The sequence below is a fragment of the Schistocerca piceifrons genome, chromosome 4 (assembly GCF_021461385.2).
Source record: "Schistocerca piceifrons isolate TAMUIC-IGC-003096 chromosome 4, iqSchPice1.1, whole genome shotgun sequence".
In the NCBI taxonomy this organism is placed as follows: domain Eukaryota; kingdom Metazoa; phylum Arthropoda; class Insecta; order Orthoptera; family Acrididae; genus Schistocerca; species Schistocerca piceifrons.
The window spans coordinates 519741139-519885317 of NC_060141.1; the positions used below are offsets into that span (position 1 = coordinate 519741139).

The following is a 144179-nucleotide window of genomic DNA, read 5'->3' on the forward strand; positions in this document are numbered from 1 at the left end:
TTTGTATTCCTTTTGGCCTGCTTCATTTACTGCATTTTTATATTTTCGCCTTTCATCAGTTAAATTCAATATTTCTTCTACTAGCCCTCCTCTTTTCACCTACTTGATCCTCTGCTGCCTTCACTACTTCATCCCTCAAAGCTACCCATTCATCTTTTACTGTATTTCTTTCCCCCATTCCTGTCAATTGTTCCCTTATGCTCTCCCTGAAACTCTGCACAATATAATGTACAAAAAGAAAAAAAAATTGCGCTATGCAAGTGCCGTGCCTAACAGTAACTGTTAACGATACCAGGAGACTATTAGAACTGTTGCAACCTGGCTGCTAATCTACATTGTATTAATATGAATACGGTTGTTACTGTTTCCTACAGCCTACTTTTGATCGTAGGCTTGGTTTTATTCGAACACATTTTAAAAATATTGTTTTATCTTGCACTTTGGTAATCATTCTCCTAATGTCATAGAACAATTTGCAGCCAAAATTTTATGTGATAGATCTGACAAAAATATAAAGCACGCTTACTTATACATGCACGGTTATCAATTTCATTTACTAAGGTACCGCGCATATATATTTCACTCCATTGCTTTATTTGGTATAACAAAAGAGACATTGGGCGAATTTTCATAGTACCGAGTAGCAGGAACAAAAAGTAAGTCAATATAGAGCTTTAAATTAGCGATGGATTTTTCCTTGCACTGGCGAACTAATATTTGTTCCCTTTTGTCGTGCTGACTATTGGATAGAACCAATTTAAGGCTGATTACGAAAACAGGTGTTCAAACTCGATACCGCAACAGAAACTGCGAAATCTGCTTTCAGCATTAATAACGGCTAACAGGGGAAAAACTGTGTTTCATGCACGCCACAACAAATACTATTCGACTCATTTACTTTAATTTGTTGAGATTTTTTGTCGCTAAGTATCCGACATGTTCCGTTTGCAATCACTGATCAGTTTTAGCAGTGCATTAGACGCTTGAGTGCACTTATTTAGTATACACGGCTAAATATGCTGCGGAACTCAATGTATCACCAGCGGCGCAGTGGGCCGAAAATGGAGGTCACTGGCAAGTTGACCATACTTCTCCTATAGGGAGGTTTAAGCTGACCGGTGCCGCGGCGCCGCTGCCGCTGTTTTTGAATAGATGCGGCTTAGTGACGTCGTACGAGGGCGAAGCTGGAACCGCTGGAAATTAATTTGCGCGGTGCGCTGCTTGCAGGCAGTGATGAAACTCAACTAATGACAAGTAATGACAGATGGAGTGGAGAAGCAGGTGGCTCCGAAGACAAAGCCAGAAAGACAAAATGTTTTCCTGTGATCACTGATTGAAACGCCAGTTAATCCCAAGATTGAAATTGAAACCCAAATAACTAAGTACCTACTATGAAGCCGTTATGTAGGGCTTGTCTTTGTCTAGTAAGCAAAATGTCCTGGGTCCCAGGTTCGAATACAGTCACTGTTCAAATTTGGAACAAAAAGCATCAGCAATGGCGGCTGAAGACTTCCGGCACAAGAAGTCACCGTCGTTCTGCCAACGGCCTCGTCAAAGAGGGCGGAGGTATCGGACAGAGGTTCAGGGTACTGTCTTGCCCTTGGGATGGAAACTGTCCCTAAAAGACAGAACAATCATCAATGATCAATAGCATGAGGAAGCAGAAGGCAATGGAAACAAATGAATTAAAGACATTATTTCTATCCACAGGACATGTGGCCTACATTGGAAAAAGTCTCATGATCGTCTTTCCATTGGCAATAGATTTAGGGGTTGTCCCCCGATTCGAATTTCCAGGAGAGGGAGGTGACCGTGAGAAAAAGGTGAAATAAACAATGATGGGATAACATTCTAGAAGTCGGAGCTTGAAACATAATAGGAAAGCTAGAAAATTTGAAAAGGGGAGTGCGAAGGCTCAATCTAGATACAGAACACTCAGTCGAGTGAAATGGAAAGAACATAAGGATTTCTGTTCAGGGCTGCACAGAGTAATATCAACAGCAGCTGAAAATGGGAGTAGGATTCGTTATGAATAGGAAGGTAGAGCAGAGAGTGAGTTACTGTGAACAGTTCAGTGATATGGTTGTTCTTGTCAGATTTGGCAGTAAACCGAGGCCGACAACGATAGAGTTTAGGTGTACATGCCGATGTTGCAAGAGAAGCTGGAGAGATAGAGAAGGTATTTGAACATACTGAACGGGTAATTCAGTATGTAAAGAGAGATAAACGTCTAGTAATCATGGGGTGATTCGAACGCGGTTGTAGGGGAAAGAAGAGAAGAAAGGATTACGGGAGAATATGGGCTTGCCAGTAGGAATGACAGAAGAGGAAGGCTAATTGAGTTCTGCACTAAATTTCAGACTGTAATAGCGAATGCTCTATTCAACAATCACAGTAACACGAGGTATACTTGGAAGAGATCTGGAGGCACTGGAAAATTCTAGCTGGTTTACATCATGGTCAGACAGAGATTCCGAAATCAGATATTGGATTGCAAGGCGTATGCAGGAGCAGATGTACGTACTCAGATAACAAATTAGTTATGATGAACCGCAGACTGCTATTTCTTATCGCTATAGCCACATCCTTAGCCAACTTGAAAGGGGTCTCGTCATTCCTCAGTATTTCAGTATCCCACACCATTCAACACTGGCCCTTCCGGACGATTCTCTTGAACTTCAGAGTACGCAGTTGAGCTGAACAGCATTGGACATCTCTAAAAAGGGCAATCATAGATGTTGCACAGTCAAATATAAGTACAAGGAAAGGTAAGAGCATAGAAACCTTGGGTTATGGAAGAAATATCTCAATTGGTCGTCGAAAGAAGAAGGTACAAAAACGTATTGGGAAAGACAGGAATACAGCAACATAAATCCCTTAGGAATGAAATAAATAGGAAGTGCAAGGCAACGAAGGAGAAAGGGCTGTAGGAAAGATGTGAAGAAATTTAACAGAAATAATGGTCGGAATGACTGATTTAGCAAATAGAAAAGTCAAAAAAGCCTTCAGTGAAATTTAAAAGCAAGGGAAATAACATTAAGAGCGCAATGAGAACTCCACTGTTAAATGCAGACGAGAGATCGTTAGGTGGAAAGAGTACACTGAAGGCCTCAGTGAGGGGAAGGATTTGTCCGATGACGTGATAGAAGGAGAAGCTGGAGAGAATATTGAAGACATATGGGATTCAGTATTGGAATAAATATTTAAAAGAGCTCAGGAAGATTTGATTTTCAGGAGGGATAGTAATGTTCGATCCGAATATCTAAAATCATTGGACGTAGTGGCAACCAAATGACTATTCCATTTGGTATGTAAAATCCATGATACCATCGAACCTTCAGAAAAATATCATCGACACGATCACGAAGATAGCAAGGGCCGATAACTGCGGGAACTGTCGAACATTTAGATTAACATCTTCCAATCTGCTGACAGGGATAATATACAGAATAATGGGAAAGTGAATTGAGGACTGTTGAGGACAATAAGTTTTCCCGTAGGAAAGATAAAGGCACCAGAGGCATTTCTGACGTTGCGCTTCTTAATGAAAGACGAGACTGAAGAAAAATCAAGTCAACTTCACAGGATTTATCGATCCAGAAAAGCGTTCGACTGTATAAAATGGTGAATGTTCCACATTCTCAGAAAAATAGGCGTAAGACATAGGAAAAGAGAGATAATACACAACATATACCAAAACGAAGAGGGAACAGTAAAGATGGAATACCTAGAACTAAGTTCTCGTATAAAAACTATGTAAGACAGGGATGTACTCTTTCTCTGCTACTGTCCAATCATCGAAGAAGCAACGACGGAAATAAGAGAAATGTCCAGCAGTCGGATTGAAATTCAGGATGACAGGATATCAATGATAGGATTAATAGATGACTTTATTCTCCTAAGTAAAAGTGAAGAAGAATTACAGGACCTGTTGAATAAATGATCTGTCTACTGAGTACAGAATGTGGACTGAAGGTAAACCGGCGAAAGATAGTAACGAGGAGTAGAAGAAATGAGGTTAGCTTTAAAATGAACATAAAAAACTGGACTGGTAACCAAGTAGTAGATGAATTAAAGGAATTCTTCCACTTTCGAAGCAAAATAACCCATTACGGACAACCAAGGAGGACATGAAAAGCAGGCTAGCAAAAACAAAGAGGGCGTTCCTGGTCAAGAGAAGTTTACTGATGTCAAACATAGGCTGTAATTTGAGGAAGAAATTTCTGAGAATTTGCGTTTGTAGCACAGCATTTCATGGCAATAAATCGTAGGCAGTGAGAAAACTGGAACAGAGGAGAATCGAATTGTTTGAGACGCTGTGCTACAAAAGAATATTGACAATTAGGCGGATTGATAAGATAAGAATTGAGGGTACTAGAGCTACTCTGAGACAAAGGCGTTAGCTAAGCAGAGGAGTCCATGGCGGGCCGCAGCAAACCAATCAGAAAACTGGTGACCCAAAACAGAAAAAAAAGTAGTAGATCCTCATGTGTATGACCAAATGACGAAGTTCAAGTCGGACGTCAGACGTGACATTAAAAAACAGTTTGCCCAATACCGAGTAAGGCTAGAGCAGAAGGCTGATGAAAAGTTGAAAAAACTGGTTGCGAAAGTAAATTCCAGTCTTAACGAAGTGTGCAAAATTTGTGATGCTGACCTACGGAAGATGAAACAAAGGTAGAAAAAAGGCTGCAAGAATGTGAGACTCTGTATCGCACTTTCACTGAGCAAACGACACTAAAGTATTTAGCTTAATTTTATCAATTTCTGTCAACGTTTCTGCAGTCACTATATTACTTTCATGAAAGAAATAACAACCGCCTTCAGTCAGAGTCGTGATTTTATTTGAGTGTACTATGCGTTTCGAGCCCTGGGGGCTCATCTTCAGGTGTTTCGACAGATTGCCAGGACCAGAGTCAACCGAAATCTGTAAAAAAACCGTTGTAGACTGTCAAAGCACCTGAAGATGATCCCCTAGCGCTCGAAATGCTTCGTACATTGAAATAAAATCACAATTGTGACTGTAGGCGGTTGATCTTTATTTTACAATAGTACTTAGAACTAAAGCAGGCAACAGGCCAAGCATTAAACGATATTAGCGAAGGTAATGCTTGAACAAAGTACTAGGTGTGATGAACATGTAAATGAGAATGGCTGCTTGATAACCTGGGTGCTCAACCAACAGCACGTGCATCATTTCAAGCAATGAAGATGGCACATAATAATCGCATAGATGGTAAATTGGTTAAAACTGATAAGGAAATTTCGAAGTTGCTACAGACTGTGTTACAACATTCCCCTGTTACTTCAGCAGAAGCTGCCTTTATTCGCTGTCGTAAATTTAGTTATTTCAGTCCCCACGGAAAAGTGCTCCAGAAACTGTTCACACAAGAATTTATGGACATGCTACCAGTATCGTGGTGTGCTCAGGAACAAATTTCTACTATAGCAAGACACAACAGGGCAGACGCCGTTAGATGTGCGAATGATGTGCCTAGTGACTGTAACAATTTACAAGAACTTTTTAAAGTGTGTTGGTTGACAGAAATGCAAAGAGAATTGCTGGTAAGTTTCTGGAATGTAACAAGTATCAGACGGAACACTGTGCGACGAAAGGATTCTGCACGTGCTTGTGAAAGTGTATTAAGTATCTCGACAGGTATGGCGATCGAACTTTGGCGTAAGCAAAAATACTGCATAGTTTGCACTTTCTTTCCGACCGAGTGGAAGGAGCCCGAAGTGTATCACATGGAGAGCTATCAATTGAAGCTATTCTAGTAACAAAAACGCGCACATTCTTAAAGGTGATGGTGTGATGTAATTGTCGCCCATGACAGGCACCAGTGGGAAGAAAGCACTATTGTTCAGGAAACGCGGCACGAGCCTGAAACGGACGGAGGGACGGACGTAATGTGAGCGAGTCAGCTCCAGATATGCGGCAAAATACGTTTTGTCTTTGTGCATCTTACGTAAATTACGTATTTGCAAATCAAGTCGCATAGGAAGTAAATTTATTTGGGTATTGTAGGGGAAGATAATGGTTTTCGTGTCGAGTCCTGCTGGACCGTGGTGTAGTCCCTGGTATTCCACTACCAGAAAAACGTTGTTCACTGGAATACATGAGGCCTACCTCTTCCTTCGGTACGCTAACCTCCTTCCATGCATCAGCAGAGACTGATCGCTCTGAGCTACAACGCACTATTTGTAGGCACCAGGTATTGCTATTATAGCGCTATCTGTTGGCAGCTGGCCGGCCTGTATGGCCGAGCTGTTCTAGGCGCTACAGTCTGGAACCGCTCGACCACTACGGTCGCAGGTTCGGATCCTGCCTCGGGCATAGATGTGTATGCTGTCCTTAGATTAGTTAGGTTTAAGTAGTTTTAAGTTCTAGGGGACTGATGACCTCAGATGTCAAGTCCCATAGTGCTCTTAGCCATTTGAACCATTTGTTGGCAACTTTTCGAACCATTTCGAAACTTCTGAACAACTACTATGTAAAATTCTTACAGCTTTCACAATAAACATACCGTTTGTTGCACTCGTCTATCGAACTTACTTTTCCAGATATTTAATTTCGAAATCAGCGACTCCTTCGCTGGAAACCCTCGATTAAGATTTCGTCCTATTCTGTTAGCCAATTTAGCGCCGGAAAAATGATTTCTTAAACGCCTCTGTGCAAGCTGTAATTAATTGAATCTCGTCTTTGCAAACATTGTATGACCGATATGCAGCAGGATGTAGTATATTCCTAGATACTTCATTTGATACTGATATTTGAACTCTTGTAAGTAGCCTTACGAGAAATAGTTTAAATGTGGAATAATAGTGGAATTTAGCGACGTCTTGTGCGTGTTTTTTAACATACAAACAAGACTATAGCAACATTCCTACATGGAACTGTTTAATTTTCCCGCCATTATTTACACATCTAGTATAATCTTATGGTGTCAGACTCCTCTAAGGCAGCCTGATAGTGACATCATGGTGTGTTGAGCATTGTAACACAGTAATAATGCAGCGACAAGTTCCTTACAGTGGAAAGTAGGCCATGTACATAGCAAGAGTGTATTTATTTAAATAATGCGCTGTGCTAATTGTTAAATATTATACTCTTTGTGTGGCTTTTAGTGACGATCTTGAAAAGTTGTTGAAAGTGAATATTTGGAATATTGAGAGAATATTGGCAAGTTCTCTGCAAAAATTGTCCAAAAATTGGAGGATATTTTCCCAAAACTGGAAATAGCTATGGGAGGTTGTTAGGTGCTGGAGTACCAATGTCAAAGTGTCTGGCCATGCATGACGTCATTAGATTGTAATAATTCACCCAGTAGGATAATGACCCATTACACAATTGGTGTAGAGGAGGTAGCAGGTATTTCTTTGAATTTATCATGTAGACTGTCTTGTCAAAGTGTGTGATATAATTTTTTGGGTCATAAATTATAGTCATTAAGATAAGGCTAAATACACAGGGTGTTATGAGGGTGGGTTAGAGCATAAGCACTCCGTCTTCAGGCCACAAGTGGCCCACCGGGACCATCCGACCGCCGTGTCATCCTCGGGTGAGGATGGGTTAGAGCATAAGAGAGAGGTTTATTTATGGAAGGGTCATGAAATAGATTCCTAAAATACATGAGAAATCTGGCAACCAAGCAGACTGCACTCAGATCCCCAACAAGTAGGAGAATACCCCTTTGAATTTTCTATCAACCAATTTGCCCAGAGATGTGGGGAAAGAGGGAGGGGTGGTACAAGGGGAATGGGGGAGGGGTGTTTGTTTACATACGGGTATCTGGCAGCAGTGTGGGCTGTGCTGAAACTAGCTCTATTCCACGACTACTAGATTGTCAAAAAGTTTGGTCAAATGAGGATTTTGCTAGCTCTTTCTGTCGGTTGTGAAACTTCATGTCCATGTACATCAACACACATACTCAACAAGCCACTATACAGCTCGTAGTACGTCACCTTGAAACATAGACATTCCCTTCCCTGTTATATTATGAAATGGAGCGTGGCAAAAGTGCCTCCATATGATCCCTGATTTATCTTGTCGTCACTGTACTTACGCGATATGTACGTTGATGCCAGCAGAATCGTTCTGAAATCTGTCGCAAACACCTGTTTTCTAAACTTTGTCAATAGCATTCCGTGCAAAGAATTCCGTGCAAAGAACGTATTCGTTCACTCAGCGATTCCCATTTAAATTCAGGGATGATTTTTCATGATACTCTCTTGTTGATCGAATCTATCGGTAACAAAACAAGCAGCACACATCTGCATTAATCTGATGGTGTCCTCTCCTCCGATCTGGTGGGGATCCCAAACACTGGAGCAGTACTCAACATTTAGGTTGTCTTCATCTGGATGCCCACTATCCCAACTACCTCCCAACATTACACCTACTTCGTCCTCTTCATACAAATGAATCTTCTAATATCACCACCAACTTCGTGCAATTAATAATTGTAAATGGAGATGATTTGCATTGAAATTGGCTTTACCTAGAAATTTTTCTGCCCCTCTCATTTTCTGCCTGTCTCTCTCTCTCATCTTGGGAACAAATGGGAAATCGTTATGCACCCTTTGGACCATATTAATAACTTAACTGCTCATCATAAATTATGTTTCACTTGTTGAGTTAATAACAGTCCTTGAATTTAAGAAAGATAATTATACATTCGGGTCTCAGACTCCAAACGGGTTACGTACTCATAATATGTACATATCGGAAACCTGATTGGACGATCGTTGTCACGTTCGTTGGCTTTAGACCAAGTCTCAGGATGGGCATTTCAAAAGCGTGTGTAGAAGGATTTTCGGCCTCTCAGTGGGACCACGGATGAAATGTATAATTAGCCTCAGACGTCTGAGACAGAACTATGATCAGAACAGTGGGTCGACAATGTGTAACGAAACGTTCAAAACAGTTTTGCCGAACGGGAGGGCGAGCGGTGGAGGAGGAAGAGGTATGATTGGGACATTTCTTCGAGTCTCACAGGATATCATGAAGGATTGTTGACAAAAAGTACCTAAAACGGCAGCGGCTGTTACTATGCAACTGCATCGTGAGTTGAAACAGAAACAACAAAGACTAGTGCGCAATCAAAAACTGCTCACGCGGTAGAACAAGTGCAAGATGTGGGATTCTAAACGGAACCTCATCCACTCTACTATCACTACCTGGCTATAGGTGACTCTTTTGTGTTTTGTAACCTCAAATTACAACACAACGGAAAGAATGAATTAATCTGCATTGTAAACCGTATGTTATGGAACATAGCGTGCAAGATACCTCTTGTGGGAGGGACAAAGAGGTGTGAATTTTATTTAGACTCTATAAATGAAATGCAAGGAGTGCTGTTCAACATATAAGTGGTTTATTCAGTGATACTGCATTGAACTGCATATGTAATAATTATTGAAATTTTATCAAATTCACTAAACATTCACTCACAAATTCTTTAAATAATGATAAACAAAAATAAAAAAAAATTGGGTCGCCAGATACTGTAGAAAGTATATAAAGAAAACAACAAATATAATTGAATTGACACCAAGAGCTCACAACAAGTGAATTATATAATGTGCCTGCCCTGATATTTGCCTTTTAACATGAGCATTATATGACTTCACTCTAATTTCACAATTAAATAAATTACACGAGACGGGCTGACTTGGTGTAATAAACGAGGAAAAACTGAAAATAAAAAACAGCTATACATATGACTCTCTTAGTGGGCAAACGGTGAATACTGTGCCTTGCGTCTCTATGAGCATCTAACACATTGCAAAGAATTGAAGAAAGCGAAAGAAGAATGCGCAGCTAGGAAAGCGGGCGTTTTATGTATTACCATGTTCATAGCGTGGTCGGCGTGGCGGTGGAGTCGGCTGATTGCGTGCGACTGCATCAAGACTCTGCTGGCGACGTAGCTGATAGCGTCTAACATGCCCTACGCTGAAAATACTGACCGAAACCTGCTACTAGAAGTAATCATTACTGGACGGCGGTATGCGTCCATCTGCAAGTGCAAACCTACGTGAAACTGCATTTAACAAAGCTCAAAACTGTTATAACAGTACTACCGTCATCGGACATGTAGTAAATCAAAATGTGATCCTGAGTTAAGCTCTTGATAACGCGCACAGTGAGTGAAGCTCACGTATTTGGATCTAAAAAACTTTGCTCTCTACGCCGTTTGCGACGAATGCAAAGTGCATTGTCTCATGACAAGCGATTAGAGAATCCTTGCTACTTATCGGAAGCAGTCAGGAGTGAACTGCTGCCTCCTCAGAAGCAATATTCGGAATGCCAAAATACTAGTCCGATCCTCGCACCTGGAGAGAGAGAGAGCCCTCCAAAAAAATGGCTCTGAGCACTATGGGACTTAACTTCTAAGGTCATCAGTCCCCTAGAACTTAGAACTACTTAAACCGAACTAACCTAAGGACATCACACAACACCCAGCCATCACGAGGCAGAGAAAATCCCTGACCCCGCCGGGAATCGAACCCGGGAACCCGGGCGCGGGTAGCGAGAACGCTACCGCACGACCACGAGCTGCGGGCAGAGAGCCCTCCCCTCCAGCGTCTTGTCTCCGCCCTTCCGCAAATTACGTAGCTCGTACTATTTTTCAAAGCGAACATTAGATTCTTGCCAATGAAGAAGTCCCTTTCAAAATTTCCTCCCTCCTTGCCGTCGCATTCCGCTAGGAAAAGAGAGAAATACTCTGTGTGAGACAGAGTATACAAGTAAACCAAGACTTCCCCCTTTGAGTATTGCCTCTACGTTCCTAGGTGTTCTGCTCGCGGGAAACGGCCATAATTCCCCGGGCCACTTGAGATTCTTGGACACCCAAGTTCAAATGGTTCAAATGGCTCTGAGCACTATGGGACTTAACATCTTAGGTCATCAGTCCCCTAGAACTTAGAACTAGTTAAACCTAACTAACCTAAGGACATCACACACATCCATGCCCGAGGCAGGATTCGAACCTACGACCGTAGCAGTCGCGCGGTTCCGGACTGCGCGCCTAGAACCACGAGACCACCGCGACCGGCGGACACCCAAATCGTGCTGTTGCTATTCAACTCGCCGTTACCTAGAATCGTGACAAAACTGTTCTTTGATGGAAGTTTGTAGTTTCCGCTGCCTCAGGCACACGTGCGAATGTACACGGCTTCCCTTGGCAGCGTGTTGATGTATGCAGCGCCTTCGCCTGTCGCTAATCCTCTGGGGGTTAGAGCTTATTAAAGGGACTTTTCCACATTTTATTTTAGCCGAGTTGACCTTTCGCTCCGCGGAATAATGTGCGTTACTAACGACCGTGCTTGAGAGAAGTGAATGACCCACCACAGCTCGCAGAAAGTGTACAAAACATAAACACGGTAGATTGGACTTGGCTGACAAACACATCTCATGCGCTTCAGCATGGGATAAAGTGATCTTCAGTGATGAGAAGAAGTTTAATTTAGATTGACAGGATGGATTTCAGTGCTGCTGCTACGGTCGCAGGTTCGAATCCTGCCTCGGGCATAGATATGTGTGATGTCCTTAGGTTAGTTAGATTTAAGTAGTTCTACGTCTCGGGGACTGCCCTGTGTGAAGCGTGCCGAAATGGGCGCGCGACCGCCGCTCGCCCGTGGGCGCACTACCTGTGTCCACCTGGCCGCCGGGCTTCCCAGCTAGGAAGGCATCAGAAGAATTCCTTTCACGCACAATGTGTACCAAGTTTGCAAAGAGAAGAATCATAGCTATTTACCGACGCTTAATGACACAATAATTCACCTCCATCACACTTCATATATTGCAATAAACTAATGACTGATTTTAAAAGCAATTATCTCCTTTAATTATAAACATGACAAGTTTTGACGCTTTTCAAGCGGAAAAATTTTTGTTCTAAGGGACGGAAAGGCTGATATTGATTTACATGTGTATAAAGATGAGAAGTAAGGCCAGTATCTAAATTTCTTACTAAACTTACAACTACACGGAACTTCCGTGTGCTACAGTGTCGGATTCACGAGAAGCAAGAATTTGTCCAAAAGAAGGCCAGTTGACGATACCTGCATGATTTATTTCAGAGGATGAAACCCGTTCAATAATGCTTCAGTCAATCGTTTCGCTGCGCTAACGAAATGCTGTACTGGTACGAAGGTTTGAGAAAGATCTTACGTCTCTCTATGCATCAATTTATACTGTGTATTCGATTGACGCTGTTTCCAATCTGAGAGCGTTATTGGCGTCGATTTCGTGCACCGTTTCCATAACCTGCTGTTCATGCTCATGTTGGATATTTTATTAATTCTTTAATTCTGGTGTGTTCTGACACTGAACGTTTACTGGTTGGTCACATTCACTGCCATCTTGATTAATAGTATAGCCCTTTCAGACTCGATACGCACAATTGTGTGAGTGCGGTTTATTTCCGTTGCAGCATCATATTATTCCGCTATGCAGTTGAGTCCCAAGTGATACGACTGTGCAGGAATCGGTGTTTCGTATAAAACTCGATTTATATCGATATCTCGTTATAGACGCGAGATATTGTGTCTTAATCTTTGATAATTTTCAAGATGGCGGGTCGGAAGCATGTCTGTCGAGGTAAATGTTTATTGTGCTGTATTTATTGCGTTTTGACATTTGGAAAAATATGTTTGAGATTCCGAAAGGTGTACAGAAGTAAATAAAAATAAGTCCGCCACAATTATTTGAATACTTTCATAGCTACAATGACTGTAACATCCACACGCACAATTGTGCGTGTTGGGACTATTTCACCGGCATATGGTCGTTTTCGGTCGACGTTTGTGGTTACGATTCGGAACAGATTACGGAATAGATAAGTAATTTTACTACTGTATTTACGCATTATTTTCACAGTTCGTTTGTTTGTTTCGTTTTAGGGATTACTGACGAGAAAATTCTAGCCATATTAGATGACTCTGAAGTGGAAGTCTTCAGTAGTGATGACGAATTGTTAGATACAACTTGGACTCTTCCAACAATGAAACCTAGACTTGGAGAAAGCTCTGAATCTTCTGACGAAGAGGAAAATTGTAACACCGCTTCTGCAACAATACTACCAGTTGCTCCAGAAGTTCAGCACAATTTTCCCAGTCAACACAGTAGAAAGAATTCTAAAAAAACAGTGGAAACACATCGTCGTATGTCGACTTGGAGAAAAAGACCATTCACCTCCAAAATTTTTGCGCACTCAGAGAGCGAGGTAGGACAGGATATTAAAACTCAATGAACTATTTCAGCGAGTACAACCCAGAAGAAATTTTTCAGTTAGCATCTGACAGTACTAACAGTTACTACTTTTTGCAGAAAGGGAAGTTGCTTCATACAAATCCTCAAGAGATAAAAAAGCTGTATTGCATGCATGTAATTATGGGATGCATTAGATATCCTCGTACACATATGTACTGGCAGAAGTCATTGCGTATGCCAACTATTGTTTGAGACTGTGATTGCTGTGTTCGGATGAGGGCTGAGTTGGCATCCCTTCGCTCACAGCTGCAAGCGGCGCTGACTTCGGTCGCGCAGGTTGAGGCTGTTGCCAATGGGCACCACTGTGGGGAGCCGGACTTGGGTATCACGGGGATGTCAACCTCGTCCCGTTTGTCCCCAGATCGGTCTGCCGCTGTGGTTGCCCCTGTTGCTGCCCGCAGTGGGGCTGAGCCCTCGCCTGTTGTTGATTGGGAGGTCGTTCCAAGGCGTGGCAGGCAGCGAAAGACGTCCCCGGAGGCTGTTCAGAAAGCCTCCCCGATGCGTCTGACAAACAGGTTTCAGGTACTGTCTCTGGCTGAGCCAGATGCAGCTGTCTGCCCTGTTTCAGAGGATGATTCTCAGCCTTCAAGGTCCGGGCAATCGCAGAAGGTGGGCGTATTGGTAGTTGGGAGCTCCAATGTTAGGCGCGTAATTGGGCCCCTTAGGGATATGGTGGCTAAGGAGGGGAAGAAATCCAGTGTGCACTCCGTGTGCATTCCGGGTGGAGTCATTCCTGATGTGGAAAGGGTCTTTCCGGATGCCATGAAGAGCACAGGGTGCAGCCAGCTGCAGGTGGTGGCACATGTCGGCATTAATGACGTGTGTCGCTTTGGATCTGAGGAAATTCTCTCTGGATTCCAGCGGCTATCTGATTTGGTGAAGGCTGCCGGTCTTGCTTACGAGATGAAGGCAGAGCTCACCATCTGAAGCATCGTTCACAGAACCGACTGTGGGCCTTTGGTGCAGAGCCGGGTGGAGGGTCTGAATCAGAGGCTCAGACGGTTTTGCGACCGTGTTGGCTGCAGATTCCTTGACTTGCGCCCTAGGGTGGTGGGGTTTCGGGTCCCGCTGAATAGGTCAGGAGTTCACTACACTCAGCTGGCGGCTACACGGGTAGCGGAGGCTGTGTGGCGTGGACTGGGCGGTTTTTTTAGGTTAGAAGGTCTCAGGAAAGTACGGGGTGGGTTGCAATCTCAAAGGGTGCATGACAAATACAGGACGTGCTTGATCAAGGAACAGTCGGAACTGTAGTTGTAAATTGTTGTAGTTGTGCTGGGAAAGTCCCTGAGCTTCAAGCGCTAATAGAAGGCACAGAAGCTGAAATGGTTATAGGTACAGAAAGCTGGCTAAAGCCTGAAATAAGTTCTGCAGAAATTTTTACGAAGTCTCAGACGGTGTTCAGTAAAGATAGATTAGGCAGAATTGGTGGTGGAGTGTTTGTGTCTGTCAGTAGTGGTTTATCTTGTAGTGAAGTCGAAGTAGATACTCCGTGCGAATTGATATGGGTGGAGGTTATACTTAACAGCCGAACTAAGTTAATAATTGGCTCCTTCTACCGACCCCCAGACTCCGATGATATAGTTGCTGAACAGTTCAGAGAAAATTTGAGTCTCGTAACACATAAATACCCCACTCATACGGTTATAGTTGGTGGGGACTTCAACCTTCCCTCGATATGTTGGCAAAAATACTTGTTCAAAACCGGTGGTAGGCAGAAAACATCTTCCGAGATTGTCCTAAATGCTTTCTCCGAAAATTATTTCGAGCAGTTAGTCCACGAACCCACGCTAATTGTAAATGGTTGCGAAAACACACTTGACCTCTTAGCCACAAACAATCCAGAGCTGATAGAGAACATCATGACTGATGCAGGGATTAGTGATCACAAGGTCGTTGTAGCTAAGCTCAATACCGTTTCTTCCAAATCCACCAGAAACAAACACAAAATAATTTTATTTAAAAAAGAGGATAAAGTGTCACTAGAAGCCTTCCTGAGAGACAATCTCCATTCCTTCCGAACTGACTATGCAAATGTAGACGAGATGTGGCTCAAATTCAAAGATATAGTAGCAACAGCAATTGAGAGATTTATACCTCATAAATTGGTAAGAGATGGAACTGATCCCCCGTGGTACACAAAACAGGTCCGAACGCTGTTGCAGAGGCAACGGAAAAAGCATGCGAAGTTCAGAAGAACGCGAAATTCCGAAGATTGCCTAAAATTTACAGACGCGCGAAATATGGCACGGACATCAATGCGAGATGCCTTTAATAGGTTCCACAACGAAACATTGTCTCGAAATTTGGTAGAAAATCCGAAGAAATTCTGGTCGTATGTAAAGTACACAAGCGGCAAGACGCAGTCAATACCTTCGCTGCGCAGTGCCGATGGTACTGTTACCGACGACTGTGCCGCTAAAGCGGAGTTATTGAACGCAGTTTTCCGAAATTCCTTCACCAGGGAAGACGAATGGAATATTCCAGAATTTGAAACACGAACAGTTGCTAGCATGAGTTTCTTAGAAGTAGATACCTTAGGGGTTGCGAAGCAACTGAAATCGCTTGATACAGGCAAGTCTTCAGGTCCAGATTGTATACCGATTAGGTTACTTTCAGATTACGCTGATGCAATAGCTCCCTACTTAGCAATAATATACAACCGCTTGCTCACTGATAGATCTGTACCTACAGATTGTAAAATTGCGCAGGTCGCACCAGTGTTTAAGAAGGGTAGTAGGAGTAATCCATCGAACTACAGACCTATATCATTGACGTCGGTTTGCAATAGGGTTTTGGAGCGTATACTGTATTCAAACATTATGAATCACCTCGAAGGGAACGATCTATGGATACGTAATGAGCATGGTTTCAGAAAACATCGTTCTTGTGCAACGCAGCTAGCTCTTTATTCACACGAAGTTATGGCCGCTATCGACAGTGGATCTCAAGTTGATTCCGTATTTCTAGATTTTCGGAAAGCTTTTGACACCGTTCCTCACAAGCGACTTCTAATCAAACTGCGGGCCTATGGGGTATCGTCTCAGTTGTGCGACTGGATTCGTGATTTCCTGTCAGGAAGGTCGCAGTTCGTAGTAATAGACGGCAAATCATCGAGTAAAACTGAAGTGATATCAGGTGTTCCCCAGGGAAGCGTCCTGGGACCTCTGCTGTTCCTGGTCCATATAAATGACCTGGGTGACAATCTGAGCAGTTCTCTTAGGTTATTCGCAGATGATGCTGTAATTTACCGTCTAGTAAGGTCATCCGAAGACCAGTATCAGTTGCAAAGCGATTTAGAAAAAGATTGCTGTATGGTGTGGTAGGTGGCAGTTAACGCTAAATAACGAAAAGTGTGTGGTGATCCACATGAGTTCCAAAAGAAATCCGTTGGAATTCAGTTACTCGATAAATAGCACAATTCTCAAGACTGTCAATTCAACTAAGTACCTGGGTGTTAAAATTACGAACAACTTCAATTGGAAAGACCACATAGATAATATTGTGGGGAAGACGAGCCAGAGGTTGCGTTTCATTGGCAGCATACTTAGAAGATGCAACAAGTCCACTAAAGAGACGACTTACACTACACTCGTTCGTCCTCTGTTAGAATATTGCTGCGCGGTGTGGGATCCTTACCAGGTGGGATTGACGGAGGACATCGAGAGGGTGCAAAAAAGGGCAGCTCGTTTTGTATTATCACATAATAGGGGAGAGAGTGTGCCAGATATGATACGCGAATTGGGATGAAAGTCATTAAAGCAAAGACGTTTTTCGTCGCGGCGAGATCTATTTAGGAAATTTCAGTCACCAACTTTCTCTTCCGAATGCGAAAATATTTTGTTGAGCCCAACCTACATAGGTAGGAATGATCATCAAAATAAAATAAGAGAAATCAGAGCTCGAACAGAAAGGTTTAGGTGTTCGTTTTTCCCGCGCGCTGTTCGGCAGTGGAATGGTAGAGAGATAGTATGATTGTGGTTCGATGAACCCTCTGCCAAGCACTTAAATGTGAATTGCAGAGTAGTCATGTAGATGTACATTGCATGCCTAGAGACAGGTTCTTCACTCTCAGAACAGCACTGCATGTTGTGGACACTAACAACATTCCACGTGAATCAGAAACTAATAGATTGTGGAAAGTACAACCTGCAATTAATGTTCAACGCAGTGCTTGTTTGAGACTTCCACGCCCCTCTGAAAATGATTATTCCATTGATGAGCATTTACTGGACGCTGCACATTGTCTCAGTATGTTCCAAACGAACCGCGCCCTTTGGGAATTAAAATGTTTTGGCAATAACGAAAGGCTTAGTACTTGATTTTGAATTTTGTCAAGGTAAATCAACTCCTCTGCCAGATGTTGGCCTTGGTCTTGGGCAATCTGTAATACTTCGCCTTGCTCAAACATTACCTCAAGGTGCAAGACTATATTTTGACAGATATTTTACAGCTTTGCCATTATTGCAACAGTTACTTGACCTAGGGCTGGAAGGAACAGGAACCATAATGAAAAACAAAGTGAAACCAGTTCACCTGACAGAAGAAAGAAGACAAGAGAGGAGATATGGAAGAATTCTGCAGGGACGATGATAAAATAGTCATTGTCCAGTGGAAAGATTCAAAAGCTGTGACCCTTGCCTCTACTTGTACAGGATGTGAACCTGTAAGCAGTGTTGAGAGATGGAGTAAACCAGAAAAGAAGTACATCTTAGTGCCATGTCCTGCAGTCGTAGTGAAGTGCAACCTGTGTATGGGAGGAGCGGACCTCTGCGATCAAATGATGGAGACCTACAGGACTTTCTTGAAGACAAAAAGGTGGACTTTAAAAGTTTTGATTCATTTACTTGATTGGCTTTCGTCAATTCCTGGTTACAATACAAAGTTGAATGCGAAGCCAATAAAGTTCAAAAGAAGAATACCTTAGATCTTCTTGGATTCCGACAAGTGATTGAGGAAGCGCTAATTTCTTCTTCTTCAGGACAGGAACATGAAAGTGAATCCGATGAAGAGCCACCAAATAAAATGTACAAACCAGCAAACACACCATGTGATGAGAAGCGGCTGGACGGATATCATCACTGGCCAACTGTTGATGATTTGCCTTCAGCTCGTTGCTGCAGGCAAAAAAATTGCAAGAAGAGGACGAGAACAAGATGTCTGAAGTGTAATATTTATCTGTGTTTGTCAAAAGACAGTAATTGCTTTCGTGAATATCGCTGCAAGAAATGACATAAATATGTAAGATAATCCCGACCCACACAATCGTGTGGGTTCAAAATTTGTATCAAAATTAAACAATAAAATTTTCTAAGCAATTGGTCCACGATTCTATATTTTGTTTAGTTACAAAAATGTATTTATTTCAATATTTTCATTTCAAGTTTGGGTGGGGGTCTGAAAGGGATAAAGACGAACACGAGGTTGCTGTATGAAAAAAAAGTTTCTTATTACGTTCACCATTTCTTTCTCTAGCGTCCCATAACAACCACAATAATATTGAAGACGTAGACAGGGAGTGTCCTGGAGGTAGGATACTTTCTGCCTCAAATGTCCGTCCAGAGAACTTGCACACAGCAGTAGGAAAAAGGTATACATCATTGTTCATCATTTACACCGTATAAGATACGAGAATTTGCGTCCAGACGAGAGTACTAGCTTTTCTTCTAGCTAATAAGCAAGTTAACTTTCATGTGTACGGCTACTTCATTTTATATTCTCGCTCTTCTTTTAATTAATATTGTTTTACTTTACTTCCTTCCATAACGGTTGTATTCTTTCTCTACATCTTCATCTACGTCTACATTGAAACTCCGCAAGCCACCCAACGGTGTGTGGCGGAGGGCACTTTACGTGCCACTGTCATTACCTCCCTTTCCTGTTCCAGTCGCGTATGGTTCGCGGGAAGAACGACTGTCTGAAAGCCTCCGTGCGCGCTCGAATCTCTCTAATTTTACATTCGCGATCTCCTCGGGAGGTATAAGTAGTGGGAAGCAATATATTCGATACCTCATCCAGAAACGTACCCTCTCGAAACCTGGCGAGCAAGCTACACCGCGATGCAGAGCGCCTCTCTTGCAGAGTCTGCCACTTGAGTTTATTAAACATCTCCGCAACGCCACCACGGCCACCAAACAACCCTGTGACGAAACGCGCCGCTCTTCTTTGGATCTTCTCTATCTCCTCCGTCAGACCGATCTGGTACGGATCCCACACTGATGAGCAATACTCAAGTATAGGTCGAACGAGTGTTTTGTAAGCCACCTCCTTTGTTGATGGACTACATTTTCTAACGACTCTCACAATGAATCTCAACCTGGTACCCGCCTTACCAACAATTAATTTTATATGATCATTCCACTTCAAATCGTTCCGCACGCATACTCCCAGATATTTTACAGACGTAACTGCTACCAGTGTTTTTTCGGCTATCATATAATCATACAATAAAGGATCCTTCTTTCTATGTATTCGCAATACATTACATTTGTCTATGTTAAGGGTCAGTTGCCACTCCCTGCACCAAGTGCCTATCCGCTGCAGATCTTCCTGCATTTCGCTACAATTTTCTAATGCTGCAACTTCTCTGTTTACTACAGCATCATCCGCGATAAACCGCATGGAACTTCCGACACTATCTACTAGGTCATTTATATATATTGTGAAAAGCAATGGTCCCATAACACTCCCCTATGGCACGCCAGAGGTTACTTTAACGTCTGTAGACGTCTCTCCATTGATAACAACATGATGAGTTCTGTTTGCTAAAAACTCTTCAATCCAGCCACACAGCTGGTCTGATATTCCGTAGGCTCTTACTTTGTTTATCAGGCGACAGTACGGAACTGTATCGAACGCCTTCCGGAAGTCAAGAAAAATAGCATCTACCTGGGAGCCTGTATCTAATATTTTCTGGGTCTCATGAACAAATAAAGCGAGTTGGGTCTCACACGATCGCTGTTTCCGGAATCCATGTTGATTCCTACATAGTAGATTCTGGGTTTCCAGAAATGACATGATACGCGAGCAAAAAACATGTTCTAAAATTCTACAAGAGATCGACGTCAGAGATATAGGTCTATAGTTTAGCGCATCTGCTCGACGACCCTTCTTGAAGACTGGGACTATCTGTGCTCTTTTCCAATCATTTGGAACCCTCCGTTCCTCTAGAGACTTGCGGTACACGGCTGTTAGAAGGGGGGCAAGTTCTTTCGCGTACTCTGTGTAGAATCGAATTGGTATCCCGTCAGGTCCAGTGGACTTTCCTCTATTGAGTGATTCCAGTTGCTTTTCTATTCCTTGGACACTTATTTCGATGTCAGCCATTTTTTCGTTTGTGCGAGGATTTAGAGAAGGAACTGCAGTGCGGTCTTCCTCTGTGAAACAGCTTTGGAAAAAGGTGTTTAGTATTTCAGCTTTACGCGTGTCATCCTCTGTTTCAATGCCATCATCATCCCGTAGTGTCTGGATATGCTGTTTCGAGCCACTTACTGATTTAACGTAAGACCAGAACTTCCTAGGATTTTCTGTCAAGTCGGTACATAGAATTTTACTTTCGAATTCAATGAACGCTTCACGCATAGCCCTCCTTACGCTAACTTTGACATCGTTTAGCTTCTGTTTGTCTGAGAGGTTTTGGCTGCGTTTAAACTTGGAGTGGAGCTCTCTTTGCTTTCGCAGTAGTTTCCTAACTTTGTTGTTGTACCACGGTGGGTTTTTCCCGTCCCTCACAGTTTTACTCGGCACGTACCTGTCTAAAACGCATTTTACGATTGCCTTGAACTTTTTCCATAAACACTCAACATTGTCAGTGTCGGAACAGAAATTTTCGTTTTGATCTGTTAGGTAGTCTGAAATCTGCCTTCTATTACTCTTACTAAACAGATAAACCTTCCTCCCTTTTTTTATATTCCTATTAACTTCCATATTCAGGGATGCTGCAACGGCCTTATGATCACTGATTCCCTGTTCTGTACATACAGAGTCGAAAAGTTCGGGTCTGTTTGTTATCAGTAGGTCCAAGATGTTATCTCCACGAGTCCGTTCTCTGTTTAATTGCTCGAGGTAATTTTCGGATAGTGCACTCAGTATAATGTCACTCGATGCTCTGTCCCTACCACCCGTCCTAAACATCTGAGTGTCCCAGTCTATATCTGCACGCTTAGTAATTCATCATGCTATTTTCCTTCGTAAGAGGTGTTTGTGGGTCCCCACTTAATTTTGTGAGTAAAACTTGAAAAGGGAAAGGTAGAAAACACAAAAAAATTGGAGAAAGAAAAATAACAGCGAAAAAGTTGAATATTAATGAAACTACAAAATTTTATCTCGCATACTACTTACAAGACTATTCATACAGTTAACAAAACGAGTAGGAGAATGACAAAGATGTTTCTTGGAAACTAAGAAGATTTGTAGAACAATTAAAGCAGCATTAAAAATGTCATAATGCGAATAAAATATTCAACAGCTGTGTCATTAAGTTTATGAAGTCCTAAGAATTCTTATACAGAGCGATTTTGCTCTGTATCATGAAAGAACTGGATCTCGACAGCCAAATGTTAAATATCGTTATTTTCACCGTGACGAACACCTGCCAGTAATATAAATTTTAACACCGATGCAGTATTTACGACGAAGAACACGTCAACAGAGAACTGTTACCTAATAGCAAAAATATTGCAGAGCCAATTTCTTACTGAAATAGCTTTCTGAAGATGTAAGTCATTATAGACCATTAGAGAAACGCCAAGCAACTAGGACTTATATAATATCATACGTAAGAAAGTTTATAGAAATAACTCCCATCAATAAATACCGAAATATGCGACACAATAATCCGATCATAAATTCTACACACATTAGGAGCTCTCATTGTTAAAGGAACTGCACTGCTATAAAAGCTAGAGATTAAATAAAGAGACATCTTAAAAATTGTGTTCATACGTGAAAACGTAAACAGAAACTTGATCTTACAAGATAATTTTTTTCTGAAGACAAGAAAGCAGTTAAATGTCTTTGAAGAACACACAGGCAGCTCGAAAAACCTTGAACTGAAAGCCATACATTTATCATCGTCGTCAAAGGTCGGAAAAACACACACTGTGAGTATGCTCTCAGACACACACACACACACAGGGAGAGAGAGAGAGAGAGAGAGAGAGAGAGAGAGAGAGAGAGATACACAGTCATTGTGCAGTTAACCAATAGACACTCGGCAGCCGACAATTCTACAGAAACTATCTGTGCGCATGCCAGTAACCAACTGTGTGGTGATACCATTACTTCCAGTGGCGCAACGCAGCGTACTGTAAGTGAAAAACGGGGACCAGACAACAACTGCCTACTTGAGAAATAACAACAATCGTGAGTTAAGGCACAATTTAAATCAATAATTTACCCAATTATTTATATCCTTAGATTACATTTTCTTTCAGCTGGAAGTAAACTGTTCTCAGTTAACTGTAATTAAAGTCATGATCGGAATCATAATTTTTAGTTAATTGTAGGTGTGCTTTTTTCTGACTGACGTTAGTTTACTGCACGAGTGCGAAATTGCCTGAGACTACATGCTGAAAAATACAACGCAATTATTTTTTAAAAAAGTCACATTTCCTGTTATAGTGTTTGCCTGTTAGACTGATACACAGAAAAGACAAGTTCACGGCACGTGTACGGTGGAGCATTGTTTTGGGAGTTTTAATAATATTGCTGTTAATTCTAGACACTTTTTCGTGGCAATTGATCTTATGTCTCTTAATGCTCTTCATAGCTGCAGTGCTTAAGTAAGATCATAGCGAAACCTGCAATATTTCACAGTTTTAATCAGCCCCGAGAAATTAGCCCAATATTTCTTCGTATTCTGAATACATTTGGCTTAGTCAGGTACTTACTATTCATGCGTTTCTTGCCATTATATCCGTGTCTGGTACAAAGAATCATCGTAATCGTTTACAGTTCCGACACCTCTTTGCAAATAACGTTTTATGTAACTGCCTATTTATCGAGTAGTCGCTTTTGTCACATCGTCTTTAGATATTAGGCCAGAAAACGAAGACACCTTTCAGATTCCATTGCCTGTTTAAATCCTGGCTTATGTTCGACGTGAATTTTGTTTTTGACATTGTATTATATACGCCATGAATACATATTTAATATCTACGTGCTATCCTTCAGACATGGTATGAACGCTGGCTAAAGAAGGTTAGATGGAGTCCGATACATTAAAACCGTGTATAGTGAACATGTGTAATACTAAAATTTGTTACTTTTACGTCTTAGCTTCAGTTAGAATTAGCAGGTCACAAGTCTCATCTTTCCTCATAGAATTTGAGACTCTTGTGTTAATGCAACAGGGCACTGGATGTGGCCTCACGAAAAAGTGAGCAGTTCTTTACAAAACCTGTTACGTAAATACTCGTAACACCTCATTATGGCCGTCAGTCTAGTCTGTCAGAAAGAGTAAGAGATGAATTTATGCTCATATACCTTAACACACAGTGCATTAGCGACAGTGCTTTAGGTGTCGGAATGCACCTCTTCAATCAATAACCCCCCCCCCCCCCCCCCTGCCATAAAAACCATGTTTCGATTTTTGAAAACCTGCGATAAAACTTACTATGAGAAATCATGATGTTACAAAACACTGATATGAAATTCAGGTTTTTAAAACTTTTTTTTATAATCACAACAATAATACCATAAGATAATGCAGACAGCAGTTGCTACGTCTGTCTCCGTAGGAGTGTTAAATCGCTCCCTTGTTCTTTCACTGGTGTGGCACGAAACAAGCATTATAGTTTTTGTCTACTACGATATGGCATGGGGTGATAGAGCCGTTTTACCGTGTTTATGCTCTAGCAGAGAATCCGAAATTTAATAAAGAAGGTTTTCAAAGTTCTTTCCTTCTGAAGAAATGAGTGTCTAGAGAGCCTAGAACAGAATTCCATGTTGATTTTCTGGAGAACATCATTTCAACTACTGAGAACATAATTTCAACTGCTGCGGGCCCGGATTCAGTTCCCGGCCGGGTTCGAGATTTCCTCCGCTCGTGGACTGGGTGTTTTGTTGTCCTCAATTTCATCTTTATCACCGGCGCACAAGTCGCTCAATGTGGCGTCGACTGAAGTAAAGGCCCGTCCACACGCAACGATCTGTCTGCGCAAATGTCTGCGCACATCACATCTGTTCAGACAGATCGTTGCGTGTGGACAGAAGATTTGCACCAACCTGAGGTATGTGCAAACCTGGAAGTTGGAGTTGGTGGTTTGAGGGAAACCACTCAAATCTGTGGGTTCAAACCACATCTGCGTAAACAAGTTGGAGTATGTGGACAGGAGATCGCCGCAAATCTGGCGCGAAACAGCTGTTTGCTCAGTCTAGTGTTTGTATTTGTGCGCACAGGGCATTAAAATGGCTGATACTCGTCAGTGTTCTTGAGAGTTTGTAAGTGAATTCATTGAAATATATAGAAACCACCCATGTTTGTGGAAGATTAAAAGTAAAGAATGTAGTGACCGAGACAAAGAGACAGCAGCATACAATGCTCTAATTGAACAATTGCGGGCAGTTGACACCTCGGCAAACAGAGAAACAGTAATAAAAGAAATAAATTCGTTGCGAACTGTTTACCGAAAAGAGTTATCCAAAGTTCAGAAATCTTGAAGATCTGGTGTAGGAGTAGATCAAGTATACCAGCCAACGTTATGGTATTTTGATCTGCTTGGCTTTCTTAGTGATCAAGAAACGCCAAGACCAAGCAGGAGTACAATTGAAGATGAAATTGGAATGTCAATGTGCGAGGAAATGGAACACGAGATAATGTAAAACAATATATTTCACATACGTTTATCAAAAGTTTATTCAAAAGAATACATTTGTGTTCAAACATAATAGAAAATTAACTGCTGTTATAAAAAGAAATATGAGTATACTTGTCCATGTTTAGGTTCGCCTGCAACTCTCGCAGCAAATTTACGTGAGAAAACTGCTTTCGCTTTAGCAGCCACTGTCTACACCATTTTCACCGCTTTCTCTGTTTCCAGCGGTTGGCCTGAACGTTTCTTGCAACACAAGTTGCGAACACAGACCACAACAGAACTTCCTCCATTTCTATATTTCAAAATAAGTGAATTAAATTTTTGACGTTTACGGGGAACATAGTCGCTTGCCACTGATATTTCTTTTCTACACCGACAGGTGGCGGGCGAATACTTGATTGGGGTTTGTGTCGTGTGAACACACCACGTTTGCAGCGATCTTTTGCATGTACAGACATCTGCGCCGATGTCTGCGCAGACAGATCGTTGCGTGTGGACCGGGCTTAAGACTTCCACTCGGCGGGCGAACTTCCCCGGATGGGGCCTCCTGGCCATCAATGCCATACGATCATTTCATTTCATTTCTCTCTCTCTCTCTCTCTCTCTCTCTCGCCCCCCCCCCCCCCCCCTCATCATCTCTGGAAGTAGCACTACGAAGATCCAAGAGTGTCGAAGGAGTACCTTTGAAGACTTTGTCCTACAGATAACACCATAACAAAATAGTCACAAGGGTTGAGATTAGGACAATAATAGGGCCGTTCCACAATGTGTCCAGTGAATGCTAAGTTGTCCAGGGGAACGATACAATCTCTCAACGTCGCCCGCAGAAAATTGTGCTGGTTCGTGCAGAGTGAAGCACATCCACACCGTAGTGCGAACGTCTTCAGACACTTCCTAAAACTTATTTTGCGCAGCCCTGTGAAAGTTACGTTGTGATTTAATTCACTTTTACTGTTTTAAATCTGAGATGCCGACTTGTACCTGGGAGGTGCCGGAACGCCGTTAACGTTCGTTCTGGCCGAAATTAAGCCCTACGCTAGTCTATAAGACTGAGACACGTGCCAGATCCAGATCGAATTGACGACCATTCGTATGGTAGACTGGAGAACCTGAGTAATGGCTTTTATGAGGTTTTACACGATAGTTTAGGCATATTACGGGGCATCATAAAGTACAACATACACACACATGCTCACCTAACCCCCCCTCCCCCCACAACGCACAAACACACACGAACGCACAGTTAGAATAGGATAAAATACAGTATAAAACCAGTTAACGGCCCACCGCCTGATTCTTTAAAGAATCGAACGTTCATGTATAAAACACTTGTTTCAAGCATCTGAATGTTTATGACGTCAGATCTTCTGAACTATTTGTCTTTAAAGGACGTAGTTGTGGATGTACGTCAGTACTATACCCAGATACTGTCTGAAAAATGTATTGCAAAAGAGATAATGGTAAAGAAGTAACAAATTACAACGTAACGGCCGATGCTAAAGGTCTTAACCGACGACATGGCTTTAATGCTTGACTTACTGAGTTAATCATTTAATATAAGTGAGTAGCCTATGACAGCGTTTTTAATTTTTAAATTTGGTCAATAGTTATATGAAACACTGAAAATCAAAATTTTATTACTTCTGGAAGCCGTAGATACGCAACCTACAGCTGGGTATTCGCCCCTGATTATGTTTTGACTGATAGATTTACACGATTTAGACAGAAGACGCACTCCAATATCCTCCCTTAAGATGTATTGACGACGTAGGCGATAGCAGGGCCACATAGCTAAACAGTTAAAATAAAATAAATTTGCCGAATCATAAAAAAAGCAGAGTCTGTTCGACGAGATGGACACAAGATGAGACCGAGAGACACGTCTTCCGTTTGTGCATAACAAGCACAATTGCAAGAAAGTCTCTGCCTGTATTTAGTGGTAACACTTGTCTTCACGCAAGAGAACAATGGATGAGGTCTCACAAAGCTATTCCATCGTAACGAAGTGACTAGATGTACGACAAGAACTCTGTGGTAACCAGAATCTCACCGTGGGCGACGGTCTGTTTTGTCAGACAGATCGAGAAATTACTAACAACGGGAAAGGCAAACAAAACTGAGTTGATGTACAGCGTGCTCAGAAACAGTCTGAAAAACTTGTAATGATGTTGCAATGTACGTTGTACTGAGAAATAATTGTAAGAAAAAAATTTCTGTAGTTGCGCAGTTTCCGAGTTAATTAGCATTGAAGTTAGCTAATCAGGACATTGCAGTGTAAATTCAAAAGGTCGACTAGATACCATTAATACCCGTTGTTCTCACAGCGTAGATGATAGCGCATGAGACCGCCCAGTCTTTGGCTTGGGCTCGATCCTTTCTACCGTCCCGTGTCCACTTTTCGTATCGCTCTCTTGTCTGGTTTTAGGAAACCAAACGAAGAACACGTTTGGCGATACCGTGTCTGGAAGGCTGCTTGAGTTTGTACGTTCAACGACCTGATTAGATAACTTAAATGATAACGAAAACGGAACTGGAACAATATACCGAAATTTTTTCTTAACAGTTATTTCTCGGCACAAACTAATCTGCAACACCCTTACAACCTTTTCAGACTCTTTCTGACCAACTTGTGCATATAGGGTGCTTCAGAAGTCTACCTCTACATCTACATGGTTACTCTGTAATTCACACTTAAGTGCCTGGCAGAGGGTTCATCGAACCATTTCCATATTACTTCTCTACTATTCCACTCTCGAATGGCGCGTGGGAAAAAGGAACACCTAAATCTTTCCGTTCGACTTCTGCTTTCTCTTATTTTATTATGATGATCATTTCTCCCTACGTAAGTGGGTGTCAACAAAATATTTTCGCATTCGGAAGAGAAAGTTGGTGATTGAAATTTCTTAAGTAGATCTCGCCGCAAAGAAAACCTCCTTTGTTTCAGTGACTGCCACCCCAACTCGCGTATCGTATCAGTGACACTCTCACCCCCAACGCACGATAGCACGAAACGAGCTGACCTTCTTTGCACTTTATCGATGTCCTCCGTCAATCCTACATGGTGAGGATCCCACACGGCGCAGCAATATTCCAACAGAGGACGGACAAATGTAATGTAGGCTGTCTCTTTAGTGGGTTCGCCGCATCTTCTATGTATTTTGCCAACAAAGCGCAGTCTTTGTTTCGCCTTCTCTACAATATTATCTGTGTGGGCTTTCCAATTTAAGTTGCTTGTAATTGTAATTCCTAGGTATTTAGTCGAGCTGACAGCCCTTAGATTTGTGCGATTTATCGTATAACCGAAATTTATCGGATTTCTTTTAGTACCCATGTAGATGACCTCGCATTTTTCTTTCTTTAGTGCCAATTGCCACTTTTCGCACCATACAGAAACTCTCTGTAGATCATTTTGTAATTGGAATTGATCGTCTGATTATTTTACTAGACGGTAAATTACAGCGTCATCTGCAAACAATCTAAGGGGGCTGCTCAGATTATCACCTAGATCCTTTATGTAAATCAGGAACAACAGAGGGCCTATGACACTACCTTGTGGAACGCCAGATATCACTTCTCTTCTTCTCGATGATTTGCCGTCTATCACTACGAACTGTGACCTCTCTGAGAGGAAATCACGAATCCAGTCACACAACTGAGACGATACTCCATATGCACGCAATTTGATTAAGAGTCGCTTGTGAGGAACGGTGTCGAAAGCCTTCTGGAAATCTAGGAATATGGAATCGATCTGAGATCCCTTGTAGACAGCACTCAATGGGAATAAAGAGCTAGATGTGTTGCACAAGAACGATATTTTCTGAATCCGTGTTGGTTATGTATCAATAAGTCATTTTCTTCAATGTGATTCATAATGTTCGAGTACAGTATATTCTCCAAAATCCTACTGCAAATTGAGGTCAGTGATATGGGTCTGTAATTCAATGGGTTACTCCTATTTCCTTTCTTGAATATTGGTGTGACCTGTGCTACTTTCGTCTTTAGGAACAGACGTTTCGTCAAGCGAGCAGTTGTATATGATTGCTAAGAAAGGCACTATTGTGTCTACATTCTCTGAAAGGAAGCTGATTGGTATACCATCAGGACCAGAAGACTTGCCTTTCTTAAGTGATTTGAGTTGTTTCGCAACACCTAAGATATCTACTTTTATGTCACTCAAGCTAACAGATGTTCTGGTTTCGAATTCTGGAATATTTACTTCGTCTTCTTTCGTGAAGGAATTACAGAAAACTGTATTTAATAACTCCGCTTTAGTGGCACCATCATCGGTAACATTTCCATCGCTATCGCGCAGTGACGGTATTCACTGTTTTTTGTCAGTGGTGTATTTCACATGCGACCATAATCTCTTTGGGTTTTCTACCATATTTTGAGACAATGTTTCATTGTGGAAACTATTAAAAGCATCTCGCATTGATGTCCGCACTAAATTTTTAGCTTCCGTGAAACAGCCAGTCTTGGAGATTTTGCGTTCTTCTGAATTTGGCATGCTTTTTTCGTTGCTTCTGCAATAGTGTTCTGACGTGTTTTATGTATCATGGTGTTTCAGTCCCGTCTCTTCTTAAGTTATGCGGTATGAATCTATCTATTGTTGTCGATACTGTACCTTTGAATTTGAGCCATATCTGGTCTACACTTACATAATTAGCTTGGAAGGAATGGAGACTCCCTCTTAGGAAGTGGTGGTCAATAATTCACTCTCGGAAAGTACAGGCCAAAAGTAGCTAGAAAGCTCTACTGAACATGGGTCCGCAAATCAACAGTTGCCGAGGTATCGCATTAATTCGAATTGGGAACCAACTGGAAGCGCTCCTGGATACCGCGGTATTTACATTTGGATCGACTATCTGCTTGTTTGCGCATGCGCATCTAACTCTCTTTCCCTCTTCGTGCACTGTGCCGTATCGCCCTCACAATCAGTTACGAACGTGAAGGCACCGTGGACAGAGGTAACACCAATGAAGAGTACGCTGACACGCACTTCATGTATGGTAAAGCGAATGGCAGTGCCCTTGAGGCTTCACAATTGTATGAAGAAGCTTTTCCTCTCCTCAGGCAGGCGGAAAGGCGTACATTCAGCCCGTTATATCAGCGCATTAGAGAAACCAGGAGTTTCGCACACCATATACGAGAACGTCGACCCAGATCCGTAGCACCCAATGTTGAGGAAAGGGTGTTAAGCATTGTACACGAACGTCCGAGTACTTCAGCAAGGAGTATTGCTACCCAAGAGCGTGTCCTGAGTCATAGCAGTGTGTGGCGATTTTACATCGGCAAGTACTCTATCCATATCACCTCCAGCCAGTGCAAGCCCTCAATAGTGCAGACTTCCCTCCTACAGAGAACTGCCAATGGGTGCAACAACAGTGTATCCTGAATTTCCTGTTTGTAAGCAGCATTAACGGATGAGGCTGGATTTACCTGTGATGGTATTTTTAACTACCACAACTGTCATATTTGGGCTGATGTCAATCCTAGTGCAGCCCACTTATCACGACATCAGCAAGGTTATTCGTTGGATGTCTGGGCAGGACTGCTCGGAGACCTCACAACTGGACCACACTTCCAAACACAGGGACTAACCGGACAGCAGTACGTGAGGTTTCTGCTTCCAAATGTAAATGATGATGTCCCACTGAACCAACGTCTGAACGTGTGGTTCATGCATGACGGTGCTCCAGCATTTTTTCATTTACTAGTGCGCCAGCTTCTAACTTGGATGTATGATCAACATTGCGTAGGTAGAGGAGGCCCTATGCCGTGGCCTCCAACGTCTCTGGATTCCCCAGGACTGACTGAGAGGATTACCAACTAATTTCAAAGGCGAGTTCAATGTTACTTGCAGACGCATAGACAATATTTCGAACACCTACTTTCAAGTTTACAGATGCCACGTGTTCCTAGACACTGATGAACCGCAACAGAAAACGTGTTTTATCCCGACAGCGGTTGATTTGTGGACCCATGTTTATTGAAGCTCTTTAACTGCTTTTGGCCTGTGATTTTCACATATGAATTATTGACCATAATTTCTGAAACATCCTGTATTTGGCAGTCGAGGTAGCGCGCTTAGATTTTTAGACTGGATCGTCTGTGCCCCTTTATATCTTCTTGTCCACGCCAAACGAAGTGACGTAGCTCTCATGCAACTCGACACGCATTCTAGATGAGCCACTTTGTTGTCCCGATTTTCATTTTTGACCTGTCAGAGACTGAGTCCAGCCCATACCGACCGTGCGAGCACCAAGACATCGAAACCTCACTTGCCCTTCCTTACTTTTTTATTGTCCGCCTGGCATGTATATGCTCATCAGCTCATAACGACAGTAACAATAATGAGAATGACGTTACAGGCAAATGAACGACGCAGAACTGTACGCCAAATCGAGCAGCCCCCAGCAGCAATTCGTGAACAAGGTGCTGGAGGAGCTGTGGCCGGTCCTGGAGTGGCGGTGCGAGCAAGGCACTGTGCTGGACGTTGGCTGCGGCGCTGGTGACGTCACGACACACGAGCTACTGCCGCGACTGCCGCCAGGAGTCAGCGTCCTCGCTGTAGACATCAACCCCGCCATGGTAGCCAAGGCCGCAGACAGGTTCTCCGGACCACGTCTGCGCTTCCGTCAGCTGGACATTGGCACGCCGCGTATTGAAGAAACCGACGTCTGGAGGTTAGGTCCATTCCGAAAGGTCTTTTCCTTCTTCTGTCTGCACTGGGTGCAGGATCAGAGGTAAGTAGGTTCTTAATACATTGCACTAAAGTAATGATTGGTCACAATACATACGTCAAGTATGTCCCATCTGAAATGGCTAAATATGTCCGGTAATTGTACACTCTTCTTTGAACGATCTCTCTCTCTCTCTCTCTCTCTCTCTCTCTCTCTCTCTCTGCACCATCAGTCCTACCTGGTAAGTCCTGCACTAACGACAAATACTCAAGCATCAGTCAAAAGAGAGTTTTTTTTGAGCTATTCATTTTGTTTTTCCTTAGAGTTCTTCCTGTGAATGTCAGTCAGGCTGTAAGACGTTGTGGTCTCCTGACCTTCATTGCTTACATATTCTGCCCTCACAATCATATTCCGCACATCAAGACGCTTCATTCGAACCCAAACTCGATAAGATAACGTCAATGTTGTATGAATTCATGTAAACTATATGCACTTAACAAGTAAGCGCACCGTGGTTGAAATACTCAAGGCTGGCATACACACATACATTCCAGACACGACAGTCACAGAAGCTTTTAGTTCGGGAGAGAAACTGCACAACGGGACGCCGGTCGCTTCAGAGGACGACCCAGCCTATGTCGGCCGGTGACCACCCGTGTAGCGGACAGCGTGGGCCCGAGTGAAAGGTGGGAACAACCCCGTGTTCGGCTTAAAAGCAAAGTCCACTACATTGTGTGGGAGCGGCCAGCCTACGCATTCTTTACACATAGCACGCAGTTTCAGAGATTTTCACAGGGAGACAGCAAACGCCAAATGCCAATGCTACAGGTTTCCGGATTGGTCGCCTTAAACGAAATGTCATTCTCCGTTTTAGAAGAGCAATGATGATTGGCAGACGATATTTCTGAAGCCTTGAGCTGAAGGAATAATGGAAGGGACCGAAAGATATACCCCTTCACGTCTGGTGTGGAGAGGTGCCATTCCGTTGTCGCTCTTGGAGCGAGGAACAAGTCTCTCCTCGGTACTTCACTGTGAGAACACCTCTGTCAAGAGCGAATCGAAGTGCTATTCTTTATTGAGTCCTTGCGATTAAGCGTTATTCACTGTGTTGGCTGACACACTTATTGTGCGGTGTGAATGGACGGAGTTAAAGTTAAACGACTACGAGAGAATTTTGAGTGGCATCGCGGTGGACTGGTTATCTGACCGGTGTACCACGCCAATAGTTAGACTAGGGGCGAATAGGAATCCTTGACTTCATCAAGGCATAGGGAGAGTTTGATTGGCGAAGGTCAATCCAGATACAACGAGAGTTATCTTATTTGTCAGCAGCGAGCGGCGCAGACAGCAGTCATCGCAGCTTACGGTATTGTGCGTTACAGCTATTGCGAGCCCCATATTTCCTCCACAAGTGTACACTTCACTGCATTTCACACGCGACAGCCTCGACTGTACCTAGCAACATTCTAAAGGATAATTATTCAAGTTGAGTATGCACGCCTCTCAGCCATTCTGCCAAGTCATCAACCATCTTAAACTTTGTATAGAAATTTCATTAGCGAATCCTATCCTTGAGAGTTAACTTCACATCCCGAAAAGAACCAGGATATAACTTGTTCAATTCATAACTAAAAGTGCCATTGTAATTTCTCAGAATTTTTGCAAAATAAATAATAACTTTCGTTAGTTTCATGTTTTTCTTACACTAACTAGCACTACTCCAGTACCCAAGTATCCCACTAGTTACGTAAGAAATTTTGTGAATTTTTGTGTCATTTCCTTACAGCGGACGACTCCAGAAGATATTTATTGCTGAAAGTTTTACAGGCATTTCTCTTTAGAACGTTAGGAGCGTCTGTTTGACTTCTGTAGTAGTGTAGGGGTGGAAATTGCATCTTGCAGGAGCCACAGGGTAAAGGGTACATCTCAGATTAATCCGTTGCGCAGAATAACAGAATATCAGATCAGCCCCACACCTCAGAAGGCGTTTGCTTTTCATGCACTTACAAGGAGGCCACCCAGCAATCGCACTTTGGTAACTTTTTATATTTCTAGTACTTGAAGCTTGGAACTCAAAGAATCTCTCCCATCACCCTTTAGGTGCAACTCTCATAAATTCTCGCGGAAATTAACTTTGAAGTTTCTCGACCATCCTTACTGGGCCAAAACAAGGACATTTTCCGACAAGCAGCGTGGCTCTGTGAAAGTGCCCGCATTCCACCTGGCGGGCCTGGGTTTGGCTCCCACTGAAATCAAATTTTTAAATAAAGGTGCATGTTCTGCGAGCATTTATGTGAAGTGTAGAATATATACACACAGCAAAAACGTTCTGCATTACCTCGGTTCCGAGAGTTCCGGAACCTGTACAGAAAAATGGAATAGAGATCAACATAAACATCATTTCCGCCATTTCTCATGAAAACCACACATTGCATGTTGTACCAAAATACAGCGAGACCTTCAGAGGTGGTGATGCAGATTACTGTACACACTGGTACCTCTAATACCCAGTAGCACGCCCTCTTGCGTTGGTGCATGCCTGTATTCGCCGTGCCATTTTCAGTCTATCCCAGTCATGTTCGATTGGTGTTTATGTCTGGAGAAGATGCTAGTAGAGCGATGTCGTTATCCTGAAGGAAGTCATTCACAAGATGTGCACGATGGGACCGCAACTTGTTATCCACGAAGTCGAATGCCTCGCCAATATGCTGCCGATATGGTTGCACTACCGGCCGTAGGATGTCATTCACGTACCTTACAGCCGTTACGGCGCCTTCTATGACCACCAACGGCGTACGTCGGTCCCACATAATGCCACTCCAAAACAGCAGGGAACCTCCACCTTGCTCTGCACTCGCTGGACAGTGTGTGTAAAGCGTTCAGCCTGACCGGGTTGCCTCCAAACACGTCTCCGGCGATTGTCTGGTTGAAGGCATATGAGACACTCATCGGTAAAAAGAACGTGATGCCAATCCTGAGCGGTCCATTCGGCCTGTTGTTGGTCCCATCTGTACCGCACTGCATTATGTCGTGGTTGCAAAGATGGGCCTCGCCATGGACGTGGGGAGTGAAGTTGCGCATCATGCAGCCTATTGCGCACAGCTTGAGTCGTAACACGACGTCCTGTGGCTGCACGAAAAGCATTATTTAACATGGTGGCTTTGCTGTCAGGGATTCTCCGAGCCGTAATCCGTAGGTAGCGGTCATCCACAGCAGTAGTGGCCTTTCGGCGACCTGAGCGAAGGATGTCATCGACTCTTCCTGTCTCTCTGTATCTCCTCCATGTCTGAACAACATCGCTTTGGTTCACTCCAATACACCTGGACACTTCCCTTGTTGAGAGCCCTTACTCTCCCAAAGTAACAATGCGGACGCGATCGAATCGCGGTATTGACCATCTAGGCATGGTTGAACTACAGACAACACGAGCCGTGTACCTCCTTCCTGGTGGAATGACTGGAACTAATCGGCTGTCGGCCCCCCTCCGTCTAATAGGCACTGCTCAAGCATGGTTGTTTATATCTGACGGTGGTTTTAGAGACATCTCTGAACAGTCAAAGGGCTGTGTCTGTAATACAATATCCACCGTCAAGGTCTATCTTCAGGAGTTCTGGGAACTGGGGTGATGCAAAACTGTTTTTGAAGTGTGTAAAAGAAACAAAAAGTCGATAGCGCTTGAGACTGGTAATTGCTGGATAGTCTCATTTTGGTCATTACTTTTTTCGTTTCCTCCCATTTATTACGTATATTTACGTCATTTAATTATAAAATTCTTGAAATATACGCTAACACATCTAATTGTAACTTTATGAAAAACACTCGTGTTGTTATTTGTAACTACATAAGTAAAATAATGCAGTTATCAGTCTGAAGATTGTTTTGAACACAGTGCTTTACACTGATGAGTCAAAACATTATGACCACCTGTTTAATAGTGCGTTGTTTCATTTTTCAAACACAGGACATCCGAGATTCTGTTTGGCAGGGACTCTACAAGTCCTTGCCAGGATTCCAGAAACATGTGGCACCAGATGCCTAGGCACAAGTTAAGCAATTCCCGCAAATCACGAGATGGTGGTTTACAGGCATGCAGCTGGCGCCTGATGTGTTTTCCAGTGGCACAAATCAGGCATATTTACTGGCCAAGACATCAATATGAGGTCACTATAATGCTCCTCAAACCTGCTGGAAGATGTCATGGGGGGGGGGGGGGGGGACTTCAAGCATGAAGCCATGCAGGTGATTTGCAACAATGTTTACGTAGGGCACTGCTGTCACGACGCCTTCGATTACCTCCACAGATACCATGAAAGCCCAGCTCATAATTCTGCCCTCACTGGCCTGCATCTGTGGCGTGGTGCGTGTTTCGTGCAGCCATTCACCCGGATGACGGCGTCTAAGGACCTAACCATAGAACTGATGTAACAATACGGGCGGCACGTTCCTACCGATTTACAGTAAAAATTCAGCAATGCAGTGCCCACTACAATCATAACTGACGATGTCGTTGGGTCAATAATATAGGGGTCGTGTGATGCGGAGGTCCATGTTCAACAATGGCCTCTGAACGGTGTGCTCTGAAACACTTGTGTCTGCACCAGCGTTGCCCTATGTCGGCAGATATGCCACAAATCGCTGCCTAAGGCGGATTATACGAGGTTTGTCCGGAAAATACGTATAAATGTTGAATAATGTCTTTATGTTACAAGTTGCAGTCACCGCCAGGTGGGACTACTGATGTAATCAATCCCATCAACGCTCAGTTTGAGCCAGAGCACTCTGCGTGAAGGTGGGAGTGTGCGGCAGCTTGTTGACAGTTACCCTTTTTCACCTGCCGTCGGCATGGAGCTCTCTCTGATTGAGGAACAGCGCGTCAACGTCAAGTTTCTTGCAAAGCTAGGCAAGAATGACCGTGAGATTTTTGAGTGTTTGAAACAGGTTTACGGAGACAATTCTCTGAAGGAACCAACCGTGAACAAGTGGTTAAAAAGGTTCCGGGATGGCTGAGAAGAAGTAAACGATGACCCTCGCCCAGGACGCCCGTCGACATCGAGTTCCGATGCAAATGTTGAACGAATTCGGGCTTGTGTTCTTAAAGACCGTAGATTGACAGTCAGAATGATTGCTGACGAGCTGTCAATCCCCAAAACAATCGTTCACGAAATCCTGACACAAAAACTTGAAATGAAGAAATTGCGTGCGAAAATTGTGCCGAAGCTCTTGACGCCAGAACAAAAAGCAAAGAGGGTTGAGTGCTGTGAGGATTGGTTGGAAGCAGAGGAACGAGAGGACTTTCTCAACCGAGTCATCACTGGAGACGAGTCCTGATTTTACGAATTCAATGTGGAGCTCAAATCTCAAAGCAAGGGATGGAAACTAGCAGGAGAACCGAGAACAAAAAAGTCGCGAAAATCAAGGTCCAATGTGAAGACAATGTTGATTGTTTTCTTTGATTCTAGGGGCATTGTTCACAAGGAATTTGTCCCTCCCGGCCAGAGAGTGAACGGAAATTTTTACGTTGATGTTCTGACACGTCTCAGAACCCGTGTGGCCCGAGTTCGACCGGAGTTGGCAAAAGGGGCAGCTGGATCCTTCATCACGACAATGCGCCCGCTCACACGTCGCTCGTTGTGCGCGAGTTTTTGACCCGAAGCTCAATCACCGTGACAGACCACCCGCCTTATTCACCCGATTTAGCCCCGTTTGACTTCTTCATGTTCCCGAAATGCAAAATGGTGCTTCGGGGGCGGCACTTGGGATCTTGGGAGATGTGGAAGCATCAATGCGGAAACGACACGGCAACTGAACAACATCACAACTGAAGACTTTCAGCAATGTTATCAACAGTGGAAACGGCGTTGGCAGAAGTGTATCGCATCTCAGGGCGATTACTTTGAAGGAGGCCATATTGTAATACCTGAATAATTGTAAAATAAAGTTATTATTCAACTTTTATACGTATTTTCCGGACAAACCTCGTACAGTGGGGGATCTTCCGACCTCTACGTTTTGTGATGAGACTGGTCGTCCAGTGCCATACAGCCTACTCGTTATTTCACCATCCTTCAATGATTTTCCGTAGGTGCTCACGACAGTTGTACGTCTATAGGCGACCAGCTTCGCCGTTTCAGAGATTCTCGTTTCCAGCCGCAGCGCCACAACAATGTGCCCTTTGTCAGAACTGCTTATATGAGTGGATCTCCACATTTGCGGGCCGTATCTTCGCTATAATGACTACCCATTCGTCTCTCTCCGCTTACTTTCATGCTTATTGCATCACATGCCCGCAACAGCACCGGAAGGCATCCAAGCTCGTGTTGGGCAGTTATCATAATGTTGTGGCTCATCAGTGTAGTAAGCATGGTCCTGTTGGAGGTGGTACGCCGTTGCCTTCCTCTGACCTTTGAAAAGAATTATCCAGCCAGTTATTTGGGGATCTAAAGTTTAATGTGGATTCCGAATTTTCCAGAGATGAAAGAAGAGACAAGTGACAGATAAAAATTCTAGGATTATATCACAGACAAAAATCGTCTTCATTGCAGAAACAAATTCTTTATCATCGATCTTTTATAAAAGTTTGTTAATCAACATTGTTTAAATAAAAAAAATACAAATTTATCTATTTCTTTGTTGTTGAGTTCTGCGGCTGTGGATTATATTATTTTAATCAATACAGCAACCTGCCACTCACTTTGCTATTTATTTTTGCCTAAGGTAATATGCGATTCGGACATCCACCCATCTTCAGTTAGCGTACTGCATGTTTGAGTCTTCAAAATGGTTCAAATGGCTCTGAGCACTATGGGACTCAACTGCTGAGGTCATTAGTCCCCTAGAACTTAGAACTAGTTAAACCTAACTAACCTAAGGACATCACAAACATCCATGCCCGAGGCAGGATTCGAACCTGCGACCGTAGCGGTCTTGCGGTTCCAGACTGCAGCGCCTTTAACCGCACGGCCACTTCGGCCGGCTTGAGTCTTCAGAACGTACACAGTTACAATATCGACAGCAAACTGGATGCTGCAGCTGCTCTGCGCAAAATAACAAATTTGTTTAGCTACTACACTTCACGAGTTGTATATTTGCGATATATCGTTTTTTAGGTGTACTTAACCTGATACTCAGCTTCTTGTTATCCCAATTTGCGCGTTTATGAATGTGTCGTAACCACTTATATTTTGCACAAAAACAGCCCAGTATCCGCCACGTTGGCAACTGACATCTTTGCTTATGTCCTAAAAAAAGTCTGCCGTCAATGATTATACAGGGTAAGTAAAAAACGAGTTACAAATTTAAGTGACATAAAATTTTATTGACATTACTTACAAAATCGGTGGATGTGTCATTCTGTAGTGAAGAACTTCAAGTTTCACATAACAGTGTCAAGTGTCATTTTGGTTCGATGTGACTACAGTTTGTGATGTGGCAAACTTCACACCGGTACGTAATCAATTTCTTACCACACTCGATGCAGCAAATCGCACGTAACTTATGCAGCGGCAGTGTAGATTCGTTTTTTCAGGTCGGATAAATTGTTTGATAGCGGAGGAACATACACACAGTCTTTAATGAAACCCCAGAGAAAGAAATCCAGTTGTGTCAAGTCTGGGGAGCGAGGTGACCATGCGATTGTCCCTTTACGGCCAATTCACCAACCTGGAAAGCGATTATCGAGGAAACATCGAACTTCCGTGAGGAAATGTGGTAGTGCACCGTCTTCCTGATGGTAAACCATCCCATTTCAGTCATCTTCATCGATTTCATGAAACCAAAACACATGGTGAATACACTCTGCGCCACTGAAAGTAGCCATTTTAAGTGTGCACTACACTGGTGCTCCTAGTGGCGGAATGGGGTATTTATGCACCATATGAACCAAAACTGACATTGTCTGCTACAAAATGACGCCTACGCCGATTGTATAAGTTATCGCAATAAATTTCTATATTATTCCAAAGTTGTAATGTCCTTTTTGACTCACCCTGTATTTTGCTTACAGGTCAAAATTATATTTTGCTTATAGGTTCTGTATGACTAAAATTAGATTGTATGGAATATTATAAAAATATCTTGGGAAATTACATTAATCTTATATAGATAAGCACCATCTGTGAACAACCTCTATCAGGTTGATTAAAATTCTTTCAGAGTGTTGTACTGCTTCGTTGTATAAAATACTTTAAAATCTAAGCAAATTAAACCTCTTGCAGACTGCGATCTTGCCCTTTCTTTTTTATTTTTCCTCGGAAGGTGATAATGTCTGCTGTATCTGTCAGGCTAATGGGAGAAATTTTTGTCAAAGTTATAGATGTATTTTTTGATAGAATCATCAGATATCCAAGTCAACTTTTGCAGTGGTCCATGTTACACCATAGGTGCAGACATAAGAAACCTAAAGGGCTTAGTTATAGAGAAGGCTATTTACGCATGCATCAAGAATGTGCTTAATTCATTAGACAGTAAATTACAATATACTGGTACATTTTGTGATCTGTCATAGGTATTTCACTGTGTGAGCCACAATATCCTTTTAATAAAATTACGATATAATGCTGTAACAAAAAATTCTGCAAAATGGGTTAAATTGTATCTGTCTAATAGGAAACAAAGGTTTCAGTAGGAAACAGTCCTGTATTAAGCAATAAGGCATCATCTATCTAGGAAATAATTGCATGCAGCGTCCTGCAATGTTTCATCATAGGCCAAATTCTTTATTTTATGTTTGTTAATGACCTTTCATTAGTAACATTACCAAATAGTAAGTTGATTTGTTTTCATATGATACAAAAATTGCAATAAATCGCAAAGCAAGATTAATTTTAAAAATATCAGTTAACGATGGTTAGATGGATATTGATAACGATCCCTAGTTAATTCTTTCTCACTAAACTTAAAAAGAAACCCCGCTGTACAGAACTCAAAACTTGTAAGAGGATTCCCCTGCAGTATGCGCCTCAAAGAAAATGAGCAGATAGATGTGTTTGACATTGTTAACTCCTTCAAGTTACAACTTGATAACAAATTTAATTAGTGTGTACATAAAATCTAACTTCTGTACATTCTCGGTGCAAAAATATGATCAGTGTAAATGGGTATCATAAACTGATTTTTCTCTTTGACGATGCATGGTTACAGTATCCAAAGAATAATCAGAACTGCCTCACCACATTTTACATTTACCTGCTTTGCGACAAGTTCGTTACTACCTTTTTAAACGAAATATTGCATTGCCTAATGATTTACGAAATGGGATGTACCATACCTCTAGCTCCAAGTCCGGTAATTTGCATCGTGCGAACATAATGACGTCGGAAACCTTTCCACATGGATCACCTGACTAGAAATGACAGCTCCGCTAATGTGCTGCCCTTTTATACCGTGTGTCTGCGATACTATCGCCATCTGTATATGTGCATATCGCTGTCCCATGACCTGTCACCTCACAGTATCTGTCACATGGGTTGTGTACCTGGCAAATAGCTGGGGAAGGGTATTTCAGAGTATGTGAGTGTGCTGCAGCGATAGTGAAAATTGACGGCTATTAATTGTTGTGCAGTTTGGGTTAGGAGCACTACATTTGGTCGATAGAAGACATATTTCTAAGAAGGTATATTAGGCTACAGCACGCTATCCAGTCTGTGATGGATGCAGTAGTTTGTTTCACTGGGGGGACTGCAGTGGCGTGGGTGTTGGGAAAGTAGATCAGGCTCATCAGTGGTTATGTAGGATTTGCAGCAGAGATAGGAAGATAGTGGAACAGGAGGGGAAAATTGCTGCCCTTCAGGCTGAGCTAGATCAGGCTAGGGAAGATCTGAACAGGTTAAGGAGGGAGAAGGGCAAAGAGAGGTGGGAAGTGGCAACAGGTAGCAGAAGGAACAGGCCTAGAACTAAGTCTGACAGTTTTGTGGTGAATGTCAAAAATAAGTTTGACCTGTTGCTTCAGTTAGAAACTGATGAGCCTCAAGCAGAGGTAGGTGTAGACAGGACACAACAAACTTTCAATAGGAAATTGAAAAAGAATGTAGGAAAGTCATCGAAAAGGAAGAAAGTTTTGTTGTTAGGCAGTTCTCATGCCAGAGGTGTAGGCCAACTTCTGCAGGAGGAATTAGGACCAGAATACCAGGTCACAATTTTTTTCAAACCAAGTGCTAGTCTGGATCAGGTGATAGAGGATTTAGGTTCACTCTGTAAAGGATTTACCAGGGAAGACACCGTGGTTATTGTGGGAGGGCTAGGGAACATCATCGACAGAGATCCTGGGTACAGTATAGAGTGTGACCTGGTAAAGATTGCGTCGGCATCGAGACACACCAATGTTGAATTTGTATCTGTCCTGAGACGCCATGACCGGCTTCATTTGAACTCTTCTGTTGGGAGAGTTAATTTGGAGTTGAAGCGGCTGCTTGGGTCGGGTGCGGGGGCTCATATTGGTGTGGGTCCTGTTGATTATCTCAGTTGGTGGGACTATACCAGGCACGGCCTACATCTCAACAGGAAAGGGAAGGGGAAACTGGCTGGGTAATAGCAGGAAATTTAAGGGGGGAGGCACTGCCATGAATGGTAAAATACCAGTGGTTACAGGTGTTGGAGCAGCACCTTTTTTAGGATAGGTATGACAGAAAGATGTCAAGTTCTACGAGAGGTCAGGATTGAAACAAATCTTCAGTTTAGGAAAGAAATTAAACAGCACAATTCTAGCACATTGGATCACCAATCACAGCTATCAATTATAAATTTTCACCAATCACCAGAAATTTTATCTCCACCAAGTTGTATCTCAGTCCTAGGTAATTGCATTGATGAACTAAAGTCACCCAACCCAATTGACATAATCTGCCTCTCTGAACACCATGTGACCACTGGTATAGGAACTAGGCCGAAGCACAACGAGAACCTCAGACAGGAGAGTACTGCAAATGTTAGAATTAGGAAAGGTTCTCATAAAAGTATAATTAAAAATAATGTAAGTATATTTCATTGAAATATTGGGAGTTTAAAGAATAAAGTAGATGAGCTTCTGGTTTGTTTAGAAGATTTAGAAGCTGAGAATGAAATAGATATACTATGTCTGTCTGAGCATCACATTGTTACTGATATGGATAAGGTAAATGTAAGTGGTTATAAGCTCTCTGCACATGTAATGAGAGAAAATATGGAGAAAGGAGGAGTTGCCATATATGTCAAAAGTTATCATTGTGCAAAAAGTATAGAAACAAAAAAGTTTTGTGTAGAGAAACATATAGAAGCATGTGCCTGTGAGCTTAAATTAAATAAAGGCACATTTATAATTGTAACTGTATATAGGTCCCCATCAGGAAATTTTCATCTATTTCTGAAAAATTTGGACTCCTTGTTGTGCTATCTGTCAGACAGGGGAAAGCAAATTATTATTTGTGGGGACTTCAATGTAGATTCTCTGAAAGAGGGTAATAGGAAAAATGACCTTGAAGTATTACTCGGTTCTTTCAATTTGACACCCGTTATTGATTTTCCTACTCGGGTGGTAAAGGATAGCAGCTCACTGATAGATAACTTCTTTATAGACCAAGATAAGTTTAACCAGATAAATGCTCAGCCTGTTGAGAATGGTCTTTCTGATCATGGTGCACAGCTAGTTACAATATATGACATAGCTCCATTCAGCAATACTAAACAGTCCTCCAAAGTAGTATGTTCAGTCAACGATTTAACAATTGCAAATTTCAGGGAAAGCCTACAGCAGTTAGACTGGGATGAGGTGTACCCTGAACCTGATGCCAATTTAAAATATAATTTATTTCATGACATTTTTGTAAATGCATTTGAAAACTGCTTCCCCAAGAAAATAGTTAAATATACTCATAAGAAACCTTGTAACAAACCATGGCTTACTAAGGGTATAAAAATATCTTGTAACCATAAAAGGGAAATGTATCTGACAGCAAGAAAGAGTAGTGACCCAGAAACTATCAAAAATTATAAAAACTACTGTGTTATATTAAGAAAAGTTATTAAAAAATCCAGGAGTATATGTATCATGTCTGAAATCAGCAACTCTGATAATAAAATTAAAACAATTTGGAATATTATTAAAAGAGAAACAGGTCAACCAAGAGCAGAGGAAGACAGTATTACCATCAAATTGAATGAAAACTTTACGAACAAAAAGTCAGAAGTTGAAAATATTTTTAATAATCATTTTCTAAATGTTGTGGATATAGTAGGATCCAGGTATTCATTAGAAGATGCTAGGCTGTTAATGGAAGAGGCCATACCTATGCAATTTGATACAATTGAAATCTCACCCACTTCTCCCTCTGAAATTAGGAAAATAATAAACTTGCTTAAAAGCAAAAACTCACATGGAATTGATGGCATTTCCAGTAAAATACTAAAAGCTTGTTCTCAACAGATAAGTAAGATTCTCAGCCACCTGTGTAATAGCTCTCTGGAACAGGGCATTTTCCCTGATAGACTGAAATATGCTATTGTTATACCTTTGCATAAAAAGGGGGATAGATCTGATGTCAACAATTACCGTCCAATCTCCCTTCTAACAGCTTTATCCAAAATTTTTGAGAAAGTAATGTATTCAAGAGTAGCTTCACATATCTGTAAAAATGAAGTACTAACAAAATGTCAGTTTGGTTTCCAGAAAGGTTTTTCAACAGAAAATGCCATATATGCTTTCACCAGTCAAATTTTGAATGATCTGAATAACCGAACACCACCCATTGGGATTTTTTGTGATCTCTCAAAGGCTTTTGATTGTGTAAATCATGAAATTCTGCTAGACAAGCTCAAGTATTGTGGCATGAGTGGGACAGTGCACAAATGGTTTAATTCGTACCTAACTGGAAGAGTGCAGAAAGTTGAAATAAGTAGTCCTCGTAACATGCAAAGATCAGCACATTCCTCAAACTGGGGAACTATCAAGAATGGGGTTCCACAAGGGTCAGTCTTGGGTCCTTTGTTGTTCTTATTGTATATTAATGACTTGCCATTCTATATTCATGAAGAGGCAAAGTTAGTTCTCTTCACTGATGATACAAGTATAGTAATCACACCTGAGAAACAAGAATTAACTGATGAAATTGTCAATACTGTCTTTCAGAAAATTACTAAGTGGTTCCTTGTAAACGGTCTCTCACTGAATTTTGATAAGACACAGTACATACAGTTCCGTACAGTGAATGGTATGATGCCATTAATAAATATAGACCTTAATCAGAAGCATATAGCTAAGGTAGAATATTCCAAATTTTTAGGTATGTCCATTGATGAGAGATTAAATTGGAAGCAACACATTGATGATCTGCTGAAACGTTTGAGTTCAGCTACGTATGCAATAAGGGTCATTGCAAATTTTGGTGATAAACATCTTAGTAAATTAGCTTACTACGCCTATTTTCACTCATTGCTTTCATATGGCATCATATTTTGGGGTAATTCATCACTGAGGAATGAAGTATTTATTGCACAAAAGCGTGTAATCAGAATAATAGCTGGAGTCCACCCAAGATCATCCTGCAGACATTTATTTAAGGATCTAGGGATATTCACAGTAGCTTCTCAGTATATATACTCTCTTATGAAATTTGTTATTAACAACCAAACCCAATTCAAAAGTAATAGCAATGTGCATAACTACAATACTAGGAGAAAGGACGATCTTCACTATTGAAGATTAAATCTAACTTTGGCACAGAAAGGGGTGAATTATACTGGCACTAAAGTCTTTGGTCACTTACCAAATAGTATCAAAAGTCTGACAGATAACCAACAAGTATTTAGGAAGAAATTAAAAGAATTTCTGAATGACAACTCCTTCTACTCCATAGAGGAATTTTTAGATACAAATTAAGAAAAAAAAGAAAAAACACAAAAATATTAAAAAAATAAAAATAAAAAATAAAGAAAAACAAAAAAACACAAAAAAATAAAGTTGTTATATTAACTTAAGTATGTTGTTAAATTAACCTAATTATGACATGTATTGGAAAATTCGACTCGTTCCACATCATTACGAAATATCGTATTCATGATCCATGGAACTAGTATTAATCTAATCTAATCTAATCTGACAACAGTTCGAAATTGAGTCTTTTATTTATCATCATGGTGCTGCTGTTCACAGTGCAAGGGACACCACTTTGCATTTCAAATGAACACACGCTTCTGAGAGTTAGTGCCCAAAAGCCACTGATACCAGCACTTTTCGGTGTCGGCATTCCAGGGATTGTTCTAATGTCAGCACATTTTTCTGCCACTCAGACAACACTACTTTTTTTTTTTTTTTTAAAAAAAAAAAAAAATCTTTATTCCATTGAATTATTTCTTACATATTAACCCACCACCTAATACATTAGTGGGTCTTAATTCTCTACATTACATTTTTATTGAATATTAGCAGCATTTATACTTCTATTCTAGTGTTAGTAACTTACTTGCTACAGGAAATAAGAGTTAGTTTCTTTGTTGGGTAAGATCTACTTTTACGCTTGCTAACTAATCTAGGGACTACCTCCTGCAGCGTTACAGGCGTGCCAGATGTTTATATAAACCTACTGTGTGGCCGTGCCCACTGAGCTAATCCCAGTGAGCATGCCCCTGGCACTGGGCTGGCCTTTTGAAGATCGCTGCAAGTTCTGTTAAGATTTTCTATCTACTATCTACTTAAGGTCTAACTATTGCTAAGTCATGATCGGTGCGCAACTGTCGAATCCGGGTGTTGGCGCTCCCTCCCCCTGTTCCGGAGCGTGGCGGATTCCTACCGTCACGGCGATTGGCCAGTCCACGCCCCGGCGGAATGGGATGGGTCGCCTTCAGTTATGTCATGTCCGGTTGTTCAAGTGTTTTCCCTTAAATATTCCCGCAGGACCTTTGCTGATACCTCGCTGGCAAGGCGGTTTACTATGTTGAATGTGGTGGGATCTCTGATTAATTGATACGTATTGTTGTGAGGCAACTGGCTTCTTAGGTCACTGGCTACATCATCGAAGATGGGGCACTCATAGATCACGTGGTCCGGAGTACCCCATTCAGCTCCGCAGTCACACGAGGGGGTAGCCCTTTTCCCGAATCGGCATAGATATGCCGGATACGGTCCATGTCCTGTGAGGAAGTGCAACAGTCCCTTACTTGGCTGGAAATGCGATAGTTGGAAGCGTTCTTTAATATTTGGGAGCAGCTGGTAAGTCCTTCGGCCTGTTGTGTCAGCATCCCAGAGTTCTTGCCATAACTCTTCTCCTCTCCTCTTAATGGCAAACTTGTCCCCCACCCGCACTCCCAAGATACTTTCAGTCTTATCTACATCTCCTCTTTTAACCCAGTACCAGGCTGCCTGTTCCCGGATTTTGATATCCAGGGGACACACCCCCATAAGTACTAGTAGTGCCCCTCCCGGAGATGTTCTGTACGCTCCGATGGAGCGCAAAAGCATGTTGCGTTGCACCCTCCTCACAGACATAGCGGGCACAACCCTCGTGAGCCTGTGTGCCCACACTCCGGAGCCGTAACCCATGATAGAGACAAGAATGGTATTGTGATATAACTTAATGAGTTCTGGTGGGAGATGGAATCTACTGTGTCCTATTGTGATTAAGTTGTTTAGAGCTTCGAGTGATTTTTGTGTTGCTGTTTCTATATGTTTGGCGAAATTCCACCTTTCGTCGATTATAACCCCTAAATACCGGGCCTCACGACGCCGAATCACTGGTGAGCCCTCGATTCTTACTGTTGGATTTCTGGCCAATTGGCCTTTCAGTAATAGGTATGTAGACTTGTTAGGCGCAATGGTCATTTTCGTGTTCTGGCACCACTGCGTGAGAATTGATAATGTCCTATTGATTTTGGGTTCGAGGTCCTCGCGACTTCGGCCGCCAACCAGCAGAAGGAGGTCGTCAGCGTAAGCTATCGCCTCTAGCACGTCCACACTGTTTTCCAAGCTCTCCAGAAGAGGCTCCATATTTATGTCCCAAAAGAGTGGCCCCAGGACAGAGCCCTGTGGACACCCCTTCGTGATCTTCTTGCCTATTCGCTCGCTAGGGGACGATAGCCAGACCTCTCTTTCCATACAATAGCTCCTGAGACAGCCGTATAGCGGCCCTGGACACTCCTTCTCCCGCAGGCAGGAGAAGAGCGAAGGCCACCACAGGTTGTCAAAGGCGCCACTGATATCCACCATGATGCCAACTATGTACTTGTGCGGAGACGACCCACAGACCTCGGATGCGAGGGCAATTGCGTCACACGCAGATCGCCCCTGCCGAAAACCGAATTGCCTGTCACTCATCCCGCACAGCACTCGGTGTGCTGTCAGTCTGTCAGCTAGTAACTTCTCCAGCAGTTTGCCCAACAGGTCCAACAGACAGATGGGTCTGTAAGATTTAGCTTCTTTAGGGTCTTTGTCTTGCCCCTTTTTGATGATTACAACGTTGGCCTGCTTCCAGATTTTAGGGAATGTTCTGAGGCGCAGGGCCTCATTGTAAATTCTTGCTAAAGGTGTCACTAGTTGAGGAGCGAGGTACTGCACCACCTCCGCGATGATGCCGTCTGGTCCTGGGGCCTTTCCTTTCTTTAACGATTTAATGTGGGCTGCAACTTCTTCTTCAGAGAAAGGGTACACCATGATGTTATTCTCATAGTCTACTTGCAGAGCCTGCCTAATTAGGCGTTGTTCTTCTGTGTCCTCTTCCTCTTCATCATCAGGGAGGAGTTGGTGGAGAAGGACCTCAGCAGTTTCCTGCCAAGACCCAGTCATCCGATTTCCATCCCTGATTGTGGAGAGCACCATTGGCGACCTGATTTTTTCCCTTACTATTTTGTAAGGAGTGCCCCAGGGATCAATAGCCAATTGGCTGTGCACATATTTTTTCCAGCTTTCCAGCCTGACTGTTCGCAGTTCTTTCTGAAACTGCTCTTTGGCTTCCCTGTATGTTTGCAGCCATCTTTGTTTTTCTTCCCAGACGACACTTCGCTGGTAATACCTCCTCGCCCTCCTGACAGACTGACGCATCTGCCCTAGTTCCGCAGACCATGGTGATGGAGAAGCCGCAACGGCTCTCCTCCTGGTTGGTACAGCGGCCTTTACCGCCCTGGTAAGAGCGCCCACCAGATCTTCGGCGTGTTTGTTGACGTCATCGTCATCTTCCGGCCATGTCGGAGGGTCAAACTCTCCTGCGAGACGCTCCCAATTGGTCTTGTTATAATTTAGTTGTACCTCCCACCCTATGTCCCAGTGGCGCTCCTGATCTGTGATTGTGAATGTGATCAGGTTGTGATCGCTGGTAGTGTCTCCGTCAGTAACAGTCCAGTTTTGTATATTGGCAGCGATATTGGCTGTCATCATTGTGATGTCAATATTGGTTCCATTCCCTCCCCCTCCTGTGTAGGTGGGGGGGTTTCCAGGTCTGTTGGCAATGAGGAGTTGTAGAGACATAATAGTCTCTTCCAGCTTGCTTCCCCTTTCATCTCGAGTGCCACTGTGCCATAGGGGGGATTTGGCGTTCACGTCCGCCACCACAACTGCCTTTCTGCCCCTCAGCACCGTTGCCACCTGCGTAAGTTGGTCAAGGTACATGTCAATATCTGTACCGTACTGAAAGTACATATTTATTAAATATATGACGCCATTTGGTGACTGCAGTTCAATAACATTGCAGTGGTCGTCCGAGAGGTGTGAGAGCACTGTTGCCCGCAGTGCCTTGTTGATTATTATGATGGTGGCTTTCGGGTCGTCTCCAAAACTTACTACTTGCCAGCTCATGGCAGCGTAGGCTATGTTCCCCGCAAGAGAGTGTGGCTCCTGCAAACAGAGCACATCAAGACTCTTCTCCTCCACCACTCTCCGAAGTTCCTGCATGACCAGTCTACTATTGTGTGCGTTTAGCTGTCCTATCTTTATTTCTGTAACTATGGGAAATATGTGTGCACATATGATTCTGGGAAGGTTTTTGTCCCGTTGTAAGCTATTCTCCCATTGGATAGGACAGACTGATTATATATTTCCTCTAAATTAAAGGTTTCATTTCTTCTCTCAAACACCTTTCTTACTAGGTCACGCAGGGCACCGAAGTCAGTGGGGAGATTCATTGTCTTTAGTTGTACCCTGTCTACAGCCTCCATGGCCGAGAAGGTGACCTTGCGCCCGTATCTATGTCCTACCCGCACTAGATGTCGCAGTGCGGTGGTTAGGACAGCCGGCTCCTCCAGACGGGATAATTGTAGGGAATGCTCGAGATTGGGATATATTCTGACCGGATCAACCGCTGTTCTCACAGCTTTTGGTTGTCTCGAGTCAGTATTCACATTGGTGCTATTTATTTGTGTATTTGTACTAGTAACTGTATTGACCTGCACCGGCAATTCCAGCACAGGACTCCCTTGAACGAATGCCGGTCGGCCCACCGTTACAGGACGCCTGTCGCGAATTGCCTGATTTCCTGGCGTTTGCGATCCCCAGCAGTAGGGAGAGGGGGCTGCCACTTGTTCTTGTGAGTCCGTTTGGACGCACGCATCTTTCATTTTCTTTCTACCATCACTTCCTTCTGCAAGTGCTGCAAGAAATTGTTTGAATTGGGCTGCTCTTGCCGCATCCCTTCTCCTCTTGCATGGGGATTTTCTTTTAGGCATCCTGGGTGCTGTATTTGGCTCAGCCATAATCAGTTCTTGATATTAGTCTCTGCTCAAGCATCCTGTACGTCGGGCAGTTGCGACCGGAGGCATTGCAAGTCTTTTTGCCTCTCTTTATACATGGGATACAAATTGCCGGATTTTTGCAGTTTTTTCTGATGTGATTTTCTTCTCCACACCTACTTGTTATATTTAAGGGCGCTGGCCTGCTTTTCCGTCCCCTGTTCACCTGCATTGTGATGCTCTCAGTCAACCAATGAGGGGCGGGGGCGGTTGAGCGGGGTAGGTGTACTGCTTTGAGCAACATCATCACAATCTCAGCCAACTGCTGGGAAAGGAGGCACTGCTTTCGAGCTGTTCTAGCTCTGTGGTGAAAGGACCACAATTAATTTTGATAAATTGTTTGTAAAATGCAGGAGTATCTGCCTAATATGTAAATGCACCCATTCTAGTAGAAAAAGACATGTGCATCTTCACACTGTAAGTAATTAGATGACTGATGTTACGCTTTTCAAAGCTTGCAGTTTGCTATATAACAATTCTTCCTTTTTAAGAAATTGAATGAATCTAATCAATTTTAGGGATCAGCTTCTTTTGAAAATAATAACAATGGTATAAAAAATAACAATTCTTTCTTAACAATAAAAAATCTTATGATCAATAATATTTATCAGTCTTTTGTTTCTTCTTTAAAAGATGGGTTATATGCGAATACTAATGAAACCTGGCTGACATTGCCCTGTCTGTGTATATTTATTTAGAATCTATAATTCGTTGTAGAAAAACAAGGAAAAATGAAGATTAGCTCATACTGATAAGAGTCCATTGTTTTATTAGCATAAATTATTGATGAACTCAATAATTTTTTATTAATATATCATGTAAGTGAACAATATGTTTGACTATTCCATTTGCTGTTCAACTGAACCATCGTAAAACAATTTAAAATAATGCTAATATCTGGCATAACGTGAGTGGATAAGGAATATTTTTGGTTTCCTATCTGATGTACACATGTGCAGAGTTTTTGGAGTTTCTAGTCTGGAACAAGCAACATACAGTTCGTCATGAGGAAAACATGGATTTTTTAAGTGTAATCTGGCAACACTCAGGCATGTGCTTGAATTTTGTTGATTGTCATCGTGAAAGTGAGACCCACATCAAAACTGTAGTCAAATGGCGTTTGAATGTGAAGGTCAAATCAAAGGGAATCACTAGAATGTGCGGATTCAGAGCATCTTCTCCCTTACATCTGCCGTTAATCATTGTCGCACCGAGAGTCTGGTCCCATTCCACAACTGTGGCGTGTTGAGGTTCCAAAGAATCAGTGTTGCTGAGACAACTTTCCACATCAATGTGTGTGGTGGCATTTCAGAAGGCTCCAATGAATTGAGAAATTCTACTGGGTAGTTAACAGCTTGATCCTCTTCTGTAACAGTGTTGATGGATTCGTGTTTCGTAACCATACCAGGAATTTTCAACTGGATATTATTTTTGATTCGCTTGCGTTATCATTCTTTGGACTTCAAGTAGCAGGCTCACATCGCCAATTGTGATTCCTGAAGTTTTTGGCGATGTTTGGTTCAAATAGTTCAAATAGCTCTGAGCACTATGCGCCTTAACTTCTGAGGTCATCAGTCGCCTAGAACTAAGAACTAATTAAACCTAACTAACCTAAGGACATCACACACATCCATGCCCGAGGCAGGATTCGAACCTGCGACAATAGCGGTCGCTCGGCTCCAGTCTGTAGCGCCTAGAACCGCACGGCCATCCGGCCGGCTGGTGATGTTTGGAAAAACTTTCTTTTAAAGATCTTCAGTTGATGACTGTAAACAGAAGAATGGGACGTCATAGTTATTCATGTCAGGGTGCAGGAAACAAAATGAAAATAGCATTCCATTTCAAACTCAATCATCAGTTACTAATCATAGCCACAATCACCATGTGTTAATACAGAGGACTGAGGTGTCGTTCTGATTCTTCTGGTCAGTTGAACAGTATGGAAGTCGATATGCTCCAGCGCCGTCAACCAGCTAGTTACAGTAAAATAGATACCATTAAAACCTTTACCATGAAAAAAAATACATGTATGTACCAACCTTCATGGTGATTGGCCAGATGGTGTCTAAGTTCGTTAATTTCAAACAGATATACCAACATCCATTTTTATGTGTAAGATATACAGAGCAATAATTTTCAGCAATTTCTTTTCTCTATACTTATAATTTTTTTATACTTATACTCTTATATACTACTTTTTATACTTATCCTCTTATACTTGTACTCTTACACTACTTATATTTTCTATACTAATACTCTTATACTCTTATACTACTTACATTTTCTATACTTATACTCTTTTCTCTATACCGTATATAGAGAGATACAACACTGAAATAGTACCTCTTTTGTTACAATAATTTTTTATACTTCACCGATAGCTATGTTCATATTTGTAAAAATAGTACTATCAGGTATGGAGATACACTATATTTATGCTAAAACTAATAAAGAATCTACATATACTACATTTTCCATTGTATTATTAGAGAACAGAACTTTCTTCTCTGTACACAGTTACATTCTGTATATAATATTTACAATGCATGGGTAACTGGTGAACTAGCAGCTGCAAATAAAGAAAAACCACATACGCATGCATTTATACATCCACACATAGTATGTGTAGTACACATTATATTTAAAATTTATGAGTACATGCACACATAATGTACAATCAATCGCACATACACACTAACTCACACACACACACACACACACACACACACACACACACATATCACTATGTACAATGGAATACACAACCATACACTCAGTCTGCACAGATGAATCGTTTGTTATCATGGGGTGACAGTATGACTTTCAGCTGCAGTGCCACACGACGTCGCAATTTAAAGACTACTTTGTGAATCATATGCAGAACACCACCAACACTGCAAGCAGACATTTCTTATAATCCTTGATCGTGAGAGCCTTTGAGGTCACACGATGCACATCATTAGTCCGCCTTAGGGTGACACATGCACTTGTATAGTACGTGTACATTTTAGGTCTGAGTCTCACGAACTCTGCAGTGTGCATTCCATTTGCGTCGTCTTTCATTAGGTTGGTAATCTTCTTGTTCTGAGGTTTTGTACCATAAGGAATTTCAGCCGCAGGTGCAGCTGTGATAAATGTGTGGAGGTTGTACCTAATTACTTTATATGGATCGCAGCCTTGCACCAATTAGATGTGGAGCTTGGAGGGGTCCAAATACACATTCTGATATAGACACGTTTCATCACTGAAACCTTATCCATCTTCACAGTGAATGTCGTTCATTGAAGATTATGGCTTGGTGATGTAATCTCTTGCACCATAGCGCCCCTCCCTATGGTAAACTAAATGAGTTTTGTGGTGGTTTACAACATTTTCCATGGTTTTGCCGAAAACAGAATTATTCGTTAACTTATAAAGACCATTTTCAAAATCACGTCGACAGAGCCCTCTTTTCACTATTTGCTTCAACGTATTCTTTCAGACAGGGAAGCTTGAAGTAGATACTGATGATGATTCTAACAGAGTCATTACCAGGGATTTCTGTAGTGCAGAATGTATCTGTGCTTATTCCCTAGCATTGTGCAATGTGCAGATGGTTAAAATATGCCAAAGCCTCACCCACACGTTGGATCTTCTTCCCCATTCTGACGACTTCCTTGTTGGACACCTGTTGGAAGCTTCCATATGGCAGAGACTGCAGCATAGCGTGCCTTATGAGTTTGCTTACAGCCAAGTAAAGAATGTAACTCATATTTTTAGATAGCCTGTACTTCTCCTCGCTCATATGCAGGTTATTTGCCTAGGCATACCAGTGTACACACTGCTGTGTTTGGAAAGAAAGCAGCTTGTATATGTCGATTAAAAGTCTGATGCCAACAGTGTCTTTTTTACCATTGCATGCCACGAAAGTCCTTGCACAGCGTAATAGAGCGCAGGATCCAGAGTGTATGTGTCCATGCACACATTCTGAAATTTCTGAAAATTGTTCGCAAGTAGGCGTATGTCAGTGTCCACTTACAATTTATCATATTCTCCTAAATCAGGAATGTTGAACTCCAACCCAGGTGGTCATACTCAGCATCCGTTAAGGTAATGCTTGTGAATTTCCTGGTGAACGTAGTTATGTGAGGTAACGTTGTTTCGTTGAGTCTCTCCTTCGAATCCAGTTATTTGTAGGGATAGATCCGTTCTTAGTCACAAGACGAAACTTTGCATCTTCTGGATGTGTAGCTCTGGTGATATACTTGTCCTCCTGATGCATTGTATTAAAAGTTTTGAAGAAGCAGTTGCATGAAATGTGATGAATCCGAGTAGTGGTGCTCTGTTCTCGGCTTGATTTATTTGATAAATGAAATTAGGAGGGCGTGGTGGACAGAATGTTTCATTCTCTTTTCAATTTCGGTTGTTATATTTCATGCATATTACTCAGTCGACTTTCACGCTTCGCTGGCGCAAGTTTTAAAACTCTGTCACTAGAGGGCTCTGAATTATAGCGTGTAACATGGTGGCATCTAACCTAGCTATGTTGGTGCGTAAGAAACACTATACTGTGTGCACGGTGGGTGCATCGAATGCTCATTTCTGACATGAAACAGGGGAGACTGGACATTTGTCAACAGTTTCTTTTGCGTTTTCAGTGTGAGAGTAATGGGTTCTCTAACAACATTGTGACAAGTGAAGAAAGCTGAATTCAACAAGTTGAACACCAAAACAAGAGAATATCAATGGAGTTCCGCCACAGAGGATCACTAACACCAAGAAATTTCAAGACCATGCCATCATAAGGCCAAGTCATACTCACAATGTTCTGGGATGTTCACAATATGGTACATTTGAAACTCATGGTTAAAGGTATTACCATAAGCTCTTCAAGGACTTCGAGACCCTCAAAAAACTTAAAGCATTAACTCAAAGAACCCATCCACATATGGAGGACCCTTTCCTTCAGCGTGACTATGCTGTGGAATCTGCAACTATCTGATGCCTTGGGTTCATTGTCATCGATCATCCTCCATAAAGTCCTGAATTTACCCACCCAATTGTCATCTATTTCCAGAACTTAAAGAACATCTTCTAAGATTTCACTTGATAGTAATAAAGTGGTGCAAGTAGAGATGAGGCTGTGGATCTATCAACAAAGTCAAACATTCTTTAGAGACAGAATCAACAAATTAATATCTCATTAAGAGGAATGTTAATTGCCAGGTTGACTACATTGAGAAATAAATGTGTAGGCATGAGAAATAAAGTTCTAGAATGTTAATTAAGTTCCTTTTAAGTAAAAAGCTTTAAGAATTTCTATAAAAACATACAGAGGCATTACTTTTCAGCACAACCTCATAGTTTTCTACGTTGTTGGGTATAACACTGACCTTATCAATCTTCATGCAAACATTACCCAACTGCTCAATAAGAAACTGAGCATCATACTCACTCAAATTGTGTGTCATGGTGGTTGGTATTTCAAGTCACATGTGTTGTGAGCTACATCAAGGGACCTACCCATTTGATGACAGTGGTCTCTACATGGAGTTTCTCCTTTTCAATCCAACGACAGTTCACAAATACAACAGTCAATTACCTGCCCATATAAGACATAATTCACCCCTGATGTTTGGTCATGGGAATGTTATTGCAATAAATCCCCACAACACTGAGTGAAATTTTTTTGAGCTCAGAAGCAACCATCTCTCTGTATTATCCATGATGTATAATTCAAATTGATTGATAGTAGAGTTATACAAGCAAGTAGCTTGATAAACTGCTGCATACAATACGTGCTGCTCTGTCAAGATAGTATGTGTGTAAATGGGATCATTTTCAGAACACGTCAGAGGAGCTATACTAAGGATTCAAATTCAGCATATGCGATGAAGGGACAGCTCTTCTTGTTGTGCTCATTCTTAAACTTTAGCACTTTGTATCCTCGGTAGGCATTTCCACGCATATCAATTCTTGGCTCGTGCAATCAATTAGATGCCTTCCTAGATACTTGGTCTTACTAAAAGAGCTGAGGCATCTGTGACAAAATTGGCATTTACGCTTATGTTTAGACAGCTGGGCATAAAGTATACAGTACATGTTTTTGATCGAGACATAGTGATGCTTCTCGGCTTCGGAGAATAGTAATAAGTCTACACGTTTGGGAAGCTGACGTGCTCGTTTAGAAAAGTATAGAGCTTCAACTACTTTATGCTATAGTTCTATCCGCACAGTGTTCTCTTCATCATCAACTTGTTTGCTTTTGTCTATGTCCAAGTGGTAAATGTGAGTTGAATAATTAGAAACCTGTCTCTCGAATTTTGGTATGTCCCTGAGTTTCACAGGGAATGACAAGCCGTTGATACTATAATGCCACAGACATTACATATTTTGTATATGTCTGTACATTACGCATGTTTTGGGTAATTTCTGTCGCAACCCATTAGCAATCATGTGTAGCAATATTCATCCCCCTCATTTGGATTCTGGACACTGATACATGCCTCCAAAGCGGCAATATCTTCTGGAAGAGGAATGAAACTGGATCCCCTATATACTGGGTCAAGAAATAGTGAGTGTGTATCGCATGTACTGACAGTAACCAGAATGAGGAAAAACAACTAAGACAAAAGGGAGGTTGATATTACATTGCCTCACTCGATCACGTGATAATCTAACAATGTAATAAGTACAATAATCCTTCACACCATTAGGTTTCATGTATTAAAATCCTGTTCATGGGCTAATCAAAATAACTACTGTTCAGTTAATTAAGTGCGGTTCTAATCTGAATAACTTACTGCAATGACTGAAACCGTACAATCATAACGAAACTTAATACTTGAGTGCCAAATTAATTTGTAATGATGGGTTGCGAAAATAGTTTACACTGTATTTGAGTCTTTTGGTTTTAGAATGTGAACACAAACAGTTCGTGAGAAGCTGTGTGTTAGAAATAAATATATCACTTATATAGCCATGTTATAAATATTCCTCCATACGTATTTCATCAAACATCACAGAATGCTCTCATTAGCGCACAGAATGCCATTGCCACAACGATCCAACTGCTACAAATTTCCGCTCTCTAAGTTTGCTATTGTTAAAGAAAGACTATGCCTAACTAATGTAACACTTGTACAAGTACAGTACATGTTTTAAATATTTTATTTCTTGTTAATACATAATCTACTTCTTAGTGTAATTCAGCTTTTGAAATAACTGATTGCACAGATAATATTATATACAGATATCAAAGTATTTATGCAAACCTTTTCTTATCCCACTAACAGATGGCATTACTGGTGACAGTGTCAGAACATTGGTGCATACTATGAAATATCCCAGATCGGATTAATAAACTCACAAATAAAAACTGCACTGTGCCTCTATGTTTCGCATTTGAATGATTTTAAATGTGTGTTACTCTCTTGACATTAACTGTATTGTTACTCGTGCCCCATCAGGTCAGAATGGATTTTCAAGAGAAAATATTGGCTGATCTGCCTCAGGTAAAGAGCTATAAAGAGGTTACAGATGCATCTAGAAACCTCTAGCTGTCTGTGTTGCCTTCAACAAATAATTTATAGAATTTACATATTTCTGTTTAAAAATAGGTACAACATATAGTTGATAAATTTTATTTTGTTGAAAATTTTTACAATAATCTGTTATTGAATTGCTGAATTCATCGTGAAAAAAAAAAGAGTAGATACTAGCTGAACTGAATGAGCACTGATCTTTCTGTATTTACAGCTGCTCTTAGAAAAGTGTATCTTCAAAATTTTCCTGGCTTTCGTGGCCACTTGTTGACAAACTTCCTGTTGGCTTCTGTCTCAGGTTCTTCGGCTGACGTTCGTCTGATAATGTTTCTGACATTTCACCACCACGAGTGGCTGGCATTGTCAGAGCTTCACCCCACCAGCAATGGAGAGTGAAACGTCGACAATGCCAGCCACTCGTGCTGTTGGAATGTCAGAAAAATCATCATTTAGCATTTGAGAAATCTTTCACGCAGGTGGATAGTACAAATATACTCCCGTTTGAGTCTCGTACAGATTCCCGTATGGAGGAAATAGTGAGACATCCCTGGGGTTGTGAAGCAGCTGAATGGGTTGAAAATAAATAAATCGCCAGGTCCTGATGGGATTCCAATTCGGTTTTACAGAGAGTACTCTACTGCATTGGCTCCTTACTTAGCTTGCATTTATCGCGAATCTCTTGCCCAACGTAAAGTCTCGAGCGACTGGAAAAAAGCGCAGGTGACGCCTGTATATAAGAAGGGTAGTAGGGCGGATCCTCAAAATTACAGACCAATATCCTTAACATCGGTTTGTTGCAGGATTCTAGAACATATTCTCAGTTCGAATATAATGAATTTCCTTGAGACAGAGAAGTTGCTGTCCATGCATCAGCGCGGCTGTAGAAAGCATCGCTCCTGCGAAACGCAACTCGCCCTTTTTTCACATAATATCTTGCGAACCATGGATGAAGGGTATCAGACGGATGCCATATTCCTTGACTTCCGGAAAGCGTTTGACTCGGTGCCCCACTGCAGTCTCCTAACTAAGGTACGAGCATATGGGATTGGTTCCCAAATATGTGAGTGGCTCGAAGACTTCTTAAGTAATAGAACTCAGTACATTGTCCTCGATGGTGAGTGTTCATTGGAGGTGAGGGTATCATCTGGAGTGCCCCAGGGAAGTGTGGTAGGTCCGCTGTTGTTTTCCATCTACATAAATGATCTTTTGGATAGGATGGATAGCAATGTGCGGCTGTTTGCTGATGATGCTGTGGTGTACGGGAAGGTGTCGTCGTTGAGTGACTGTAGGAGGATACAAGATGACTTGGACAGGATTTGTGATTGGTGTAAAGAATGGCAGCTAAATATAAATATAGATAAATGTAAATTAATGCAGATGAATAGGAAAAAGAATCCCGTAATGTTTGAATACTCCGTTAGCAGTGTAGCGCTTCACACACTCACGCCGATTAAATATTTGGGCGTAACATTGTAGAGCGATATGAAGTGGGACAAGCATGTAATGGCAGTTGCGGAAAAGGCGGATAGTCGTCTTCAGTTCATTGGTAGAATTTTGGGAAGATGTGGTTCATCTGTAAATAAGACCGCTTATAAAACACTAATACGACCTATTCTTGAGTACTTCTCGAGCGTTTGGGATCCCTATCAGGTCGGATTGAGGGAGGACATAGAAGCAATTCAGAGGCGGGCTGCTAAATTTGTTACTGGTAGGTTTGATCATCACGCAAGTGTTACGGAAATGCTTCAGGAACTTTGGTGGGAGTCTTTAGAGGAAAGGAGGCGTTCTTTTCGTGAATCGCTACTGAGGAAATTTAGAGAACCAGCATTTGAGGCTGACTGCAGTACAATTTTACAGCCGCCGACTTACATTTCGCGGAAAGACCATAAAGATAAGATAAGAGAGATTAGGGCTCGTACAGAGGCATATAGGCAGTCATTTTTCCCTCATTGTATTTGGGAGTGGAACAGGGAGAGAAGATGCTAGTTGTGGTACGAGGTACCCTCCGCCACGCACCGTATTATGGATTGCGGAGTATGTATGTAGATGTAGACGAATATCGGCCGAAGAACCCGAGACAGACGCCAACAGGCAATTTGTCAAACGTGTATCTGTTTGTGTTGTAAGGCAAATGTTAGTCTAGTAAATACAGAGTGAAATAATTACAGAAAATATTAAATGTATGACGTATTTCTACATGTTTTGTAAATAAAACCGCCTTTTCTTGCTGCAACTTACTTTATTTTTCCCAGACACGTTTCGCCCTTTTTGTTGCTCTAAGGCATCTTCAGTGGGATAGTTTGCTGTGACCTGCGCTTCCTCTCCTCTGGTCTGGAGGTCGCACTACCACTTTATTTCCGAAACATAGGCACAATTTTCTATTCCGAACTTTTCCACACTGTTCACCATGTTTTTCCTTCTTTTTTGTGGTGTACTATTATCCTTTTGCCACTAGATATAGCTTTTTGTTCGAACATTGTGCTTTTACCAACGTAAATGTTGTAAAATTATAATATTTACATCACAGTCTGACTCCCCGTGTAGATGTTGGCCAGATCAACTCTAAACTGCGTCACATACGTGAATTTTATATTGTAATAAGTCTTCTGGAAGCCTACATTTTATCGGTTACACAGCATAGTACCAGATCTTTGCTCTGCCATTGGGGAGTACAATCATCCCTCTCCCCTATTGAAATGGCCACACCATTGAGAAACTTGAAAATAGTATTGTTCGATGTTAGTCTTCCTGACAACGATCCCTGCCCCGTGTTTTTTGCCAGCACATAGTAAACTCGCATTGGAAATGGGCTTCCACGTTAGCGTGCTTTATTCTTATATATTTAGCACCTAACTATCGTCGTCAAGGTATTGGATAAGTTTGGATAGGTCTTTCTTTTTCCTTGTTCTGGAACGTTTTCTCAGTGCGTCCTTTCTAGAGAAAGAAATTGTTTTCTTTTGAGTACCGGAATTGTGGAATTATGTCTATCAAGTTTTATTCGAAAAAATAAATAAAGAGGCCAGTACCATATGAGGGACCAGCACAGTGACAGGGAAAGGGGGGGGGGAGGGGGGTCGGGGAGCAAGGGGAGGCATCATGGCCAGGCCCCGGGAATCGACGCCAGCCTACCTCGTCTCCATCGAGCCTGAAGCTGACTGTATCCGTCCTTTCCTTTAATAAGAAATTAAAATGAAGTGACATGGCAGCTAGTGTTGAGGCCTGTCAGTTTTGCGACCCGTGTTCGGAACCCAGCTATTGTTTATATTTATTTTTTATTTTGTTCTTTATTCATTTATCAACAGATAAATTCAATAAAACACTCACCCGCGAAAGGCAAATGTTAAGAATTCGAGTCTCGTTGCGGAACACAGTTTTAATCTGCCAGGCAGTTTCGTATCAGCGCACACTCAGCTGCAAGGCAAATATTTCATTCTGGAATCTCCTCCAGGCTGTGGCTAAGCTATGTCTCCACAACATCCTTTATCCCAGGAGAGCTAGTCCAGCAGGAGAGCATCTGTGAAGTTTGGAACGTCGGAGATGAGGTACTGGCGGAAGTAAAGCTGTGAGAGGCATTGTGAGTCATGCTTGGGTAATTCAGTCAGTAGTGCACTTGTACACAAAAGGCAAAGATTCTGACTTCCAGTCTAGGTCCGGCATCTAGTCTTAATCTGTGAGGAAATTTCAATGTCTCTGTATCTGAAAAGAATTTGTATACGGTTTTGGCCGTTCAAGCTGGGTACGTCCCTTATTAGTGGCACCAAGGAATTATTTGAATGGCCTCTTCAATGAACTGTGAGGTAATCTGCTTAGAAGCACATCACATTACTAATTATGTCTAGGCAGATCATTGGTAAAGAGAGCTCGTTAGTGTAATTTGCATAATATGGTTCTTATTATCTTAGGAAATACTGTTTTCGACGACTATGGGCTAAATATTGTATTTGTGGTTTGTGTATTGTGTATTATGCATTGAACTGGGGTCCTACAACCGACAGAGAGGCTTCGTCCTGCCGTAGCCCGCAGTGGTCCATTAACCCCACAACGGGCCACAGCAGTCCACCCACCCCACCGCCGCCCCACACCGAACCCAGGGTTATTGTGTGGTTCGGCGCCCAGTGGACCCCCAATCCTCCCCCCGGGAACCTGTCATACCAGAAGAGTATAACACCAATGTTTGGGTTTGCATGGTAGAGTAATTATGGTGTACACATACGTGGAGACAGTGTTTGCGCAGCAATCGCCGACATAGTGTAACTGAGGCGGAATAAGGGAAACCAGCCTGCATTCGCCGAGGCAGATGGAAAACCGCCTAAAAACCAGCCACAAGCTGGCCGGCAGACCGGACCTCGGCACAAATCCACTGGATGGATTCGTGCTGGGGACTGGCATGCCTTCCATCTCGGGAAGCAGCACGTTAGACCGCGCTGCTAGCCAGGCGGGTTGTATCTGTGGTTTACTGGATTTTGCATTGCCTGGAAATGTCTTTCTTGCTTAAGAACACACATACGGTTTTTCAGCTAGTACCGAAATACAATTAATATTGTACTTACTGAGGGGAAGAAACAATTATCTTTTATTTTAATGTCAGGGAGACGATGTAAGCAAGAACAGTTAGTAACTATTTTTACGTGTCAGTAAAGAGTTATGTCATACAATTTTTTGAAGTTTTTGTCAGATCACTAAATATATCTTGGGTAGAGCTTTGAGGAACTTAGTTACATATTTCTCCTAGTGTAGAAAAGTCTCCCACATCTACAAATACTGAATTATGTAACCTAAACGGTTATGGATTGATTCAATTAAGTATTGGTTGCTCCATTTATTAATCATTCTGTTAACTATATTCATCTTCAGTTTGTTATTAAAAAATAGGGTCATTCTGATGTGAAGCACTTCATTGCAGAATCGCTCTTCAGAACATCAGCAAACTTCTATCTCCTGGAGGTGAAACACTTGTGATCATTGTGATCGGCAGTCCGTTATATAAGATGTTTGAAAACCTGGCCACGTCCTCTCGTTGGAGTACCTATATGACGGTAAGCCGTAATTTATTTACCTCTTAGTGGAGATGTCATGGTGATTTTTAATACACATGTTTAATGAAATGTCGAGCCATGGAACTCCATCAAACTTTAATTGCTTTCAAACGTAAACGCCCACGTGTCTGACAATCCCAACTTGAAATAAAGCGTAACTCTGTGTGTCAGTTCAGCTATAAGAAGGGTACGTTTGGTCTGTTGTAGGATTATCGTCAGTTCGAAACCCCCTACCTACGTGCAAAAGATCCAGTGGGTGAGCTGACGAAGTACCTGCATGAAGCTGGTTTCTGTGTAAAAACGTGCCGCAGTGGGGACAACAGCTACAGTTCTATGGATGAACAAGATCTTATAAGTAAGTCCAATGCAGTTCACGGAAGACGTGGGAGAATCAGATTATGAGAAGAGTATAGTTGAGGAGTTCCTTAAACGTTCACATGATTCTGGTTTCTAAATTAAATTTCGTTGAAGTAGTAAATGGATTACAAAGTACTACCAACAAATAAGTTTAAAAAAAATAAACAATCGTTAAACGTGTACTGGAATACACCAATTAACGACATGCGTGATGGAAATGTGGATAAGTCTGTGAATGTACTAGATTAAATTACAAATCATTCACCAGTGCTATTTTATTATGTTGGCTATGTGAAAGTGAGTTCGTGAGCTACATGAAAACTGATATCCATCTGCGTATAAATAAAATACGGGAAGAACTGCAGAATATTTTGTAAGTAGCCTGTTTGTTTGTTGGAGCTCTGTAGATTGAATTAATATCGCTGACAGCAGTATGCGCCCTCGGCAAGAGGTTCTGTGGCTGGATGGACTAGCAGGTGGCGAGTGGATAGGGAAATGTACGGGCATGATATTGTTAGTGGAGACTCTGTGTTGGCAGGACATGCATTGTAAAGTGAGGTGAAATGATGTATTTATAACGAAATACTCAAGGAACTATATGAAGATGGATCTTTGGTTCATAATGTTTGTGCCGTGGAATTATTGACAACTATATAATTTTTGAAACGAATAGGGTAAAATTTTCTAAATACATTCTTTGTTCTTCAACAAAATTTTTCTTTCGTTAGCTATGTGCCTCCTAGTAATTAGAGTCTATAGTGGTTAGAATCTTTTTATTTAACTGGCTGTAGTTGCTACTTTCTGTAATTGCTATAGTTTGTGTTATGAAGATTTTCTGTGAGGTAAGTGGCTTATGAAGAGAAATGGGGTTTGCACTGTTGGGATTCGTGACTCAAATGAATTTAGGCAATTAAGAGAGTTGGAGGTAGTTTCATATTTCTTTAATTTCATACGTTTTGGATTTGTATTATTGTTAGGGTTTTTGCAATTCAGGGCCATTCTTTTGTGTTAATTATTGGAAATCATGTTGCCAATGTATAGCATTGAGATTGCGTTGGACTTGTATATTATGGTTAATAAAGGAATAGATCAAGTCTGAGATGTCTTTGTCAGGAAAAATTCTGTAGGTCAGTGTTTAATAATAAAAATTAAAGAGGTAGTTTCAATTTGCATAAAAACTCCTAACTTTACGCTTTTGTATTACGTTTATGTATCTCTCCATCCAGACTAAAGTTGCTGTTGCATCACTTAACTCCTTGACAAATACCCTCTATATAAGAATACACTACCTGATCAAAAGTATCCGGACAGCTATTAGTGTACATTAATAAGGGGTGTGAGCACCCTTCGCCTTTATAGCAGCTTGAACTCTGGTAGGGGACTTTTTCAAGGAGGTGTTTGAATGTACTTGGAGGAATGACAACCCATTCTTCCTCAAGATCCGGAACCAGAGAAGGTAGTGATGTCGGACACTGAGATCTGGAGCGAATTCGACATTTTAATTCATCCTAAAGATATCCCATTGGATTCAAGTCTGGAATCTGGGCAGGCCAGTCCATTTCAGGATTGTTACTGTCCACAAAAAATTGTCTCACGGATACTGCTTTATGAGAGAGGGGATTGTCATACTGATACAGTCTTCATCTCCAAACATTTCGTCTACTCTACGCAGTACGCAATGCAGCAAAATGTGTTTATATCCCTCTGTATTGAGGGTTTTCGTGAATGCAATTAGGGGACCACCCCCCTGACCGCGAAGAAAACCCCAAAACGGAACTCCACATCCTCCATACTTCACTCTTACCTCTATACATGATGATAGGTAATGTTCTCCTGGCAATCTACAAACCCAAATCCTTCTATCGGATTGCCACATGATGCGGCGTGATTCATCGCCCAAGATCACTGGTTTCCAGTCGTCATTGTCCAGTGGCGGCACGCTGTACACCACCTCAAGTGTCGTTTAGCACTGACTACAGAGACGTGTGCCATGTGAGGAGCTGCTCTATCACTTTAGACCTTTATTTCAATTCCGCGCACACAGTCGTCATGCTTGCTGGACTGCTGGTAGCACTACGCAACTCGTGATGATGATGATGATGATGGTGGTGATGTTTGGTTTGTGGGGCGCTCAACTGCGCAGTCATCAGTGCCTGTACGAAGTTCCAATTTTTACACAGTTCAATCTAACCATTGTCACGAATGATGATGGTAATGATGATGATGAAATGATGGGGACAACACAAGCACCCAGTCCCCAGGTGGAGAAAATCCGTAACCCAGTCGGGAATAGAACCTGGGACCCCGTGATCCAGAGGCATCTGGATCACGGGATCCCAGATTCTATTCCCGACTGGGTTAGTCTACGAGGTGAGGACTATGCTACACGTGATCCTTTTCACTAATTACAACCATCCCCCATCAATGCTCGACGGTACACGAGGTTTGCCGGGTCCTGTTTCAGCTATGTTTGTTCCTTCGTGTTTCCATTTCACAGTCGCATCACCAACAGTCAACTTTAGGCAGCTTTAGAACAGCTGAAATTTCCGTGATCGATTTGTCCAGCTTAGGAATCACTGAACTCTCCTGACCAACCCGTGCTGCTGTTGCGGTTTTATGCTGACATCGCAGTAGTCCTCACCTCCTTCTACTGGCGGGTCCGTCTCTCCTCACGTCTTGTCATAAGTTCCACATTACGTGGGTGTTTACGGATATTTTTTAACTCATAGCCAGCCCACGATGCCTAGCGATCATTTTCTTGTCTATGAAGAACATGTTTACTTGGAGCCAATACAGCCTGCAAGACGGGTGTTTAAAAAGTCTTCTTTGAACTACGGTGACATTGTGTATTTTCCAGGTGCAGAAGCACAGCACTGAAATTGCGCAGACCACAACACTTCCTGTCGATCTCACATCACACTTCTCTTAATGGTTCCGAATTGGCTGTCTACACACTTTACATAAAGTTTACAACAAAAACTCCCATAGCTTAGCAAAAGGTAAGTGGAAGTATGCTGGAAGTGTATCGACAGCTGTCAGTCGGCATCACCGTATCGCATCTCATCGCAAAAAAAAAAAAAAAACCAAGCATTTTGATTCTCAGAAAGGACTCTTGGATCCTCAGCGGTTAGACAATATATGTTGTTTGGCAACGATCTGCTGCAGAACGCTGTTTGAAAGCTGTGGAAACTCTTGTCAGCAGAAATATCGTGTAACAACAGTTGTCACTAATTTTTTCGTTAATTATTTGTAGCAGCTCGTGTACCGCCAAACGACCATACTTGTCATCACGATGAGTGTTTCAATTTCCACTCTGAAACAAACTATACTATTGGTGCTCAAAACCGTCAATCGTTACGTCCGATCCATATAGGATGCACTGCTCATTCTGAACAACGCCTACATTATCCGTATCTATATAACAAAATCCTAAGGTACCCTAAGGGTACTTTTATGCTGCCACATCTCTGGTCACCGGTATGCTATCGGCAGGGTATCTCAAACTGATACCATATTTCTGCATTTCCAGAAGGCTTTTGGCACTGTTCCTCACAAGAGTCTTCTAATCAAATTGCATGCCTATGGAATATTGCTTCAATTGTGCGACTGGCTTCGTTATTTTCGATCAGGCAGATTACAGTACATAGTAATCGACGAAAAATTATCGAGGACAACAGATGTGATATCCATTGTTCCCAAAGGAAGTATTGTAGGCCCATGCTGTTGGTAATCAATGTAAACTATTTAGGAGATAATCTGAGAAAACCTCTTAGATTGTTTGCAAATGATGCTCTCATTTATCGCCTAGTAAAGTCACCAGAACATCAAAACCGATTGCAAAACGACTTAGACACGCTTTCTCTATTGTTCTAAAACTAGCAGTTGTCTCTGAATACGGAAACTTGTGAGGTCATCTACATGAGTAGGAAAAGATATCTGTTAAATTTCGGTTACACGATAAATCGCTCAAATTTACAGGCTTTCAGTTGAGCTACATACCTAGGAATTACGATTAAGATGTCTTAAGTTTGGACGATCTAATAGATAATATTGTGGTGAAGGCAAACCAAAGACTATTTTATTGGCTGAAAAGACTGCCTTTACTACTCTTGGTCGTCCTCTGCTAGAGTACTGGCGTGCAGTGTGCCATGCTTGCCAAGACAGGATTGACAGACGATATCGAAAAAGGCAGCTAGTGTTGTACCATCGAAAAATAGTGGTTAGTGTCACGGACATGATAAGTGAGTTAGGTGGCAATCGTTAAGACGAAGGCGTTTTTCGTTTCGGCGAGATCTTTTCACGAAATATCAATCACTAACTTTCTCCTCAGAATGTGAAAATATTTTAGTGTCGCCAACCTTCAAAGGGAGAAATGGTCGTAACAAAAAACAGAAATCAGAGCTCGTACAGAAATATTTAAGTATTAATTCTTCCCGCACGATGTTAGAGTGTGGAACGATAGAGAAGCAGTCATATGGTTGTTCGAAGAAGCCTGTGACAGGCACTTAACTCTGAAGTGCACAATAGTGATTTGCAAACGATGATGTAGTAGATGGAGAAAGAAGTGCACTGAGTCTTACTGGCCCATATAACCTGCACCATCGCTGCTCGCCAAGTAATCAAGCTGCTTAGTGCTTCGCGGCCCGATACTCGCCTAACGTCCTGAAACTTGAGCTGTGACTGGCTGCATCAAGCTCACTCTAGCACGCCGTGTTTGACTTTTACATCTGTATCTGCAGCCATACTCGGCAACATGCTGTGAAGTGCATGGCAGAGGGTACTTCCCTTTGTATCATATATTAACATATTGAGTGTGCGGAAAATGATTTCTTAGATACCACTTTCAAGCTGCCAGTAAATTAATCTTATATTTGCAGTCGCTGCGAGATTGATACCTTGGGAACCATAGCATATTCCTACGTTCCTCACTTAATACTGGTTCCTGAAACATTCTAAATAACCTTTTGTGAGATAGTTTTCATCCAACTGCCACCATCTTCCATCTCAGTTTTTTTCTGCATTTTCATGATGTTTTCTCATAATCAAACAAATATGTGGCCATTAGTGATACCCTATTTTGTATACTTTTAATGCCTGCTAACAGTCTTATTCGGTACGGTTCCTACATACTCCAGCTATATTCTAGGATGGAAATAGTAGCACAAAGCTGGTATCAGTGCATTTTTTAGTGTGGTTTGCATAATCAACTTTGGAGTCTACACAGTTTATCGTATGAAGCTTATTTTTCGAGTTATTCTGGTTTGTCAGCTTAAAATTTACACCCTGTATATACCTTTACAACTTTACGTTCGAGAGATTGAAATTTTCCATGTGTGTACAAATGCATTCTGTCTAAGCACACCTATCCCCTCTGCTGAGTGCCTGGCATATGTACAATTTTTTCCGTGGTATGATATATACTAACATACTCGTGATTTACTTTATAGCTATTTATATACAGAAACTTCTGGAAGTTCCGTCTATACCTTCTGGCATTCAGTTTTCTTGAACCATCAGTAACAATAAATCCATACTGTGTGTGATTCCAGCAATCTGCAAACATCTTTACAAAATCATTGAATGATATGTTGGTTCCTACTTACGCCTGGTAAATGTGTATTCAGTTCAAACTGTCTTGTCTGAGAGCTATAATGAGATTTGCATTATCCCTCACCAACTGTTTTTGTATTTTGGAACGTGTGTGACTCCAATAAAATATATCAATACTCATATGATGACCAAAACAGTAATATTGTAGAATTTTATCTTAGTTTTCCACAGAAATATTGTAAAATACGAACATGGTGTTTGGCTTTATTTTTTCTGGTGGGGGAATTTGACTGCTTTGTCTGAATTTCATATATGTTGCATCCTGCAGTAGCTGGTACTTGAGATGAAACAGCATTTTTGAAAATATACATACATGCTCAAAGCAGACTCCATTCAGATGTGTTCGTAGTGATATGAGATCACTTATCTTGCAACAGTTAGATGGACCTGTAATTATCGCTCTTAGGTTATTGGGTAGAAATACTCGATTCTTCTTCTTTTTCTGGTCTTCTTCTGCAGCATCACAGACTCAGCCACTTACAATAAAGTCCTGATTTGCATCCACGTGGCCATGGTACCAACTACATCAGGTCTTGGTGTGCAATGGGCTTTTATAGAAAATGGAACGCTTGTACTAATAATATATGTAGCCACTGCAGCACAATCACGTTACTGACTGAGCTACAATGGCTACACCTTACATTATATATTGGTGAGGTAGTTAAATAAGAAAAACAAAAATGATTTACAGTTATATATATACACTCCTGGAAATTGAAATAAGAACACCGTTAATTCATTGTCCCAGGAAGGGGAAACTTTATTGACACATTCCTGGGGTCAGATACATCACATCAGCAATGCAGGCTGCTATTCTCCCATGGAGACGATCGTAGAGATGCTGGATGTAGTCCTGTGGAACGGCTTGCCATGCCATTTCCACCTGGCGCCTCAGTTGGACCAGCGTTCGTGCTGGACGTGCAGACCACGTGAGACGACGCTTCATCCAGTCCCAAACATGCTCAATGGGGGACAGATCCGGAGATCTTGCTGGCCAGGGTAGTTGACTTACACCTTCTAGAGCACGTTGGGTGGCACGGGATACATGCGGACGTGCATTGTCCTGTTGGAACAGCAAGTTCCCTTGCCGGTCTAGGAATGGTAGAACGATGGGTTCGATGACGGTTTGGATGTACCGTGCACTATTCAGTGTCCCCTCGACGATCACCAGTGGTGTACGGCCAGTGTAGGAGATCACTCCCCACACCATGATGCCGGGTGTTGGCCCTGTGTGCCTCGGTCGTATGCAGTCCTGATTGTGGCGCTCACCTGCACGGCGCCAAACACGCATACGACCATCATTGGCACCAAGGCAGAAGCGACTCTCATCGCTGAAGACGACACGTCTCCATTCGTCCCTCCATTCACGCCTGTCGCGACACCACTGGAGGCGGGCTGCACGATGTTGGGGCGTGAGCGGAAGACGGCCTAACGGTGTGCGGGACCGTAGCCCAGCTTCATGGAGACGGTTGCGAATGGTCCTCGCCGATACCCCAGGAGCAACAGTGTCCCTAATTTGCTGGGAAGTGGCGGTGCGGTCCCCTACAGCACTGCGTAGGATCCTACGGTCTTGGCGTGCATCTGTGCGTCGCTGCGGTCCGGTCCCAGGTCGACGGGCACGTGCACCTTCCGCCGACCACTGGCGACAACATCGATGTACTGTGGAGACCTCACGCCCCACGTGTTGAGCAATTCGGCGGTACGTCCACCCGGCCTCCTGCATGCCCACTATACGCCCTCGCTCAAAGTCCGTCAACTGCACATACGGTTCACGTCCACGCCGTCGCGGCATGCTACCAGTGTTAAAGACTGCGATGGAGCTCCGTATGCCACGGCAAACTGGCTGACACTGACGGCGGCGGTGCACAAATGCTGCGCAGCTAGCGCCATTCGACGGCCAACACCGCGGTTCCTGGTGTGTCCGCTGTGCCGTGCGTGTGATCATTGCTTGTACAGCCCTCTCGCAGTGTCCGGAGCAAGTATGGTGGGTCTGACACACCGGTGTCAATGTCTTCTTTTTTCCATTTCCAGGAGTGTATATATTTGTTGTTTCTTGTATGGACATAATTCCACATGCATTTCTCTCACACTGATGAGTATTACTTTAGCTTCCTATTTTCACACCATATTGATAGACTGTTCTAAACCGTCTGCATGTACACTAATGTGCAGTGATAGTTCATGATGTCTTTATACAGTGTCTAAACAAATGGCAACCCATGGTTCAATCTTTCCAGCATGAGGGATAGTACCATACGTAGGCCGAACAAGTTCACGATGGTGGTGTGTTGCAGATAAATGGATTTCTCTCCAGATCTCATCATGAGAGTCATGCTGTTGTACAATCACTTTATAGGTAGCGTCAGTGATCACAATAAATGTCACAAGAGGGAAAATACTTCGAGGTCATCTGCTGGTTGATGTAGTGTTGTGCACAACAGAGTTCATATTTTGCTCTGGTTCCTTGGCATCTGCCCCTGGTCATCCAGCACCTTTTTACATTGATGAAGGTCTTCCTCTATCTCCTCCACCAACTATAGCATTTCGTCCTCACCTGAATTCGGGAAGATCCATCTGTTATAATCTTTTTCTACAAGGAAATTCGTCCAGAACAACAACAAAGAATATGCACCATATTACATATAGGATGAAATTTTTGTCACACAGCAGCTTATCATGTATACACGATGCTACAAAGAAGAAAAATAGTTATACTACTTACAGTGATGCTGCTGTTACTGGCTTTCATCAACTAGCTCATCAAATATATGTTGGCTATATACTTAAAAAATAAGATGACATTTATTCAATATTACAAAAGTATTAATGAAAATGTTACAGTTATTGACCTTGATTTTCGAAATCATGTACAACAACAAAGGTTCACTGACTGACCAATAAATAATACTAGAATATCATGTGAAAAAAAAATGTATATACTACTGTACTTACAATGCTGCTACTGCAGCTGCTGCCACTGATGCATCTCAGCATTTATTTCATCCACAATTTGGTGGATCTATGCTGATACAGTAACATGAAAAGTATTTTATATTACAAAATTCCGATTTTAATGTTAACTTACCACGTAATTCCCATTGTCTGTGATAGCTGCTTTTGCTTATTGCCAATGATCACCCTATTTTTCCTAATAAAAACTGGTAGAATGCACATGAGCAAGATGACAACCTGAGGCACTGGTGAACGATAGCGGAATGAGGCCTGGGGTGTAAGGGTGGGGTTTATATAGACTCAAGCTCTGGCTACTAATTTGGTGAGAACCAATCAGGTTACAGTATTCAGGGGAAACCTTGGTCGTCAGTTCTGGCAGGTTGGTTTATGCACACACAAACAGGATGTAACGACTTGAGAGAGACTGGAGGTGGTTTCTAGGTATCAGATATCAAAAGGACGCTGACTTCTGCTTTGAGGTCGTTGGACTATCCAGTTGACAATACTGGAGGCGCTCCCTGGGAAGATGAATAGTGGACTACTTCTCAGCACACATTTTGCTGCCTTCATAACAGGTTAGGGCAGTGCGTAGAGAGTGTTTGTGTCCACCAACGTCTCTACATACAAAACACCTGATATATAACAACTGTTCTTCAAATTTGATGAATTGATTTGTTTTCGTCTGTCTATACACTTTGGGCTGGACCACATCACTCTTTGCGATATGATCACCAGTCAGTAGTTCCCATCAATGTCGCTTGGTGGTCTGCGATCACTTGTTAGTCATCCATGGGCCTGGGCACAAGGTGTCCAGACACCATGGGAAGCAGATTTGTTGTGGTGACAGTCCCAGTGAAGCATGGTAAGGGAGTTATTGCTTTCTAGCACTGTGAATTTACTTGTAGCTGTTAGCAGGTGCATGTTTTACGAGTTGCGGCATGTGTGTTAGGCTGGGGTTTGTTCATAATGTGTTATTCCCAACACCTATCTGTACCAATGTAATGAAAGGAGGACATCACACCTGATGTCATCGCAGCAGAAACCTAGTGCTTCCTACCACCTCTTACAAGTCAGCACAGCCACTCAGAGGGTTGCCTTCACCTGACACTTTGTTCGGGGAATAGTGCAACTTCTGCTCTGTGCCCTGTATGAGCTGGTGCTATGTGTGTGGTAATACACGAGGCAGCTGGTGATGTGGCAGCCAACAGCAGTCACGGGCCCAAGTGGGCAAAGTGCAGCCTATCTCCCAACCTGTGGCTGCAGGAATACAGGAAACTACCAGCACCTCTGCCCTGTGATTGGTACAAAAATAGGAGCAAGAGATTTTTAATGATGTAATAATGTGCAATGAGTTATGTTGACTTCGATTTCTTGGCAGTACTCCTTGCACGATTCGAAAAAAAGTGATCTGTTTAATTTTCTTGTTTTTGATGTTCTTTAAAAGACCTGCATCTTCCAAAACAGTGAAGTATGACGAGCTTTTCTCACGAAATAAACGGGAGATCCAACCCCAGCAAATTGGATTTTATATGTAAACGGTATATCCTTCGCTATGTAATTTAATTTACTGTAGTGTGATCCTTTCTCTCCAGCAAAGACTGAGTGCTCTGCCTGGCAATTTTCAGACAGGAGTCAGGAGGGGGAGGGCTGAGGATTTCCTAGAAGGGAACAGGTATTTAATTTTTCGATTGAATTAATAAGTCAATTAATTTGATGACAAAACTGTGCTTGTATTGAAGAGGGTGTTTCCAAGAGGGGTGAGGGAGAAGGAGTTGAGGAGGATGGGTGGAGGGGTTTCTCGGAAGCTCAGGTTATACCTGTGCAGTCATAAGTCAACTAACATAACAATAGGTCAAGGTGAAAGGAAGGGGTCGTAAATGAATCAAGTTTGCCCCTGAATTTATGCAACTTGCACAAACGAATGCCCCAATACCGGCTTTGCCCTACTACTAATGGATCATGTGAGTGTTTTTGGTTGCAAAGCTATCTGGGACCAGAGGCATAAAGATCATTATAACCATTTCATGGTTGTGTGTAATAGTTGTTTGAAATTAGTTAATGCGTTTACCCCTTTTTTGTCATTAGAATATCAGCACAAAAATGTGTAAGTGGTAGCTGTATGATGTGGTGTGGATAATAACTGATGAAACATTGCCTCAGGCTGAGAAAGTCTACAAATTTCTCTTCAGCAAAAGTATGTTAATAATTCCAGGTCAAATCTGTCTATGCTAAAACAGTCTCCGCAATACCGTTTAAAAGAAAGTGGAAAAATTTTTTATGACATTTGTAACTGTCTGAAAAAGTGCTCTAGATAATATTTGAGCTGTTGCTAGAAATGGTGAGAGTATCTGCATTGTGGACCGTCTATATTCAAAAGGTGTATGAATACCTCTTTTTGTTTCTCATTGCCAATAACCATATTTTTAGCATGAACAAACCACTATTTCTGTTATTAGCCGATGCATAAAACACAGTTTTGCACCCAAATTGCAAGAAATCAACTCACTAGCGATGTTAACAGTCACAGAGTAAAGGTGCCTGGTGAGAATCAAGATGCTTGCGCCACCAGTGGTGTGCTAGCAGTGAGGCTGGAGCGTAAATGTAACATGGTTGTTGGTGAGTAGCGAGATGTGGTGTTCCAGTAGTGTGCAGTGAGGTGCCAGCAGTGAGGCTTACTTTAAGAGTAAGATACGTTTATGCTGCAGACCCACTGCTGCCAACTCACTGCTCACTACTGGCCCACTGCACCTTGCTACACGCGAGGTGCAGCATCACTGCTCGCTGGTCACTGGGAGCAATTACCCTGCAGCTGTTCAGATGGCAGCTGTGTGCTGGCAGAGTCAAACGCAGCACTGCTGGAGTGACCTTGAAACAGCCAATCATGGCTCCAGTTTCTGGACATGCAGTGATGGTCGCAGCACGAAACCTGAACCAGCTTGATATTATCGTCTATTGTGGATAATTGTGAGCAATAGGGCGATCTGTGAAGGTTCAGGTTAAATACACTGGTAAGACCCGGTGGGCTCGTTACAGCATCGACATGCCATGCCAGCAAGAGTAGTTTGTGTAGCTCCATCTAACCAGCGTCTAGACAGAAAATATGGCGACAGAAACGACATTCCTCTGTTATTTATTGCTGTTCGCCTGACCAATTAATTTTTCACAATTTTTTTCTTTAGGTACTGTACCATGTTTTTGTGTTTGTATATCAGACCTGTGATTTGACGGAAGTATTATACTATAAGAAATGACTTCATCATAAGTTTAATAGGAGGTGTATTACCTCTATAACCGTACTATTTACTTTGGTGGACAGTGTTGTACCTTGGAACTCTTTTCAGACTTTTGCCCCCTGCTAACCCTGCCATAGAAGTTTAAAATATTTTCTTATTTTGTTTTGAAATGACAGCTTTGACGTTATGTTTGCTGCAGCATTTATCTGAAATTTCAAAAATTATTCAAAAAATGTAAGGTTTTCCCAAATGTGGAAAACTGTCCCAATGTACAACATGATCATGTACCATTGGAGAAATATTCTATTCAAATTTAATAGTGTTTCAGTCGAGAAAATATTGACAACAATGTATAGAAGAATGTATTTGTTACATTACAACGTTACAGCACACCAGTAATCAGTAAGTGAAATCAAAACAAGAAGAAGTACTATCAAAGACCAGTTAAAAGTTTAAAACGTTTTGAAACAGAAGTTCTTGCTGACTAACACAATTTCCATTTTCAATAAAGGAAGAATTGTAGAAGACATTAAAGAAACTCGATTTATTTGCAAATGTCATGCGTTCCGTGGTAGAAGACCTTCTCTTACAATGTAAGAGATGATGCATGATTGAAGAACTATGGCTTAACTGTCCACGTGTTATATAACTAGTTTTAAAAATTTACACCATTTTACTCATCTTAATACATCGTAAGAGGACTGTCTGGGCCAGGCATCATGCTCCCGTCAGCTGATGACTCACGTGACCATACTCCCATACTCCCACTGGTCGAGGGCTTCTGGTGAACGTTTGCTAGTCATCTGATTAGATTAGATTAGATTAATACTTGTTCCATAGATCATGAATACGAGACTTCGTAATGATGTGGAACGTGTCAGGTTCGTCAGCAGTCGCCAATCGTGGGGAAATCTGCCCGACCAGCAGCCGAGCAATAAGCCATGAGAATGGTCTCGCAACTCTTGACCAGGGATAAGAAAATCTTCCCATACTTTGCTTAACAAATCTGGATCAATGGAAGCAATAGCGCCTGCCATTCTGTGTCTCAACTCTGAAAAATCATTAAGTAGAGGCACGATGTATACACGGTCTTTGTAAAAATCCCAAAGGAAGAAACAGCTCCGCACGAAGATAAATGAACGCGAAGGGCAGCGGAAAAGAGCTCCATCATATTGACCATTGCGACCAACCCAACATCGAGGGTCTTCGACATTGAAACACTCTCGTGCAGAGAAATGCCAAAGGATAATGGCCCCATTTTGTTGAAAAATATGTTTTTCAGGTTCACCTTCAAACTGGGGTAAGAAGCATTCTTGCAACATATCCATGCAAGCCACCACTGTTACGCCAGCTCCAGTAGAAGAAAAAAATCGTCAGTGCTCTTAACGTAAGGATACACTAGAGAAAGCGTTTAATTTTGGCGAACCTTCTTGATATTCATGAGGATGTTTTCCCCCCGAGATATCAAAATTATGGGTATTTACCTTTCCACTTAGATGAGAAGTAGACACCACTAAACACCATACGATCGAGAAGTAATCTTCCCGCTGCCACACTTCATTTGCAGAGTTATACCGTACACCTTTGTCATCTGCCTTTAAGGCCTGTAACAGATGTCACCGACATGGAAGCATGTGTAAACCTTTTGTTAAAGCTTTCCACACTGTTGTCTTTGGCAACCGATGTTCTAGATCGTCTTTCTGAACATATTTCTTAGGTCTACGAAAGTAAGATGTTCTGTCAATGTCAACATCCCTTAAAGGCTCTTTAGGTCATCCGGTGCTTTTCCCTTTACACATATATCCAGCCATTTCGAACTGACTATGACATTGGCGGATGCTTTTGCTAGGCAGAGGGTGACAATTAAACTTTAAACAAAACGCACGTTGAAGTGAAACTGCAGATTCACTCTTAGCATACTGTAGAATACGAAACGCGTCTCGCTCAAGCATCGCCATTTTGAGAATGTGGCGTACATGGCGCTGATAGTGGGAAAACAACAAGATAGTTCTCGTGCATGCGCTCATATAAAACAGTTTTGCGATACTTTTTAATTGTGACCTTGAACCAACAGTCTACAAGGCTTACGGTTAGTACTAACAAAATTTACTACTGGGTCCTTCTTTCATGGACACCCGTCCTGTATTAAAGGTCAACAGTTGCATTGGGTTGGTGTGTAAGTTCTAGCTTTTTTCTGTCAGTTTAATAAACACAACAGATAGCTGTAATGGCGACTTTAACCTTAAGTCATGCACAAATAAAAAAAAAATGTTTTGCATCACCTCGGTCCCGAGAGTTCCGGAACCTGTATAAAAAATTGGAAGAGAGATCAACATAAACATCATTTCCGCCATTTTTATTGTTCATGAAAACCACACACTGCATATTGTATCACCATACAGCGAGACCTTCAGAGGTGGTGGTCCAGATTGCTGTACACACCGGTACCTCTAATACGCAGTAGCATGTCCTCTTGCACTGATGTATGCCTGTATTCGTCGTGGCGTACTATCCACAAGTTCATCAAGGCACTGTTGGTCCAAATTCTCTCACTCCTCAATGGCGATTCGGCATGGATCCCTCAGAGTAGTTTATGGGTCACGTCGTCCATAAACAGCCGTTTTCAATCTATCCCAGGCATGTTCGATAGGATTCATGACTGGAGAACATGCTGGCCACTCTAGTCGAGCGATGTCGTTATCCTGAAGGAAGTCATTCACAAGATGTGCACGATGAGACCGTGAGTTGTCGTTCATGAAGACGAATGCCTCGACAATATGCTGCTGGTATGGTTGCACTATCGTATCGTACAGCCGGTATGGCGTCTTCCATGACCACCAGTGGCGTACGTCGGCCCCACATAATGCCACCTCAAAACATCAGGGAACCTCCGCCTTGCTGCACTCGCAGGACAGTGTGTCTAAGACGTTCAGCCTGAACGGGTTGCCTCCATACACGTCTTCGACGATTGTCTAGTTGAGGGCATATGCGAAGAGAACGATGCCAATCCTGAGTGGTCCATGCGGCATGTTCTTGGGCCCATGTGTACCGCGTTGCATGGCGTCGTGGTTGCAAAGATAGGCCTCGCCATGGACGTCGGGAGCGAAATCATGCAGACTACTGCGCACAGTTTGAGTCGTAACACAACGTCCTGTGGCGTTCTTGTTAGGGTTCCTCCGAGCCATAATCCGTAGGTAGCGGTCATCCACTGCACCCTTGGGCGGCCTGAGCGAGGCATGTCATCGACAGTTCCTGTCTCTTTGTATCTTTCTGTATCTCCCCCATGTCCGAACAACATCACTTTGGTTCTCTCGAAGACGCCTGGACAGTTCCCTTGTTGAGAACCCTTCCTGGCACAAAGTGATAATGCGGACGCGTTCGAACCATGGTATTGACCATCTAGGCATAGTTGAACTACAGACAACACGAGCCGTGTATCTCCTTCCTGGTGGAATGACTGGAACTGTTTGGCTGTGGGACACCCTCCGTCTAATAGGAGCTGCTCATGCATGGTTGTCTACGTCTTAGGGAGGGTTTAGTGACATCTCTGAACAGTCAAAGGGATTGTGATACAATATCCACAATCAGCGCCTATCTTCAGGGAACTTTTTTTGATGTATGTATATTCTCCTTCAGTATTTACAACAGTCTGCTAGCACTGAGGTAACTCTTCGATCCAGCAACTGTGGAACCGACATGGTTTTGAGGCGGAGATCTCGTCGGGCCATGTTCGTAGTGCGTTTCCATCCAGAAAGGAAGTTCCTTGAAGTTTGCTCGATGTAGTTCGTAAAAGGTGAAAATTTGAGGGCGCAAGATCAGCTGAATAAAGTGGGTGCGCAATGACTTCCCAACACAACTTCTGCATATTGCTTTTTTGTCAATCTAACATGCATCCATGTGTTGCCGTGGAGTAGAATCACTTCACGCAGTCTTTCTGGACATTGTTCTTGGATTACGTGTGCAAGATGTCTCAGTTGCTGATAATAGATGGTTTCAAAATCGTTCAAATGGCTCTGAGCACTATGGGACTTAATTTCTGAGGTCATCAGCCCCGAGAACATAGAACTACGTTCATCTATCTAACCTAAGGACATCACACACTTCCGTGCCCGACACAGGATTCGAATCTGCGACCGTAGCGGTCGCGTGGTTCCAGACTGTAGCGCCTAGAACCGCTCGGCCACCCCGGCCGGCCTGATAATACACTCCTGGAAATGGAAAAAAGAACACATTGACACCGGTGTGTCAGACCCACCATACTTGCTCCGGACACTGCGAGAGCGCTGTACAAGCAATGATCACACGCACGGCACAGCAGACACACCAGGAACCGCGGTGTTGGCCGTCGAATGGCGCTAGCTGCGCAGCATTTGTGCACCGCCGCCGTCAGTGTCAGCCAGTTTGCCGTGGCATACGGAGCTCCATCGCAGTCTTTAACACTGGTAGCATGCCGCGACAGCGTGGACGTGAACCGTATGTGCAGTTGACGGACTTTGAGCGAGGGCGTATAGTGGGCATGCGGGAGGCCGGGTGGACGTACCGCCGAATTGCTCAACACGTGGGGCGTGAGGTCTCCACAGTACATCGATGTTGTCGCCAGTGGTCGGCGGAAGGTGCACGTGCCCGTCGACCTGGGACCGGACCGCAGCGACGCACGGATGCACGCCAAGACCGTAGGATCCTACGCAGTGCCGTAGGGGACCGCACCGCCACTTCCCAGCAAATTAGGGACACTGTTGCTCCTGGGGTATCGGCGAGGACCATTCGCAACCGTCTCCATGAAGCTGGGCTACGGTCCAGCACACCGTTAGGCCGTCTTCCGCTCACGCCCCAACATCGTGCAGCCCGCCTCCAGTGGTGTCGCGACAGGCGTGAATGGAGGGACGAATGGAGACGTGTCGTCTTCAGCGATGAGAGTCGCTTCTGCCTTGGTGCCAATGATGGTCGTATGCGTGTTTGGCGCCGTGCAGGTGAGCGCCACAATCAGGACTGCATACGGCCGAGGCACACAGGGCCAACACCCGGCATCATGGTGTGGGGAGCGATCTCCTACACTGGCCGTACACCACTGGTGATCGTCGAGGGGACACTGAATAGTGCACGGTACATCCAAACCGTCATCGAACCCATCGTTCTACCATTCCTAGACCGGCAAGGGAACTTGCTGTCCCAACAGGACAATGCACGTCCGCATGTATCCCGTGCCACCCAACGTGCTCTAGAAGGTGTAAGTCAACTACCCTGGCCAGCAAGATCTCCGGATCTGTCCCTCATTGAGCATGTTTGGGACTGGATGAAGCGTCGTCTCACGCGGTCTGCACGTCCAGCACGAACGCTGGTCCAACTGAGGCGCCAGGTGGAAATGGCATGGCAAGCCGTTCCACAGGACTACATCCAGCATCTCTACGATCGTCTCCATGGGAGAATAGCAGCCTGCATTGCTGCGAAAGGTGGATATACACTGTACTAGTGCCGACATTGTGCATGCTCTGTTGCCTGTGTCTATGTGCCTGTGGTTCTGTCAGTGTGATCATGTGATGTATCTGACCCCAGGAATGTGTCAATAAAGTTTCCCCTTCCTGGGACAATGAATTCACGGTGTTCTTATTTCAATTTCCAGGAGTGTAGATGTCAGCAGTGATGGTTACACCTCGGGGAAGCAATTCGTGGTACACCACACCGTCACTGTTGCACCAGATAAATAACATTATCTTTTGCAGGTGCGCACAGTTACTTCCAGTTACTTCAATATGGAGTTAGAGCTTGGTTTGAGCTCAACCATTCCTTTCTTTTCGTTACGATAGCATAAAGACATCATTTCTCGTCACCAGTAACGATACACGACAGGACTGGTCAGTGTTGTTCATGAGCTACTTACTGACGAGCAAGCAGAGACGCACGTATGGCCCCCACTGATTTTTTTGATTTTGATTTACTGGATGCAGTACCCGTACACCCGATTTTTGAAGATTCCTCATCGCATGAAAATGTCGCTTAGTGGTGGAATAATCACTTTTCATCACATATGACAGTGATGTGGATAATTGTGGATTAATGCGCTTAACCCATCTTCATCAAACTCTAAAGGTCTTCCTGAAGGTGGAGGGTCTCTAATGTCAAAACGACCCTTCTTAAACCGAGAAAGCCATTTTCTTGCTGTGATCTGTCCAATGGCATTATCCCCATACACGACGTAAATGTTTTTGGCTGCCTCCGCTGTTGTCACGCCTCTATTGAACTCAAACAGATGAATATGTCGGAAATGTTCCGATTTCTCCCCTTGGCACTTCATTTTCTAGCGCTCACAGCTCCACTCACTTCTCAAAACGACAAAATGACAGTAAGTAAACTTGAATAGTAACAGTAAATAAGAATGTCGTGACTAGGGCCACTCGTCGGGCAGACCGTTCGCCTGGTGCAAGTGTTTCGATTTGACGCCACTTCGGCGACTTGCGCGTTGATGGGGATGAAACGATGATGATTAGGAAAACACAACTCCTAGTCCCTGAGCGAAGAAAATCTCCGACCCACCCGGGAATCGAACACGGGTCCTTCGAATTGACATTCTGTCGCGCTGACCACTTGTTTTTTTTTTTTATTTTTTATTTTTTTTTTTTTTTTTTACCACTCAGCTACCGGGGGCGGGCATAGAAACAGGCAGCTACATACATATAAAATGACACTCGATAAATAAATCCATAGCACCCAGAATACTATCAATCGAAATAAAAGTGCAAGCCGTCGTATGCTTCAATCAGAAATATATGTCTGCGCCACTTGACTCTCTCTTACTTCTGGCGTGCGTGAGCCCAAGATTTCATGGACGACCGTTCCCTGAATTTTGTTGTAGCCTCGTCTCGTGACATCAGAGTCATGTGGTAATGATTCCGTACTCGAGCATGTGGTCCGGCTCGGTACTTGGTGCACTATGCGCCATGACTGCGCGCTCTCGGCCGAGCGTCGTATCCTGTTAAGTGGGCGTTCCTGCCGAATATCGGCCTGTGCCGGGGACGTGGCTCCACGTTGGGTTCCAAAATTTTGTCTTTGACATCCCTGGTAACCAACGAGTTCACAGCGACGTGCTGTTGCTTCTGCTGAATTTCTACTCGAGCGACCCGTTCGCACATTTGTATCATCTCATCCATCATCCCATTCTTCTGGATAGTGAGACGCGTTTCCTGGTCTTTGATTTCTATCGTTTCTCCCTGTGTCTTTTTAACCACTCTCTCCCCTTGTTTTTTAAGAGCACAAATGGTCTTCTTGGGTGCGCTCACTTCGATTTTTGTCAACGCTACCCGATCTCGTGCAATTTGGGAATTTTTTCGCACGTTTCTTGCTACTAATCTAGCTGTCCTAGCCTCACATTTGGACTCTACCGCTACTTCTCGCGTCTTATCTGACGTTTCCCTAATGTCTTCAACCTCTGCTTTTATACCTTTAACTTCATTCCTGACCTGAATTACATTTTTGACAAACTCATCAGACGTCCCTCGAATTTCCGTAATTTCTTTCATGGCTTTGTCCTGGCTCTTTTCTTCCTTGTCCTGTCGCTTCTGAGTTTCTCTAATTTCATTAGTTATCAGCATTAATGAATCTTTGGCCTTCTTCCTACCGTCGTCTCTTCTCTGCCTCTTGCATAAACTAAATGATTGATTCTAATTTCGTTCTTCCAGCAACGTAACTTGGACTACATGCACGCGACTCAAATGCTCTATGACGCCTTGCCCGCGAAATCGGACTGTTGCTTTGCCTCACTGTGCCTCTTTTCGTATTTACAGAACGTACTTAACCTGTCACCTTGGCATCGTTTTCTCTATCATTTCCTGAGTGAAATGTACTCTCATCATCGGAGCACTCTGTATTTACTATTTGCGCCCTGTTTGTAGACTGATTTGAATGAACTTCTTTCGCCATTCTATCTGTTCTCCATCAATGGCTGGCCACTATTCCATTTTGGACGACATTAGTGCGCAGACTTTCTCACTATACAAATTATCTTCGCTTTTCGTAAGCATTCAAATCGTATGCTACTTTCGGAAGTTTCCGATTCTAACATGTCACGCGCCACAACTCTAATCTTCTTTTAAATAATTTCACAGATTCATGACTAAGCAAAATCCACTCTAAAATGTCGTACACATCTCCATAATCACATGTCTACCACAAAAACCTGCAAAACGCTGTTAGCAAACGGCGCAACGTCAGACATGTCGCTGACAAGAGGCAGTGAAAAAAAAACAAATCAAAAAGGGCACAAATAATACATATAAGGCAATAAAATGACTACAACATACTACAAATTGCTGAGATACAACGCATAAAGGCAAATCCGAGTCTAAATGTTCTCAGCGCACCATAGTCTCACTTTGGTAAAAAAAAAAAGTTCCATGATTCGAGATCCTGGCCAAGGAACGCCAATTGCAAGCCGTCGCTCGCTTTACCCACAAACGTGTGTCTGATAGAAGCTACTCATGTACCATCACAATGAAATAAAAACAGTGGATATTAGAGGGAGTATGAATGAGAAAAGTGGCGTATTTAAGTTTACAAAATAATGAAAAGTTTTTTTAATACCATGAGTAACTACGACTAGCTGATAAATATTACACAAAAAATCACATAATGAATGGTGTTTGATAGGCAAAGCATACAATGGGGTGAAAGCTATACGAATTCTCCCCCGAATTAATCCCTTTTACAACGCAGTCTGACTTTGTTTACCTAAGAGATGGGGCCCCTCCACGCCCGCACCAACGTGGTGACCAGACCCAAAGTTCTACTGTCACCTCCGTCAACATGTTGGTTATCTAGTAAGTGGATCACAGGATGCTGGGCTGTGATGTTATCCGTGCGTCTGGGTATGACTACGCATTGACACGGTCCATCAGGTGTTAGATAGTGGACGGAACGCGAGTGAGGGTAGCGATTCGAAGAGCAGAGGGAAAAAACTGCCAAGGCACAGTGCCGTGGGAAAAAAAACCTCTGCGACAGTGGGATGGGTAGTAAGAGCAGTAGTGGCTTACTAGCTGCGATAGTTCATGAAAGGTTGGATTTGTTAATATGGGTATCATGTATCATTACCGTGACAAGCGATGGCGATGTATCCCAGTTGCTGCAGCCGCTACGTTCCTGGAACAATCAAGATCGTTATATAGTAGTGGGAGATCGGCCATAGATCATCTCACTGTGTGGGGGATGTGTGGAGCTTGTCTGCATGCAGTGTACGGTACGGCTTCCCTGCGTGGTGCCAGTTATTCGGCAGTGTGTTCCAGCTGGATATCCAGTAATGGCGTCTGATTAACAGGGGCTCACCTGTACCCTTGTGTTTACGTGTGCTTGGCCATAGATGTTAGGTCCTTACAAGTATGTCTTTTATATTCTTTTATGTTTCCATCTACGGTTATGGTCGTAGTTCCCAAGATTCAGAATAAACTGGTTCTGCGAATGCCTGGAGTTTCTGTATAGTCTTGTGGTGAGTTTGTGGATTATCTCCGTGAGAGTCTCAAGTCGGTATTCCCGGTGAAGGTCCGCGATGCGTGTGTATCGTGGAGCATTGCTTATGATTTTGAGTGCAGACGGAGCAGGCGTGTGGGCGCAGCGTACGTCATCAGGGGTCGAATGTACATGGACCTCGACACCCTTCTGTTCAGTGTGCTACGCCTGTTGAGCATAGGGTAGAGCTGTTTGAGCCTCGCGCTAGCTCGGTTGGTCATGTGTTGTATGTGGTCCCCCCAGAGTAATTTCCGGTCCAGCCAGACACTGAGGTATTTGACTTTCTCGCGGAAACGTATTGGGCGTGCATGTAGAGTTATTGGTCTGCAGTATCGGTGTTTGCGCAATTGCTTCGGTCTTATAGTGAACAGAACGGCTTCGCTCTTGTCGACGTTTACTCTAACACACCATTTCTCCAACCAAGGCTGAGCCACTCTGAGTGCAGTCTGTAAGCGTGACGTAATGTTTGATGGTTTCCAATCTTGCGCGAGGATGGCTATGTCATCCGCGTGGATTGCCATCGTTGTGTTGTGTGTGGTTGGGAGATCGTTTATGTAGAGGTTAAACAGTAGGGGCCCTAGGATGCTTCCCTGGGGTACTCCCGCGTGTATGCCGTGTCGTGTTGATTGTTTTCCCTGCACGTCAGTGTTGAAACTCCTGTCTGTGAGGTATGAGTGTATTAGACGCACCAGCCCGTCGGGGAATCCCGCGTCGCTGAGTTTGCTTCCTAAATCCCCTGTGAGGCCCAATTCTATTCAAATGGAATCAACTGCGATCATCTATACCACAAGCTATGGTTTAGCTGAGAACAGGGAGCTGTGAATATCATTTAACAACCCTACGTCAGTGCAGCAGAAAACGGCGCGCTGAAGGCGAGGAGTGGTCCCTGTGGCAGCTGTAATATTCCAATGCGTCCACGAAAATTTGCAAACAACGGGGTCTAAAGTTCTGGTTATCAGAACGCCACAGGCACGACGTTGCTTGCTGGGATGTCAAACGTCAGACGGCCGACTCTGGACTAATAAATGCACCCTCGTGAAACACGATATATCCGCAGTTCAACTGTCAGTACAGTTGGAAACCGCCGCAGGCCCGTAGTCCACTACAAGACAGACTACAAGTCTCACACGCTAGGGAAAGACCTGAAGTTCCCCACCAGGGATGGATCACAAGACGAAGACCTCGAAGAATCGCAACCACTTCCCACCGAGCCTCGGTACGGGAGCCAAAATAGTGAAATTAGTGAAACGAAATCGCCGCCACGTTACACAAACCAATCGAACTTTCGTCTACTCGTTGAATCTCGCCTCTTGACTGTTCTGTTCGTCTGGCAGCCAATCCAGACGCAGCACTGGGGTTCCCACGCTGGAGGACCAAGCCACTACTTTGCATCTTCTGAGAAGAGCCAATCAGCGACTCCAAATCTCTCTTGTCTGAAAAAACAAGATTTTAGAGCAGGGAGCCGTCGTTCTCACGGTAAACATGGCCAAGTTTTGGCAAAAATCATCTACCTACATGGGACCATAGACCCTCATTTATGGAGTGTCCTAATCTTTCTGGGCTGTCCATTTCCAATTTCTGAAAGAAGGCTGTTAAGCTTCCCAGACTTTCCTACCCGTGAAATATATGTTTTTGCCACTCACTAAAAGAATATGGCGACTTCCTGGTGTCTGGGGGAGGTCACAGTCCTGTCTCCACTACACAAGTACGCTAACTGCTCTGTCTGTATTGTCCCAACTTCTAACATGAGAATGCGTTGAGTTTTATGACCTTCCCATCGCTTGCACAAAACCTCAGTTTACAGCATTCTCCCTTAACTGGTTTCCTACTCCCACTCTCAGCCACCTGGCTGTCTTCCGTGATGGACTGGCGCCTGGCCCAGGTAAAATGTTTTGCAAACTGGCGCTCTTCTATCTGACCCTAAGCGGAAGAAGGAGAACGCTTCGACCAGAAGTTCCTCTGCAGGTAAGACCCCAGAATTACTCACATGACCAGATTGCTGTGCTCAGCATTTGTGGCCCCCAATTCATCTCATTCCTCATTCTCGGTCGCCTCCACTACAGCCCCTGAGTACAAGCTCTCTAAGTGTTATACACGCAGAAAATTGTGGCCACAATTTTCTCATGTAGAAAAGTCATTAACCACATATTGGAAATGTAGTACTGGGGAACACCGAGATTCTGGTACCGCGCGCCACGGCATTTGAATCCGCGCCAGACGTCATGGACGACGAAGACCCCTAGAGGTCTCTGCACGATCGCGCCGTAAGCTGTGGCGGCGCGCGCCTGCTGCCCCGCTTTTAGTGTGAGGGCACCACAGTGGAACTCCTGGTTCCAGCGGCCAATAGCGGCGCCCCCGATAGCATACTTAAGCGCTTGACTCGTGTTCCGCTATCCCCCCCCCCCCCCCCCCGAGTCCTTTTGTATTCCCCTCCTCTGCCTTCCCCACTCCCTGTCGCGTCTGCCCAGCACCCCCCACCCCTCTTTTGGGTTCTCATCCTCCATTGGCTCCTTTCCCCCCTCCCACCTTCGCTTTTCCTCTCCTTCCCCCCTTTTTTATTTTCCCATCATCTGTTCAGTTTCCCCACACCTGCTCTCGTCTGTGGTATGTCATATTTGTGCCAACTTTTTAGTGCAGTATTCAAGTGAATGTTCACTGTTGTTCGTCTTTCCAGAGTGTTGCGAACAGAAATCATGCTGTCGCTGGGTGAGAATTTTATACCTCTTGCGAACAGAAACCAGACTGTCGCCGTGTTTTTCAACTGTCTGTCTATTATTTTTCTGCTTCCTGTGTATTTTATTAGCATCATCATTCCTTTGTTCTATGTTTTAAGTCCCACGATTTTCCGCCATGTTACCATTTAAGTCTCCGATTTTATCGCCTGTTTTTATTATTTATTATCTTCATCTTTTTAAAACAAATTCTGTAGGCTGAAGAGCGGCATACTAAGCTGTTGCCAGCCCGCCCCCTTCGGAGGGAATCGAAACTCAATAAAGGAAAGAAAATAAAAATAAAAAAAAGCTCCGCCAGCAGTCTAACATCACATGCGTCTCAGGACATATCGCCTCAGACAGCGTATTGACTTCCGTGTTTCTATTCCAGTGGACGTGGTTGTCTTGTTTGGTTCGTTACTCTGTTGTCTGTTCTTGTTGTGTCGTAACGTCCTCTGTTGGGCATGTCTTTCCTCTCCCATTGTGTTGTTCGCGGGCCGCTCCGCGGGTCACGCCGCGTTTCCGTCACTACTACCCCGCGACCGTTCCGGTCGCCGTTACATCAAAGATCATGCCCTAAATTGGACTGACAACGTTGTTAAAGTAAGAGAGTGGCGTGACATCTCTCAAAAACATTGTGAACTTATGCATTAACCTAATATGTGGCTCATGCTACACGTGCTGCTTCTTGTAGACCGCATTGCTTTGTGTGTTGCAGATACAGTGACTGCAATAAACCCTTTCGTCGGCAGGATTCCCCAGCAGCTGCAGGAGGCCTTCATGCAGGACTGTGTTACAGAGGCTTACAGGACCGGCGCGATACGTGCTCACAGCCTGCCTAATGGTACGGTCTATTCCCACTCATACAGTGCAATGGTCGCCCACGCAATCAAGAGCTAAGCCTGCTGGCCTTTGAAGTCGTGGTGTCCAGTGGTTCGCAAGGCTTATATTTTGCTCTGATTTCCTCGCACTTTGAAGCACAGCTGGTCTTTCTGTGCTGTTAGAAATCCAAGCATACTTAATATTTATTATTATTATTACTATTATCTGTGGAAACACGAATTGGGCTGTTGTTATGAAGAGCAGAATTATCAATTATAATCCAAATAATGTACACTAAACACGGTAGGTAGGAATAATGGTTGGCAGGAGTTGAATGCATGGTCTACATTAGATATTACTAGAGAGGGAGCACAAACTTGGGCTGCAAACTGGCTGTGACACTGTGTAAAGAATCATCCTGATAGTATCTTAAAGTAGTTCAGGAAGCGACTCACCACACTATGCTACTATAGCGTTAGTTTGTCAACTTGACAACTGATAAAAGTAGTGTCTTCACTGCAATTCAGGATTAATGCCCACTTGTCTCCTAACCTGCATGTTTACCAATTGTGTTCCAGAGAGCACGACAACACTGCTGATGTGACTGAATCTGTATGGTGTTCCATATACAGTGTAACTGTGCAGTTCCAGGAACGCTAACATGGGAATAGAGCAGGGGTGGCCAAGATTTCGAAATGTCAACTCTCGAGCCATGCCAAGGCCCGAGTGCCAAAGGGCTTAGTTTCACTTCTCATTTCTCCCACGGCCACGCGCCGCGCTGTCTCAGCGAGAGTGGGGGGAGGGGGGGGGGGGAACGGGAGAAGAGAAAACAGTGAATGCGCCGCATTTAAATGGCAGTGCAGTCATACAGCATCTGACTTAATTTTATATTTCATATTCTTCAAAAACATAATTTACAAACAAAACAAGTTTTCAGTATTAATTGAAGGCATAAGACAATTTTTATCTGGTGCGAACTGTCGGCATACAAACAGACACAGGCAATTTCCTAAAGTTCGCAATAGAGTTGCCACGTAATCTTGACTTACTGAGTTTCATAATCGAAAAACCGTCTTTCACTCTAACATGTCGATCGAAATACTGTAGCAGTTTTGCAACCTCATTATGGAGACTTGGAAAAATGTACCTGAGAAAAGCAATGGACACGTCCTGGACAGCTTTATCGTAAAATGATTTGCAATCAGAACTGGAGATACCTAGCAGGTCTGTCAGTTACATCTGAACAAGGGCGCTTTAAACTGAAACGGCAAGCGGAAAACAGCTCGAAAATAGATATAAATTTGACAGTGTCCTCAAAACCTTTATAAATCTATCGTTGTAATTCTTGCAGTGCCACAATGAATTCTTCAAACCTCGCGCTTTCGTTAACGCCAGTGATCTTCGGGAACACGATTGTCTTTGCCAGAATGTGTCCCTCCTACGACACGATTTTCCTTTTAAGTGAATCTCATTAAATCATAAAGAAGTTACATCGCAGTGTCTTATTATGTGTAGTGTGCAGTCAGGTCTTCTTAAAATGCGACGTCTGCAATCCATTCCTCATGTTCCAATTTTCGTTCCTGCACTCCTTTTTCTACATAAATTCAACAACAGAGAAATTTAAATTGAGAAATCTTTGCAGGTGTCCCCTTGGCTTAACCAATTCACTTTGAAGTAATACATGAAGTCTCTATACTCTTCGTTCATTTCCACTGAAAACTGTTGCAATTGAAAATGGAACGATGGTTGCAACCTCAGAAATTTTACTATTCGACCCACCAATTTCTTCAAGTGTTCCATGTCTGCACATTTAACACAAAGTCCTTCCTGATATACAAAAAGAATCCTATCTGTCGATTGTTGTAATTTTTAGCTATTTCATTGTTATCTAAAAGTTTGCATGATACTATAATTTTGGCAGTAAGGGACAGTCAAATGGAAACGAGACACATGGGAAAAAATTTGTAAACTGATTATTGTTTCAAAAATAATCGGAATAACTATTAATACATTTATTCCACTATGAGACAAGGCGTTCAGCGTCGACACGGAAAAATGTTTGCTGTTGCTTACGGTACCACGATTATACACAGGCGTGCACCTCTGCATCCGCAGCAAATCGACGGCCGCGAATGTTATAGCGTCCCGAGAGTTAGGAGGACACGCTGCTAATTTCGACAGCTGCCGGATAAAAGCTAAAAACGGTGCAGAGTATGGATGTCGGTGAGGATAATTAAGAAAGCGGGCAAGAAATTCTAAGCTTCATCTTTCTGAAATGACATGGAAGACACCTCTGGCACTATCGCGCGACGTAATTTCCCATCTCTAGCCCATGTGCTACTCCAAGTCTATCTCCTTAGCAATGGTGGGTGCCGAGGCTAGTCTTCTTCTTCTTCGTTGGCTCTACGGTCCTTGAAGAACCTTGGCCTCCTGTATCACCTGCCTCCATTCCTCTCTGTCCATCGCCTTCCTTCTCAAATTTCTTATTCCCATCGCCTTTGGGTCTTCTTCCATATCGTCCAGCCACCTTTTCCTGGGTCTTCCTCTTCTGCTTCTCCCGTCAGGTTTTCCCATGAAAACTTTCTTGACACTCCGAGTTTCTGGCATTCTCTGTACATGTCCTGCCCATCTTATTCTTTCCTGCTTAATTTTAACGCCGGCCGAAGTGGCCGTGCGGTTCTAGGCGCTGCAGTCTGGAACCGTGAGACTGCTACGGTCGCAGGTTCGAATCCTGCCTCGGGCATGGATGTGTGTGATGTCCTTAGGTTAGTTAGATTTATCTAGTTCTAAGTTCTAGGGGACTAATGACCTCAGAAGTTGAGTCCCATAGTGCTCAGAGCCATTTGAACAAACTTAATTTTAACAACAATATCAATCTGCCCAAAAAGTATTTGCAGTTCTATATTTGGCCTTACTCTCCAGCCATCTTCCTCTCTCACTGCTCCAAAAATCCTTTTCAGCATCTTTCTTTCCCATATCAATAACCAATTCTCCTCCTTTAATGTCGATACCCAGCCTTCTGATCCATATATTACTATAGGTCTTAATATGATCGTGTATATTTCGAGTTTTGTATTTCTACAAACATTCCAGGAATTAAATACATTCTGCAAGGCAAAATAGCAACGATTTCCACTCGCTATCCTTTCTACTGCTTCCGAATTGTCCTCCGTTGTTAGAGATCCTAAATATTTAAATGTTTTCACTCTTTCATATTGTTCCCCATTCATTACTACTGAATTCTTTTGTCCGTTTATATTGGGCTCCCCCATCACCATATACTTTGTTTTGTTTATGTTTACTTCTAAACCTACTTTGTCCTTTAGTGCCCTTACATTCATTGCCATTAATGCTACGTCATTCGCATATGCTACCACTTGAACTTGCCGATTAAGTAGTCGTAGCCCCCTCTGTACTTGGAATTCACCAGACAGTTCTTGCTCTGTTCTTACTTTACACACTGTTGCTTTCATTGTCATTTCCGTTTAAAGTGACCTGTTTTAGTGGGATTCTTTCATGATCTGTATAATTTTCTTCCTGTGTAGGCTGTCGTACGCTTGCTTAAAATCAACGTACAACTGATGTAGTTGTTTGTCATACTCATAAAACTTCTCTAGCACTTGTGTTAGTAAAAATATCGGATCCATCGTGGATCTGTTCCTCCTAAATCCTGCCTGATAGTCCCCCAATATCCCCTCTATCATCCCTTCAAGTCTGGAGGCTAAAATTTTACTAAATATCTTATATGTTACATCCAAGAGAGTGATTCCACAATATTTACTACATTCTGACTTGTCGCCTTTTTTATGTAACAAACAGATAACTCCCATGTTCCAATCTTTAGGCATTACCTCCTTTATCCATATTGCCTTTATCAATTCATGGACTGCCTCCTCCATTTTCTTTCCCCCATAATTTAATAAATCGGCCTCTATGCCGTCTTCTCCTGCTACTTTATTACTTTTTAGACTCTTGATAGCATTCTTCACTTCCTCTAGCTCTGGTAATACTTCCTCTTTCCGATCCTCTACATCTAACTCTGATTCCAATTCTGAGTCTTGTTCCCTTTCATTCTCAATCACGGTTCCTTCCTCTTTATCCCCTTCTTTCCCGTCAACCAGTTCGGTAAAATACTTTTGCCGCCTTTCTAGGACTTTGCTTTTATCTCCAATTAGATTTCCGTCCTTATCCTTATGAAAAGCTGCTCGAGGTTGGAAACCTTTCTTTAAATCTCTTGTTCTTTCATAGAACCTTCTGATCTCTTTATTGTCTCCCATTTGTCCAGCTGCTCTATCCTTCTCCTTTACTGCTCCCTTTTCTTTACCCTACAAAGCTTATCCGCTCTTTTCCTCTTTTTTCTGTATTCTTCCGCCCCTAACCTCGTGTTCCTTTCCAATATTCTCCGTCTCGCTTCATTTCTCTCGTGTATTACCGTTAAGCATTCCTCGTCGAACCACTTAACCACCTTTCTGGGTTGTTATCTCCCCAGTATCTCTTCTGCAGCTACGATAATGGCAGTTTTCAACGACTCCCATTTAGTTCCCACATTATCTTCATTCCATGTGTTTCTATCTGCTTCCAACATCTCTTCTAATTTATTCCTATATTCTTCCTGTGTTTCCTTCGTTAGGAGTCTTTGTACATTGTGCTTCATTCTTATCTTAGTCCTTTGGTTTCTTACCAAATCTATCTTGTGCCTATATCTAATTCGTACTAAGTAGTGGTCTGTGTCTCCATCTGCCCCTCTGCAGCTGCTAACTTCCATAATATCTGATGCATGCCTTTTGTCTATGAGTACATCGTCTATTTGGTTTATTGTGTTTCCATCTGGTGATACCCATGTACAGTCGTGGACAAAACGAGCGACACCCGTTATGCTGATCCGCACAGCTTTAAAGTCTGCTACACAGCATAACAGGCAAGGCGACGAAGTGCTACCAACATATTATGCACAGGCGTGAAATTGAAAAACTATCTGAAATTTGTCAGACTATTTTCAATCATGTGTAAGACCATATTAAAGCTGATTAGTGTGTTAACCACAACACCTAAATATAAGATATAAATGAAAGAAGAAACGCTAATTAGTATGAACTGTACTAATAAAAATGAATTTCAGCTTATCGAGATAACATAACGGTTTTAGTAAGACAAAGTACTCCATATCGTTACGAATTAGCAAAATATTATGCGCATTCGGCCGCGAAATGGTCTGTGTCAACGTTCAGACCAGTCATACTGGATTACCGTTGCTGACCTACCATGAAAGCATGCAAATTTAGCAATGCGTGAAGATTCATAACGAAATCCAGTTAAAATTCATTCAGTGCCACACTTTAGTCAATTCAATTATTGACAGAAGCGGAAAAAGTAGGCAGTAACAAGTATGAAATTCTACAAGAGTTTCATATCGACATCCACAGGGCGCCGTTACAGAATGAAGGCAGCAATAAGACGTATTGGGGGCGTGAGAATTTCTTAAAATTCCTTTACTGACAGTCTATCTGCCTCCATCGAGATTAGAACCGAAAACAAACCAGACTTCCCTTGCAGCAGCAAACACCTTTCACTACGTTAGCACACAACTCAGGCAAACAGCCCTCTATTATTACCCCAGACATGAATAAGCCGGCAATTTCGCAATGAAAATGGCCAAATGATATGCAGTTACTGTTGCACACAGCTTTCTGGTCTCAAAAACATTAATTGTCTACCTTTATGTCACCGCTTATGTGACAATCATTCGGGATGTTTATCGAAATAACAAAAAACTGTTATTAGCGAGTAAATTTAGTAGGATAATTCTGCACCACCCCAGGAAATAAACGGCGACGTAGCTGCTAAACGTATTCTACAATGTTTCGAATTCTCCATTAGACCTGCCACAGCCAGAAGACGTTCATTAGCCGAAGTGTTTCTTAAGGTAGCTAGCAATGGGAATGCTCGCACATCTAAAACGCGGTGGCATTAATAGTGGGATCTGAATTATCACGTGTATAGGCAAATGGATTTTATTTGCATTCCAGTAAATGTGATTTGGATCGAAAGCGTAGCTACGATTAACATGCTGATGTATCGACTGCTCACTTTCTTGACCGCTCACTTTCTTGACCGCCTATCTGTCTACCCAACCCTTAAATCCCGTTTACCTTGAGTACGGGTCGACACATTAAGCGGAAATGTATCGCACTTCCTACGGTATATGGTCCCTTGGTGGTGTAAAAAAGTGAGCTATGTCAACACAATCTAAAGATACGGCCGTTTATGTAAAGAAAATTTACGCGTATGGTCAAAAAATGGTTCTAAGAACTATGTGACCAAACTGTTTAGGTCATCATTCCCCTAGATCTAGAACTACTTCAGCCTACCTAGCCTAACACACATCCACGCCCGGAAAAGGATTCGAACTGACGGAGCAAGGAGCCGCGCGGTCCGCGATATGACGCCGTTGAGCGCACGGCTAACCCGCGCCGGCAAGCTGTTAATATCATCTAGTGTTGCTAAAAAGTTATTCACTTCTGGTGAATGATTTTCTGCGCAGTTCGTTTAAGAAGGAATGACTAAAATATATTTGATATTACGGAAGAGGAAGGACGCCTAATTCATTTCCCCTTGTCTTCATTAATGATCTTAGATTCGCAATTGAGCATACGTACTATCCATAACCACACTTTAGATCCAAGTCATAGTCACAGATATGCGAATACAACATATTGGCTTATACTTGAAGTATTTCGGTTCCCACGAAGTGGTGGCAGACGATGCTGTAGCGCCTTCGAAGCGCGAGTTTCTCCAGTCCTTGTAGCAGACTTTAAAGCTGTGCGGATCAGCATAACGAAAAGGCGAGGCGTATCGCTCGTTTTGTCCACGACTGTAAAAATGGTTCAAATGGTTCTGAGCACTATGGGACTCAACTGCTGTGGTCATCAGTCCCCTACAACTTAGAACTACTTAAACCTAACCAACCTAAGGACATCACACACATCCATGCCCCAGGCAGGATTCGAACCTGCGACCGTAGCAGTCGCACGGTTCCGGACTGCGCGCCTAGAACCGCGAGACCACCGCGGCCGGCTTCCACGACTGTACACGACTGTACATTTCTTAATATCTTTCCTTGGGTGATAGGTGCTTTTTATCAATATGTTCTTCCCACTGGTGAAATCTATCAGTCTGGGCCCATTATCATTACTGCCATTGTGTAGACTTCTCTTTCCTATTATACTTCTATATACCTCTTCTTTCCCGATTTTGCATTTAGGTCTCCAAGTATTATTTTGACATCATGCCTTTGAATTTTACCAATTTCTTCTTCCAATTTGGCATAAAATATATACTTTGCATCTTCATCTGCCTCCTCCGCAGGAGCGTAGACATTCACTATTGTAACGTCAAAGAATTTGGCGCCTATCCTTAGAGAACACAATCTGTCAGTTATTTTTTTTTTTTAATGGCTCTGAGCACTATGGGACTCAACTGCTGAGGTCATTAGTCCCCTAGAACTTAGAACTACTTAAACCTGACTAACCTAAGGACATCACAAACATCCATGCCCGAGGCAGGGTTCGAACCTGCGACCGTAGCGGTCTTGCGGTTCCAGACTGCAGCGCCTTTAACCGCACGGCCACTTCGGCCGGCTTGTCACTTATTGCCGAGGCTAGTATACCAACTTAAGTCTGAGGTCCGGCGACACGTGACACTGAGACCTAGTCGACTGAAGGCTACTGTTCCATGCGCTGCTTTTGCGTGCTGATGTACTCCTATTTATTTGGCACATAGGCTCGCTGTCACAAGGACGTTTCCAAAAAACTCTGTGGCGCACTAGGCACCGTTGGTAACGTACACTGTACATTTTGATTGCCATATTAGGCCGGGTCTGGAAACTTCCTCTTGCCTCAGTCTTGGCATGCTGAGCGCCATGTAACTCTGTGGGCAGCTCTGTTAGTCACATGGCGTCGTGAGGTCATCCTCGCTATTATCTTGTTCAAACGATGGGGAAACACTTCTTTCCTCCTCTGCGGCTGGTTTCTGTGCTGTCTCACAGCTGGGTAAATTTATTAACAGTTATGACGATTACTTTTGAAGTAATAAACAGTTCAAAAAATGTTCAAATGTGTGTGAAATCCTATGGGACCTAACTGCTAAGGTTATCAGTCCCTAAGCTTACACACTACTTAACCTAAATTATCCTAAGGACAAACACACACAACCATGCCCGAGGGAGGACCCGAACCTCCGCCGGGACCAGCCGCACAGTCCCTGACTGCAGCGCCTCAGACCGCTCGGCTAATCCCGCGCGGCAATAAACAGTTCACTTAATTTTTTTTTTCACCATCTGTCTCGTTTTCATTTGACTTCCTCTTTTAGAAGTCATCCTGTGTATAGAAAATAAACTAGTCACGGACGGTCTTGAGTTAACGATAACTTTTCCCTTTTATAATTTAATTTTTGTAAATGCTGAATACAGAAAACTATGTAAGTAGGACTCCGTGCAACCGACAAGAAATTAGTTTTAGAATAAAAAACATTACTAACATAAGTATACGTCATATGAAAGGAACTGAACTGAACTGCCTGTCAGGATTTTTTAAGTCAAAAGAATTGGCAACTACTTTCAGCTTTAGGTTGTGGTTAAAAAATATTTTCTTATCACTATAAATACTACAGACTGATGTAAGATAATTATCCATTGTTTGATGTGTATTATTTATGAGCACTTTTGATTTACGGCCACTGAAAATGTACCAAAAATATTGACATTTCCAACTGTTTTATTCTAATGTTTTAATATTTTGTCGATAAGTACATGTATCTGTTGTATGCATTAACCGCTTACTTAATACAATAAATTTCTCTTTAAATGAATTTGAAAATTGTATATATAATTTTCTAATGCTACCCATTTCCCGCATTTAAGCAAGCGAAAGAGGAGCTTCGTATTTGAGTAGAAATGAGTCATGTCGTTTTCCAAGGGACTTCTGTTCGAATCTGACATTTAAAATTCAAATAAAAATAAGTCCCACCAGCTACGTAAAACTTAACATCGATCACTTCCCTAGTTAATTTGTTACTTTGTATATGAATAGAAATAAGGAAGAGAATAACAGCTGGTTGTTCACCAACCAATCACAAAATGAGGCGACGGACCCTCATTGCGTTCTGTTCACGGCTGCCATATCGCATTGATTCCTAAGTTTGTGGTTAGCGCAGCTGCTGTCATGTGCAGCGGGTAGCGTTAATTTATTTTGTTTTTGTAACGTGCTTTGTTTCTCTGTACGATGTCTTTATTATAATTTTTATGAACAACTACTGCCTCATAAAGTGGTAAGTACGATTTTTATATCGGGTATGAAGCACAACTTCCCATTCTGCATTCTGAATATTAAAGAAATTCAGGTAAATTTGTCGAGCAGATTTAGCTGGCGTAGTAAAGCAGCTCGACGTAACATGAACTCCACAAGTCGTTGGAAGTCCCCTGCAGGAATACACCAGAGGACGCAGTGCATTCCATGTAAACACATCCACACCATTATGGAGCCATCACCAGCTTGCACAGCACCTTGTTGACAACCTGGGTCCATGGCTTCGTCGAGTCTGCAGCACACCCGAACCCTACCATCAGCTCTTACCAACTGAAATCGGGACTCATGGCTGTGTGCCTGTGTTGTCCTTCGCGTGAGTTAGATTAAGCAGTGTGTAAGTCGAGGGGCCGATGACCTCAGCATTTGGTCCCTTAGGAATTCACACACATTTGAACATTTTTTGAATACTCCACCGATCAGAAGGCTTCGTTACACATTGGACAATGAGATATCCAGTTTTCCACCTAGCAAATGTTCTATAAAATATCCAGTGGACTGCCTTCCAGAATATACATTTTTGACAAAGCTAAGCTCCAGACTTACCCTTCTCAGATATTTTTTCGTCGCCCAATGTGCTGTGTTCCCAAACCAAGTTTATAGAAAACGGCATCCTGAACTGCCACTTATGAGATTTTTTTTAGAACTTTCAATGGGCTTCCTCCCATATTGTGTGAGAGAGAGGTCTGTATGGGAAGTGGCATCATGCCATCACATTCCCCTTCTACATTAGGGTAGAAGAAAAAAATATTAACAACAAACAGCAGTCCAGCTTCCCACAAGAAAGTGGGGATGAAATTCTCCTGATCATTCTGGAACACTTTTCTTTTTTCTATTTTTTTTAAAAGAAACATCACTAGCGAAAATAAGCATTCCATTCAGATATTCTTTGAGTTGAGTACCTGACTTAAAAAACTAATTGCTTCTGCACTGGCCAGACACGTAACGCTGTTCAGTATGTAAGCAGTTTCTATACAGACCCCAGGACACCACAGTGCGTGGCTCGATCCAGAGTAACCTTCTCCGCTTGCCCCATACTGACACCAGTCCAGAAAATTCTGAGTCCCGAAACCACCTACCCGACGTCCAACACCTGGGTCACTGCCCCTGCTCCTAGCTTCCTGCCGGCCGAAGTGGTCGTGCGGTTAAAGGCGCTGCAGTCTGGAACCGCAAGACCGCTACGGTCGCAGGTTCGAATCCTGCCTCGGGCATGGATGTTTGTGATGTCCTTAGGTTAGTTAGGTGTAACTAGTTCTAAGTTCTAGGGGACTAATGACCTCAGCAGTTGAGTCCCATAGTGCTCAGAGCCATTTGAACCATTTGACCCTAGCTTCCTGGTTCCAAGAAGCTGCCTAATTTTCTTAGCGACCCCTGGGACCTAGCTGGCTGTGGTTTCTGCCCCCTTCTTCCGTGAGGACCAACCTTAGACTTTGTCAAACACGAACAGCACAAACACAGGGTATGCAATTAACTGCAGAGGCAGAGGAAAATTAAGACGTTTTAGCACCAATCACTGACATTACCCATATTATCAGCATCCGATATCAGATACAGATTTTGTCAAAGTTAATCAAAAGGAATGATAAATGAGACGTGCCAGTCCACCAGTTGACCGACGTATTTCATCCCATCTGCCACCGGGGAAAAACTGTACAGAGGGTGTTGCACTTAGTAATATCACAGTGTGACAACACCAAACAAATTTATTTAAAGCATATCATTAGGACGATTGAACAGGAAAGTTAGGAAGTAGGGAAATTGGCCTTTGACAAGGATCCTACTCAGTGGTCTGAAGATGACCACAGGAATGGTCGAAACTGGTCACCTTAATAAATAAATCGTGATCAGAACTGTTTTTAATAGTAAATATTTGTAACACATTGATCACTGTCACTCCCATAATGTATTGAAAAGTAACTCTCGTTTAGCTTAATTTCCATTCATTCAACACTGGAGCCATCAGTACTCACTCACATGCAAGACTGGTATCTGTGCTCGATGATTCATTTCAGTTTATTCAAAATTAGAGCAAAATAAAAGAAAAAAGAACAGCTTGCATATCACATTCATTCATTTAAAGAAGAAACTTTAAATAGTTGTCAGTTTAGCCCTCATAAATTTGATCCTTCTCATCGAACAATCACACTTAGAGCCAATCATTCCACTGTAGCATGAAATTAATCGTTGGTCTTAAACCACACACAGATATTCAAATTTCCAGGAATGGGAAAAATATTTCACGTATACAACTAAATGTAAATAAGCAGCATTTTACTAAATTGCACCATATAGATGAAAACTTATGCTGAGAGCACATTGTTACCACCACTCTTAACAGTAACTGTAAAGCAATATTGCACTTTAGTAAGGAAATGAATAAAAATAGTGTCACAGTTTAAGCCTATGCAAGACAACTTTAAATTAAGGCTGATAAAGGATGACCGGTCACTAAAACTGACAACGATAGGGTGAACGGTGTGCCGACCACATGCCCCTCCAGATCCGCATCCGGTGACGCCTCAGGGCTGAGAACGAAACGGCGGCCGGTCGGTACTGTTGAGCCTTCATGGTCTGTTCGGACGGTGCCTTTTCCTTTTTTAAGGGCCAGTAACATGTACATGTTACAATGACAGTTCTTTACAATTATTTTAGTTATAGTTCTGCTGAAAACAGTATAGACATTTAGCTTTACTTCGATCTATCTGTCGTCAAACGTTCTCAGTTTCGGCAGATTGTGTATTTCACTAACAGTTACACACAAATACGTGAGGCTGGCATGGTTCAGTTCAGCGGGGCTGACTCACGTTAGCGTCTTTTGGCATGTACTTCCACAGTATCACGGATTTGGAAATATCACGTCTATTTCTCTAAGCATGGCTAGCAAAGCGTCTCGTAGCTGCATTTGCACGATTAAACACTGTAATTGTCACTGTGACTGAAACAAAGGGGGCTTAGAGAGACATTTTCCTGGTTAGTGATCGGGTACACATAGTTATAACAAAAAGAAAAGTGAACGTACGGATACAGCTCTAATAAGGGTCGTTGATCAAACCAAAAGGCGTCATCAGATGAGGAAATGTTCCTGCAACCATTTAAGGATCGGTGAGAGGCACTGGTTCTGATAAAAATACAGGAAAAAGAATGTTGCTTATGGTGCAGCTTTACTGAACTGTTCTGACGTGTTGATCAACGGTGACTTTCGGGTGATTCTCATGAAGCTCAGCCCTCCTGAGCATGATAGGCTGTTCAAACACGTTGGTAAATGAGGACGTGCTTCAGCGAGCATTTGATCATCAATGAGAGGACTTGGTTTTGTGTCCTGTGGTACAAAGCTACTGAGAATGGTAGGTTGTCCAATGTGTTCCTCACGGAAAAGAAAGTCGCTAGAGTGACTCCTGAGACAACAGTTGTCCATCTCGCATACCCTGCCGGTGATAGGTTAGCACGTCTGCCTTCTTTGGTCGCAGGAATTTAGGACAAGCGACCTTGAACTGGTTTGACAAATGCCACAGCGTGTCACGAAAGACAATACCAGAGCGTGGCTTTCAATAACCTGCATGCCGTTCCATTTGTAACGTTAAGCGTATGTAGACGAGCTAGTCAGGTTTACAAACATGTGCGGCCCCTGTACAAAGAGCACTTCGCGGCCGCTCCAGGCCAGAAAGGTGCAAAGGGGGCCAGCAAAAGACCGGATGTGGGGAAAATCCCGGTATGGGGAATTTGGATAATGCTCCCACAATGGAGGGCTTTGAGACAAACTGTAAAACTGCTTCTTACAGTTCTCTAAGAGTCTATAATAATTTACGATCAGATATTAATGCAAATCTGAATTCATAGGCGATCCCTGAAAAATGAGACGCATCTACACACAACAAAAGCCTCAATATTCCACAGCGAACAAACATTTTCGCAATGAACCTCAGAACTAACGACTTTTAAACACTACTTGTGATTTCAACAAACATTATCTCAGATGACAGCATTGCACTATAGCTACCATCTCTGAAAGCTATGTATCTGCACCCATTTTATATACTGACTTATGACGTCTTTTATAACTTTCTCGTTACGCAAATATTTGTCAGAACATCGTATTCTTTACATTTACACAGCAAATGGACACAGCATCAGTATCTCAAATTTTGTCATACTTGTGTATTTATTTAATGAACAGTTTAGTATTTTCAAAGTAGCTGTATTCAAATGTAGACTGCAAGTGCTATTGAAAAACTGTGCTAATTTAAAAATGGTTAATCACACCTGTTAGCAGACACCGTAGTTGAAAAGACAACCAAAAGATGCTTCTGTTAAGAAGGTATAAGTAATTATTTAAATAATATTTAGCAACAGCCTGTGTCATTTCATGTGAGTGCACTTCCCCGCGAATACAGGTTTATTTATTTATGAACCAACTGTTATTTACATTTATTGTAAATAATCTGAATCTGTTTCTTTTTTCATCAATATTCATTAACATTGGGCATGAAGGCAGAAGTGTGCTGCTTAACCTCATGACCAGACTGAGCTACTCTTTTTAAACAGAGCCATGCATTGCCCTGGTACCAAAGAATCGAGTAACCGGAGGTAAAGGGGCAACTGGTTTGTACGTATACAGGGTGAAGGAAAAATGTGTTACAAAATTTTAAACCGGGATAGCGGACGCCAGTGGAAACCAAAATTACTAATGTTGTGTAGTTGGACAACATACCATTTAACCTCGATTGGCCGTGGGATTGTTCTGTTGCCGTCCGTCGGTTGACGGGCAGTGCTATGGTTGTCGGTTCACACATACGAACGTTCGTCGCCCCGCCACTGCCCAACGTGATACGCACACGTGTCAGATAGGTCTTGCTGTTTGTCTCCAACTCACGTCACAGGCCATTCACACGTAACCTTCGCTTCGGAGCACACACACGTCACCTGAGATTTAGTCATACAGTAAGCATGGCGGCACAGTATTCGTTTGAAGAACAACGAGATGTGGTTTTCGTTTATGGACTAGCCGACGGTAACGCGCATGAAGCTCGACGGTTGTATGAGGAACGCTACCCAGCAAGACGCCACCCACACCCGCAAACGTTTACAGCAATTCACTAGCGACTTGGCGAAACAGGTTCGTTAGTGGGATATTCGGTGATGCTGGAAGACCTCGAACACGACGGTATGCTGCATTTGAAAAAGCTGTTCTCGAGCGCTTCGAGGAAGCACCTACGAGGAGTGGTCGAGTGGTTGGACACGACAGGGGGGTCAGTCATCGGTTAGTCTGAGAGGTTTTGAGGGATGAGGGCCAGCATCCATTTAGTTTCCACCCTGACCAAGACCTAAATCTTCTGACGGACTATGAACACGGGCTAAGGTTTTGCCGGTAGTTTCTACGACGTGTTAAAAGAGATCCCGACTTCCCCACCATTGTGTTTTTTACCGACGAGTGCACCTTCTATCGGGATGGCCTTTCCAACACTCGAAACGCTCATTACTGGGCAAAGGAAAATACTCACGGCATGTACGTCCACGGACGCCAGGACCGATTTTCGTTCAACATTTGTGCAGGAATTGTGGGTGACCATCTGATTGGGCTGGTCCGTGTACCTCCTCGACTTACCGGGGCAAGTAACAGTCGTGCTGTGAGCAGATATTTAAATGAACCCTTCGGCGGCCGGGTAATTGGCAGAGGTGCTCGTAGGAAATGGCCCGCGCGATCACCAGATCTCAAGCCACCGTACTTTTTCCTGTGGGTATTCTTCAAGGTTCTAGTTCACCCACCCGGACGCTAACCATCTAGAAACGAAGGGGAATTAATGGATCGCATTCAACATGCCACCAATCACAACAGGCCAATGCCAGGAATCTTTGAAAGAGTTTGGCAAAACATCGTTCGACGTGTCGCGTCAGAGGGTCGTCAGTTCGAGCACCAGCTTTAAGAAAAAAACAACATCCTAGCTAGAAAAAAGGTCCTCTTCATGGACAACGCAATTTGTAAAAAAAAAGACTTTCTGTACGCGAACTGATAGCTATCGACGGGTTTGTTCCCGGTATGTCTTATCGCGAAACTACACTGTATGTGTCAGGACTCCGGCGGATTCGCCCCCAGGCCCCCAAAGTGGAAGGCCGGTGCGCTACCACTGTGTCTTGCACACATCGCGATCTCCAGCAGGCAAAGCATTCGCGGTCATTGGTTGTCCAGAGCTTCCGGCAACAGGGCAATCCCGCAACCAATCGGAGCGCTTGGCGCCAAGTTTCCGTAGTTTAAAAACTGTGCGTTGTCAACCTACACGACATTAGCAATTTTGTTTCCTACTGGCATCAGCTATCCAGGGTTAAAATTTCGCGAGATTGTTTTTCTCCACCCTGTAGACTCAGCAGCAACCGTTACGCATCGTCGTTACTGGGGGCTCGTCCGGGACTGCATATCTGTACGTCAGTCTGGTGATACGTCTCGTTGTGCAACCACTTATGAACAGCATTCCAGTGGGTGCTTCCAAACAGGATAACGATCGACCACGTACCACTGTTGTGACTCAACACATTCTACAGGGTGTCGACTTGTTGTTTTGGCCTGATCGATCACCAGATTTGTCTCCAATCGAGCACAAATCACACAACAATGGATAACTCCAACATCATCCACGAACAGTATTAACTGTTCCCACATTGACCGAACAAGCGCAACGGGCATGAATCTCAATACCACAAACTGACACCTGGCACCTGTGCAACATGATGCACGCACATTTGAATGCTTGCGTTAAACATTCTGGCATTTACACCGGATTATTAATGTACCAACATTTCACATTTGCAATGGCTTATCTAGCGTTTACAATAACCTGCGATCTTGCAATGTTATGTATTGTGTGGTAACGGGCGAGTAGCGGCGCCCTGAAAATATTCTAAGATGGGAGTTGGCGTGGCCGCTCGGCAGACCACGGCTCGTCAGCAGGCGTGTGGTGGCAGGTATTGGCCAGAGGAAGAGGGGCAGCCCCAGCTCGTGGTCCAGGCCGACCGCATGGCTGGCAATTCCATGCTGACGCGGTGTCGAGGACTATGCTTTGTGTCGATAAAGGAGATGTGTATGCCGGGACTGCCAAAGATGGCGGACTTTGTAAAACCATAGTAGCAGACAATTCCCAGCTCATGTAGAAATTAGTAATAGCTAGAGGAATCATGATACCTTAAAAAGAAACATGCATATTGCCATTATCTGCACGACAGTTATGTTGGTGTAATCAGATTTTCAATATCTTTATTAGTTTAATGTTTAGTATCTGACTAAATTATACACTCCTGGAAATTGAAATAAGAACACCGTGAATTCATTGTCCCAGGACACATTCCTGGGGTCACATACATCACATGATCACACTGACAGAACCACAGGCACATAGACACAGGCAACAGAGCATGCACAATGTCGGCACTAGTACAGTGTACATCCACCTTTCGCAGCAATGCAGGCTGCTATTCTCCCATGGAGACGATCGTAGAGATGCTGGATGTAGTCCTGTGGAACGGCTTGCCATGCCATTTCCACCTGGCGCCTCAGTTGGACCAGCGTTCGTGCTGGACGTGCAGACCGCATGAGACGACGCTTCATCCAGTCCCAAACATGCTCAATGGGGGACAGATCCGGAGATCTTGCTGGCCAGGGTAGTTGACTTACACCTTCTAGAGCACGTTGGGTGGCACGGGATACATGCGGACGTGCATTGTCCTGTTGGAACAGCAAGTTCCCTTGCCGGTCTAGGAATGGTGGAACGATGGGTTCGATGACGGTTTGGATGTACCGTGCACTATTCAGTGTCCCCTCGACGATCACCAGTGGTGTACGGCCAGTGTAGGAGATCGCTCCCCACACCATGATGCCGGGTGTTGGCCCTGTGTGCTTCGGTCGTATGCAGTCCTGATTGTGGCGCTCACCTGCACGGCGCCAAACACGCATACGACCATCATTGGCACCAAGGCAGAAGCGACTCTCATCGCTGAAGACGACACGTCTCCATTCGTCCCTCCATTCACGCCTGTCGCGACACCACTGGAGGCGGGCTGCACGATGTTGGGGCGTGAGCGGAAGACGGCCTAACGGTGTGCGGGACCGTAGCCCAGCTTCATGGAGATGGTTGCGAATGGTCCTCGCCGATACCCCAGGAGCAACAGTGTCCCTAATTTGCTGGGAAGTGGCGGTGCGGTCCCCTACGGCACTGCGTGGGATCCTACGGTCTTGGCGTGCATCCGTGCGTCGCTGCGGTCCGGTCCCAGGTCGACGGGCACGTGCACCTTCCGCCGACCACTGGCGACAACATCGATGTACTGTGGAGACCTCACACCCCACGTGTTGAGCAATTCGGCGGTACGTTCACCCGGCCTCCCGCATGCCCACTATACGCCCTCGCTCAAAGTCCGTCAACTGCACATACGGTTCACGTCCACGCTGTCGCGGCATGCTACCAGTGTTAAAGACTGCGATGGAGCTCCGTATGCCACGGCAAACTGGCTGACACTGACGGCGGCGGTGCACAAATGCTGCGCAGCTAGCGCCATTCGACGGCCAACACCGCGGTTCCTGGTGTGTCCGCTGTGCCGTGCGTGTGATCATTGCTTGTACAGCCCTCTCGCAGTGTCCGGAGCAAGTATGGTGGGTCTGACACACCGGTGTCAATGTGTTCTTTTTTCCATTTCCAGGAGTGTACGAGTAACAGCCAGCAACGGATTTCCAAAATCTAAACAGTTCATCCCGTCTTGTTGATAGACGTCTCTTTAGAAAGCTATTAGTGTAAACCTAAATTGGTATGAATTACGGGCATGTAACTTGAATAGTACATGAGTTATTGGAGGTCAAATTGGCCGATTACTATTAATCACATCAGACCATAATTACTCCACACGAAAAAACGGTAGCAGCATGCTCATAAATATATTTATTCGTCTATGTCTTTGTTTCTATCTGATATATGTTATTCATGAAGAAATTGGTTAAATATTTACTGTGTTTTAGAAAGCACAGAGACCTTAGGCTACTGGCTTGCTTTCGTTTCTATTAATTTTATATATGTTTATTTGATTTGCTTATGGATTTAATAATGTGTGTTAGAGCATTTTTTTGGTCGAGCTGTAGGAATATTTATTTAATTTCAAGTTATTTAAATGCAAATCCAGTATTTCCTATGTGTTTCAATATGTTTGTGAGTGTGCGTTGGCATGGAGAAATGGCAGCAGTGCTCTAGCCAATCACAGCGCTCGTTAAAGGAGAGACTGCGTGGAAGGGGGAGGGGGGGGGGGGGAGGATTCGGGTCGGACAGGATACGTAGAGGGCTGAACGGGAAGCAGTGTTGGACGGTCGCAGGAAATACTTGGAAAGTCGAGCAGTTTGCGCGTGGTCGTGAGAGATAGAAATATTTCGTAGTACCGACTTGTGCACTTGTGAGATTTCCGTGGCTTTTGCACTGCAGACATTGTATGGGTTTAGAAGTGACTGTCTCGTGAGCTATGCTGTTGTTCGTAGCTAATTACGTGCTGTAGGATCTATTGTTTCCCTGTTATTCAACTAATATTTAATTTAATTGCTGGACCATCGACACCAATAAGTGTTTTACAGTAATAAATGGCACTCTTAATGGTACTTCTACCATCGTACTCATAATTTAAAGTCGTTAAAAATAGTACCTGCAGATTTTATTTAATGTCAATCTCTCATTTATAAATTTCTGTTACATTCAAATTCGTAATTGCTGAGTGAAGAAACCTTTGACCATTCGATTCAAGTGCATATTCATATAGTATACTGTAGACTCAGCAGTATTTGGCTTGTAATGCGGCGACTACGTATCCCAGCTCCTAGACAACGAAACCAGCCAAAACTTTTAATATTTCAACTCTGAGTCAGAGGGCACATGGTTGAGGACCACCATCACACCTCATTCATTTTTATTATTTGAAAGCCCTCAGTATGTTACCTAGACAAATATATTACCAAAATTTCATTGCTCTACAGTAATTATATTTTGGTTGCGTGATTTTCATTCTGTCAGTGTATTTGGCGGAGCAAGATGGCAGGTTTCGGAAGAATTTGTTTTTTATTCCTGTGTGAGATTACAGGTGAGCCGTCGATGTACTCCTGTGGATGTAAGAATGATCCGCATCAATGGGAAGTGGCTGACAGTAAGATCGCTCCCCATGGGCTTTACACGTGTTTGATGAAAAAAGTGTTGTACAACAGATAATTAATGAAACCATCACAGCTTTATTATTACACATTTGTTGTGTTACGTCTGATTTCGTTAGTTGAACATCTTAAGGTTGCCTGCAGTTAAACATGACAGGGAATTAGGCTAAGGCTACAGCATCTTAACGAATGAAATATGCACACACTGGCAACAACCTTACACTAAATTATTACCGAGTTGTGCTACAGTCATGACAAACTGGTCTGCTTGACGTATGTAGTGTTTGAGCCATGCGCGGCTCGTGTTCTTGCCATTTATTGCTTGACACCTTGTCTTTGCGGTATTGCTGTCACGTTTCTTATTCGATTTACTGGCGTCACTAAGTTACTGGCTCGTCTGCCTGTGAGTAGCAGCAGCAGCGCTTATCGATAAGAGAGCACTGTCGTACTATCTTTGGAGTGACCGCTAGTATTTCCGGGTAGTCGTGCGGCAGGAGTTCAGTCGGGACAGAGCAGCAGTGAGGTCCGGACAGCCATGACTCGCCCGACCTATGCTGACACACATGACTTGAATAGGGACGACCTTGGTTGGTCGTTCAGTCAGTTGTCTCATCAGACAACGTGTATTTGGTCGCCGACCGCTTCTGGGTTCTCCGTGTGTGTCGACTTGTGATTCGTCCTTGTTGTTCCACAGTCAATGGTTTTAGTGTTGCTTGAGATGTTTGTGGAAGTGTTTTCGTGGAACTGCATATAGCTTGCGTGGTTTTGATTGAGCAGCTATTTTAATGCTGGCTGCGTGCTGCAGGCAGTCAGTCAGTTGGGACGAGCATTGAGGAAATCTCCCTGGCGTGAGGCCAGGCCAGTGCCGCTGGTGGCGTGCACGCGCTATAGGATCGTGAGGCGCTAGCTGCGACAAAGTTCGTTGCCCACTGAACCTAGACGCTGAAGCTGAGTGATCAGGTAATCTTTTATGAAAGCTCAACTATTGTGAAATCTCTTCGTTGATTTGTGGGTTGTTGCTCCCTGGGCCGTTTGGGCTAGCAGCAACGTATGATGTGTTGGAGTCAGCGAAATCTTGCAGCCGTCTTGCTATATTGTGATTAGTTATTAAATTGACTGTTACTTGCCAGTGAACTGCACCAGCGGCATTTTCTGCCCTGTGGCCGTTAACGCCCCAATTACCTGACCTGGTCGTTAGCGTAGTTTTCTGGCAGTGTGCCTTTCCTCGCCGTGTTGATGCTGTTCGGCACGGCATGTAGTTCGACAGCCTTTTAGTTGTTTGGTTCATATTTTGCTTAGACTGGTTATTGTTCCCTTGGCTGTTTTTAGACAGCAATTTCTGGAGACATAGTGCTGTTCGTATCCTCGTCCTCAGTCGATATTCTTCGTCGTTGTGCCGTTGGTTGGACGGAACGGAGTTGGTTAAATTGTTAGTCGGTCCTTGGGCCATCCCTAGTTTGGGTTGCCATCCAATTATTTAACTTCAGCTCTTGGCTGCCTGTCTCACCTCACCTTACTTTTGAGCGACCTTTTCATCTTACTTTGGAGTAATGTGTGAGGCCTTTGGCCGTGTATTAATTCAGATCTTTTTAAATTTTACATAAAGGTCTTCAGTCGTGTTAAATTAAAATTTTGAAGATTGATTTTATTAAAAAAAAATTGTTTTCTTAAAATTCATTCTATCTGAAATTGTTTGTAATCCAGGCCCTAAGCCGTTAGTTGTTCGATGTATTATGTGTGGCCCTCAGCCAAAGATTTATGTGAACCCCTTTTAATAAAGTCCTCAGCCGTGTGTATTCTTAAAGGAAAATTTTTTATAATAAGGAAGGGGTTTATTTTAAATTGTTTGTCTTACTTGTTGTTCAGGCCTCCAGCGATTGTTTCATATTTCTTTGTGGCCTTCAGCTGTGCAATAATTTAATTTTGCTTTAATTAGGCTTTTGGCCATTCTGTTGTAAGTTTAAAAAGAAATTTCTTGGTTAGAAAAAATTGCTTATTAATTTTTTTTTAAAATTGTAGTTGTCCTTGAGACGTGTAGTATAGGCCTTCAGCAGCTAATTGTTTTCAATTGTATGTTTTCTCAAAAAAAATTTACCATCTGTTTTTAATTGCTTTTGATTTCTAAGCCAGGCTTTCAGCCGTTCTTGCTTTTGTGTGGTTTTGGGCCTTCAGCCCAGAAAGCATCTCAAGTTTCCTTTAACTAGGCCCTCAGCCGTATTGTCGAATTGTGATCTTTTAAAGCAATGTGTAAATAAGTGGTTCTTAGAAAAACAAAGTTATGTGTTTGATTGTGCAATTCACAGTAACTGTTTACGGCCCCGTCCACAATTGTAAACTTATCCTGTGAGCTCTCTGAGTACCTACCAACCAACCAAATTCAAAGACAATGATCGTAAATATTCTGCCGACGGCCTGGCGCAAGTATGAGAGCAGACACGGCATGTAGTGTACAGTAAACTGGCGAAACAGGACCGCTCCGCAAGAGAGGTAAACATGTAAATATAGTACAGCAGTTGTCGATGGCGATAGTCGACTGTGCAATCACAATCGTTACAAGCAATAACAAAACCTTAGATAGAGAACTAATATTAAGGAACACACTAACAATCCAAACAAATGAAAAATAGAAACGAACAAAAGTTTACAATGCAGTTGTGCACAACAACAAGGGAATAGGTTACAGTGCTTATACCAAATTGCATCGCCAAGTGACATGTGTGTCAGTAAGTAGACAACTATGAAATACAGTTAATTGTGTAAATTACATCAGGGACGGTAATTCAGATCTCACAGAGTGATCATAAGTTGTGAGTTACGTAGTTACAGAAGACGCATTACCACTGAAAATGTAAGAGCGCTGAAGCAACAAAACTGGTGGTTATCGTATGCTGTTGATAAAATTACAAGCAAGCTGTATTAAATTAGCTACAATTTATTTAAGATGAAAGAGAACAAATGCCATTCATTACTAAAGCTCTATCCTCACTAGATTAATAAAGCCATACGATGTACTGTACAAATGCTTGTGAATTAATTACGTACAATATGACAGAATCTGTAATTCTATCATCTAAAATTATCATGACTACAAAATAAAAGTAATTACAACAAACAACGTGTTGTCATTGAACATGTGGGAAGCTAAAATAACTAAACTAGATGATTTCAGTCATGTGTTGGCAAAATCTAGCTGCGTTTTACTTGCTATTCTATGTACGATAAAAGACAAATAGGACTAGTAACTAACAGATCAACGTTGGCCCTAGCAGATATGAGACATGTTTATTGTACCCACAAAATATAATAAAGAGGGTTTTCAACAAACTATGAAATGAAATAGTGGTCCACACTAATCCGTGTTTAGTACAAAGTTAACTACTGACATACATGAGTAACAAGCTATTACAGGTTCTGTTCAGTCACAAATAATACAAAGAATAAGAAATTTAACAGTTATTGATATGGGACAGTTGTAATCTAACACTTCAATATCCTGACAAAGGTTTCAGGAATTACTGCAACCAATCGCCGTTTTTTCTTCAATTTTTACTTATTCATGATCAGTTTCGAATCGCCTGGTGATTCATCATCAGATGATACAATTTAGTTTGGAGTATTGTGGGGGTCTTACATCCGTGGAAAATATAGAGACGCAAAAGTGAGCACTGTATGTGGGAAGAATATTAAGGTTGTAAGATTAATTTGGTGGTATTACTCACTGTTTTTATTCTTCTTGCAAGCACTCCTCTGGAAGACATAAAATATGCTTTCCAGTATCGTTAAATATCAGGTGAAACCGGCACTTTCCCACCGATGATGACTCCCACATACTTTACAAAATATAAACAAACCAAAGAGTGTGGCTGTTGTCTCCAAAGAGTTTTGTGGAGGCAGAGATTTTCTTTGCTCATTTTTTATTTTGTGTGGCATTCATGATAAAAATTATATTTATTACATTACTTTCTTTATAAAAATTAGTATTATGTTTTTACATTGCAAATTTTTAATGTATTTACAAAACCTACAACAAAGCGTTTAGGAAAATATTTCTGGTAGTGAAGTTATGTTTGGCATGTTTCTCATTGCTCGATAAAGAGGAGAGTATACATATGGAGAGGGGAGGGAGGGGGAAGGGGGGGAAAAGGGATGGAGGTATGGGAGGGGAGAAGGGAGGGAGGGAGGGAGAGAGAAAGAGAGAGAGAGAAGGAGAGAGAGAGAGAGAGGGAGATTGTGTGTGTGTGTGTGTAAAAAAGAGGTAGCGAGGATGACGTTTAGGTGTGGTATGAGTGAGGTGGGGAATGGGTATCGGAGTGCATGAGTACAGCATTTATTAGTTTTTGAAATTTAAGGACTCTTTAAAATTTTGGAAGAATGGGTTATTTGCTAAATCAATTTGTTCATTTAAGATGGTGTGTGGTGGTTTACTGTTATGCATGAAAATTTCTAGTCGTTCCAAGAGGTCCATTTTTATTCCTTTGTGTATAATGTGTAGGATGTGGGGGTTGGTTTTTATATCTGTGATTGAATGACTATTTTGGGCTAAATGAGCTGCAAAAGTGGATTTATTTAAATTATTTAAACGGAGTGCGTCAGTGTGCTCTTTGTATCGGATTTCAAAATTTCTTCCTGTCTGTCCTATGTAGTAGCAAGAACAACTGTCACAAGTTAATTTGTATATACCTGGTTTGTGATATAGTGGGCAGGTTGTTTTCATGTTGTGAATTATTTTGTTTGTTTAACGATACTGTAAAGCATACATTATGTCTTCCAGAGCAGTGCTTGCAACAAGAATAAAAACGGTGAGTATTACCATCAAATTAATCCTACAATCTCAATATTCTTTCCACATAGTGTTCACTTTTTCGTCTCTATATTTGCCACAGATGCACGACCCCCATAATACTGCAAACTAAATTGTATCATCTGATGATGAATCGCCAGGCGATTAGAAACCGGTCATGAATAAATATAAATTGAAGAAAAATCGGCGGTTGTTGCAGTAATTCCTGAAACCTTTAACAAATCCAAATCCAGAATGGATAAAAGTTTTATTCTGACAAAGACTGGGTGGGTCAAGTGAATGGAACAAGACAGTAATCTACATGGGAATCATGGGAAAATTAGAAACTACACGTACAACTAACATTGCTGGTTGAGCCAGGAATGAATGTACGATCACCCGGGAAAAGTAATGGATTCGCGAAATGTGGCTAATCCGAACAGTGCGCCTAAAGACACACGGTAATTCTTGTACCCTGCTCGCCCAAGCTGTGATCGCTCTCCACACTCAGCACTCAGATGCATGGAGTGTAGATGGCCCCGTGATCTGCTGCGGACTGTGACACATCAGCTTTCTTTTACGTCCCCAAGTGAAGTCTTCTGCACCACATCCCACTCTCCTCCATTCCCAAGACGAAGTGTGTTCTCTACTGGCAAAGAGTTCTTAGTCCACTCTATCGATCCATTAGACACTCGTGTGCCAATGAAGGAAGTTCTGCAAAATGCTGGCCAATGACATGTTTATTAACAAGAGTAATCTTACTTCTTAGCGAAAGGTTTACACATAATCAATTTATACAAAACACACACAAGCAGTTCTTAAAAAAATCTCCCACTCCCCAGATAAGTTTGCTATTTCAGCCAATACGCTCGGCTCCACATCCGCACTTCTCGGAAATTGGTGTCCTACCTGTACCTACACTGCTGTTTCTTAGGTTAGCCAATGAGAAGCTCTCTTACAATATTTTAGGTCAGAAGGTATTCTCCCCATTTAAAGCAGCGTCCTGGAGGACGACGTTTCGGCACAAAACAAAGTTCCTTTGAAGTGTGTTTTCGCTGGTTGTCCCTGCTTATAAAAAATGAGACTCTCCGGAAATGCAGGTGTTCGCCACTTCTGTGAGCGTAGCCCTGGACCCCATAACGTGTAGGATGTATTATCTGAAAAATTATAAGGACGTGACTCGTGGGCAGCAGAACTGACAAATGGCTGGGTCAGATATCTGATCGCCACCGTGGCCCGCTGCGTGTAGCATGGCTCACCACGCAACCAACTAAACTACAGAAAACATTACATGTAAAACAATCGACAATAAACAGAAGGAATTTATATGGAAGTAGATGGATTACTTCTGGGAATCACTGGTGTTGCTAATTACAAGTGTCACCTATTTTATTAACCGACAGGAATAAAGTTCAAACAGTAGTGACTTTAAATCAGTTATGAATAACACACACGAGTTGTGCCAGCCCATGGCTGGACTGATCCGTATTACTAGGATGGCGGTGGGGGGAAATGCATCTGCCCCAACTGCCTCTTATGGGTACTCCGTAGAGAAACTTAACTCCTCTTTTTCAATCATTTCTAGCTCTGGAAACTTAACTTCGAGTTGCTTCAGGTAATGTTACAGCTGATGACCATTTTTGAGATAGTTTCATGGAATGGAAAAAAGGCATTCCAGAAGTGTCTGGTAATACTTTATATTAACGTGCAAATAACGTTTACAAATAACCTTTCTATCGTGGAAAGTAATTACTTCCTTTATTTGAAACAGGTGTGTAATTAAGTGTGTGCTAATACTGTTCATTTCTCTTTCCGGATGGAGAATCGATACTCTCCTTCGTTAGTGACAGCTTTTACTTTGCGCTTCTTTTTTCTATTGTGAAAGACGGTAGGAATGTAAAGCACGATTAATGGTTTCTCTGCTCCACTGTTGATACCATTTTCAATGAAATTGGAAAGTATGCATCACTATTCCTCATTGAAATGGATTCATGTTCGCCCACCATATGAAAAGGAAACTACTGTGATCATCTGGAAGAAACATCCGAACTCATATCCCAATGTTGAACGTGCCGTTTACACGAGGAGCGCTATCGGCAGAAATGGCACAACAAATACAAATTGTCTCCAACATTAATTTTGCAGGATGTGCGAGTTCGTTAAATGAATGCGGTGGGGACACCGAGAAAAATCTACAAATTAAGAGCCAGTTTCTTCTAATCGCTGCGTGCTGATTGTGAGCACAACAATAAAATTGTTTAGAATTCTGCAGCCGTCCAGTCGACTTAAGAGCTGTCCAAGCTGTTAGCTTCCATTAGGGAATGACCGTATTTCACAGAATGAAGGCTTCCACGACCGGATGACATCGCTGCAGGTAAACCTTTTGGGATATGAGGTCGTGGTCCAAGAAGCTCTTCTGCTCCTGACGTTTAGTCCAGGACTGCGCTGGACATTCTCAGAGGCGCACCTCCGGCAAGACTCAGAGGAGGAGCGCCTGTGAGAATGTCCAGCGCAGTTCTGGACAAGACGTCAGGAACAGAAGAGTTTCTTGGACCACGACCTCACATCCTGAAAAGTTTACCAGCAGCGATGACCTTATTTGTTATGGAAGAAGAAATGACAAACGTTTAGATACGTATCCACCTTTATCCCTACTACAGCAATCAAGATTGTTGATAGCCCATGAACACGACAGTATTGCACTCTGTGATCAAAAGTATCCGCATATCTATTTGTGGACAATTATATTGGGTGTGTCCACCCTTTGCCTCTACAACAACTTGAACTTTGCTGGGGACGCTTTCAGTGAGGTTGCAGAATGCTTATGGAGGAATGGCAGTCCACTCTTCTTCAAGAGCCGAAACCAGAGAAGGTTGGACGCTGGTGTCTAAAGCGATATCGACGGTCTAACTCTTCCCAAATTTCTTCCATTGGGTTCAGGTCGGAACTCCCGTGAGGTCAGTCCATTTCAGCAACGTTACTATAGACAAACAACTTCCTCACTGATGTGGCTTTATGACAGTGTGCACTGCCATTCAGATACAAACCATCATCGTCCCCAAATTGTTCCTCTACTATAAGTACTACATAAATGTGTTCATATCCTTCTGCATTTAGAACTTCTTAAGGGCAATGAGGGGATCACACCCTAACCGCAAGAAAACACCGTCTTACCGTAACACCAACGAGCGAGGTGGCGCAGTGGTTAGCACATCGGACTCGCATTCGGGAGGACGGCGGTTCAAATCCGCATCTGGCCATGCAGATTTCCATAAATCGCTCCAGACAAATGCCGGGATGTTTCCTTTGATGATGAGTGCTCCGATTCCCTTAGAGCCCTAGAATTGTTACAAAATCTATAACCTACTGACAAATTGGCCTAGCTGATTTGTGAGCAACTATACTTGTCCGAACGGCAGAGAAGCAGGTATTTCTGCTGCGTGCCAGGGCATGGAGAGATAAGGGGAAACGAACAGGCCGATCGGGCTGCCAAGGAGGCCTGCAGAGAACAGGATGTGGCTCAGAGTCCTATTACCTTGCAGGCTGTCGTTTCTGCACTGCATAGAAAGTTCATGCACCCTCACACATATTTGAATTCGGCACTGTCCTCTTACACGTGGCTTTTTGCTACGGCGAAAGGATCCCCCGTTTTGTGACGCTTGTGGCGTGCAAATTTCTATACGCCATAACAGAGTACATTTTATACCGTGATACAAGGGCAGAAGCAAATACCGAAGGGGGGAGGATCTGCCCTTTATTTTAGCTGACGATGAGACGAGTGTGCCCAAAGTTATACAGTTTTGTGATGTGTCTGAACTGTGGCCTAACTTTTTGGGCTAGAGATTTGAGTGAGTCGCTGGTTCGTCCTTTTTTATTCTTGGGGTCAGCCAATTACGTCGATCTGATAAATTGTATTAACTCATTACAACACTTTCTTTCTGTTTAATTAATGTTTTAATGTTGGCGCGATGCTCCGCTCCGTGCTTCTGCGTGGGTACACACGTACTTTTCCAGCTTTTAATACCTTTATTTTCCGTACTGTTTTATTATTTTATTATCATGTTTAGTGTATTCCCCCCCCCTCCCCCCCCCTCATGAACCATGGACCTTGTCGTTGGTGGTGGTGGGGAGGATTGCGTGCCTGAGCGATACAGATAACCGCACCATAGGTGCAACCACAACGGAGGGGTATGGTATCTGTTGAGAGGCCAGACAAACGTGTGGTTCCTGAAGAGGGGCAGCAGCCTTTTCAGTAGTTGCAGGGGCAACAGTCTGGATGATTGAATGATCTGGCCTTGTAACACTAACCAAAAGGCCATGCTGTGCTGGTACTGCGAACGGCTGAAAGCAAGGGGAAACTACAGTCGTAATTTTTTCCGAGGGTATGCAGCTTTACTGTATGGTTAAATGATGATGGCGTCCTCTTGGGTAAAATATTCCGGAGGTAATATAGTCCCCCATTCGGATCTCCGGGCGGGGACTACTCAGGAGGACGTTGTTATCAGCAGAAAGAAAACTGGTGTCCTACGGATTGGAGCGTGGAATGTCAGATCCCTTACTCGGGCGGGTAGGTTAGAAAATTTAAAAAGGGAAATGAATAAGTTAAAGTTAGATATTGTGGGAATTAGTGAAGTTTGGTGGCAGGAGGAAGAGGTGAATACAGGGTTATAAATACAAAATAAAATAGGGGTAATGCAGGAGTAGGTTTAATAATGAATAGCAAAATAGGAATGCGCGTAAGATACTACAAACAGCATAGTGTACGCATTATTGTGGCCAAGCTAGATACGAAGCTCACGCCTACCGCAGTAGTACAAGTTTATATGCCAACTAGCTCCGCAGACGAAGAAGAGAATGTATGATGAGATAAAAGAAATTATTCAGATAGTGAAGGGAGACGAAAATTTAATAGTCATTAGTGACTGGAACTCGATAGTAGGCAAAGGAAGAGAAGGAAACGAAGTAGGTGAATATGAATTGGGAGTAAGGAATGAAAGAGGCAGCCGTCTGGTAGAATTTTGCACAGAGCAGAACTTAATCATAGCTATCATTTGGTTCAAGAATCATGAAAGAAGGTGGTATACATGGAAGAAACCTGGAGATACTGGAAGGTCTCAGATAGATTATATAATGGTAAGACAGAGAGCCAGGAACTCGGTTTTAAATTCTAAGACATTTCCAGAGGCAGATGGGGACTCTGACCACATTCTATTGGTTCTGAACTGTAGATTAAAACTGAAGCAACTGCAAAAAGGTGGGAATTTGAGGAGATGGGACCTGGATAAAATGAAAGAACCAGAGGTTGTAGAGAGTTTCAAGAGAGCATTAGGGAATGATTGACAAGAATGGGGGGAGGAAGAAGAATGGGTAGCTTGGAGAGATGAAATAATCAAGGGAGCAAGTAGGTAAAAAGACGAGGGCTTATGGAAATCCTTGGGTAACAAAAGAGATATTGAATTTAATTGATGAAAGGAGAAAATACAAAACGCAACAAATGAAGCAGGCAAAAAGGAATACAAACGTCATAAAAATGAGATCGACAGGAAGTGCAAAATGGCTAAGCAGGGATGGCTAGAGGGCAAATGTAAGGATGTAGAGGCGCATATCACTAGGGGTAAGATAGATACTGCGTACAGGAAAATTAAAGAGACGTTTGGAGAAAAGAGAACCACTTGCATGAATATCAAGAGCTCAGATGAAAACCCAGTTCTAAGCAAAGAAGGGAAAGCAGAAAGGTGGAAGGGGTATATAGAGGCTCTATACAAGGGCGATGTATTTGAGGACAATATTATGGAAATGGAAGAGAATGTAGATGAAGATGAAATAGGAGATATGATACTGCGTTAAGAGTTTGACACACCACTGAAAGACCTAAGTCGAAACAAGGCCCCGGGAGTAGACAACATTACATTAGAACTACTAACAGCCTTGAGAGAGCCAGACCTAACAAAACTCTACCATATAGTGAGCAAGAAGTATGAGACAGGCGAAATACCCTTAGCCTTCAAGAAGAATATAATAATTCCAATCCCAAAGAAAGCAGGTGTTGACAGATGTGAAAATTGCCGAACTATCAGTTTAATAAGCCACAGCTGCAAAATACTAACACGAATTCTTTACAGACGAATGGAAAAACTGGTAGAAGCCGACCTCGGGGAAGATCAGTTTGGATTCCGCAGAAATGTTGGAACACGTGAGGCAATACTTACCCTGCGACTTATCTTAGGAAATAGATTAAGGGAAGGCAAAACTGCGTTTCTAGCATTTGAAGACTTAGAGAAAGCTTTTGACAATGTTGAGTTGAATACTCTCTTTCAAATCTGAAGGTGGCAGGGTTAAAATACAGCGATCGAAATGCTATTTATAATTTGTACAGAAACCAGATGGCAGTTATAAGAGTCGAAGGGCACAAAAGGGAAGCAGTGGTTGAAAAAGGAGAGAGACAGGGTTGTAGCATATCTCCAATGTTATTCAATCTATATATTGAGCAAGCAGTAAAGGAAACAAAAAAAATTCGGAGTAGGACTTGAAATCCATGGAGAAAAAATAAAAACTATCAGAGGCAGCAAAGAACCTGGAAGAACAGCTGGACGGAATGGACAGTGTCTTGAAAGGAGGATATAAGATGAACATCAACAAAAGCATAACGAGGATAATGGAATGTAGTCGAATTAAATCGGGTGATGCTGCGGGAATTAGATTAGGAAATGAGACGCTTAAAGTAGAAAATGAGTTTTGCTATTTGGGGAGCAAAATTACTGATGATGGTCGAAGTAGAGAGGATATAAAATGTAGACTGGCAATTGCATGGAATAGAAATTTGTTAACATCGAGTATAGATTTAAGTGTCAGAAAGTCGTTGTAAGGAGTGTAGCCATGTATGGAAGTGAAACACGTACGATAAATAGTTTAGACAAGAAGAGAATAGAAGCTTTCGAAATTTGGTGCTACCGAAGAATGCTGAAGATTAGATGGGTAGATCACATAACTAATGAGGAGGTATTGAATAGAATTGGGGAGAAGAGGAGTTTGTAGCACAACTTGACAAGAAGAAGGGACCGGTTGGTAGGACATGTTCTGAGGCATCAAGAGATCACAAATTTAGCATTGGAAGGCAGTGTGGAAGGTAAAAATCGTAGAGAGAGACCAAGAGATGAATACACTAAACAGATTCAGAAGGATGTAGGTTGCAATAGGTACTAGGAGATGAAGAAGCTTGTACAGGATAGAGTAGCATGGAGAGGTGCATCAAACCAGTCTCTGGACCACCACAACAACAACGGTGTATTTTACCGACACTCATCTCAAACTGTTTTCGCACAGGTGCTGAAGACCTTGCTGTCGTGCGCCCATGCCAGCATATCCATGCATCATCCGTCCTTACCGCAACATCACCTTCTCTGTACTCCACAAATGGCAGTATACGTGATGGCAGGTACACTATGTGTTCAAAAGTATCCGGACACCTGGCTGAAAATGACTTACAGAGCGTGGTGCACTCTATCGGTTATGCTGGAATTCAGTACGGTGTTGGCCCGCTCTTACCCTTGATGACAGCTTCCACTCTCGCGGCATACATTCAATCAGGTGTGGGGAGGTTTCCTGGGGAATGGCAGCCTATTTTTCACGGAGTGCTGCACTGAGAGGAGGTATCGATGTCGGTCGGTAAGGCCTGGCATGAAGTTGGCGTTCCAATACATCCCAAAGTTGTTCTGTAGGATTCAGATCAGACTCTGTGCAGGCCAGTCCATTACAGGGATATTATTGTAGCGTAACCACTCCGCCACAGGCCACGCATTATGAACAGGTGCTCGATCGTGTTGAAAGATGCAATCGCCATCCCCGAACTGCTCTTCAACTGTGGGAAGCAAGAAAGTGCTTAAAACAATCAATGTAGGCCTGTGCCACGCAAAATAACATGGGGTGCAAGGCCCCCCCCCCCCCCCCCATGAAAAACACGACCACACCGTAACACCACCGCCTCCAAATTTTACTGTTGGCACTACACACGCTGACAGATGACGTTTACAGGTAATTCACTATACCCACATCCTGCCACCAGATCGCCACATTGTGTACCGTGATTCGTCACTCCATACAACGTTTTTCCACTGGTCAACCGTCCAATGTTTACGCTCCTTACACCAAGCGAGGCGTCCGGATACTTTTGATCATATAGCGTACCTGCCATCACGTATACTGCCATTTGTGGTATACAGAGAAGGTGATGTTACGGTAAGGATGGATGGATGGTGTGATGTGTGGCTTATGAGCTGCCGGTCGACCATGAAACCCAAGTTTCCTCACCTCCCGCCTAACTGTCATAGTACCTACAGTGGATCCTGATGTAGTCTACAATTCCTGTGTCGTGGTCTGGATAGATGCCTGCCTATTACACATTACGACCCTCATCAACTGTCGGCGGTCTCTGCCAGTCAACAGACGAGGTCGGCCTGTACGCTTTTGTGCTGTACGTGTCCCTTCACGTTTGCACTTCACCATCACATTGCAAACAGTGGACTTAGGGATGTTTAGGAGTGTGGAAATCTCGCGTACATACGTATGACACATTTGATACCCAATCACCTGACCACTATCGAAGTCCATGAGTTCCGTGGAGCGCCCCCTTCTGCTGTCTCGCGATGTCTAATGACTGCAGAGGTCGCTGGTATGGAGTACCTGCCAGTAGGTGGCACCTCATTGCACCTAATATGAAAAACGTATGCTTTAAGGGGTGTCCGGATACTTTTGATCATATAGTGTAACTCTCTGCAGCCATTCGCCAAATTAAAGCCCTTTCACCGCATTGCCAGAGGACATGATTCAACACTCCAAATATGTCGTTTTCATTCATAAATCGACCAGTTAACGTCGCTCTTTACACCACGTCCAGCGTCGCTTAGCACCGACTACAGAAATGTGTGGCTCATGGGGAGTTACTTGATCATTGTAGCCCATTCTTCTTAAATGCCTCTGTAAAGTCATTGTGGTAACTGGACTGGTGGTACCACTTTGACGAGTGCTTCCTTCTGGTGATTTCATTTGATTTCTTACGACCGCCTTCCGTAATTCTCGATGGACCTGTCCGTCGACACAGGAGGTCCACCTGGTCTTGGTTTAGCTGCGGCTGTTCCTTCGCGTTTCCACTTCACAGTCACATCATCATCACCCGACTTGGACAGTTTTGGATGGGTTGAAATGTCCCTGATGAATCTGTTTCACACGTGACATCGAATAAGTAGCTCATGTTCGATGTCGCTGATCTCTTCTGAGCGACTCATTCTGCTGTTACTGCTTCTCTTCTGACAACACAGTACTCTCCGCTTCCGTTTTCACTCCACGCCTCACGTGACTTATAATGCCCACTCCCATATTACATAGGGGTGTCATGATCTGATAGTGCATGCAGCACCGTCTGCTGACGTGTGCCAACTGCAATGCGAGTCTAGCATCTTCTGCCAGTAAAGGATGTTATCTCCTGACAACACAGTACTCTCCGCAACCGTTTTCACTCCGCGCCTCACGTGACATATAGTGCCCACTCCCATATTACATAGGGGCGTCGTGACCTGATAGTGTATATGTACAGCACCGTCTGCTGACGTGGGCCAACTGCAATGAGAGTCTAGCATCTTTTGCCAGTAAAGGATGTTATCGCCAGCACCACAGCCACCCCAAATACGCTGCAGTAGTTCATTAGAAAGACTTGTAAATAAGGTCCGCTTGCTTAAATTTTTTGTGGTGTAGGATAAGATAGCCGTGGCGTTATCTGAGGAGTCGTTTAGACACTGACCTCTGCTAGTGAGGTGGCGCAATCGTCAAAACACTGGACTTGTATTCTGAAAAACCGGTTTCACGCTCTCGTTCGGTCAATATTGTTTATGTTTCTTGTGATTATTCACATAAGGCGATCGTCTGGGATTTTCCTTTTATGAGACCATAATCGAATCCTTTTTCTATTCTTGTTTGATCGACCATCTCTATTGACCTTTACGCCGACGATGGCAAAGCTAATGTTCCGTCTCTGAAATACAAGATGAAGGAATCTCTTAGAACGCTACATGAAATTGTACTTTTTACTCCTTTCGATAAATGAGGAGATATCATCAAATATCTTCTTCTACATATACATGACTACTCCAATTCACACTTAAGTGCTTGACAGAGGGTTATTCCAACCACTTCAGGAGTATTTCTCTACCCTTCCACTCAGAGCGTGGGAAAAATGAACACTTCAATCTTTCTGTACGGTCTCTGATTTCACTTATTTTATTATGTTCAATTAATGGTAATTTTTATTTGGTAAACAATCATAAAAAGGACTCTGCTACATCATATTACAATAATGTAGACATCTTTCAAATGTTCGGTTTTAATAACTTATTATGTCTCAACAAGCAGGCGAAGAAATATTGTTTAAATATTACTTGTCATGAATGGAATATGTCTCCGATAATAGCATCACAACGTGACGTCAGAAACGCGAGAATCTGATGATAGCAACGTCTACTCGAAAGCCTACATAAATGCTTATGTTTACATCTAAGTCTACACTTCACAAGCCATCTAACGTTGTATGGCGAAGGGTATTTTGTGTCCTACTGTAGCTTCCCCCTTTTGTTGTTTTAGTCACGAATGGTTCGCAGCAGGAATGATTCCTCGTTAAGACTTCGTTTGAGCTTGAATATCTCTGGTTTTACCTTCATGGTATTTTTACGAGATTACGTAGGAGGCAGCAATATACTGGTTGACTGTTCTAGGACGATACACTCTCGGAACTTTAACAGTAAACCATACCGTGACGCACAACCCCTGTATTGCAAAGTCTGTCGCTGGAGTTCCTGGAGTTATTCTTCCAATAAATCTGAGTCTGGAATCTGTCTTAATCGCGATTAATTTTATGTTGTCTTTCCACTTCAAAGAGCTCCGAATGCATACTGATAAATACTTTGTGGATGTTACTGCTTCCAAGGATTGTTCTGCAATCGTGTAACCATAAAATGGTAGGTCATTTTGCCTATTTACGTGCAGAACATTTCTTTATGTTGAGGGTCAACTGCCAATCCCTGAACCAAGCAGCAATCCTCTACGGGTTTCCGCACAGTTCGCTATGATTTTCTAGCGTTGCGGCTTCTCTATATACAACAGCAACATCCGCAGTAAACTTCACGGAAATTCCGACGTTATCCTCTAGATCAACTGTATGCGAGTATATAGTGATAAATAATGGTCCTATAGCACATCCTGTTTCTAGAACGTCTTCAGTCCAATCGTACAATTGATCTGATACTCAGCACACGCTTGTTTTGGGCATCTGACGCAAGAGCGAAACTGTATCGAACGCCTTCCGGAAGTCAATGAACACAGCACCTACTTGGCGCCAGTATATACTGCTTTCTGGGTCTCATAGACGAATAGAGCAAGCTGAGTTTCACACGATCGTTGTTTTCGGCTCCCATGTTGATTTACATAGAGGACATTTTCAGACTCCAGAAATCTCACAATATGCGAGGATAAGTACTGTTGCAAAAGTTACAACAGACAAACGTCAGAGATACAGCCGTATAGTTTTGTGCGTCTGTTCCACCACCCTTTTTGAAAAAGGGAGTGACCTGCTCTTGTTTTCAATCATTTGGAACGCTCCACTCCTCCTGCGTCTAATGGTACACTGCTGCTGGAAGAGGAGCGAGTTCTTTCGCACCATGTAGAGTCGTATTTATCCCGTCGGGCCCATTAACCTTTCCTGTCTTGACAGATTTCAGTTGCTTCCGTATTTCATTGTCACTTATTTCGATATCTCACATTTTAGCGTTCGTGCGACAATTTTAATTGAACATTTACTGTACGATGATGATGAGGTTAGGTTAATGGAGCGCTCAGCTGCGTGGTCATCAGTGCCTATACTAAGTCCCAATTTTCACACAGTCCAATTTTTTGCAGTCCACTCTAACCACTGTCAGGAATGATCATGATGAAATAATGAGGACAACACAAACACCCAGTCCCGGGCAGAGAAAAATCCCCAACCCGGCCGGGAATCGAACCCGGGAACCCGTGATCCAGAGGTGGCAACGCTAGCCACTAGACCACGAGCTGTGGACTTTACAGCACGAGCTTCCCCAGAAGAACAGTTTTGAAGAAAGACGTTTAGCATTTCGGCCTTTTCTGTGTCACCCTGTTTCCATGCCACTCTGCTGGCAGAGTGTCTGGACGGATGGCTTTGATCCGTTCAGTGATTCAGTATAAGAGCAAAACCTTTTAGCTGCTACTACGGTCGCGGGTTCGAATCCTGGCTCGGGCATTGATGTGTGTGTTGTCCTTAGGTTAGTTAGTTTTAAGCAGTTCTAATTCTAAGGAACTGATGACCTCAGATGTTAAGTCCCATAGTGCTTAGAGCCATTTGAACCATTTGAAAACCTTTTAGCATTTTGTGTCAAGTCGGTAGATGGAATTTTACTTTCGAATTCGTTGAACGCTTGACAAATGGCTGACTTTAGGCTAATTCTGGCATTGTTTAGTTTTTGTGTGTCTGTGAGTCTTCGACTAAGCTTAAATTTACTATGAAGCTCTCTTTACTTTTGCAGCATCTGTCTAATACGGCTGTCGGACAACGGCGGACCTTTGCCATCCCTTCCAACTTCGCTAGGCACACACGTGTTTAAAACGCATTGTACAGTACTCTTGAACTTCGCCCATTGATGTTCAACGATGTTAGAGCTGGAAATGAAATTTGCGTGTTATCGCTCTCATAACCAGAAATCTGTTTCTTGTCTTTCTTGCTAAGCAGAAATATCTTCCTACTTTCCTTTGTATTTGCAAACGTAGACAATAGTGCTGTAACAGCCTCTCTGTTTCTGCCGTATCCCAGATTTCTTGCCATTCTCCATCAAATGTTCAAATGAGTGTGAAATCTTATGGGACTTAACTGCTAAGGTCATCAGTCCCTAAGCTTGCACACTACTTAACCTAAATTATCCTAAGGACAAACACACACCCCCATGCCCGAGGGAGGATTCGAACCTTCACCGGGATCAGCCGCACAGTCCATGACTGTAGCGCCTGAGACCGCTCGGCTTATCCCGCGCGGCCATTCTCCGTCAGTAAACGTCTTTATTTCCTTATTCGATGCGGCTCTTGTGCCCAGTATCTCCTTTGCCTCATCATTTTCGCGCTTTTTGAGCCAGTATTGTGCCCCTCTCTTTCTTACTGCTAGGTCTAGCGATAGCAAGCCCAGTATCACCTGTAGCGCCTCAGTCGGTCAGCCTGTCAGGCGCAGGAGTAAGCCCATGCATGCTCGTCGTAGAGCGTGTGCTGTCCTTACCATTCTGGCCCTATGAGCCCAATCTCTCGGTTCTTACTGCACTTAGTGACAGCTGAAAACTTCTTAGACCATTTATCGCCATTTTATTTATAATCATAATGTTTTTGTGGCAGACGATTTCTACATGTGCATGAAAATTTTGCTTTTCATCGATGTTAATTCCAAAGTACCTATATATTTCTTTTCTTTTCACAAGTCGGTCATTAATTCTGATTGTGCGATTTCTCGTTCTTGATAATGTTCCTTTTAGTAACATACAGTATAAACTATATTGTGCACTGCTATCGTTAGTTTGTTTTCCACGCATCGTTCTCTTAGGTTTTCAAGAACTAACCTACTGTTTTCCTCTAAGTTAGTCCTTGAATTAGCAGATGCTACGATTAAGAAAGCATCAGCTTAGGCGATGCGACCTCTAGTGTTGTTACACTCTGAAGCTACTTCAGTAATGGCAGATTAAACTGTGTGCCGGACCAAGACTCGAACTCGGGACCTTTGCCTTTCGCGGGCAAGTGCTCTGCCAACTGAGCTACCCAAGCACGACTCACGCCCCGTTCTCACAGCTTTACTTCTGCCAGTACCTCGTCTCCTACTTTCCAAACTTTACAGAAGCTCTCCTGCGAACCTTGCAGAACTAGCACACCTGAAAGAAAGGATATTGCGGAGACAAGGCTTAGCCACAGCCTGGGGGATGTTTCTAGAATGAAATTTTTACTCTACAGCGGAGTGTGCGCTGATATGAAACTTCCTGGCAGATTAAAACTGTGTGCCGGACCGAGACTCGAACTCGAGACCTTTGCTTTCGCTGGCAAGTGCTCTAGCAACTGAGCTACCTGTAGGAGACGAGGTACTGGCAGAAGTAAAGCTGTGAGGACGGGGCGTGAGTCGTGCTTGGGTAGCTCAGTTGGTAGAGCACTTGCCTGCGAAAGGCAAAGGTCCCGAGTTCGAGTCTCGGTCCGGCACACAGTTTTAATCCGCCAGGAAGTTTCATATCAGTGCACACTCCGCTGCAGAGTGAAAATTTTATTCTACTTCAGTAACGATTGTATGTCGACATCTCAGAACTCTTTATCCAAACGGAGCAATGTTGGCAGCCTTTGGAGACGTCTTTCACAATTTTGTTTCTAGGACATTCTAATTGCAATTATTTCGAAGACTTTTATAGAGACACCTGGGACAGTCCATCTGTTTCAGTCTTTTAACAGGGCAGGCCACCACCAACTATCAAACGCTCCAGCTATACCAATCATCATGTCTATAAAACACTTGCCGTCTGACGCGTTCACAACATTCCCTGCCGTAATTTATCGCTCCCTCGGTGGATATCCCTTTCCGGCAACCGTACTGCAGGGGACTCATGCCCATTACCTGTCTGTGGTCCCTCAGGCGGCGGCACAGGAGCTTTTCCTGTACTTCGGCTACAGCATTTATCACACAAATCGGCCTTTAAGGTTTCGGTTCTCATGGTAAATAAATATTATTTACTTGTTGTATTGTACTTTTGTACACTGAAAATTATTGCATGTTTCAAAACCCGTAACACTGGGTGTGGTTTCCAAATTCCGCCGCGCGTGGAAGCCGTGCGGTTTGAGGCGTCTCGTCACGGTTCCCGCGGCTCCCCCCGCCAGAGGTTCGAGCCCTCCCTCGGGCATGGGTGTGTGTTGTGTTGTCCTTAGCGTAAGTTAGTTTAAGTCAGATTAAGTAGTGCGTAAGCCTATGGACCGATGACCTTAGCAATTCGGTCCCATAGTCCTTACCAAACTAAAACTTAACTCCTCCAGAACAGGTCATGAAGGCCCAACGGTACCGACCGGCCGCCGTGTCATCATTAGCCCACAGGCGTCCCTGGATGCGGATATGGAGGGGCATGTGGTCAGCACACCGCTCTCTCGGCCGTACGTCAGTTTCCGAGACCGGAGCCGCTTCTTCTCAATCAAGTAGCTTCTCAGTTTACCTCACAAGGGCTGAGTGCACCTCTCTTGCCAACAGCGCTCGGCAGACCGGATGGCCACCCATCCACGTGCTAGCCCAGCCCGACGGCGCTTAACTTCGGTGATCTGACGGGAACCGGTGTTACCACTGCGGCAAGGCCATTGGCCATAGTCCTTCCCACAAAGTTCCAATTTTTCCAAATGCCGCCAACCATTCTGACATTTATCACTAATATTATTGTTGAATATCATGGTGGCATACAGCTGCATTATTCAGTTTATCAAACGATGTAACTACTTAAGGGTGACTTTATTTTTTGCAAATTAATTCTATCGATGCCAGTCTCACTATTATTAAATCACTCGATCCCATCTTTGGTCGATATTTGCTCAATTCTCAGCTTCTGCTGGAGAGTTTGTTTTTCTTATTGTATTTATCCATTATATCTATGTCTTTAACCTACTGAATAGATATGAAAACATTCGGTATGCTTTTAGCAAAAAATATGTTGACTACAGAAAGCTAGACATCCAGGAATGTTTCATTTAACTGAAACAGAAATCGGATAAAAGTAACTATTATTCTGCAAAAGCAGAAAATGTAGAAAGGACCATCATCATTACGTGAGTAATTCTTATCATTTTGTCGTCACAAGCAAGATTGGTATTTCAGACGAAATCATTAACATTTCAACCCTACATCCTTCCGAATCAGTTTAGTGTATTCATCTCTTGGAGACTCTCTACTATTTTTACCCTCCACACTGCACTCCAATACTAAATTGATGATCCCTTGATGCCTCAGAGTATGCCCAGCCAACCGATAACTTCTTCTAGTCAAGTTGTGCCACAAATTTATCTTCTCTCCAATTCTATTCAATACCTCCTCATTAATTATTTGATATACCCATCTATTCTTCAGCATTCTTCGGTAGTACCACATTTCGAAAGCTTCTAATCTCTTCTTGTGTAAACTATCTATCGTCCACGTTTCACTTCCATTTATGGCTACCTTCACTCAGCAACGACTTCCTGACAATTCTGTAGCCGATGTTAACAAATTTATCTTCTTCAGAAACGCTTTCCTTGCCATTGCCAGTCTACATTTTATATCCTCTCTAATTCGGCCGTCATCAGTTATTTTGCTCCCCAAATAGCAAAACTCATTTACTACTTTAAGCGTCTCAATTCCTAATCTAATTCCCGCAGAATCACCAGATTTAATTCGACTACATTCCATTATCCTTGTTTTGGACTTGTTGATGTTCATCTTATATCCTCCATTCCGTTCAGCTGCTGTTACAGGTCCTTTGCTGACAGAATTACAATGTCATCGACGATCCTCAAAGTTTTTATTTCTTCTCCATGGATTTTAATTCCTACTCCGAATCTTTCTTTTGTTTCCTTCACTGCTTGCTCAATATACAGATTGAATAACATCGGGGAGAGGCTACAACCCTGCCTCACTCCCTTCCCAACTACTGCTTTCCTTTTATGCCCTTCGACTCTTATAACTGCCATCTGGTTTCTGTACAAATTGTAAATAGCCTTTCGCTCCCTGTATTTTACCCCTGCCACCTTCAGATTTTGAAAGAGAGTCAACATTGTCAAAAGCTTTCTCTAAGTCTACAAATGCTAGAAACGTAGGTCTGACTTTCCTTAATCTATTTTCTAAGATAGGTCGTAGGGTCAGTATTGCCTCACGTGTTTCAACATTTCTTCGGAATCCAAACTGATCTTCCCCGAGGCCGGCTTCTACCAGTTTTTCCATTCGTCTGTAAAGAATTCGTGTTAGTATTTTGCAGCCGTGGTTTATTAAACTGATAGATCGGTAATTTTCACATCTGTCAACACCTGCTTTCTTTGGGATTGGAATTATTATATTCTTCTTGAAGTCTGAGGGAATTTTGCCCGTCTCACACATCTTGCTCACTATATGGTAGAGTTTTGTTAGGCCTTGCTCTCTCAAGGGTGTCAGTAGTTCTAATGAAATGTTGTTTACTCCCGGGGCCTTGTTTCGACTTAGGTCTTTCAGTGTCTGTCAAAGTCTTCACGCAGTATCATATCTCCTATTTCATCTTCATCTACATTCTCTTCCATTTCTACACTATTGTCCTCAAGAACATCTTTTTTGTATAAACCCTCCATATACTCCTTTCACCTTTCTGCTTTTCCTTCTTTGCTTAGAACTGGGTTTCCATCTGAGGTCTTGATACTCATGCAAGTGGTTCTCTTTTCTCCAAAAGTTTCTTTAATTTTCCTGTAGGCTGTATCTGTCTTACTCCTAGTGATATGTGCCTCTATATCCTTACATTTGTCCTCCAGCCATCCCTGCTCAGCCATTTTGCACTTTCTGTTGATCTCATTTTTGAGACGTTTGTATTCCTTTTTGCCTGATTCATTTACTGCATTTTTATATTTTCTCCTTTCATCAATTAAATTCAGTATCTCTTCTGTTACCCAAGGATTTCTATTAGCCCTTGTCTTTTTACCTATTTAGCCCTTGTCTTTTTACCTATTTGATCCTCTGCTATCTTCACTATTTCGTCTCTCAAATCTACCGATTCTTCTTCTATTGTATTTCTTGCCCCCATTCTTTTCAATTGTTCCCTAATGCTCTCCCTGAAGCACTCTACAACTTCTGGTTCTTTCAGTTTATCCATGTCCCATCTCCTCAAATTCCCACCTTTTTGGAGTTGCATCAGTTTTAATCTACAGTTCATAACCAATAGATTGTGGTCAGAGTCCACATCTGCCCCTGGAAATATCTTACAATTTAAAACCTGGTTCCTGAATCTCTGTCTTACCATTATATAATCTATCTGAGACCTTCCAGTATCTCCAGGCTTCTTCCATGTATACAACCTTCTTTCATGATTCTTGAACCAAATGTTAGCTATGATTAAGTTATGCCCTGTGCAAAACTCTACCAGACCGCTTCCTCTTTCATTCCTTACTTCCAATTCATATTCACCTACTTCGTTTCCTTCTCTTCCTTTGCCTACTATCGAGCTCCAGTCACTAATGACTATTAAATTTTCGTCTCCCTTCACTATTTGAATAATTTCTTTTACCTCATCATACATTTCATCAATCTCTTCGTCATCTGCGGAGATGTTGGCATTTAAACTTGTACTACTGTGGTAAGCGAGAGCTTCGTTTCTATCTTGGCTTCAATAATGCGTTCACTATGCTGTTTGTAGTAGCTTACTTGCATTCCTATTTTCCTATTCATTATTAAAGCTACTCCTGCATTACCAATATTTTATTTTGTATTTATAACCCTGTAGTCACCTGACCAGAAGTCTTGTTCCTCCTGCCACCGAACTTCACTAATTCCCACTATATCTAACTTTAACCTATCTATTTCCCTTTTTAAATTTTCTAACCTACCTTCCCGAGTAAGGGACGGCTGTAATTTGCCCTTGCTTTCAGCCGTTCGCTGTACCAGCACAGCAAGGCCGTTTTGGTTAGCGTTACAAGGCCAGATCAGTCAATCATCCAGACTGTTGCCCCTGCAACTACTGAAAAGGCTGCTGCCCCTCTTCAGGAACCACACGTTTGTCTGGCCTCTCAACAGATACCCCTCCGTCGTGATTGCACCTACGGTACGGCTATCTGTATCGATGAGGCACGCAAGCCTCGCCACTAACGGCAAGTTCTATGGTTGCTATCCTCCAATTGCTTGTTTCTAACAGGACACAAATACACGTTGCTAACGTCTGCACTACGCGAAGAAGAAGAACTGCAGTGAGTGTATAGCCCTTTGTTATGTTTAGCTGCTCAGTACCCCAAATAGCGACAAAGAACTGGCCCGATAGAGGAATCACAACAGAGATCTGTTACGTACCTGTATTGTCTACAACGGAGATCTGCTCCGTCTGTTATTAATTTACTTGGTATGAAATTCTCAGTTGCCATCAATACTATTTATATGGAACTAAGCCATGGTCTACTCTTATTTAGTTAGTTAGAAAGCAATCGAGACAGCCTCTTAACAAGGTTCCAGATAAATTTTTATCTGATTTTTTTTTTAAATAGATATATTTTGATGATGTAAAATTGACTTGATGTCAGGTGAAGACATTATTTTAATATTTCATTCTAGCGTTGGGCTTGTGTTTCCAGTTCCATTTTAGAATGTCTTCAGATCTATAGTTGCACTAAAGTGTCTTATGAAGGCTGAGCACAGCGCATGTGACTGACACGGTGATGTGCAACTACGATGTATCTGAAGATGTTCTGAAATGGAACGAAACTACTAATTGTTGGAAACACGAATGCAACTATACACCGAAATAAAAATACTAAACTACCTTTTGGCGCTTATATTTGGTGGATTTAGATATTCGGGTATTTAGCCTCGCTAAACTGACTTTGCAGTCAGTAATGCCAGTATTGGTAATGATGCTCTCATACTTGCTCAGGACTGTTTGTAGCTAATGGGTCTAGTATGTTATCACGACCATTTACACTTCGTGTGAGTTCCTGAACTAACTGCTCAAAATACTTTCTGGATGATGCATTTAGCACAATTTCTGACGATGTTTCATGGTTACCACTGACTTTAAATATAAATTTTCGTCAACGAATAGAGGATTGCTTAATTTCACCGCCAACTGTAACTGTATGAGTCGGGTACCTATTCTAAATGTCTAAAATTTTCCTAGAACCTTTCAGCGACTATATCATCTGAGTAGGAGGTGAAGGGGCAAAAAAACAACCAATTTGTAATTCTGGCTGTCGTGTGTAACGTCTACCGACGCTAACAACAAGTACTTACTTCAATTTCATTAGAGTATAAACTACCTCTAACAGCAATAAACACACCTGTCAGAACAAGGCGAAAGGCAGACACGTTCCAGCAACCGACTTCAGACTTACACAGTGTCACTATGGAATTTCATCGTGGTGGTGGTGGTGGTGATTGGTTGTGGGAAGAGACCAAACAGCGAGGTCATCGGTCTCGTCCGATTAGGGAAGGATGGGGAAGGAAGTCGGCCGTGCCCTTTCAAAGGAACCATCCCAGCATTTGCCTGGAGCAATTTAGGGAAATCACGGAAAACCTAAATCAGGATGGCCAGACGCGGGATTGAACCGTCGTCCTCCCGAATGCGAGTCCAGTGTGCTACCACTGCGCCACCTCGCTCGGTAATTTCATCGTCTCATTACAGGATGATGAAGGTTACAGTTAAGCTGATCAGACGGATATGAAGTTTCATGTACAAGGTTATTGTGCTTGACTCTGTTCCCGCTCCAATGTGTCACCTAGTTGGGTCGAAGCGGGCATGGCTAACTGAGAGATTAAACCAACCATTTCAGACCAACAAATCGTTCAGATACTGAGGATGTTTTTCAGTTGAGAGGTACAGCTCGTTTCAGAAACCGCTCATTGGAGTAAAGTGGTAAGGGTTGATGGTTGGTTGGTTGGTTTGGGGAAGGAGACCAGACAGCGTGGTCATCGGTCTCATCGGATTAGGGAAGGATGGGGAAGGAAGACGGTCGTGCCCTTTCAGAGGAACCATCACAGCATTTGCCTGGAGTGATTTAGGGAAATCACAGAAAACCTAAATCAGGATGGCCGGACGCGGGATTGAACCGTCGTCCTTCCGAATGCGAGTCCAGTGTCTAACCACTGCGCCACCTCGCTCGGTAAGGGCTGATGGTTTACCACTAGAATCTACGACGGCTTTTCGGAAAGTAAGGAACGATCGGTCGCGAAATGGAAACCGCAGTGAAAATCAGATGAAGCTTTGCACAGAAGTGTTGGGCCGTGTCTCCAGAATGCCCGTAGATAGCGTCACTTCTCTCTTCTCAGTTCTGAGCGCACAGTGAGCGCTTAAAGATGCCTGGGAAATATTGTCTCGCCCCAAGTATGGCTACCTGCCGAGAAATTTCGTCTGATTTCGTGCAACTTTACGTAACAGTTTCTTCTTCATGACAGTTCTCGGCCGCTCACTGAAGAGATAATGAGGACGCTCCTGCAGTGTGTTCGATGAGAAGTTTCTGAACAACCACTATACAGACAGGAGACGGCTTCCTCTGATTTTCATCTATGCTCAGATGATCTGACAGCTATGACGACAACGTTTTGGCCCAGGCAAAAAGCTGTAGTCCAGCACAGAGAATTGTCGGAAGAACAGGATGCTACCTTCTACGACTGGGGTATTAGAAAGTTGGTACAACGCTGCTACAGGTGTCGGAGTCTGAGCGGCGACTATATGGAGAAGTAACTGGAATTTGCAGCTAATAACACCATTTTTATTTTCACTGTAGTTTCCATGTCGCAACCGATAATTCCTTTCTTTCCGAATAGCCCTCGTATACTACCGAGTGACTATACCAGAATCCAGTGTCAGTTGAAAATTGCCTATCGACAACAAAAAATTGACTTTAGGTTGGTTGGTTTGTGGGATTGAAGAGACCAGACTACTAGGGCCAGAATCCAGTGTCAGTTGAAAATTGCCTATCTGCAACAAAAAATTGACTTTAGGTTGGTTGGTTTGTGGGATTGAAGAGACCAGACTACTAGGGCCATCGGTCCCTTTTTCCATGAACTTGAATCCCCCACAAGGAATAAAAACAAACAATGGAGATGACAAAAGACGACACAGGACAAGAAAGACACAGACAGAGACCAGACAAAAGGAATTAAAACCAAACCGAGTGTGACAGTAGTTGGCCGACCATAGAAAAAAAAAGCCAACCACCAAGAAACGCACTCAAAAAAATGACTTTACCGAATTTAAATATTTAATATGCTGTCATGTTCTACTCACCGAGAGGTATAATCTTACGCTAGAAGTTTATCTCAATAAGACAAATATTACAGTTAACTGTGTGTTTTTGTTGAAGCAGGGTAACTGACAGCATGCAAATACCCGAACTAAATTCATACCATATTTAAGAATAGTTAGCGACTCCCAACAAACATTACACTTAATTTAAAACATTTATGAAAGTTTTTCTCGGTGTCTTCCTTCAAAAAAATCATGATAAGAAACGAGTTTGCAGATTATTACTTTTCATAGCTCATGCAGTCAAACTTTATCAACTGTCACTATGTTTTAATTTATTAGTCGCTATACAGTTTGCTGACAGTTCCACATATACTCCTGATTTTACCTGCAAAATTATATCATTGTACGACGCACAGTTCAGGAGACATCACTTCATAAGCATTGAGACACATGAAAAACTAGCTTTTGGTTAAAATGAAACGCAAATTACCTAGAGAATATTCATCTTTGAAATGCCTGGGCTAGCAGGACAGAGCGGATTAGGTTGTGGAAAGGGGCCAAAATGAGTTCCTGTCAGTTGCACTCAAGACACGAATTTTATTTATCAACACTCAATATTACAACAAGGTTGCAAAACACTCAAAATTTTAATCGACCTCCTTTGATTGACTTTAGATCGGCTGAAGGCCACATTCAAAATCCAAGACAAGGCTTAGGCAAAATTGAAATACTAGGTTCTTCTGGACGTTTCACCCAAGAATATTTTCTAAATCTTCGATATAATCGGCTGAAGGCTTTAGCAATTTAATTTTAATGTAAATAGGCTGGAGGTCGCATATTAAGCAATAGGAGGAGTTTCAATCAAAAGGCAGAAGGCCTTATCTTAAAACATTTCATGCAAATTGGGCTGAAGGCTCTATTCAAAAGCGTAACAATCTTATGCCTTAAGGGCAAGAGAAGAAGATTAATTTAAGAGATATTAAAACTCTGCTGAATGCCGCTCACCAACAAATAATTTAACGGCTTAAGCCCTAGAAAGAAGAGTTTCAATTTTAAAGGGCAGAAGGGCGAATCTTAAAACATTTAATATAAAATAAAGAATAACAGTCTCATACCTTAAGGGCAATGCAATGACATTAATTTTAGAGATATTAATACTCGGTCGAAATTCACATATGTTTAACAGCTTAAGGCCTAGAAGGAGTTTCAATCTAAAAGGGACGGCCCAGTGGCCTAGCGGTTCTAAGCGCTTCAGTCTGGAACCGCGCGACCGCTACGGTCGCAGGTTCGAATCCTGCCTCGGGCATGGATGTGTGTGATGTCCTTAGGTTAGTTAGGTTTAAGTAGTTCTGAGTTTTGGCGGACTGATGACCTCAGAGGTTAAGTCCCATAGTGCTCAGAGCCATTTGAACCGTTTGAACAAACAATTAATGGCATGAACAAGAGCCATGCACGGCTCAACACCCCCCCCCCCCCCAAACTCAATGCCGGGGTGGGGGACTCATCCCCCAGGCTACCTGAATTTAACTTGGCTAAGGTGAACCCGGTACTGCTTACCAGAGCAGTTAACCTTCACCAACAGATTCACCAGGCCTAAAATACGTACAATGGTGCAAGGTGCCAGAAAAGGAGGAGTAAATTTACTTAGATGCCTGACACGCACCTGCCTACCGGGGAAATTACGTGCATAGACGTGATCTGCTGGCCTCCCTCTAAAGGTTCCCGAATTACGATTGTAACGCTCAGCTTGTTTATTAAGGGACCCTGAGTATATTACACCTAGCACAGTTCCAGTTTTCCTTGATGACTTGAGGACAAATATCCACCGGAATTAGATCTTGAATTCTCCACAAGTTCCAAATAGGGGAAATAACCAGATAAGAAAGGATCAAGGAGGTGGGAGTAGCTCTCAAAGCATCATGACTGGCGGTATTAAAGGCAAAATTATGCCAAGGAAGACTAGAGTCCCATTTACTAGGCGTTTTCTGTTGATAAATAATCAACGCGGATTTAAGATTTCGGTTAACTCTCGCTGCAAGGGTTCCCTGCGGATAATACGGTGTAGTCGTGATATGCTTGACACCGTTCTGAAAACAGAACGCTTTGAAAGGAGCCGAAAGAAAGGCTGGAGCATTATCACTAACAAGTTGCTTAGATGGGCCAAAAACACTGAACACATTAGTTAAATGAGAAATAGTGGTAGTAACGGTGAGATTACGGCTCGGAAGGAGTCAAGTAAATTTGGAGAACGCATCGATAATAGCTAAAACACACCGATGACCTTTCTTAGTACGAGGCAAAGGTCCTCGATAACCAATATAAAGTCTGTGCATAGGGCAGGACTCACGCTCAGAACTCAACAAACCCTGTTGAAGAGCATTCTTGGGTTTAGCTACATTACACAAGAGACTTGGGATACCATCTCTCTCACATCCCGGTCCATGGAGGCCCAAGTTAAGTGCTCCTTGATTTTTTGGAAAGTCTTTTAAGCTCCTAAGTGTCTTCCCACCAACGAATCATGAAAGTAACGAAAGACGGGGTGCACCAAAGGTACTGGCAAACTGATCTTGCACTCCTCAGCATCCACCACTCTCTTACAGAGAATACCACTCTTAACAACGTACTCATCTGACAACTCTCCAGCCAACAGGCGTTGCTTAATCGGGCCCCACGTAGGATCCCGGTCCTGATGCTGAGCGAAATCATCGAACAAGTGGGAATTTCACCCAACACAATACAATTAAGTCTGTCTATCTCCCGGGTTCCCTCACTAGAAGTCGATTCGGCGAACATCCGGCTGAGGACATCCGCAAGGATATTTTCAGAGCCTCTCACGTGTTTGACTTCACACTGAAAAACCTAAATGCGTACCGCCCAGCTGGAATTGCGGCCAGTTTTATGTGGCCTTGCCAACACCCAGCTCAAAGCCTGATTGTCAGTTTCTAGTTGAAAAACCCGAAGTTCAAGGTAGAAGCGGTACTCCTCCAATACGAAAAATACGGCCAACGCCTCGCACTCATAGACGGAGTACTTAAGTTCGGCACCAGTTAACCGACGAGACGTGTAAGCTAATGGTTGCCTCTGCCCTTCGAACTTCTGGAGGAAAACAGCTGAAATACCAGCATTAGATACGTTAGTTTAGACAATAAACCTTTTATTAAAGTCTGGTACTCCGAGAACCGGCTGCCTTAAAGTGCTCGAACGTAGCTTCGTGGGCGGGTTGCCCTTTCGGCGCAATTCGTTCAAGGGTGCTGCCAGCTGAGCAAAATTTAGGACAAAACGCCTAAAGTAGTTCGCCATGCCTATGAACCTAGCAATTCCTCCCATGTCAGTAGGCGGAGGCAAAGCGCGTAAGGCCTTGGTGCACTCTTGGTCGATGCGAACACTCTGACCCGACATTATGTGACCTAAGAAGGAGACCTGCTGCCTGGCTAACGTCATCTTACTAGGTTTAACAGCCAACCCGGCTCCCTGTAATCTCACAAGAACTTGATGGATATGATCCATATGGTCCTGAAACGAACGACTATAGATAACTAAGACGTCCAAATAATTATACACACAAACTAACTTAGATTCGCCAAGAATATTATCCAGCAAACGAGTGAGAACAGCCGCACCGGTCGCTAGACCAAAGGGAACTCCGTTAAACTCAAACAAATTCCAATCAGTACAAAATGCGGTAACATGTTTACACTCTTCAGTTAATGGAATCTGATAGTAAGCCTGATTCAAATCAAGAATAGTAAACCAATTAGCGCCAGAAAACCAAGTGAAAGAATTATGCAGATCAGGCAGGGGCACCAATTCGAGGACAATCTTAGCGTTCAAACGGCGGTAGTCAACCACAGGTCTAAAATCGCTCCCCTGATCCTTAGGAACAACGAATGTGTGGGAAGCATAAGCAGATGTAGAAGGCTTAATCACTCCTTGTTGGAGCATTTGATATTTTTTAGCCTTGATTATCTTCAACTTAGGGGGTGAGAGGCGATATGGGGACTGCCTGACCGGAATATCGTCGAATACACGGATAATTAAGAACATTACTTACCCCCAAGTTGTTACTAAGAAGCTGAGGAAAACCGTGTAACAGATACCGTAATTGAGAAGCCTGATGCGGCGGGAGATAGGTAAGATCAAACTCATTAGTCACCGCCTCAACGGCCAATGTGCCGACATTCCGATGCACAATACGTTTAGCTCACTCACAGAAACCTCTTCAGGAGCGAACTTCAAGATAAAAGTGTGCCCAGAATAATCCAAGACTAACCCATTCTTATCGATGAAATCACACCCAAAAATTAGATCAACTGGCAGTTCCTTAACCAAAGCTAACGACATAGACCAGGAAAAATCCCCCACCGAAACACTCCCTCGGACCCAACCGTGCAAAGGCAACACTTGGCCATTGGCCACCCGACATCTCTGCACCGGAGAAGGAACCGACCGAAGTTTCGTAAGATGCCCAAATTCCAAAAACCACTCGAAGCTCAATAATGAAAAGGAGCTACCAGAATCAAAAAGAGCACAAATCGGTTCGCCAAGTACTCGGGAACAAACGTAAGGCAAGGGCGCTGATGAGGGAGCGACAACACGGGTACGTCAGCGTCTAAAGGCTCGATCCCGAGGTCGCTGCCCAGCCCGGCGTCATTTATCGGCTCTGGGTGCGCGAAACTGAACGCAAGAGCGTACCAAATGAGCCGTACTGCCGCATCAGAAACAACGCCGGGGTTCCCTTCTAATGACTTCAGCGGATGTAGAGATTTGGGAACCAGCACCGACGCCGTCCTGCTTAACCTCGTGACGTACATCGTTCCCAAGTGTCAGTGGCGATACTGCTACAACAGCGTTACGGAGCTCTTCTCAGGTTGAAGGCTGCTTATGGAAGATAAAATGCGACTTATCCGCAGCGCACATTCCCCTAAGAGCTATAGACACAAATTCTTGTTCAGGCAAATCAATCAACAAGGCCAAAGATTCCGTCTGAACTGTATCGACATACTGATGTAACTACTCCTTATCGCACTGCACTTCCCAAATGTAATGACACTCAAGCTGTTCTCGAACTCCGGTGGTCAACCTCTGCCTAATCCCGAGCTCCCTCAATTGCTGTAAGGAAAATCCTTCTGCCATGGCTCGCGGGAGGAGGTTCTGCAACTCACCTCTAGCCAGCGGGTACAACAGTGACAAAATTACATCTACATCTACATCTACATTCATAGTCCGCAAGCCACCCACCGGTGTGTGGCGGAGGGCACTTTACGTGCCACTGTCATTACCTCCCTTTCCTGTTCCACTCGCGTATGGTTCGCGGGAAGAACGACTGCCGGAAAGCCTCCTTGCGCGCTCGAATCTCTCTAATTTTACATTCGTGATCTCCTCTGGAGATATAAGTAGTGGGAAGGAATATATCCGATGCCTCATCCAGAAACGCACCCTCTCGAAACCTGGACAGCAAGCTACACCGCGATGCAGAGCGCCTCTCTTGCAGAGTCTACCACTTGAGCTTGCTAAACACCTCCGTAACGCTATCACGCTTACCAAATAACCCAGTGTCGAAACGCGCCGCTCTTCTTTTGATCTTCTCTATCTCCTCTGTCAACCCGATCTGGTACGGATCCCACACTGATGAGCAATACTCAAGTATAGGTCGAACGAGTGTTTTTTAAGCCACCTCCTTCGATGATGGACTACATTTTCTAACGACTCTCACAATGAATCTCAACCCGGTACTCGCCTTACCAACAATTAATTTTATATGATCATTCCAATTCAAATCGTTCCGCACGCATACTACCAGATATTTTAAAGAAGTAACTGTTACCAGTGTTTGTTCCGCTATCATATAATCATACAATAAATGATCCTTCTTTCTATGTATTCGCAATACATTACATTTGTATATGTTAAGAGTCAGTTGCCACTCACCAAGTGCCTATCCGATGCAGATCTTCCTGCATTTCGCTACAATTTTCTAATGCTGCAACTTCTCTGTATACTACAGCATCATCCGCGAAAAGCCGCATGGAACTTCCGACACTATCTACTAGGTCATTTATATATATTGTGAAAAGCAATGGTCCCATAACACTCCTCTGTGGCACACCAGAGGTTACTTTAACGTCTGTAGACGTCTCTCCATTGAGAATAACATGCTGTGTTCTGTTTGCCAAAAACTCTTTAATCCAGCCACACAGCTGGTCTGATATTCCTTAGGCTCTTACTTTGTTTATCAGGCGACAGTGCGGAACTGTATCGAACGCCTTCCGGAAGTCAAGGAAAATAACATCTATCTGGGAGCCTGTATCTAATATTAGATTACTTGGTGCGGAAAGCGAAAGCCAGCCGCGTGTTGTTAAGGCGAACCAACAACCACAATAATTTCTCGATCTGTTCAAGTCGCTCCATAACTAATTCAGTAATATCTCGGAAGAAATACGCCAGAGGATTAGGCAACTTGGTAAATACTGCGTCTAACTTGACAGAGGATGTAACAGTACCACCCCCGGGCAGGCTCTCGCCCTGTCCCTGACACAGCAAGCCCCGCTCTTCAATCCTCTTCCCATCCAACTCTAAACACGCAAGCTCAAACTGTAATGCGCTAACCAACGCTCCCAATTCAACTGCTAGTTTTTTATGAGGATCTTCCAAGGCTAATACGCCCAAATCCACTATCCGATTAGCTAAATGCATTAACTGCGTCCGCACCCTATCTAGCTGACTGTCACTAGGTTGGGTTCCTTCCAAAACACAAATAGTGTTCGCAAGGCCTCTAACAGCCTTAAACAAAAATTCAGTGGCTGCTCTGTCTCACCCACCACCACCGCCGTGACGTCAACCGGATGAAGAACGGTAGCGCGCAATCTAGCCGCTAAATCCGGAACACTGCCCTCAATAGGTTGGCGCCTTATTGCCAACTAGTAAACTAGATGGTCCTTCCTGAGCAGGCCGATCCATGGACACTGTCTGACCGCCATTAGAAAACACCTGAAACAATCATCCACCAAAACAATACGGTGCCACAGAACAGAAACAAGGATGAACCAGAAAGTAACCACCCTCTGCCAGCAGTGAAACTCCTGGGCTAGCAGGACAGAGCGGATTAGGTTGTGGAAAGGGGCCAAAATGAGTTCCTGTCAGTTGCACTTAACATACAATCTTTATTTATCAATACACAATATAACAACATGGATGAAAAACACTCAAAACTCCTTTGATTTACTTTAGATCGGGTGAAGGCCACATTCAAAATCCATGACACAAGGCTTAAGCAAAATTGAAATACAAGGTTCTTCTGGATGTTTCACCCAAGAATATTTTCTAAATCTTCAATCGAAACGGGTGAAAGCCTTAGCAATTTAATTTTAATGGAACTAGGCAGGAGGTCGCATATTAAGCAATAACAGGAGTTTCAATCAAAAGGCAGAAGGCCTTATCTTAAAACATTTCATGCAAATTAGGCTGAAGGCCCTATTCAAAAGCGTAACAATCTTATGCCTTAAGGGCAAGAGAAGAAGATTAATTTAAGAGATATTAAAACTCTGCTGAATGCCGCTCACCAACAAATAATTTAACGGCTTAAGCCCTAGAAAGAAGAATTTCAATTTTAAAGCGCAGAAGGCCGTATCTTAAAACATTTAATATAAAATAAAGAATAACAATCTCATACCTTAAGGGCAAGACAAGCAGATATTAATACTCGGCTGAAATCCATATATCGACAAAATATGTTTAACAGCTAAAGGCCTAGAAGGAGTTCCATTCTAAAATGCAGAAGGCCTTATCTCAAAACCTCTCCAGTAAAATTAGGATGAAGGCCCCATATAAATATATAACAATCCCATGCATTAAGGGCAAGACAAGAACATTAATTTCAGAGATATCGATGTTCGGCTGAAAGCCACACGTCAACCAAACAGGGAAATTACTACATAACCCACAAGGAATGGCGCTCAGAAGTTTCAAAGGGTCGGCCTGGGATTGTAACACTAACGCCAGTTTAGGTGAGACAGGCAGCCTGTTCAACGGCTTCTTATTTTGCAGGCAACCCCACCGACAGACAGCCGACCGACCAATCAATCAAATCAGTTCCGCTCCACGCAACCAGCAAAACGACCACGAGATTTCAATACACGACACACAAAATATTGGCTCCCACAACGACCAACAACACCTCAGCTGTCGAACTACACACCGCGCTGGACAGCAACAACATGACGGGGAAAATACACGGCCTAAAATTACGTCAACGACCAGGGCATGTAACCGGAATGTCAACGACCACAAGGCAGAAGATACCGCTGGTTAACTTCCATAACAGGGAATAAATTAAATTTCGCAGGAAGACGGCTGGAATCTTAGCCGACTTAAATACACGTACGTTGTTGCTCGCGGGAATGTTCCAAAAGCGACAACCAGGATCAAACAATTAAGGCTCGATTGTAAGTTAAGTGAGGACACAGCTTTCGTGTCCAAGATCGGTGGGCGACGAACTTCGCAGCACTCGCAAGCAGCACCTCACACTCCCACCACGCGTGCACGCCGCCAGAGGCTGCAGCCCGACTCCGCGCGACGGGGGCTTGCATGCTGCACCGCACCAATCGGCCGACTGGGCTGCTGGTCCGTCCGTGGCTGCTGCTCCCACTCACTGACTACCCGACACACGACGACCCAGAAAATACTATCGGTCGCTCCAGAGATGATACGACAGTGTGGTTATCGATACGCGCCGCTGTTGCCACTCAGAGGCAAGCAAGGCAGGAAGTTAGTGACGCCAGTAAATGGAATAAGAAAACGAGGCGGCACTACCGCAATAGAAGGTGACAAACAATTAATGAGATAAACAAGTGCCAAGCATGGCTCAATCTTGTTTTTCATAATAAGAGCACTTACCGGCTTTCAATAAATCCTAAGCATAATTTCAAACCTTTTCTAACGTTATTAGCACTTACATGCTTAAAGTCAAATACTTAATGCACTTACTGATTTGTAACCAGAGGTGTGAAGCTTTTTTATATATGTGAGTTCCATTCATTAAGGAATCGTTGTTTAGTGGTTCTATTATAGATACTGTCGTCTCTTCAGACAGTTTGAGGCCAATCATTAATGAGTTTTTGGATCTCACTCTTTAGACGTGGCAGTGGTATTCCTATATTCTGTCCAAACTCATTGTACTCCTTGTCCACAACTGGACAAATTAAAATAGCTGTACAGAGAATTTTATTAGAATAGTGGTGAAAACCGCAACCTGATCCGAGTAGTAAAGCACGAGATATTCAAGTTTTGAAGCTGCTGATTTGCTCGAAGTTCACGAGTGGCGGAAGTGAGCCATATCCGCTATTGTTGCGTAGTGGCGCGGTCGCCGATGGTGGCCGCCAAAAACCAAAGTCACTGGGACGCAGGTGAAGACACGGCGTTGGGAAAGTTTCGAAGTCTGACAGATGGACATGAACTATGTCCCAAACAAAAATACTAAGTAGTTTGCAGCAGCGGACACCCATTCTTTCCAATAGGATGAAAGAGTCAGCAGTGTGGTAAAAGTAGGACATGATAGAGTTACGAACTCTAATAGAGCTGCTGACGGAAAGTATTTTAACATCAAAAACATTCACAGTTCTGAAAGCTGATGACGTGACATCATCGTCGCCCGTGATGGGCAGCAGCAGGGAGGACGCATCTTTCTTTAGGAGGAGGTGGTTGGAGCCGG

At 43.0% G+C, this 144179-nt stretch overlaps 1 protein-coding gene and 1 pseudogene across 1 annotated transcript; one reads left to right on the forward strand and one right to left on the reverse strand.

Moving 5' to 3' along the window:
• Positions 1-31464: 31464 nt before the first annotated feature.
• On the forward strand, positions 31465-88264 carry LOC124795971 (juvenile hormone acid O-methyltransferase-like). The gene is made up of 4 exons (XM_047260053.1): positions 31465-31835; positions 62877-63009; positions 63217-63364; positions 88083-88264. Exons 1-4 carry the CDS (start codon positions 31465-31467, stop codon positions 88262-88264), a joined length of 834 nt encoding a protein of 277 aa, XP_047116009.1.
• A 39518-nt stretch (positions 88265-127782) lies between these two features.
• LOC124797004 lies at positions 127783-127900 on the reverse strand (annotated as a pseudogene).
• Positions 127901-144179: the final 16279 nt, after the last annotated feature.

Bases quoted from the DNA above. Each gene is read 5' to 3' on its own strand.
- LOC124795971 (XM_047260053.1), top strand. From the start codon at position 31,465: ATGAACGACGCAGAACTGTACGCCAAATCGAGCAGCCCCCAGCAGCAA. The intron at 63,010-63,216 runs GTAAGCCGTAAT...GGTCTGTTGTAG, and splicing joins GTTGGAGTACCTATATGACG to GATTATCGTCAGTTCGAAAC. The intron at 63,365-88,082 runs GTAAGTCCAATG...TGTGTGTTGCAG, and splicing joins GGATGAACAAGATCTTATAA to ATACAGTGACTGCAATAAAC.